Raw genomic sequence first — 141,504 nt, 5'->3', positions numbered from 1 at the left:
AAGGTTTGCAGGAGACTACCAGCAAGCTAGCAGGGGGTCAGAAGGTTATCAGTGTGATGGAGAAACTATATTTCTTGTATGTCTTTTCACGAGAGGAAAAAACCTCAGCTGAGTTGGAAACATTTACTGCTCCTGCTCGGCAGCACTATCATGTAAGATTTAGGGGACACCGAAGAAGCTCTGTGTGCCCCAGGACAGTGACTCCCGAAGGAGGACTGGGCCCACAAAGTCATTCTTCTCGTGCTGGGACCTGGTGGAGGGCACAGGGTGGAGGGCAGTTGGTCAGCTGGGGCGTGAACAGAACTGAAAGAGCTGTGAGCTCCCCAGGGCTGGCCTGGGGAACGTCCCTGGCAGCAGCGATAACTGATACAAGAAAATGGAGAACTTCCTCGCTTTTGTCTCTCTCAGTTTGGGGAAGTGAAATGGAAATCTCCTGCTGCAGAGTGCCTGCAGATGCTGATGAAGAGGTCCAGCAGAAACATTTGCACAGTCCCAGAGAAGGATGATATTTTCGTCAAGTGTGGAAAGAGGCGGCCCTCAGCCCAGCTGGAGAAGCTGTGGTTCTCAGTGGCGCAGGGTGCCCTTTCTTGCACCAGTGAACACCATGACGTGTCTCGTAACAGGGCAGCGATGGGCTGATCCCCATGATGCAGCCCCAAAGCTGGTGAACCAACCGTCGCCTGCGGCTCAGACAGCACCGACTTCCACCTCCCCGGGAAGATGCTTTCTTCCACATTCCCCATCTTTGCCCTCTAACAAACGTAACCCATGGGGAGACAGAGTCGATAGATGGTCGATACATGGTCGATACAGCCTGGGCAGGGTTGGGGGGAGCTGGTGGAGCCTGGGGGGGTACGACCCATGCTGCAGGTTCTCCGGCAGCTGAGCTGCCGCACGGCCGGCTCCCAGCTCGGGAACACTCTGAAATGCTGGCACCTTGTGGCAGATGGGATAAAGAGCATTTAGACCAAGGCTAAAGCTGTTCTTTGAAACGCCTTGCTATTTCAGATCCGGTTGGATGCAGGGGCGGGGGGGTGGGGAGGGAAATTCTGATAAGCAGAGAGAGAAATTGGGCACGTTTGTCTGGGGACAAGGTATGAGGGTGCCAAGAAGGGATGTGGAAGTCCTGCTGCTCCCACCGTGCTGTTTCTGCTGCAGCCCTGTCCCGGCTGCACGAGCCTTTCATAGGATGTGGTCTTTCAAACAACAAACTTCCCAGATGGATTTTGATCCTGATTCTTCCTCCATGCCATATTTTGGCGTCCCTGTGGTAACTGGGCTGGGAGTCCGTGTCAATCAGCTGAGGAACTGAGACCACATGAGACATTTTCCCTCATCCTGGAGCTCTCTCTCATCTGATTTTGGAAGATCTAAGCGACCTGAGATTTGATAGCAGCTCTGTCTCCACCAGCCAGCGGTGCTAGACATATTGTAGGGGTGAAAAATATCTGTGGGTTTGGCTCAGATCTTGTCCAACTCTTTTTGCCAGATAGGCTCTCAGCTGAGCTCAGCTGCAATGCTGGGAATCCTTATCCAGCAAAGGAAGGGTTATTTAAACCATATGAACAAGTGAATTCCCACGGATGCAGGTTAAGGTTGATTCATATAGGTGCTCACTGGGTGCCAAATCTCTTCACTAAGAGTCTGGACAGCCCTCCTATAGGAACACACATTTTTATCTCAGTGCATTAAATTGTCAAGAGCAACTCCCATCCCTCCCTCCTGCCTCTACGCTGCTTTCCCAGCGCTGCTTTTCCACGCCTGCCACTCCTGGCGTGGAGGCACTGTCTGAGATGCCCCAGGAGCTCCTATGGCCCTTGTGCTTTACTGTTTTGAGAATGTCTTGGGGACCTGGAGCCCTTTAATAGAACAGGAAACGTCAAATATTACATGGATATAAATAACTCAGTAAAAGCCAGTTACCAGAACATCTGGTTTTGTACACTCCCATACAGTCTGATGGCACTGGGCGAGAAACAGAGAGACAATTCACAATTTTTGTCTGTAGCAGGACACCTTTGGGAGTCAGCAGGGTCATGCCTTGGTGATCTGAATCTGCCCAAGAACAAGTCCCCTGTCAGCTATGGTGGGAATCCAGCATTAAGGATGAGTCCAAATCAGTAGCATAGTGAGTGGACGTATGTCCTGCCTCCCAGACACAGTCCTACTTATCAGCTCTCCCAAATACTTCCCTTTGCTTACCCATGTTGACTGTCCTGTCCAGGTTAAGGCACAGCCAGCTGGCCCTTGGCCAGGGGACATCTCACTCAGGCACTGGGAGATATGAACTCAAAAAACCTGGAAAAGATGATGTAGATCCATGAGTCCATGTAGCTGTCCTGATCACCTGGCAGTGCTGCAAGCAGTGGTCTCTTCCCTGCTCCCCATGGCTTCATGCCTTATCTTAGAGGCAGGAGGATGGGAAGGTGTCATGGAAATTGGGGGAGCCACGGAGGTGTTTTCTGCAGAGCACCTCCTTGTCTCACAGCCCATGGAGGCTGGAAGGACCACGGTGGCTACACAGTCCCAGGGAGGACGTCTTGGGAGGTGCGTGCATTTACAAAATGTGCTGGGTTGCTTCTGAGAAAGATAACCGACTGATAACGAATATACAGAAGCAATGTTTTTGCAGCCATGATGGGCTACAGAAGATAGTGCTTGTAGACAGAAGACCAACTTAAGATAGATCAACTGCAACAGTGAGAGAGAATAGACACACTTTGGGGGCAAGATCCTTCTTCAGTGACTGCTTTGTCTTTTATTTTACTGGTGAGACAGCCTGTGAGCGTTTCTTTACCCAGAGAGGCTTCTGACATGTAAGCCCAGCTCTAAATAGCTTCCTTCTTTATTAGAAATAACCATTGGCACAAGCTGTCATGGGAAGTGATGGATTCTCCATCTCTTGAAGTCTTTAAATCAAGACCGGATGCCTTTTTGGAAGAGATGTATAGCCAAACAGAAATTATTGGGCTCACTGTAGGAATAAGGGGATGGACTCATATGGCCTGTGTTAGACAGGAAGTCAGCCTGGATAATCTATGGTCCTTTCTGGCTTTAAGATCTATGAAAGTTCAGATCTGCAGCCAAAGTATGGGACTCTTCACGTGTCTTTAAAACAAAAGCACTCCGGGGTATGGGAAAGCCTCTGAACTGCTTGGAAAGCTACCAGTACCTATGGATTTATTTTCACTGGTACCTGAAGCAATGCCATTTCCCAGTAAATTATCTCTTCTCTAGACTTTAGATGGGGAGAAGAGCTCAGAGGGCCAGATGGGGACCTGGGAGGCAGGCAGGGTACTGCAGGATCTGGCTTGCAACCCTGCTTGGGGAGATAACTGCTGCTGGAGGGACCACATACAGCACAGAGATACCGACATGAAGAAATGTTCTGGCATGGCTGGTCCAGGCTGCTGAGTTTGGCTACCCAGCTCTGCTGCTATGGGATAACCCGGCGGGGAGTTAAAGAGGGGCTTGGGAATATTTTGGGCATCACCCCAATGTCAGGCGTGGGTCCTTCACACTGCCATGAAGCAGCCACCCCCCTCGAGGGGACCTCTTCCCCAGGAGGAAAGTGAGACACATGGCTGCTCAGTCTGATGCAGCAAAATAATAAGTAAACCGAGGGGAAAAAGGAGCGTAGACAGGCAGGTTCGGAGTTCAGGAATGAGTCAGTGTGAGCTAGGTTTCCCTGTGCACGCTGGCCGGTGCCTGCGGCGTGCAGTCAGGTATGTCACTGTGTGGGGAGGCTTTGTCTCACCCACTGGGACCCCCCTTTCTGTGGCTTTCGTTGCCCCACACCTGCCTCTTTAGCCCAGGTGGTGGTTGTGGTGGTTTGAACTGGAAGCAGACCGAGCCTCCACCAAGCTCATTTCATGCTACCCGTCAAAAAACGTCTAAACAATCGCAGCTTTTGCCTCCCAGGGATAGTTGGGCACTCAAGTCGTGATCGCAAATGCATCTTCACCATCCATCCCCTTCCCAATCCTTCAGCATTTGGAAGTGACTCTCTTTCACCCTCTCATTGCAAGTAAACTCATCTCACAATAATTACAGCAGGAGGGAAAGCTGGTGCAAACTCCCTGGCCCTGCAAGTGGGCCAAAACGAGCCGAGGTTGGAGAATATATTTTTGGCTCTATCTCCTCTTTTCAGCAGTCAGGAGATGGATGTGGAAAGCAAGCCAGACAAGCCAGTAGTGAATGAATCCACTGGGTGCAAAATTAAGATGAAAAGCAGGATGCAGATCTGTTAACAGCAACACTGCGCTTCAGATCTTACAAAGGTGAACCGAGAAGACCAGATACCAAAGACAAGTTTATGAGTTTTTAATCCTTGTGCACATTTTCCAGCTGATCTAAGCAGAAAAGATTGTGTTGCCTATGACTTTTGCCTCCCTGCAGGAGAAAAGGGGTCAGAAAAGGAGTCTTTCTTCAGCCAGAAGCCTGTCTGCACCTGCTAGATCTTGTGACCTTGGTGTGGAGGAAGGTGAAGGTGGGTTTGTGCTACACTTCGCTGGGGCTCACTCATCTCTAACCCTTCCCAGTTTGCTGGCTCTGGCCCACGGCTTGCAGTGCCGGCCGGACGGCACCAGGCGGCTCCCAACGATGCTTTTCAGGCCACAGCTTGTTGCAGGGTTAAAACAATTCCAGAAACACAGGGAAGTGGAGTGTCGCTTCAGGGAAAAGCAAAATGTGAAGTGTGTGCATACATTTAGTCCTACAGAAAACAAAACAAAACAAAAAAACCCCAAAACAACCCATCAATAAGTAACAAGGTGCCGAGAAATGCATGCAAGTCTTCAGTGGTGAGAGGCACCCGGCTTTTGCTGCAGCTCAGATGTTTTTTGATGTAGCATGAAGTCTTTTAAGTGAAGTCAACAGTTTAGAAACTGTCTTAAAGAGTTAAGTTAAACCTTAACCTTAAAAGAAAAGCTTCTTCATTACCTACTAAATACCTCTACATTTCCTCCTTTTTTCAATTTAAATGAAAACATTATAATGTTGCAACCCAAACACTTGTGCTAACAGATGAGAACTTGTGGCATTGACTTGCTGCTGATAGTAGAGGGAAGTGAAACTGGTTAAAATGTTTTCATTACCCAAGCAGAAAGAAAGAAAGAAGACTAACGCATTATGATTTTTAGTTGTAGAAGGGCTTCACTGTAACACCAGTGAGTATTTTATTTGCTTTTGCTTTGAGGTAGAATATGTACTTTTCATGCAACTAAAATAAATATCAGAAATGTGTGTGTGTTTGCTGAAGTGGGAGCAGCAGAAGCATATTGCACCGAGCCCAGGTAGGTCTGCTGAGCCCCGGGGTGCTGAGCAGCAGCTGTGCCAAGCACTGGGTTTCTGCTCAGTGATGGTGGGCAAATCCTCCCTTTCCTTGTGCTTCAGTTTCCAGCTGTGTCATGAGGATAACAAAATCTTCCTCTGTAAGGAGCACTGAAATGTGCTGAGGGTGAGAACCACAGCAGAAGTGGGGCTTTGTCCTGCGTTGCCCCCATGGACATACATTTTACTCTCTATAGATGCCCTGCCTGGACCTTACCAAGTTAGTTACTCCTGCTGCGGGGTGGGATCCCGTGACGTGCTGTGATGCTCTGACATTGCTCTGCAGAGGTGCCTGCACTGGCGCTGCCTTTCTTGGAGCCAAGTCACTTGACCTCTCGCTATAGCTCAGCTCACGACTGTTTCAAAAGTAAATACACTCCTTTCCTACGGTGGGGGTGACTGCACTTCCCTGCCTTACAGATGTGCAGCAAAGATAAACAGCCTGAAAACTGTGAGCTTCTCCAGACGCTGCGATGGGGGCAACCGGAGACAGAAATAACCCAGAAAAGCAGGATAACACCCCATCTGCGTGCTCGGACCTGATCCCCATGAGCACAAACCTCACGACAGCGCAGTGATTTTGCCAAAGCAAGGATTTGCTTGTGCACAATAACCCTTTTCTATCAGAGGACCCCTCGATTTGCCCCCTGGGGAGCTCAAGGGGGGGAACACCGGGTGAGGAGTGCCTTCAGGAGGCGTGCTTGTGCTTTCTTAGGGGCTCACCGCCCTAGAAGGGAGAGGCGAAGCAGAGATGCAACCCCTTCTGTTTATAGCAAACCATCTCTCAAAAACACAGCATCTTCACTGCAGGAGACGAGGCTTTCTGGGAAGGTGCTGCCTGCCTTTGCTGTGAATTAAAAAAAAAAAAAAGATGCTTTTAATAGTGAACTAAAAAACATTCAGGGGTTTGAAGAAGCAAAATCAGCTTCTAGGATGCTGAAATAGGAGGAAACTATGGGCTTCAGTGTTACAAAAAATTGCACCGAGGAAAAGCACAGCTCGTTGCCTGTAAGACCCCAATGAGGGTCTTACATGGGAAGGTGTCTCTACAAGGGTGCTCTTTCTTATTTGGGTGGAGGCTGCAGTCACCTCCGCTTCCCACACGGGATGGTTTGCCAAAGCTCTTAGTCATGTTGTGTGTGCCCCAGAAGTGGCTGCCCTCTCCTAACCTGCACCGTGACCTCCAGAGGGGAAGAAATACGGTGGTCTGAATGGAGGGAGGGTGAATCAGGAGTTCCTGAGCAGGACCGGAGGAAAAATAAAAATAATTTGGAGAAAAATAAAGCCTCAGCCCCAAATCCCTTTATTTCTTCTCCTGAGGCTGCATCCCCTTCTCCAGCTTGGAAACTGGCTCCAGCAGTGCTTGCTCGCTGCTCCAGCCTTGCAAATCTGTGATGCTTCTGAGCAGGATCAATGTAAAAGCACCCAGATGAAGCCGGGGGGGACACAATTGCTTGCTGAGACTCTCCTCTTGATGAAAGCCAGTGGGGTTTTTCACCAATAAGGCAGGAGTGAAAGCAGGGCCTCAGCATGCAGCTCCATGTTATTAAATTGCTTGTAATTCTAGGCAATGTCCCAAGGCCTGCCAAAAGGGCTGTGTTCATCATACAACAAAATAATAGCCATCATAATTAATGAACTCTAATGGGAAAACACAGAAGCCAGAGCGCAGGTAAACGACAGGGGCAGAGGATCCTTTTAACATCTAGAGGACTAACTCTTCAAGCTTCCAACAAAGCTGAATGCACTTCAAGTATTTTCCAATCATTTACACATTCTTGCCTTATAACTTGCATTGCATCCCTTTGCAAACACGGTAGCTGAGATTTCCAGGGCTGCAAGGCTTGGAGCACCCGTGGATTTGCCTGTCCCCAGCTAGCCTGGAGTGGGCTAGATGCCACTGTGGTCCCTGGTTTTCCTCTCCTTTCCTGCCAGCCCCATCCCCATGCACATCTGGCCTCTGTGTGAGCACGGCCCGGGGAGATGGAGAGGATGGGAGGGCTGGAGTCACTGGGCTGGGAGAAAAGGGGGGAGCAGGGGTGCTTAAAATAAACTCAATCCACACATGAATGTTATTGCAGCCGTGCTGGGTAAGTCCAGGGCTGTGTCCTCCCAAGAGGAGTGCTGGCCGACAGCAAAAATCCTCTTAACAACAATTAATGGCATCTAATTACTCTTTCTTTTGTCTTTTTTTTAGCAACAGGGCTCAGCCCAGGAAGTCCTGGCTTCCACTGTTGTAGTGTTTTGACTCTGGGACTGCAAATGGCCTCATTTCTTGGAGAAACATGACCATGAAGGTCCCCAAGCTCTTGCTGGTCCTCTCCTACCCACCACACCCCCCCAAGGGTGCTGAGTATCATGAGGAGGTACCCTGCACCATCAGCATCCCCTCTGCTGTGTTGTGTCTTGGCATAACCTGAGATGGGAATTTTTCCTCTCCGTCTCTCCCCCAGTCTCTTTTCCCGCAGTGTCTCCTCAGGAGCTGTGTCTGTCCCAGGGGAGAAAGCCCCCAGCTCAGAGGTGTGTGATGAACTGGTTGCATTAAGCCAAACCAGTAGCCCCACTGTTGGTTCATACTGGGACCCAGAGGGGGAAGTAGAAGGAAAGGGCCTGATCCTTCCCCAGTATCCTCTCTGAGTGCCGATAGCCACAGTGCTGGGATTTCCTGACTCCAAAGTGGTTTCTTTAGTAGCCCTCAATGGATTTTTCTTCCTTGATTTTTTTTAGAGCTGGTTCTTGACCCCATGTCAGCCTTTCATCTCTTCTGGCAGTCTCTGATAGCATCCGTTTCGCTGTCCTCTTGCGGTGGACAAATGGGCTCCAAGGTGGCATGTAGCAGGACTCCTGGCCCATGGCACAGCATCTCCACAGATGCAGGAGAAGAAGGAGCAGAACCGTCTCCACAGGGGGACCCGCAAGGACAGTGCACAGCAAGGATCAATTTTAACAGCTTGGAAAGAGCACTCCGATGCTGAGAGCGTGTGCAGCTGGGCATAGGTGTCTGGGGTGCAGAAGCACCTCGTTGCAGATGTTTTTTTTGGGGTGGAAATGGTGGGGGATAACCACAAGCCAGTCCCTGCTGGAGTAAAAGGCTGCAGGGATTCCCTGTGCCCTGTGGTGTGCATGGAAAGGGGGCAGGAGGTCCCGCTCCCGAGTGGGGATGGAGGGGTGAAGCCATGTTTGGGGAGGATGGGTGCGTGGCAAGCTGGCAGGACAGGCATTTACCTTGGTCAGTTGGAAAGCATGAAAATGGGGCAAAATTCTGCCCTTGAGCTGAGGGCAGAGGAGGGACCCCTTTTCTGCCACGGAGGAGGCACGGGAGGGGACTGGCCCAGGGCAGGGCAGCAGCCACACGTGCGGACAGGAAGAGGCAGCTAAAATAAGCAGATGGGTGGAAAAGGGAGGAGAGAGTATTAAGGAGATAACATAAAGGTTAGAGAGGAAAGTTGGAGGAAGCGAGCCGAAAACAGCCTGAATGTCATGAAAAGGTGAAGCTGAACCTCACGACCAGCACAGAGCGCTGAGATTAGCAAAGCCGTGTCATGATCATAGAATCACAGAATCATTTGGGTTGGAAAAGCCTTTTGAGATCAAGTCCCACCGTTAACCCAGCGCTGCCAAGCCCGCCATGAAACCACGTCCCTAAGCACTGCATCCACGCATGTTGTAAACACCTCCCGGGATGGCGATCCCACCACCTCCCTGGGCAGCCCCTTCCAGTGCTTGACCGAGGCTGTGTTGAGACACACTGAAAGCTGCCCCCCAGCATCCTCCTGCCTCTGGCATCGACCCAGGGGATTGCTTGGAAATCATCCATCAGGTCACACGCGGGCTCCTGAGGGCAGCGTGCTGGCAGCGGCACTGCCCACGCCGGCAGCAGCTGGGCAGGCTGCCTTCTCCCTCGTGGGATTATTTTTTCATTCTCTCCAGAAGACGGTCCGCTGTTTTGTAGCATGCAATATGTCATTGGCATGTGGGAATGAAGCCCAAATAAATGGTTGGCTCTGATCGTTTCTAATGCGGGATGGTTTTTATTTCAATGGCTGATCCACGTGTGGGAACAGAGCTGGTGTAACACTTTGCTGCTGCTTCAACCAATGAGCCAGACTGAAATACTCGGGGGGGTGGGGGGGGGTGGGGGGGGTGTGTTTTCCAAACTGAGCAAGCTTACGACTAAGCCCCCAGGTGCCATTACCTCATGTTTGTTTGCACAGGCTGGGAATAACACCAGCAGCATTTGGTGTCGAAGCCCTGCCAGACACCTTTTCGCTTGATGTAATTCTTGCGGCAGCCACCCCAGCACCGAGGATGCTCTTTGGCCCTTACGGTTTACTCCCATTTCCTGACTGCCAATCTTCATTTAACTCATTGAGCTCTGCATCACCGCACGGCCAGGGGGATGAGCCTCATGGCCTCTGTGGAGGAGCTGGGGCTGCAGCAGCTGGAGAAAAAGGAAGAGGAGAGGACCGGGGAGATAAAGCCCCCTCCCCAACAAGCCTGTGCTGCAGCTGATAAGAGCCCTCATGGGCTGTAATGGGAGCCCTGGCTGCCTGTTTCCTCACAAAGTCATGACTCAGGGATAATGTTCACATCCTCCGAACGGCAAGGGAGCTAAAAATACAGCCAGGAAAATGAGAATGAGTGAGCGAGCATGAATGAGAGCGTGAGTGAGAAATGCACTGGGGAAAAGAGAGAGGAAGCATGAATGAAAGAGCCTGGGAGAGAGAGAGTGAAAATAGCTGGACCATTCCAAGTTTCCAAGCTGCAAACCTTTGCTTGCAATCAACGCTCTGGCAAAGGCATGCTTGCAAGAATATAAACCCATCTTGTGAATTTGTCTTTGCAGGCAATCCTCCTGGTGTCACCTCCCAGGAGTGGGAGGGCAGGACACCCTACTCTGGAGGAGCTGCATCCCCCAGGGGCACCGCAGGGGCTTCCCCCATGCCACCCATGGCACAGCATCGTCTGCAACGGAGGGTGTCCTGCCTGCCTGGGTGTACTTGAAGACACTAAGACATGCTTATGTCTGCCTGTGCTCAGATCCAAATGCACAAGCAAATTACCCCGTGGATGCACACATCATATGTAGCCTCTCCCGGAAGGAGGGATGTGCTCTGCCCTCGGTGTGGGTCGTCGCCGACGTGGAGTAGGCTTGGGGAGCCCCACTGCTCCCCCAGACCTTGTTTTTCCAGCATTTCCTCATTTGTTTTGTTTTGTTTTTTTGATGAGCCTGTTGCTGTGAGTAACTTCCTTGCCCCTCTCCAAGCCTCAGGCACCTGCACGCACACAAGAACTCATTCTCCTGAAAAGACAAATTATTTTCCCCCCTGCCGTAGCCCCTTTGTATCACAAATGGCCCCTTGGAGCTGAAATATTTTACACATTTATCACAATGCTGAGGTTTCACCTGCAGCCCCCTTGGCACTGGGCACTGTATCAGCACAAAGGAAAGGATGCTCCCTGTTCCCCATCCTCTACAGCTTCCCTTCTGCAAAGCCAGGGTGTATGAATGGGTCTTCAAGGTCAGGAGACCTTCTTTGCCCTCCATGGAAGGTATATTCAGAGCAGAATTATAAAAAGTGGCTCTGGGTGCTTGGGAAGCACCTTCGACATCGTTTTCTCTCTGGCTTTGGCAAGACTGAGGTGTGCCTCCAGTGGAAAGCACTTTTGTGCACACTGCAGGAGTTCAATTACAGAGAGGTTTTTCTACCACAATGCCATTTTCTGATGTCTCCCCCTCCCTCACCATCTCAGCCGGCAACACCAAACGTAAGCTTGGGCAGGCGAGTGGCTGGTCCTTGCCCATAGCTCCCAGAGAAAGCTGGCAGGGACCAAGCGCCCCGACATATCTCATCTCTCGGCACGTGCCGGAGCCTTGTTTCAATTATTTCCTCCTGGGGATCCGACTGATCTGACACAGGCCCTCGCCTGCCACTTCCCCACTCCTGGATTTTGTTCTGAATTTCTTTTGTCCAAGATTTCTTCCGAGGGGTTGGGCTGGGAGAGGGGTGCTGGAGGGATGCTGCCATGTGGGGCAGGGAGAAGCAAGTCTGCAAGGCCCAGGGGGAGCCCATGGGTCTGTAAGAGCCATTAGACGTGCACTGACCGTGTTTAATACGGCCTCGGGAGCAGGTCTGGAGCATGCAGGTGTTGCAGGGGTGCTGGGATCAGGAGGATGCTGGGGCCAAGCCACAGGCTAAAAGATGGGGGAAGAGCTTGAATGGGGACTGCTGCCACCCTGTTGGGTGGTTGCTGGTGGCAGCGGCTTTGTGGCAGAAGACCCTCATGCCAAGGACCAAAGGTGCTAAAAAATCCTTACAAACAGGAGGGTCTCTGCCGCTGCCTAACTGGGATTTACCTAAAAAGAGCAAATCCAGCCCAACATGTGCTAAAGCCATAAAAAAGAGCAATTCTTGTACTCCACCCTCCAGACCTGCATGGGAATTGGGCTATGGAGGGGATGCAGGTTCCTAAGCAACTTTTGGGGGGAAATAAATAAAAAAGGATTGCTGACTCCTAAGTCATATAGGTCCTATAGGCACTGCGGGATTCCTGCCAGCGGGAAGTCACTCCCAGCCCCGCCACTATGGCCAGCCACTGTCTGGGTGTCTGGATGCCAGCGGGTCACCGAGGGACGAGAACAGCCGGCAAAGCCGGGCTAAATTCGACCTGTATCACAGATAGGAAGCAAGATTAGGTCCTTCTCCGTCATCGCTGCTGAGCCCAGCTCTCCTGACAAAGGCCCCAGGGGTGAGCCTGGTGCTAATCCAAGGAGCCAATTTTAGAGCCCTCTCTCCGCAGACAATCTCTGATTGTTTGGGCTGTTTTGAAGTTTTTCCCAGCCGCACCGTCATCGCATCCTGTGACTTGGCAGGAAAGGCTTTTGCGCAGGCACTGCTGCCAAGAGGCTCAAGAGGTGTAACAGCGTGGGCTGCACGTCCCACCATGTGTCTCCCCAGGCAGCGGGGAAGGGGCTCGGTGGCTTCGGTGGAGGTGGCGGGGTAAAGTGGGAGGCTGCAGGCAGCGGGTTGCCTGCAACGTGATGGCTGTGCCAAGGGGACCGAATGCAGATGTGGTATCTCAGGGCCACCCACCCTGGATGCGGGGGACCACTCCAGCTGCGGCAGGTGCGTGGAGGTGGCTGCAGCTGTGGGGTACCCCAAGGAGCTCAGATGGGGCCATGAGATGCTGAAGGGAGCAGGGGATTTTCTCCTGGGCTGGGGGTAAAGCCATTACATCTGCAGCACAACTCCTCCCCTTCTTTCTCCTGCTGAATAACGTCTTTTTCCTCCTGGCAAACTACCAGCCCCACGTGCATTCCTGTGCACCCCCAGCACCACTGCACCCCCTTTTCAGCTCCCTTTTCAGCCACCGGGCATGATCCAGCTCTGCCCATGGGTTTGCCCTTTCGGCTGTCAGCAGTTTTGCCAACCCTCTCTCGACATGGGAAGCAGCCAAAGCAAGCAGAGATACCTGAACCTGCCATCCACCCACTTCTTGTCTGGACTCAAGATGTTTCAGAGCGCTCCCCTTTCTATTTCTATCCTTATTGTCATCCTGCTTTGAGAGGAAGGTCTATTATTCCCCCCCTCCTTTTCTCTCTACAAAAATGGGACATTGTTTCTTCTTTCTTTGATTTAAAAGCCAAAAACAGTTATAGGAAACTGTTCAGCAGATGTTTTACAGTATGAACCTAGGAAAAAAAAAAAAAAAGCTCTCCGATTTTGCTTGAGGATCTATATTTAGCCTAATGCTTCCTTCGATTCAGGGTTTGTGTTGGCATAGATGAGGCGTAGGTTTAAGCACTTTGATTGTAGTATTTATTTTATTTCTCCCATTTGCTGCATCCATTAAAATCTGGAGCTGACTGCACGATCTAATGAAGCTCATTCAGGGAGGAGGTAAATTCAGCTTGCTTTGTGTTTCAGCAAGGTCCCTTTCAGCCCACAGATGCTCAGGGAGGGATTGAAAAATAATTTCTCATCCTATTTGCATTGGGATAAGCAAAGCTGTGTCCGTGTTCATGGCATGGCCCTGTGTTTGTGTCCAGGGTGGCCAAAATAAAACAAAACTCCTGGCTGAGATTTATAAAGTCTCAGAGGGATATTTATAGGCACTGAATAAACCTACGCTGTGAGCCTCGGTTCCTCACGATGTGCTGAAAATGCTATTCGCTGATTTTTGGAAACAGCTTCAATCAGGACAGCCCAAACTCATCCCATAAACCTTCCCCAGGCCAGACTCCTGCTGACTTCAAAAACCCAAGGACTCGGTACCAACTGAGCGAGACCTTCTGGATAAGGACGAGGGTTAATGTCGCCAGCCATGTGTGTTCCTCCCTCAAGCAGAAGCAACAGAAGAAACCTCATCTTTGCACTGTGAGTTTATACTGTGGGTGGGAAATAAAAAAGCCATCTGCTACCTGCATGTCTGGGAAAGGCTGGGCTAGGATGGCATCTCATCCCCTGTGAAGTCCATCACCAGGTGTACTCTGGTCCCAAATGCTTGTGGTGCCACTTGACGAGGCAGACACAGGAGGGATTTGCCAGTGGAAAATTGAGGCTTGGAGTCTGCCCAATGGACCAAGAGGAAGCCAATTCCATGTTATCACTGCCTGGTGAAGGCTGAGGCATTCCTCATCTGGGAAAAGCGTCTGGAGCAGGAGTGCCAGCCTGGTGATACACGGTGCTCTCCATCAGCCCTTCCTGTGAGCCAGGATCCCTTTCTCGCCTGCTCTCAGCCTGAGCCAGAATTTCTGTATCCTGCTGCAGGGTGTCTGGCTAGAGCTGCCAGCTGGACCCTGGGGATTTCAAGAGAAAACCTGAGGGAAAACCTGCTGGGATGCAGGTTCCCACAGGCTGGCACTCCAGATACATGTGCAGGCGGCTGCATTTAGGTGGCCAGTGATGGGAGCAGGGACAAGAGGCTCAGAGGTACCTTTGGGATGCAGTTTCTTCTGGATTTTGTTCTGAAAACCCACGTGTTTGTAGCTATGAAAGGTGGTGATACAAGGACTTTGTGCTGGGTCTCCTAAGGAGCATCTGCAGTGGAACAAGACTGGGCAGAGACCCTGTAGATAGTAAAAGATGGATAATCATCATCATCAGAAATCAGGTGTTATTCAAGGGCACAGATGATTCATGGTAATGAAGATACAGCTTGTTTGCTGCAGCTGTTCCAGCAACTAGCCCAGAGATCCTTTGCAAACCTTATCCTAATGGAAAGCCAAATCTAGGACCAAAAGTGAAGCCCGTACTTGCTTACTATTGGAAGTTTTCAATCAGAAAAAGCCACACTGTGGTCTTATCTCTAGGGCTGTAAACCCAGAGCATCTCCACCGAGATGCGAGGTGCATGTGGGCACCCAGGTGTAAGGGCAGGGGGAAATTAATCAGCGCTGGGACATGGGCTGGCCTTAAATGTGACACTGGGCATCACTGGCAGTGATCTGGGCTGTGGTTTCGAAGTTGAAATCAAAGCTGTGTTTCCAGACATTAATGGCTTGTTTGTTGTCTAAGACGCTGGAAAACCAGATAAAAGCCATAGCCCAAATGACCTGTTTGATTTGCAATAGGGCATTGTTCGCGCAGTTTCTAAATAGCCTGCATTAGAAAGACAGAGCAATTAAAAAGGCAAACTCACCCAAATTCATGGGCTGAGCTCTGGGATGCTGGAAGGATAAAGGTCTAATTCATAGAAACATCTTTGGCTCCTTTATTTAGGATTTCTGTATAATATATATGCAGACAACCAGGAATGTCATTTTTTCCAGACTGCGTTTTGCATAAATTAGGATTGTTTGCCGTTCATCAGCTAACCCTGCCGTGACCCCCCCTCCCTTCCACCCCCCTTTGCTCTGCTTAAAACCCACAGGCCCATGCCAGCTCCTGCAGACTTCTGTGAGTGCTGGGAAGGGGGAAAGCAGGCTGGGGCATCCCAGGCTGCCCGAGGTGGCTTTTTTTGGAGAGCTGTGGAGCTGCAATAAGGATGAGCAGGTTAATGAAGCACCTAGAGCAGGTCGTTGGACACCGGTGAGAGTCGTCCCCCCCTCTCCTGGGTAGGTGTGCCTACCTCAGCCATCCTCAGAGCATGGATGCTGGGATGTGGTCTCACCCCTGGGGTCGTGTAGTGCTGTATGGGAGGTGTGAAGCACTCCTTAACCAGCCTGGGTCCAGGTGGAAACCCGCTCGGCCCCCGGGAGCGCTGATAAATGAGACGCTGCTGCTTCCCCTCCCACCCACACACTTCCACTTTCACTCCACATGTGGGACCCAGCACTTCGATCCCCAGCCTGGCCATAAATAACCCCTCCATCACCAGGCAGTCATGGTGACAGCGTGTGTTAAGCCTGCTGGTACAAGCATTATTTTTGCTCTTTTTTTCCTTCTGGAGCTCTTGGTGTCCTTCACGGAGGGGAGCACCACACCTCTAGGGGGATGTCACCTGTGTCCTGTTATCCCACCTGAGCTCCCCCGAAAATCAACAGAGGATACAAAAGCAAATCTGTCCAAACGTGCTCGGTGGAGCTCAGGAATTAAATATGAAAAGACACAGCTGTTTCAAAAGCCTAATCTTTGTCACAGACAAACTTTCCTTGACCTGGAACCATGTGGAAAATAAACAGAGAGGTAAAGGACATGTTAATAACTCATTTCCACAAACCGAGCCTCACATTTCTGCTACCGTATTTTTTCCCCACCTCCTCCTCACTCTCATAACAAAAAGTATTTTGCAAGATAGATACATTCTTTGCATTAGTTTAGGTGTGCAATTTTCACTGTGCTGAAATGTCTCCATTCAGCTGCCAGGCACATCACACAGCTTTCCTGCCCTTCGGTTCCTCACACAGAAAAGCAGGATAATAATATTTTCTTTGCTGAACATGTAACATGTTTCTGGCTGGACAGTGGTACCCAGGAGGGTGCAGATTTCAGCTCAGACCTCCTGTGACTATTGTAAAAACCACCAAACCTTGGTTGTCCTCTGTTGTGTGCCTGCCAGCTGACAGAGAACAAAAAGGTCTGTTTGATTTTGGAAAAAAGCCTCAAGAAAAAGAGAGCTTCCCAGGTTTATCAGCTAGTCATGTGAAATGCAGTGAAACCTCTTCATTCTTCTGTCATTTGAATTCTTTCTCCTCCTCACCCCAGCACAGTGGCATTTCTGACATTGAAAAGATGTGAGCCATGAAAGGAGAAGCCCAGCGACTTCAAAGGATGTGCTGTGTTGGGTCTGAGTCAAGTGATGAGTCATGAAATGATGGTGATGGAAAGCTAACTGCTCCTTTCTCCACGCCTGGGATCACGCACAGGGACCGTGAGCTGATTTATGGATGCAGCTGAGATGCTGTGCTTGCCGCTGCTGCTGAGATGTCCCTCTCTTGGGGGGGAAAACAGACCTCCTGAGGTCTCCAGGACCACCTTGAGTGGAGCCAAATGGGAAACCTGGGCTGTCCCTTTGCAGCCCCTTCTCCAGATGCTGCTTCAGCCCCGCTGACAGTCCTTAGAGGCAGAGCAGGATCTTTTTCACCACTCAACCCTTCCCCAACATTTTTGGAGGCACAGCTTGCCAGGAGGGAGGTCTTCCAAGCCCGGGACACCAAAGCCATCACACCCTGCTCTCCAGGCAAGGCCACCTACGCTACAGAAACCTGTATCTAAAGAGAGCAGGTGGCCTGAGGGGACCGAGCTTTCCAATTTCGGACGGTGTCCTCAGACAACAGCACAGCAGTAGTGATAATTACAGCTTCCCATTCATTATCATCATAGTTTAACCATAATAAGCTGCTTATTATTTTCAGAATGGGTTTTATATGACATTTTCACGGCGGTGCTAATCTTATTTTTTTGAAAGAAGATGCAAAGGGAAGCAGTTAAATGATGTCAATTCATTTTCTGTATTTTTATACTGGCTTGAGAAGCAGTTGACTTTTTTAAAATGTCAAGATTTTTATCAACATTTTAAATTTCACTACAGCAAGATGCAGGGAATATTTTAATAGATAAAAGAAAATAAAAATATCTCTCTTTTTTTACCCCCATGCTAATAGTAAGTTAAGTAATAAAAAGCAAATGATTAACTGGCTGCTGAATTCATTTTGAAATCTGGCCAGATGTGTTCAAGCAGGAATTGTTAGCTGATAGCATTTTTGTAAATCTGATCTTTATTTATATGCTTGCCTGGGAAAAGAGCACTTCTGAAATCTGGCTTTATAGTCTTAGATTAAATGATTTTGGATGAGGATTTTCATTTACAGATCTGAAGAGGGTATATGTGATGAAATCCTATCTGGCTTTTTTCTGAGTGTATCAGACAGTCTAATAAAAGAACCCCCCTCCCAACCAACAGGCCTAATTTTTCTTGAAATGAGGGAACTGGTAAATGATGGCTGATTTTCCAGTTAACATTTTCATAAATTGTAATTGATTTACCTTTTTCTTACAGCTTTCAGGAGTCCCTGTGTATCCTTCCCCTGCATTGTTGACGGTGTGAGCAGGGTAGGCACGTGCACAAAGGAGATTACAATGATAATATTTACAGTGGCTTTCAGAAAAGTGATTATTTTTTGTGCTTGCAAGGCAAAATTCACAAATTTGCATCTTGAGGGCTCAGGCTGGCAATGTTATGGCTAGAACTTTCCTAGAGATGTTGCTTAACATCAGAGAGAGAGCTGAGTGGAAATTTCTCACTTCCAGAACGAAAATATGGATAGGACTTGGTGTTATTTTGGGTTTTGTCATATATATACACATATATGTATTTATAGTCATGTGTACAGAGTAAAAATGAAAACTCAAGTTGAAGGAGTTTTTCTGCACGTTGTATCACACCCAAGGCAGCCCAGCAGCTTCAGACGCCTGTTGTTTAAAGCCTGTTTCTGCACAGTTCTCGTACCCCTTCTAGAAGTATGAGCAAGTTTATAGCAATTAACTCAATCCATATGAAGGAGATTTAACTGTAGTAGCTTCTAACTGAATATAGCCTCACGAAAGTCACGTGTGGACTGCTTTAAGCATCCAGGATGCTCCCATACACCCTGAACTGCTTCTTTTTTAGTTTATATCCTGTATCCATCACATCATATCCAAGATGATGGATCTGAGCTCCTGCCAGACCCAAGGATGGAAAACCCCTATCCTCCTGCTTTTGGGGACAAATATTTCCCCTCAGTTTGGACAGGGCATACAGCATCCTTGGGCTCCATACAAGGAGGCAATTCATCGGGTGTTTGTCCCCAGCCTGCTGGCCAGCAGGGATGAGCTCTGGTGGTGCCTCTAGTTTGCTTTCGAGGCCAGGCAGTGACAGAAAGTCTCAGCACCTGGAGACCAGATGTGCACAGCTCTTGGTGGACCACTGCTGAAGCATCTGGGGCACAGGCTGTGTGTCATTGCCTTGATTTTGAGGAGGGGCAGGAGAGAATGTTGCTGCAGCCTGGGCAAACCTGCCACAATATTTACAAGTAGAGGCAGCTCCTTGATCTGGCTGTACCACCTTCTCCCAGGGCAAACAGAGGCGGGGAAGATAACCCCCCAAATCAAGATCCCCTTTCTTGCTCCCTTGTACCGGGGTCAGCATGGAACACTGACTAAAAGCAGACAGATTCAGGTGCTCAGGGTCATTTTATCAGTTCCTGCTCCTTTTTCCCAGTGTAATATGGAAATGATGATACTTACAGATCCATAAAGGGTTGTGGAAGCTTATTGCATGAATCTTCTCAACCTTAGTGGCTTATGATCCTCAAGCAGGGCCACAAATCTGCAGGATCTCTCCCTGGAAAGTAATCTGGGGTGCAAAGCGGGTGAATTGTAGCAGGTGACAGCTGGTGAAACTCAGAGCACTCTGGCTGTGACAGATTTTTCCCGGTGATCCATGTTTACCCCCCAGCTCCAGGATGCAAACCATGACCATCTCCAGCCGTAGCCACCTTCAGTATGATATTGTTCTCATTTTCCGTGGTAAGGTGATAGGGTTATTGGGAAAGGGGCTGTTTCTGCTGACACCTACATCCAGCACCTTCCAGAAGGAGCCTGTGTGCCCCTAAATTTAAGCAGCCTACCAGCGCACAACCCGTGGAACATCCATGAGACATCTCAGGTTCGGTAAAAACATTAATAACTACTTAAGTTAAACATTAAGGAATCATTTTATTTTTTTACGAGTAGCAAGAAAATCCAAACCATCTGGAATGGAAAGTACTTCTCAATGCACAATGGCTTTATGATAAATTCCATGAGCTACCCGAAATTGAACCCAACTTTTTGCTGCAAGCTGAAGCAACTGGCTTGGGTGACTGATGTGACAGCAGTGACCCTGAAACAAGGCAACCACATGCAAGCCAAGTGAGGTGATCTGCATGCAGCAGATATTGTGCTGCCTTGTAAGAAATAGCCAAAACCAGAAGCCTCTCCATTTTGCAGACACACAGTCGATTGGACCGTGATAATACAGAGGCTATTAATATATATATATTACTGTATCGGAAGAACTGTCTGCTGCAGAGCAAAGCATCCAGCCCAGGGAAAGACATCTTGTTTGCAGCTGCCAGCGGGGTTATCCTGCAGCCTTGAGAAGAGTTGCCCAGATAAAAATTGATTGCTGGATGCATTCCACTCCTTTGGTGCTCAGACATGACTGAGCCTTTGTACCAAAGCCCAGGAGGCTGGAAACCTTCCCAAGAAGATGGGAACCCTGTAAATCATTTCCTGCATTAAAATAGCTACAAGAGCAATCCGTGCCTTACGGCTGCAAGTTCAACAGGTAATGTATATTCAGGCCACCTGTAGCTGTGTTTTGCTAAGTTAAGGCAAAGGCTCAACGTTATTCACTTAGGAGCTCGAGAAAATCCTCAAAGGACCTGTTAATAGGTTTATGTGCATAAATATTGGGGTTTTCTTGTTTTTTGTCACTATATGCATTCGAGTAATCTCCTGGACTGGGCATGAGGAACAGGAGAGATCTTTTGGCCTGTGAACACTGGTTTTGCACATTTTATTTCTCTGGGAAGTATTTGGCAGCAGTAGATGCCACAGAAGCCCTATGCAGGCAGGAATTACCCATGTCATAGCAAATACAGTTTTGGTTTGCACTTTGCAAATGTCTGCTTAGCTGAGAGTATTCAAAATACCCATTTCTGGACTGGGAAAGGGTGTCCCCAGGAGTTATTTCTCTCCCTAGATGGATCTCCAGCCTGGATTTCCAGTGACGGTACTTAGAGGTACATGCTACTTTTTTTTTTCTTTCTTTTTTTTTTTTTTTTTTATTTTATTGTGAGGATGCTGCAAACTTCCTTGAAAACCAGCCACTTGTACAAACGTTCTGGCAAGCAGAATATTACGGCATCAGTGCACTGAGTCAATAAGGGCTGAGTCCCATAGCTGTGTCCTCCTTTTTGCTATTATATTACACTTCGCTATTAGGATTTCTAGGGAAAATCACAGCAGCTATTCCCAGCCTCTCATTTTGCCCATAAACAAAATATTCCAGAACAGCACATATGTAACTCTTGGTGTTTGGGCTTTGCCTTGCTCCTGGGGCTGCTAGCAGGGGCTCAGCAGGAGTGGTTGCTCATGAAGGCGTCGTGACAGGGATCTGTGCTGGAGCTAGCGAAGATTTTCAGCCTGGAGCCCTCTCCTGGAGGAAAAGGCAGCTTTGCTGCCTGGAGAGTGAGAGCAGGATGGGCACATCCTCCTGCATCCAGGTTCTGGGGGTAGCACGGGGGCTTCGGAGGTCCTTGGCCAAGCTGTGAGGGCCAGGCAGGCAGGGCAGCAGGAGGCAGAGGCGTTAGGAGAGGGCAGCCCCAGGTCCTGCTCTCCCAGAGCAAAGCGGGTGATTTATGCTGGGGTATTTGGAATGAGCCCGCTGCCACCTGTGTTTCTGCCTCCCTCCCTTTTCCTGCCCAGCCGGGAACGTGCTTGCCTGCCTTTCTGGTCCCAGCAGCCATCAACTCTACGGGGAGCCCCTGGCCTCCTCTAGCATCTGCATTAAAAGCTGTCTTTGGGGTGATGCAGGTTGGGATCACCTCTATCAGAGGAGGGAGCTGAACCAGTGGCTCCCAGTGCTGCCCAAGCATCCCCCCTTCTGTAGTGCCTTGTAGAAGGGCAGATTGCTTCAGCCTTTATGCTTTTAAAAGCAAGCAGCAGCTACCTTCTTTTTTTGTTTGTTCGTTTGTTTGTTTTTGTTGTTGTTGCATGCCTGGTACCAGAAGCACGGATAAGCGGGTTTAGGGTATGCTACCAGGCTAGGTCCTTCCCAGGGTTGAGGGTAAGGCAGGCACCAGAAAGCGCAGTGCTCTGGAGCCAGCAGTGCCCTGGGATACGCACGGGAGCAGGGAAGACAGAGCTGCCCAGGGGGGCTTTTAGGAGGAAACAGCAGTTTCTGCCATTAGGCACCTCCGGGCAGAGGCAGCAGCTGAGCTGAGCGAGGTTCAGGGATCAGGGCTGGGTAAACCTCACCCTGGTCGTGATCTGCGTGCCTTTTTTTCAGTTGTCGTGCAAGAATATGCTCCACTTCCCGGGGGCTTTGGGGGGCCGGAGTTCCACTCACAAAGCACGCCGAAGCCCTCGGATCACTTTTACAGGACGCAGAGGCAGCACAGAGCCAAAGGCCACCGCTGCAGAGTGGCAGCTCGCACCGGGGGGCTGGCAGGAGGCTGCCCCCATGCCCACCTCCAACCAGCATCTCTTGCTTTTTGTCCCACCGGCGTGACATCTGCCAGAGGTGGTTTTTCCATGGCTGGCGGTGGCCGCTGGAGCATGAGCAGCGTGGAGCTCGCCTTTCCCACCGCCCTGGATGCGGGGTTGACCACTCCCCCTCCCTTTGAATAGGCAGCCCTGCTGCAAACACTATGGTATTTCCATCCTCTCCAGCTCCAGCGCAGAGGATAGCACCAGGTAGTTGGAAAGAGATCGGAGACAAGTGTGGGAAGCCGTGGAGGACATAAGCTTTTCCCCTGGTCTTTCAGCTAAGTAGTAAGTGGCGGTGGGGAGAGAGTCTCTTTAAACTCTTTCGTGGGTTGTAGGTACCTGTGTTCATTTTCAGGACATCTAAGATTTGTTTTGCCGGTGATTTACTTTTACTCTCTCCATTTCCAGTTTCACCCAGTAACTGATTCATGTGTTTGCTAACAGTACTGCAGGGTCTTATACAAATGTTGGAGCTGATGCTTCCCTCTAAAAATCCTTTCTTTTTTTTTATACAGAGTATATAAATTTTATATGTGTGTTTAGGAGAACATGATTATTTTCCTTATCTAGGTAGAAGGCTGTGCATTGGCATTATTACAGTGGATTAAATTTGCAGTTCCCTTTACGTTTTGAGTTTGAATGGGGGTTTGTTTGTTTTTGTTGCAAGGCAGGGGGAGAAGCAAAGTGCCCAGGGTCAGATGCTCCCTCGACTCCCTCCAGCCCCGTGTGTGGACAATCAGAGAAGGAGCGGACCCTCTCATATGGGGGCTGACTCCTGTCTTTGGAGGGATGCTTGTACGGGGTTTGCTGCTGCATCTCTGCATGTTTGCAACAGCAATGCCATCTCCCAAAGGGAAGAAAGTGCCACAGGTGCCAGCATTTGCTTTTGGGAGGAATTGGAGCTCTGAGTCTGACAGCTGCAGGGAAGTGCTGCCGTGCTGCTGCTGTTCCTTGGGAAGGGCACAATCCTGCACCCCTCGGTCAGCCAAAATGAGCCAGTGGGATTTGTGAGTCCCTGAGGAGCACAGCCAAGGCCTTCCCCCTTCCTATTAGCCTCTAAATCATCGCTTTGCATGCGGCCACTCATTTGGTATTACAGTTACCATCAACTTCCCATCCTGTGCTGTCAACTGACACCTTTGGGGGCTGTGGGCTGGGTCCAGAGCGGTTTCCTGCTTACAGGCCATTCGTGCTGCCTCTCATTTGGCTGCTTTTTTAAGCTCTCCCCCACCTGTCATGTAAACATTTTTCTGGCAAACCAGATTTTTTGGGCTACCTGGACATTTTTGCCTTGGGCAGTAGGGAATGGCACTGCAAACCCAGTGGCTGGGATTTTTGTGGGAGCCCACTGTGCATTTTGTGCACCCAGCATTGGGAAGCATGTATGTGTCCCTTGTCCTCAGCTTCACTGCTGAGTTCTGGGGTACCACGTGTCCCTCCACATCAGAAAACACCCAAGTGCTATTTTCTTCTTCATACATCTGGAAGCTGAGGCACAGAGAAATGGAAGTTTACCTAACTTTCTAAAAGAGTTTGGATACCTAATGAAGAGAGGTGCTTAGTGGGATTTTCAAAGCACCATCAGATCTGGGCAGGCTGGTCCCAAGCGTCCTGCTGCAGGTCATACAGGGAGTCTGGAGCAAAACACAGACTTACAGCTGGGCTGTCAATCCCGGACCAAGATCCCTTTGCTGCAGGGCAGATTGGGCTCTCCGAGATGGGGAACGTGTGCTCATCATGGGGCCAGATCCTTCCCTGGTGTAGGAGATCCTCGCTAAACAGTGGGAAACTTACCCAGTTCTTTCCCCCTTTGCTTTGCCCTAGCTGAGGAGCTGGCCCATGAGGTTGTGCTCTAAATCTATTATTTCACAGAGGGAAATTCATAAGTGAAATAACAGATGACCTAATTAACCCCCCCACACCCATTCACATCTTCCTGCAATTGCAAGTAGCTGCTACGACCCAAGAGAGAGCTGCAAGATTTAATGGCAACAGCCTCTCTGGTTTAGGGTCTCACCTAAACCTCTCTCCTTGCCATGATCTGCTTTGTCAGCTCCCTATAGATTTGGTAGTACTGTTGACAGTGGCATTATTTTAGCTCAATTATAAAATAGCAGCTGAGTAATAGATGAATGAGCAGGGCAAGGGAGAAGTCTAAAGCAGAAAGCAGTTTACTACCAAGCCTAGAGAACAAGGGCTTGTGGGCGCATGTGTCTGGTCCAAATTGTCCTGGCACTACCTCGCGACAGCTGTCATCCATCTCAGCTAGAGTTTGTCCAGCCAAATGGAAGGCTCTTAAGGTACCATCATATCTCCTTCAGATCTGACAGCTACTGATAAAAGAAAGAGCACAGCGTTAAAGCAGAAAGTGATGTGCTGACAGGCAGCCCTCCCCTGCCCCTGCTAGCTGCATCGTTCCCAGAAATGGCGCGGACAACCTTCTTACAGCAATGCTGATCCGACTGCAATCACCACCGTGTCGTTAAGATAGTGGCTCAGGGGTTCAGATACTCAGCCTCTCACCCTCACTTTCTCCATATGACCTTAGCCAAGTCATTTCATCTCTTGGAGTATTTATGGAGGGTGCAGGAGGGCAATTGTTATATTGCTCTATTTACCATAACATCATTATTTACTGCCCTGCCTGGTTCCCCTTCAGTAAATCAGTTACTATCTTTGAGAACACTGCGAAGTTTTAAAATCATAACAAAGGTGGGGTCCCCTGATATGAAGCAGAGGCAGGAGGTGGCCGATCTGTTGAAAAGCATGGTTTGTAAATAGGCAGCAAGAGAAGCATGCTCATTTCTATGGCTTGTAGCCCTGCGTTGGGGATGCTTCCTTTATTTCAAGCTGGTGCCAGGGTTTGATGAATGGAATGAGGTTTTTAACATACCAACAGATCAACAAACACTCCTTCCCCTGAGAATCGAATTGGCAGGCGGCCTGGAAAGTGCCAGGGTTTCAAGGGTTAAAGCCTTGCTGAAGAATGTCATTTCCACGAGCCATTTTCCCCACCCCCTCAAAGATGATAAAATATTACTTGATGCAAAAATAAAATGGCTATCACTAAGCAGCTTTGGGTCAGCGAGCTGCCTGTGCAACACCCCACGGCAGATGGTTGTGCTGAAGGTGCTGCTTCTTATTTTTAAAGTCTTGATTCACATTCTTGAAGTCAGAAATATTTCGATGGGGTTGCTGCTGCCCCATCCTCCTGGCTTCCCACCTAACCCTGTGGAAAGGGAATCCTGTTGGTTTATTGGGATGGAGAAAAACTCCTGAATACTCTTTTGCAGCTGTTCCAGTTGTGGACCCCACAGTGACACCTTTAGTGGGTTGCCAGCCTGGGGCTGAGGGATATGGGATGGGCAGAAGCTGAGTGTGGTCCTACAGCTCAGAAGTTGGGGAGCAATTTGAGCTGCAGGATCTTACCACAGACCCATACATTGAGCACCACACTGGGAAACAGAGATGGGAGCTGCTGGTCTTGACTCTGCCACAGGAAAATCCCTGTTATCTCAGCCCTGTTCCTTTCTCCATCAAAATAATGTAATAGTAAAACACTATACAAAAATATTGTAAAGGGTCTTGATACATCCCATAGACAAAGTTTGCTTTGTTTTAGCATACATTTTTAACTCCTTCCTAACTTCTGCATGTGTGTGTGTTAATCATCAGGACAAACAGCTTTTTTCCTTTTTAAACTAAGCTTGGTAATTTGTTTAAAAAAAATAAACCTCTTGTAAAAAAGGAGGGATGGATGTTGAAATTAAATTAAAAATTTAATTTAGTTTAGAAATGACCCAAGAGTCTAATAGCTTTGGCTGGTACTTGATCAAGTCCCAAAATAAATGCTGTTTCTCCTGCACGTTTTCACAATAAGACAGGAATAATAAGAGCAAACAATAAGACTGAAGTCAAGCTGTTAAGTCATTAAGGATCTTACCAAATGGCTCTGATTCTCCGCTATTTATTAACAGCTCTCAGCAAGCCGTGGATCTTGATTATCTTGGTGTAAATCTGCAGTGATTTCCCTAACATCAGCCAAGTTACCTGCCACAAAGAGCGCGATCATTGAATTTAGTTCAGCTGCAAGCTCCTGAGCAGTCATTAAAGCTATCTAATGGCGTCCAAGGGGAGGAGAGGAACTATTTAGGCTCTTATTAGAGGAAGCTAAAGAGAAGAAAAATATCGCTCAAACATCAGGGAAACTTGCTGACAGTGAGAGATGTATTGGGCTGTGAAGTAGTTTCCTATGGGAAGTGGTGGAAGTTCTGTTAAAATTAGCCTGGACAAAGCATACTCGAGCTCCCTTTCTGCTGTCATCTTGCCTCCTGTCGCTGGCCTCCCATACCTGTTTTTCCAGAGCACAATTATTTTGTGCGTAGAATCTGCTCACTGCCTTTTTAGAGCAGGTCTTGTCTTCCACATCCTTTTTTTGCGGCCTGAAGCCTGCGTGTGTCTGTCATTTAACTGTTATCACCCACAAAATCTGCATCGGGTTGGGGGACTGATTTAACTTGCATTCAAGTTGGACTTGTCTTGAACAGATGGAGATGCGGGTGCAAATGATGTTTGCATTGTATTTCTGACCCCCTGCTTGTGCTTTTTAATAGTACAGCTTGCTGGGGAAGAGAAACTGAAAAAAGCAAACTGCCTTTGCTATAAATCTATTGGAGCCACTGTCTAGAGATGATAATTCCCTTTTTCCAGGCCAGGGCTTGGGAGGGGGTTGCTGGTGCTGCTTTACACTCTGGCAATCTTGATATTCTTTATTGCATGAAGCGTTGTCCTGGGTGTCAGGATGGGTTTAGTGCTTCTCCTGTCACCGAAGCACATGCTGCTTCAAGCATCAATGTGTGGTACTTTGCTGGAAGGTTCAGCGGGCAACTGCATCCTGAGAAAGATTCAAACGACACTCAGCGAGGCATGAAAGCAGTTCTCGAGAACCGGTGTGACTTAGGTGTCTTGATCAAAGGAAAAAACAAAACAAAACCAAAGCCCAACTGCCTATTGCACAAGATGCAAAGCAGGAAAAAAAGCTGCTGGTGGGGACTGGTGTTTTAACTGCTATTTTAACGCTGCAGCTTCTTACTTTCAGACACATGTGTGTCATTGAAATAGGTGAATCAGCCCGGCGATTTCTCCGTCTCCATTTTGCAGCGTCTGTCTTGCTTTGGTACAGTTTGGCAGCATTAATCTTTACTCCAGAGCAAGAGGGAGACCAGTTCCCTTTTACGTGAGATGGTTTACATTTGTTTAGGGTTAGGATCAGGGGACAAGTGTGTGACTAAGCGCCTTGCCCTTCATTAGCTGAGTTGCAGAAATGGGCTGCGTGCACCTTCTTTGTTTTACCCAGCTGCAGGCTGACCCAGCTGCAATGAGACTTAAGCAAACGTGTTTTAACGCCTAGTTAGAGCAGGCTGGTAGGGTGCACGCAGATGCTGAGATTAGTTAAGGCTTCTCAGCCACAGCACTTGCAATGTGTGTGTTTCTGGGTTGCTCTAAGCTTGTTGTTCTTTCACCGCGTAGGTAGTTTTCCATTTTGTGAATTAAGAAAAGAAGTTTAAAAGAAAAAAATTAATACTGGTGTTAGAGCAAAACATAGTAATAACAAGCAGGAAATGATGATAATAATTTAATACACATACACATGCAGGTGTTTCACATTTGGCCATTAGTCACAGAGCGCAGTGGGAGACGCTATCTGGAGTCCCTGTTTGCCGAAGTGGTGAGTGAGGCACAGCTGAAGCCGGCTCTGCCCTTTGCCGGCATGTTTGCAAACCGCCGGCTGGCCCCTGGCAGCAGCCAAGCCCCTGGCCCTGTGAGCGTGGCAGGAGGGGAGGGAATGCTGGGTGTGGGTCCCAGTGCCTCCGGGAGCTATTCGTGGGTGCAGCACAGAAGTGGAGGCTGAAGGCGACGTGGTTGCACTGGCTCTGTCTAGAAGACGACTTGGAGAAGTGTTTGCATCTGCAGCGGTTACAGTCGGTAGCACAGGAGGTCTGCAGAAATCAAAAGGGCGGTATTCCAGCGGTGTCGGAGCTGCTGTGTCCTCACAGAGGTTAAAGCAGTGGCGGCTCTTCCATCTTGCAGGCTATGCCGTGTATCAGCATGATGAAAATAGCCATTCCCCTTGGCTCCAAGTCATATCCTGTCTGAGTGAGCCCTTCTGAGCCCAGGCTACTCCCCCTTTACTCTTTCCTCCCAGCACCTTTGAGTCATATTTCCCCAAAATACAGAAAGTGCATTGGCCCTGCGTTTTCTGCTGTGCATTTAAAGGAGAGCGGGAGAAACAGCTACATGTATGAAAACAGAGCCAGATAGCACCTCCTTCACCTCGGCTACACAAGTAGGCTAATCAATGATTAAAAATCACGTCTAATGAACAGGACTGGTAGAAGGACTTGCTCACAGGAGTACGTCCCATGCTAGGAATGACACGTGAAACTGTGACATGCTCCTGTGGGTTGAAGATGGTTATTTAATGCACTGCAAATTATTCAGGAATAGAAGTCTCAGCAATGCAAGGGAGAGCTTTAGGAAGAGGAATGTAAGCTAATGCCAGAAAACAGAAGGTGCCTCTTGAAAACAGCAAAGTTCTTTGTGAAACGTATTGTTTTTGACAAAACTTTTACAGGAAAGGTGTTGATCTCAATGAACTGGTTTTTTTTTTTTTTTTTTCTCTCTGAAAAGAAAAAAAATTGGCAAGAATTTCCCATCGATTCTACAGCAAAAGAAATATGATCTCATCTTCCCTCAGAGTAGCTCCATCAGCTTCCAGGTGATAATTCATTCACCATTGTCAGACTCTCAACAGTTTACACTTATGGATCTGTGTGTTTGCATTGTTGATACAACACATCAAATCACAATATCTGCTGTTAATACAGATATTTTTCCTCTTAACTTTCCCAGCTGAAACTCATTAAGATGATAGTCTGGTCCTAGCTTTATATGGCCGTGAGAAAGCACAGATTTAGCTGATGCTATCAATTTTTATGCCTTCTGCATCAGGGCATCTAATGTCCATCTCCATTTCTGCAGGCACCTCTGAGATGATGAGTTACTATATGGACACAACCATCGGCAACACAGCCCCTTATCCTCTGACTCGCCCCGGAGTGATGGTAAGAAAGGAGTTTGGGTTATTTTTCTGTTTCAGTTTGTTTTCTCTTTGGTTACTGTGACTTTGCCAGCCCATTGACTAACACGGTTTGGTGTCCTCCACTAAATATTCCAAGGTTTTACGTAGTTCAGAGCAGTGCCTGAATGCTGAGTGTTTACCCGGAGCTTATCTGAGTCTCTCGAGCTTGCAAACCTCAACTGGAAGTAGGATCACTGCATCGGATTTCCTGCGCTTGTGTTTGGAGGAGGATTGTTAGGGTAACCATTGTCCTGGTGCCTCCGCTCCCCGTGCTGACCTTCACCTGCTGGGGATGAATGCAGTGGGATCAGCACAAAGCAGATCAGGCTTTGGAAAAGGTTCTGTCAGTTTTCTGGAGTTTTTGGACAACTTTGGTGCTCCTTCTCCTGAGCCAGCTCCTTTCTGTCTGTGCAGTTGATGGGTGGTTATGTATAATATATGTTTAAGTGTGATCCCGGGCCTGTCCGTGCCAACTGCCAGCAGCTATGGGACAACTTTGACAGTGCTTTGACCCTTATTTAGAGAAATCAGACCCTGATTTAGGGGAAACATATTAATAGATGTTTGTCCAAAGAAATGCTGACCAGCATTCAAGATAGTAGACAAGGTCAGATGAAAGCTGTAACTCTGAGCTGAGACACCAGGCTGCACATAAGACTTGCTAGAAAGCAAAATTTTCACCAAATTAGGAAAAAAAGACCACTCTGACATGTGAAATATTTCTAACATAGCTTGATATCTTTCCTTTAAATGGTTCCAAGCATGCATTTGGCTTTTAAATACTGATTGGAGATGAAGCAAAAGTATTTCCCTGCAGGGAAATAATAATAATAATAAAAATTGAAAGCATCCTGAATTTATTTGTATGTATGTCTGTGTTGTTATCCTCTTATATATGCTTTTGTGTACCATATATATTTTATGGTCTATGTATATATACATATAGGTATGTATACCATATAAGTATATATGATAAATATGTATATAAGGTGTATATATACACACACACTATTTACACACACTATATAGATACATATTTATAAATATATATGTATAAAATAAAATGAGAATTATATCCTGGGATTATTTCCATGTACCTATATATGCTTGTATATATAATACATCTATTTTCTTTATAAAGTATAAATAGAAATATATATACAATGAAAACAAATGTGTAATACATAATGACAGATATAACCTAGGTTTACATATGTGTGAGTGTACACACACCTATATCACACGTACAAACAATACATGTGTATACATATATCATGTATTATGTGTAAGCATATAATAATACAGTAGGTTCTGTAATATATATGTAATAATACATAAGTTTATATAAATATACACCTGTGTATATACTTCCTGTGCATACCACATACATATATACACATGTATATATATACATATATCTGTCCATGGACACATAGATACAACTAACATAAACACAAATAACGCAAATATAAACATAAACATAATAATCACAAATAATATCCATAGGAATATGAACATAAATGTGACGGCTTGCCCCAGTACCTGCCAGTGTGGGGCTGGGCTCCCCCACAGTGCCAGGCTGCGGCCTGGGCAGGGCCATGGCTTCTCCCTCCCTCCCAGCTCCCCACATTTCTTGGGGGGCTCTGGGGCTCCTGCCTCACACAGCCAAAAAATATAACTTCCAGCTGGGGGGGGCTGAAACGAGGCCCCCTCACGGAGGGTGTCCTCCCCATGGCTGGCCCTGAGGAGAGCCCCCTCGCTGCCGCCATCTTGCTGAGCACAGCCTCACTGTGGGCCTTCATTCTTTTTTCCCTCACATTTGTTTAAAAAAAGGGTCTTTTTGGCCTCATTGTGACACCCCTCAGCCAGGTGAATTTAGATGACAGTTTTTTCTGAGCAAACTCTGCTGGCCCAGGGCTTTGTGCCTGGTTTGGAGAGGGAGGGAACGGTGCACAGGGCAGCCATTTTGTGGTGCTGCGCCCCTGACGCTTTTCCCTCTCCCGCTCCCAGAAGCAAGGTGCTGCCGGGCCCTGTGAGGACCCCTGGGTGACCTGCGGCTTTCAGTCTGCCTGCTGCCAGCCGAGGATGTGCTGCCCGCTGTGGGACGAGCCTGCCACGCAAGAAGTGCCCACCGGCCTGGAGCACTACAGCACGGGTAGGACACCATACCAGCGGTGGGCTTGCAAACCAGGACGGTGCCTTTCCCCCCTGTGCCGTCGGGCTTGGCAGTGTGCCTAGGTGAAAAGACAAGCCTTAAAGGCCTGCCATACTCTTGTTTGTTGTCTAGCATGTCCCCCTTGTCTCCTTCCTTCTATATTTGCTTTCTTCCCCGGTCCTGACTTAATTTATTGGGGTGTTTTGCCATTAATACAGCCAAAGGGCACCTACTGCAGCATCACCGGGCTGGTACCTGACTTGCTGGCTGTTAAGGGTCTCCCTCAGTGGAGACGGGGCCAGAAAGCAGATAAAAATCTTAAAGCTGCTTTGCTTAACTGTTCTCCTGTCAGAGCTATGCTAAAGGATGGGAGCTTCCTTCTTCCCTGCCATGGCACAGGTGCCCAGCTGGGAGAACCCCTCTCCTCTTTCAGGTGGTTAATTTTGATGTCCTGTGTGCACCTCCCTTGCATTTAGGGATTGCAGCCCTGGTTACTGCTCCCTGGGGTCTTGGCAGACATGGGGGTCTCCCTGAGAATACCGTAGGCAAGGTGAACCTACCAACCTGCTGGCTGCATCTTCATCATTTCTCATGGTGCTTGCAGGACTGATGTCCTTGCCAGTGGCTTTGGAAAGTTGCTTTCATGGAAGGCTGCAAGGAGCCGGGGACCCCCCAGTTTTAATTCCACTGTGGTAGTAATTTTGGGTCTATTGCTCTTGGAGCTATCTCATCGCCTTGCCTCTTGGGAGGGTGGTGACATGCTCTTCAGGTAACCACAGCTGGAGATGTGCGGTCATGCTGAGCTGTCAGGGCTGCATGGTTACAAAGTGTTGCACAGATAAAGCAATCCACTGACTTGGACTAGGTGATCATCTTTAATGCATTTGTAATTTGAAAGTCGTTACAAAATCACCGGTGACTAATTCTTGCCCTGCACATTGTTCAACCCGTGAATCTTCAAGCTGAACTTGCAGTTTGGGCTGCTGCTTGTATAACCAACAGGCAGCGCAGATGTCTGGCGGGCAGTCGGTCCTCCTGCCTGTGGGACGGGTGATAAGGCATCAGCAAAGCAGCCCTGCTCTGCTGTGGCGGAGGAGAGGGCTCAGGTACGCTGTGGCACAGGCCAACCGCAGGAACTAAGTGAAAGAGCTCAAGTTGCACGAATGTGACCTTTGCAAAGGGCCAATATGAAGTTTATGTTTCACTTAAGTCCCACATAAGCCTATCATGAAGCAGTTAAATCCCATGTAAGCTTTTGCATGGCATGTGCTGGTCTTCTGTGACTTGTTCCCGGCTCGTTCGCTATGCACATTGGCCTCTTGGGAGGGGAAAAGCCCTGATGTTTAGAGACATTTTGCAGCTAAAGAGTTCAGCAGAACCAGTGACTGTTGCAGTCAAATGTATAGTTTGAAATCTCTCCTTGGCAAATATTCAGGCATTCCAATTTTTTTTTTCTCCTTTGGTGAGCACTGGTGTGTAAGCAGGAGATGGATGCAGAGCACTGTGCCTGTGGCTGGAGCAAAACTGCTGCCTATTCCCAGCCGTTCTTATTTCAGCTATTTGCTCAACTCCTGTGGGTGACCTCTCTCAGCATGATGTCAACTCTGCTCTGATGAAATCTGCCCTTGCAGCATTTGGATTTACTCAAACATTTTGCAAATCTGTGCCTGCAAAGTTTTCTTTGTATATTTTTCCTTACCCTCTCCCCTTTTCTGTGAAAGTGGTCTCTCCAGGGACCAACATAGCTGCAACCCAGATCTTCATTACCCCATGCTGGGTCTGTGAAATTTCTTGTTGTAGAGACTGGAGCCTGGTTCAGACCTCAGTGAAGCCAGTAAAAGCAAAAAAAGCTGTCGTTGTCTTCAACAGGTTTTGATCAAACTCTCAGTACATTGGGAGGTAGGACAGGCCTCTGATCCTCTTGCAATACCTAAGAATTACTTCACAGTTCTTCCTGTTGCAATGCAAGGTACTCTTTCTCTGATTTTTTTTTTTTTTTTTACATTGCTGTTTCTTCAGCTTAGAGCAGTTTCTAATTTTAAATGAGAGGAAACCCTCATTTGTATATATCGCTAGGAACAGTCTTTCATTTCTCCTTTGTGTTTTGGGTGCACATTAAAACCATTTGTCATCTATTCTTCTGGTGTACTAGAGGCTATTTTGGTTTTCATGGTCTTGATGTTGGTGAAAGAAACAAGTCAACAAGGAAAATGCAAGTGTGAATATATCCTCTTGCAATAGAAACCCACAACATGTCTAAAAGTTTTAGAGCTGCTTGCATTTAGAGAAGATATTTTGCCTTTGAAGCTTGGGTGAGTTTATTTACATTGTGCCTGAAGTCTGATAAGATTATTCAGTGATAGGGATAAAGGAAAGCCTGATGCAGATTTAGCTTGTTGCTAAAGACAAGAAGGGGTAGTGGTGGGGTTTTTTTGTTTAAAAAGAAAAAAATTTGTAAATAGTAAAGAGTCAGTTTTATTTGTTAGCTTGCTACCACAATCTGCAGTACATATGTTGGGACTGTTACTGCCCAGAGGATCGACCTAATCTGGACCCACAGCAAGCAAAGGGCACATCCCAGAGGTGGTAGAAAAAAACAGCAAGAAGAGAGCTGCTGCTGCCTGGTCAGGAAAAGTAGCTCTGCTCCTTGGAGAGGTGGGAATGGGAATGTGAAGGCCATTGCACCTTAGCTGAACCATCTGGCAGCCCAAAATTAAGGGTGCCCTGTGTCTGCCCAAAGCAGCAGGGTTGATGAAAATGCTGAAAGCCACACTTAGCACCGTGTGTTTAATTCATAAGGTAACACTATCCTAATATTACTCCCTAGTAATATATTTTTGCTGATACAAGGTTAGACAAAAACTGGAGTGAAGGAAAAGATTTGATAGCGGTATTATAATTCCAGCATGGACATAGTGCTGGCTGTGCTGTCTATTTGAGCCAAGGCCATATTGACAAGCTCTTCCACTCTGAATGGGTTTGTTTTCCTTAGTGTTAGGTTAGATAAAACAGTGAGATAAAACTGTTGTTAATGGCAAGCAAGGGATGAAACAACTGGCTGAAGAAGTTTCTATGACTGTTGTGCTGAATTAGTACGGCTGGACTGAAGGTGCTGCTAGCCTTTTGGGCGCTACAGGAGCATTTGAGGGAGTGATCCTGCTTTCACTGAGGCAAATGGGATTGGCTTTGGGATTTGCAAGGCAAGAAATTAAATTAAAGCCTTTCTAGAGGAGTAATCACAGCTGTGGGTCTGATGCTGCCGTGAAAGCAGTTGAGCTGATTTTGGTCAGGCTTCCTGCACCAAGACACTGTCATGAACAAAAGGTATCACCTTAGGCTCACCCTCAATACCCAGCACCATTCAGGCCGGTGCTGTGGGAGACCAGCCTTACCCAATCTGTTGCCAGTGTTGTCTGGACGTATTAGCTTAGTGCCACCTCTCAACCCACAATATTTTGGGTTTATTAGCTTTGGGGGTGGCATCTCCCTAATGCAGCAAACCTGCATCCCACCCCCTGTTGCTTCATGGACACCGTGTCCCTGCAGCTTGGACTATGGTGGTGTTGCGCTGGGTTTGGCAGGAAAGCAAAGCCCTTGTAGCTGGAGCAACGCATTGCAGCGTGCCGCTTTGCTCCACGCCCACGCAGACAAGATAGGGATGCTCTCCCTTTGCTCCCATTCTGCTGACTGTAGCTGTGATCTTCCTTCAGGCTCAGCTCTCAGCTCAGCCTGGACTGCAGGCAGGGGTCCCATGGGGGCCGCCTGCATCTGTGGCAAACTCTCCCTGCTTTTCCCCACGTTGCCCCCTCCTTCGCTGCAAGACCTACTCCTTCCCTGGTGGAGATCTCTAGAGGAAAGCTTGTTCTGTGAGCAGTTTCTGGGCCGTCTTCCAGGCCCACGCTCGGAGGAAGGGGGCTTGGGGAGGAGGAGAGGGGGGGGAAGGTGAAAGCTGACCAGGCTCAGCCCGATGGCTTCTCCAGCTGCAGCGCATTTTCTGAGCGAAGCTTTTTTTTAAAAAAAAAAAAATCTGCATTTTTTTTCATGTCCTTTTATCCTATTTTTAACTGCGGCCTCCTTCCTTTTCTCAGCCTCCTCCAACACTTCCCCCCTCCCCTGCACTGCTGCTACCTCCCCCGCATGCTCTCCGCAGAGATGAATGGGCGTCTTTTCACAGGGCACGCACATCTGCTTGCGGATCGAGACCTAGCAGGACTTCTCATGCAGTTCTCCTGGACTGGTCGGTTTGTCCTCTCCCTCCTTAATAAATGAGGAGCAGACAAGGGAGGACGTGGAGGAAGGTGCAGGGGAACAGAACAGGGGGAGAAATAAAAGGTGTGAGCCGCCACTGGGAGGGACAAGGCGATGGATGCTAATTCATTTCAAGGCTCAGCAAAAGCTGTGTGCAAAATCCTGCCTCTGCCCAATCTGCTGCCAGTTATTCCCCCAAATCTGCAGCTCTCCCTGGCCGTTTGCTCTGGCCCAGGGGATGAATGAGCCCTTTCTGCTGGGCTCTGTTGTCATCCTCTGGCTGGTGAGGTGGCACAGTCTCTTGCAAGCCTTGGGGTCTGCCGCTGTTTATAGCCTGGTTGGAATGGGGGTTTCTCTGACCTTTTTTCCTCGTGGCACTCTTTGGGTGTTTCATTGGCTCCAGTCAAAGGCGCGTCACACCTCCTATACTTTGGCTCTCTGGGTTTGTTGAAGGACACGCATAATTTTCTCCATTAAGAGCACTTACTCCAATCTGTCAGCGGAGAGGAAAGATCCCTCTATGCCTTGTGAATGTATTGCAGAGCCATGGGCTGCCTGCCGTGTCTTAGACTCTCCTGGCCCTTTTGCAAGGGCCCTCTGAAGGATGCAGAGCAGTTACTGGTTTGCTCTTCTGGTCAGTGGGAGCTGGACTCAATGTCTGGTTTATGTGGATCTTAGTCATTTTGCAGGTGAGGAAAACACGTGCAGACAACCCATTGATACCTAATGATGCTCCCTCTGCATCCCCTGCTGTAACCTGCTGCAAGTCAGCACTTGTAGAGGTTTATTTGCATTGAAGCAACAGAATGACAAAAATCCAGGCTTTCACTTTTCTATTTGTTTCCTGCCTGACTGGAAAAATCCCTGTCTCTCCTCTCAAAGACAAAACCCAAGGGAGCTCCCTGCACATTGGGTCATCACCAGAGAATGAGTGCTGAGCTCTTTTCCCACTTGAGCTGCAGACTGGTGTCAGCTGGGGATCAGCTGCTGCGCAGGGAGGCATCATGCTCTGAACAGGGCGTTGGTCCCTTGGATGAGTCTGGATGAAAGCTGGAAGTTTTTTTCTTGCTTTTTGGGGTGATGCCTGCAGATTTGCTGAGGTACTCGGGTATAAGAGGAGGATGGGAGCTCACCAAGAGGCAAAACTCAAGTTAGTGTGTTGCACCAGGATTGTTGCAAAACTGAGCAGCAGCACCGGCAGCTTCAGTATGCCCTGGGGAAGGAATAACTGGATGTCAAGTTAGAGTCAAGGAGGAAAGGGAGTAAGCAACAGGCTATCCATAGCTTCTGTGATGCCTTGAGGATGACTGCAGAAGATGTCTTGTTTTTGGATGGTCTTAGAGTAGGATTGGTTCCTCTGTGGGGATGGAGTGAGGTGGATGTATCTGTTTCTTTTTCCGGAGAAGGCTCTCCTGCACCACCACTTGCTTCAGACAGGCCACACGAAGCACAGCTGCTTTTTTTTGAGCTTTCCCAAACTGCTTTGCCTACAGACCCATGAGCACTTGCCTCTGGGGACACTGGGCAGCAAAGCACCCTCTCTAGAGGGTTTGGGTTGCACGTGGCCAGCCCTTCTTGTAGCAGCACCTAGGTGGGTTTTGCTGCCCTGGCATGGAGCAGGGAGGGCAGCCTAAGTGAGACCAGCTACTGTTTCTTCTCTGGATGGACTGGGCTGGCTGGGTGATGCCAGGAGAGCTATGTGCAGGGCAGGCAGAGGATGTGGGGAACGTGGGGGGCTGGGACCCTGAAAACAGCCTGTTTCTTTCAGCTCCTGGCAGCATGAAGCACCTCTCTCTCCCTCCAGATGTTCGCTGTGTTTATAGCTGCTGAAGCAAGAGACTGAACTCTCTCATTAATACGTTTCTCTCTCCCTTTTGCTCTCTCTCTCTCTCTCATTGAAGCCAGAAGTCTCAGCTCAGAGGTTGCAGCTGGAAAGGAGCTGGGGGTGAGGGGTGGGAGAGAGAAGGGAGGTGTATGCAAGCCTCCCATCCCATTCAACTCCCCCTCTCCACTTTCCTCCCCCCGAATCCTCCCAAAATACACATGCCCTGAAAAAAGAAAAACACTAGCAGATTTTTTATTTCAGAAAGTAAACACTTAGGCCATGGGGGTCTGGAGGTTATGGGAAAAGAGGAAACCATTGGGCTAATCAGGCCGGGACACACTTCCCCTGCTGAAATAAACCAGAAATCATTGCATTACAGGGCGACGCCGTGGTTAACCCTGGTGCTGCCAACACAGCTGAGCGCTGGGGAGCTGCAGAGAGCCCATAGCCTGCCCACGCGTTTTCCCCTCGTCCCTGGTTTTTAGCCAGGGCGAAGCGCCGATGCGGAAGGGGAGCCAGCACACTCAGAAGCAGCCCTTTGGCATGCTGGCCCTTTGGGAATGATCCATTGGGAATATTTTAGTAGGAAATGAAACCTTTTTTTCTATGGTTTATGAGCCATCCTATAGAATTTCATAGTTATTCTTGCCTGAGAACTCTGCCTGACGGTTACAAACCTCTGCAGAGAGGAAATCTTTCTCTGCTTGAATCAGCGAGATTTGGGGGTAATTTCTGCAGAGCTTTGAACAGGTTTCAGAAAGCTCTTTTTTTCATCCTTGCTAGATTTGCGTTAGGTGTATAAACCATTAGATTACTGATTATTTGGTTGCAGACCTTTCAGGAAGGAATCCTTCCTGCTGTCTTTTACTCCTGTGTTTGTAGAGCACCCAGCATATGGGATCTGGCTGTAAGATGGGAGGAGAACCCTGCTGCTGCTGCAGGACAAAGAATAGCTGTAGTCCAGGTGTAAGCGAGCTAATGGGTCCTTTGTACCAGCTTTACAAAGAGATCTCAATTTACCCTCTCTAAGTTGGCCTTGGACTTCCCCTGGCTCCTTTCACAGTCTGAGTTGCGTACTATAAATGGATGCTCACTACCATGTACCACACATTTTGAGATCACTGCGTCTATCTGTGCTTCAGAAAGGCTAGGCTGGATCTGTAAGCACAAATGTTTATCACCGTAAATGAACACTAGAGATTGTCCGTTACTGTGAGCCTGGGTCTGTTTGATCAGAGCTCCTTGCTGCGATTGCTGACTCCCTTTACAGCCTGCCAGGCTGAGATTTTCAGAGAAGACCAGCTGGGTTTTGCACCCAGCTCCCTGTTTCATCCAGGCTGCTTTAGAAACCCCACATCTTAGTATGATGCCCATGCTGACACTGTCTGTGAGGGAGTTCATGGCATAGCACCCTAAGTTGGTGCTCTCCCAAAAGCCTTCCCTCTGCTAGCAATTACTTGAGAGGGAGCATGACTGAAAGCAAAAGCCAGCACGGAACACTTCGTAGCCAAGGGAAAGTGATCTTTTCATTAACAGCACCCTAAGGTTTTACCTCATCTGTTACAGTGTAAAGGCTGGCGGTGAAAGGTGCCGTCACCGGTTCCTTGAGCCATCAGCCCAGCTCTTGCAACATTCCCACCAGAAGGCAAATCCCCAGATAGGGAAAGGTAGGGGAGCTGCAGACCTGCCCTGTCCCACCCTGCTATCTCAAGAATGCATTTGAACAGTAGCTGTTTCTGCAGCCTCTGGAGGTCGAGGCTTCAGATGGAAATCAAGCTCTATGGAGATAGTCCCACAGGGCAAATTTCAGAATTTGTGGAGCTGGTGGTCAGTTCAGATAAGCCCTTGAGAGCCCAGATACTTTATCTGAACCTTATCTGAGCTATTTGCATCACTTCAGTCTGAGAAACTGAGCTGTCAGACGTTTGGGGAGGGGGGCAAGTTGCATTAGGATGGTCTGTCTTTTTTTTTTCAATTGTTATTTCTAACATAGGGACACACCTCCAGGAGGATTGGACTGTCCTGTGCCCCATGCAGCTCAAGGAGCTTGTATGCAGGCTGGATGGATGAAGAGCAGGAAGGAGAAATACCATGCTTAGAGCCATACAAGAGTAAGGACAGGATTAGGACAAACATTCTTAAAAGCCCTGTAAGGGTTTGCATCTCTCTGCTCTCTTTCTAAAATTGAATAGAAATAAGGTCAAGCTGCTCCCGCTGTTAATTGTGGATGGAAATGATTCTTCCTTTTCAGAGCAGACCCAGGTCTGAGCTTTCTCAAACATGGTGTGCTTTCTGCACCTTGTTTACTAGACCCTGTTTTGTTCACGTCTAGTTTCTCACCTTGTCTGGAGCTCCTGGGGGGCAATATAGGGTCAGTGCTCTTGCTGCTTTCCTAGCATCTCTCCTCTTCATTCCTGCTTTTCAGCAGTTAACTGTTTGACTGAGAGGACCCTGCAGTGACTGGTCTGTATAATGCAACATCCTCCTCCCAGACAGCGGGGCAGTTTCTTTCACTTGAGCTCTCAGTCCTAGTGGCTCTTCCCCAGCATCCACAGTCTTTTTATAGAAGAAGAGTTCTCAGGAGTGGTGGATTTAGGAGATCTGGCTGAGATCTTACAGCTGGGATTTGGAAGACTCTAGCTACATCACTTAACAGAAAATCTTTAGGCATCCAAATGCCATTGACTTCCATTGGACTGAGATGCCTAAATCATTCAAAAGGCTGCCTGTGAGCCACTGCATAGCAGTTTCTCATGTTGGAGATGCAGATGATTAATTCATTGCACATTTTATTGCGATGCTTAATTCATTGAGGTCAGGCGAGTGGCTGGAATTCCCTGGAGGATGTTGTACAAGTGCTTGATATTGTAAAAAAACAACACCAAACCCCGACGTCTTACGCGATACCAAGCTGCTAGCATGGCTGCCCCCTTGAAGCTGCCTGCAGTCTGCTGAACACGTGCTGGAGTTTACACAGCCCACGGGATGGAGCTTCCCCTGTGGGGTTTTGTATCAATAGGCTTTGAAAAAGTTGCAGCGGGTCAATTGTTGGCCATTTCACAATAGATGAAATAGGGTTTCTCTCTCTGCAGCTGGTTCCCGGGAAGGGAGGCTGCCTCTCTGGCAGCAGGCAGGGCTAATGAGGTTGTGTGTGTACGACGGGAAGATGGTTTCTCTGGTTTCGCTGCAGAAGAGCCATGGGAGACTTGCAGCAAGCAGCTTGCCGGCCTCCAAATGACTCGAGTGAGGTGTGGGAAAAGCTGGGGATGGAGGGTGGAATTTGCATGGAGGCTGTTTTTTTGGCATTAGGCTCATGAAAAGAGATTCTCAGCCAGCACGAGCGGCTCAGGTCCATCCTTTGGGAGCTGCCTTCAGAGACCTCTGATCCCTTCTTAGAAGCAGGGCTCCTCTTTCGGTGTTTTTTCTTCCCCTGTGATGCTGCAAGGGCAGGTTATAATTCAAGGCCAGGATCTAGCCTTTAGACCCTGAAGCCCACCGTGAGCCTGCGAGAAAACAGGGTTGGCTTCAACCTACTCAGTGGGAACGCTGCCATCGATTTCAGCAATGGGGAGTGGAGGGGTGCACACACAAAAAAGCAATATAATAAAGTTCATGACAGGACTTCCCTTCCTGGAAAGGGAAACAAGGCCACTGGCATGGCATATGCTGTGTGAGCAGGGGCACGCAGGGTGGTAACAACCCTTGCAGATATTCATGCTTCCCGTAGCACAAATGGGATGGAGCAAAAGAAACTGCTCCACCAAAGCAGGGATTTGATTTCTGAGAAGAACTGGGCCAAACTACTTTTCCCTAACTCATCAGCAACTACTCTTCAGAAGTCAGAAATGCCTTTCTCCCCAAGTTTGTGTGATTCACTCTCCACATCCTAAGTTGAAGGGGGGCCAGAGAGCACTTGTTTTGGCCAAACTGATGTCGTCATTGAAGTAGAATAGGAAAAAAAGGAGAAGATGCCCCAAGGGAACCTGTTCATGGAAAAATTCTAATTTGGTCAGTTCCAGGCATCGCACAGAAGAGCCTGTGCTTGGGAGATTTCAACCCTGTTTTGCAGGCTCGAGAGGCATGACTAATTATGGAAAGTAGTGATGGAAATAAAGCTGGCATCTCAGTCCTGCCCTGGACTAGCTCCTTGCCACGCTGCAACCTTGGGGTATCTGCATCTCCTGTGAAACATCTCCAGAGACAACCAGACCTTCTCTTCCCTTGCTTTGCATCTAGTTACTGCCTGACCCCAGGAGACCAGATGCTTCCTTTGTCTGGCAGCTTTGGTTGTGTTTCTATCCAGGCAAACAGCTACTACATGAAAGTAGTAGCAGTTTCCCTTGCTTTACAGTAATCAAAATGACAGGATAACACGGCAACCCAGTAGCCGGCTTTGCCTTCCACTTGTGCCGAGTTCCAGGCTGGGTGTCAGCTCAGTCCCCTCTCTAGATGAACTGTGTCTTTTTTACTTTTCTTCTTGTTGCTGCCAAAAGCGACAGATCATTCTGCGGAAATCATCAATATTTTGTCAAAACGAAATCCAAACATTTCCAGCCAAAACTCAGCATTTTCTGGTGCTGGCTGTGTTGGTGCAAAAACAAATCTCCGTGGGAAATGCCAACATGGAAAGAAAATGGAGAAATAGATTGGGCTATTCTGCAGAATACTTCTCCTGGCTCTCTGATTCAGATGTGTGTCTGAGGGGCTGCAAGGCTGACGGTAGTTAAACCCAAGAGCTTCATCTGGACCCCTCGTATGTTTATTTAGACCAGACCGGTGTAAACAGACAGGCTCTGTTGACATGCAAAAGGAGCCTGGTCTGTGCAGTTTGTGCCACAAAGTACGCGTGCACAGTAAGCACCGACACTCGCTCCCTGCTTCCCAGTAAGCACCGACACTCGCTCCCTGCTTCCCAGTATCGGGATGTGATGCTTCATCCGAGCTACAGCTTCAAGCTAAGGGAACTGATTTTTAAGGTTTCATCCATCTGCTCTTGCCTTGTTTTATGTCACCCTGTCTTTCTTCCCCCACGTTTACACCTAGTAAGGCTGTCGGTCTGCCTCTGTGTTTAGTGTAGCAGATACTTCCATAACCATCCATCTTCCGAAATCCCTCTCCGTGGGCCTCGCAGTGCTGTAGTCAGCAGCTACAGTGGCACCAGATCACAGTGGGAGGACTTTCCGCTCCACACCCACCTGAAACAAAATGGTTTTATCGGGGTTCTCCCACGCCTGTCAAGTGCATCTCGATGCTCCCCTCCCTGTTGCTGCCGCTCCTCACTTCATTAGCGCCAGAGATGTTTATAAATGGAAGAGATAATATTTTTCGTTTCCAGTTTGGGTTTCCAGGGCAGCCACTTTCTAAAGCACTTAGGAAGTTTAGAGAAGACGAGGTTATATAAACGATTTTTCCCCCCTGGGCTCTTATTAATCAAGTGGCTTGTGGAGCCATTCCCATAGCTTTGGGATCAAGGGCACTAGCTGGGTGAGGGGAGGCAGGCGGTTAATGTAAGACATCTTTTTCTTGGCTCTTACCCTTTTTTTGGTAGGTTTGCGATGAATGAAGCAGTCAGACCTAGCTGTTGGGGTTTGAAAGCAGACAGAGGGCTGAGTAGCAGCTCCTAGGTTACATTCAAACTGTGTTTTCGTCTTGACTCTTGTATTAACCCCTTCTAGGCCTTCAAGTCATGTAGTATCTTTTAATGATGAGTTACCTGGCCCTGTTGATATGTCCCTGTAAAATCTGATCATTTGATGTAAAACATTTGCATTCCCTGAACATAGGCTAAATGTGATTTTAATAGCCATGGGCAATGAGTTGATCCTTGTCCTTTTATAATAAAACCCTATGGACAAACACATACACACACTGATTAATATATTTCCTGGCAAGCTCTGATGCATTTCTAAAGCTCCCCAGCATTTTCCCACTCAGGCTCACACAGCAGCTGCTACCCAGGATGACTGTGAGCAGCATGGGTAGCTCATGGGTTTGGGAAACAGGAGCAAGCTTTTGTTCCCATTAGAACAAATCCAAGCTCTGCCTCCTCCTCCTCCTCTGTGTCCTTCCTCCTGCTGTCTCTCCACCATGAGAGCTGAGGAATGGAGTCTTTCTGTTTTCCTTGGGTGCACAGAGCTCTGTCTGTAGCAGCAGGTCCAGCTGTTTCAAGCCTGGAGCCGAAGGTCCACAGGAAATCAGCTCATTAGTCTGTTGACCCACCTTCCCAGTTTTCCAGCTATGTTCTCTTGGTGTGAAAATAATGATTTAAATAGCCAAGGGTGGAAAATAACGATTTAAAGGAGGTAAAGGGGATATTCACAACTATTGCTGACTGTAGACTTGGCAGAAGGAAAGTGTATTTCTTCCGGGTCTTGGGAGCGTGTGAGAAAAGGTGTTGAACATCTGGAGTGATTTAGCAGTTTTGTGCTGTTGTGTGAGGCTGTGTGCTGCAAACACAGCTCACCCCAAAGCACCGGGATGGGTTGACGGAGCGAAAAGTCGCTCACAGCTTTTAGCTTGAGCAGGTGCAGGCTGGGCATTACAGAAGAGCCATGTCGACCTCCTCTAGGGACAGGTGATGGTTGTGGTGGCCCCTGGCCTCCATGAAGCACTGCTGAGGACATTGCAGACAGCCCCCGTGACTTTTGGTATATCGACGGAATGAATTTTCTTGACTTGTCAGACTCCAAGTATCAGAGACACATTTTGTTTCATCTCACTCGTGATGCTAAAACATGAATCGGGCTTCCCAGCTAAAAAGGCAGATTAATTTCAGCTCATCCACACCTGAGACCTACCCCTCCCACAGAAACCTCCTTGAAGAGGTAAACTAACCAGGCAAAAAGAGGGTTTGTTTACAGATTACTTTTAATTGACACTTTTTTCCCCCCCCATTTTAAAAGCGCAATATTGAAAAGTTTTAGCTCAGGTTGAATGACACACCATTTTCCTTGTTTAATTTCTTTTCGTTGTTTTAGCCCGATGAGAAGTGTGTGAAAAAAAAACACCAAACTGGTTTGCATCAATCTGGAACATATTTAGAAAAAATATTTATGTCTGCTTTTTTCCTCCAACTACCAGCAAAGGACGAAAAAATAATAAATAAATCAGCTGTTTTCACAACTGCTGCTGCAGGCAGTGGGGGAGTACCCAAGGAAGCAAACCATTTTGTGTGCTAAACCCCCTTAGATCTTCTAAGTATTCCGAAGATACTTAAAAACCCTGAAATAAGTGGTGATGACGATGATAATAGCTGTAGATGGGTGACCATACTTCCACTGGTGTCGCAGGCCCCTGCTGACCAGCTGTCTCTTCCCCATTTACACCAGCAAGGATTTAGGACCTAGGCAAGTAATCAGGAGACCCTCTTGGGGAGAGAGGCGTGTTATTTAATTAGCTCTACAATGGACTGACTGGGAGGCACGTGGTGGCTCTAATGGAAGGAGATAGATGTCCTTTTAGCTGGGCTAATTGTTAGGAAATAGCAGAGTCTTTGTTCAGCCCCAGCATGTGGCCTGTGATCTCTCAGAGCCCAGGGCTGCCCGCTTATAATTTTAGACAGATCTATTCAAGCCTGCTCTGGAGCGCAGGGCCGAACAAGACGGGTATTGTTGCCGAGCCAGGATCGCCGTCCAAGAAAACCACCCCGAAAAACCCAAACACGTGTAAAGAGGAATATTTCTCTGTCGTTTATTCACTATCGGGCCGGGTTGCCAAGCGGAGACAATTGCAAGCGAGGAGGTTTCCAGCGCCAGGCGAGGGTTTTTCCTCTTTGAAGCTCACAGGCAGGCGAATCCTTCATGACAGGAGCGATGCAGCGGGCTGAAGAGTTGTCTCCAGTGGCAGAGCCTGCCTGGGGAAGGCAGCTTTAGGGCTTTAATTGCTAGGGTGGGTCCCATCCCCCAATTCCCTTGCTGTGGGCATGGTGTACGTGGGATACTCATGTCCGTTGCTGAATTATCTCCATAGCCTGGCGGTATGCACCTGTCATCTCACGGTCGTGGTGGGACGTGGTTTGGGCTGGAGGGGTCTTGGCTGCTGGACCAGTGTCTGTGCCTCCCAGGGTCCTGTGCAACAAGAGAGGGAATCTCAGTTCTCTTTCCTGAGCTTTTCTGTCAAATCTCTCTCTGGAGAGACCCTGTCAGTCTCCAGCCCCCAGGCTTTTCCTTCGGGACTGCTGAACTGATGCTCCCAGTCCCTTGTGAAGTGGGAAAGTGTTGTTTCATTAAAAAAGGGGAATGGAGGTACAAAGGTTTGTAAGAGGTCATGTGGAAATATTGCTTGAACCCCTATGTCCTGACCACAGCATTAACCTGGGGGTCATTGCAGAAAAGTGTTTTATTTCCCCGTGCTGACCACTTCCAACTGGCTGTGTGCAAGCATGTTTTTCTGGAGGCTGCCATTTGTATACGTGAATATGGCTGTGAATTTGTATGCTATAGGTTGGTGCTGGACTCACCTTCCTTGGGAGGTGCTCGTGCGGCTCCTGGTGCCTTCCTGAAAGTGATATGTGGCTGTTACTTGGTATTTCTTGAATCAGTGGGTCTTTTTTTGTTGTTGCTGGGTTTTTTTGAAAGAGTGAAAGAGCAGATAAGTGTTAGTGAACACAGTCTAGCTGTCCAGCAGATCTGCTTCATTAGCAACAATCCTATTGCCCCTCCTTCATAATCCCTCACCTGTGCTCCAGGGAAAGGGATCTCAAGAACCGTCAGAAATCGGTTCGTAACCTCTGTTGCCAGAAGTCGGTGAATGCCAAGGTGAAATCACCAGCAGAGATGTGCTGCTTAAGTCTGAGCTGGCTGCACTTGTTTCTGCTATAAAGGAGGCTGCCCAAGAGATCTGACCAAAAATGAGAGCTCCGACGGGTGAGGATTGATGTGTATCATCTGTGCGTGCTCAGAGCATTTGTGAATACCAAGAGTTAAACAGCAAAAATCCTCAGGTTATGTTTACCAAGAACTCAGTGCTGTTACTTGAGGAGGAGAGAGAAAACGTACCGAGAGCAAACAGCGCTGCAGAACAGCTTATGAGGATTTTCCATCCAGCCAGTTCTTCCAGCAGGGTAACAAGTGAGTGACAGCACCTCCCGCCAACGAAATTCAAGGCAGAATTACATTGCTCAAGCTCAGATTAGCTAATCAGGTTATGAATCAGCATGGGACCTCTGGGAAACCAATAGCAGGAGACACTTGAAGATGCTCAAGCAGCTTGCCAGACTGCTGACTGAGGTACCTACGGCGTGTCGACCGGAGCTGTTGCTCCCTCGCAGCCATGCAGGGATGTGTGCGTGCTGGAGTCCTGACTCCTAGCTGGCCACAAAGATGCTTTTGTGAGCCATCTCTGCTGGGAAGTTAATGAGAGCAGGAGTCAGGGAGGCTCAGAGGCAGCTTCCTCTGGTCGTGCCTGGAGGGCAATCAGAGGATGGTATTGTGGCAGCAGTGTCTTGGGGCTGAGCTGGGGCCTGAAGTCTGGATCTCCGCAGTGTGAACAGAAACTTGCTTTTAATGCAAACAGTGCGGAGGATGGGGACTTGCTGTGACTCCAGCCCTATAGTGTGGAGCGGTGAGGGGACCCCAGAGGCCACAGCCATCTGGGTCATGGAGGAGCCAATGCCTTTGTGGTGGTCATCACCTCCTAGCTGCAAATGCTAGATCTGAGAGCAGCCTGCCTTCCCTGCAGACAGCCCAGGAGGCACACGCAGTACGTGCTGACTAACAAGCTCTTCTTTCCATGTCCGTTGCTTAGCCAAAAAGGGGAGGCTGTAGTCACCAGGACTACTAATCCAGCCTCTTTTTACCAGCGTAAAACAACTCTCTGAAATACTTCCCAGCTATTACGGTGCTTGAAAGAATTTCTCATATCATTTTAAATTCCAGGAAAGGTATCTCCCTGGGGAACGGTCATGGCAGCTGCTTGCTCTTTCCTCTTATTGCAGAGGACCACCTCCACACCCAGAGCCACCTCCCTGCTCTTTCCTTTCCTGGAGTGGTGGTGGCTGCTGCTCTTTCCAACAATGTCCCCCTTACGATAAATCCTTTCATGTCTCCATTTCTCCCTGGAATTGCACGACACTTTCCCCGCCCCCGCCCCCTTCCCCTTTGCTCCTGATTTTTGTCTCATGCCCTCTGGATATTGTTTACTTGACAAAACATCAAACCAAAGCCGTGACCACTTGCAGTCATTAAAAATGCCATGGCAGTTTTGGGGAAGGCTCCAATTTGGCTAATTGCTTTCTGCCATAAATATCCCCCTGCAGTTTTAATTGGATATGGTGTTCTTCATTTCCTGTCCATAACAGCTGGGTGGTGTTGCTCCGCATTATTACGTAGCCGTTGTGTTTCACCCCAGAGGTGGCCATGTTTTGGTAGCAGCGGTACTAGGAAAAGCTCCTTCTCCTGACTACTGCTTATACCTAATCCTGAGCCTGCTGTAATGAGGACTGGTAAATCCGAGGGAGAGAAGCTGTCCCAGTTCCATAACATCTGGAGGAGAGCCAGCAGCTGCCAATTTGCAAAGGGGCTGTGACAGGAGTGAATTTGGCCCTGCCGAAGGGTAAGAGCTAGCCCCAGCTAAGAGGGAGGTCATGGAAGTGCAGTCCTGCCTGCCTGCATGTTCAGAAATCACAGCAAAAGCTGCGGTCTCATAATACCATTCCTCGATGCTAAATGAATAATTATTATTATTCTTTTAAACCAAGGTTAGTCAGCGTCCCTGAGAACAATGTGGCATTACTGCCCGTCCTTTCTTTGTTCCAAACTGTTGAAAAACAGTCAGGCTGCATTGTGGAGGGAGGGCAGATGGTTATCTCCGATCAATGGCAAAATCTTTTGGCTATATTAATGGCAGGAGGGCTGTTCTCTGCAACTCAGCATCCTCCCTCAACAGGAGAGAGCCTGAATAGATATAACGTTGAATAACGACAGAATGGAAAAGGAGAGTGAGACTTGGATGTGGAAGAGGAAAGATTTTTCTAAAGCCTGTAAGCAGCAAATAGGAACCAGTTGCTGAGGCGAAGTCATGTTTGGCAGGTCTTGGACTCCAAATGGTCACATCCCAGCTGAAGAAACTAATCAATGGATTCCTTCCATGCCTTCTGCGAACACTGAGCCATTGAGCGGCTCAGCTGGAGTTCAGAGCCAGGGCTTTCATGTTGCAGGCTCTGAAGTGAACACAAATTAAGGCAGCCGCTAGGACAGAGTCGAGCTCGAAGGAGAGATTCAGCTGCCCTGGGAGGAATTCTCAGCCTGCAAGTCTCACCATTCTTTTCCTCCAGTTTGGTTTTTTTGCCCTGGTGCTACTTTTGGAAGCATTTCTAGTTTCCCTGCACGTAGGGGCTGCCATACATTGCACAAGCAAGATGAAACAGAAGTTTAGGGGAGCTTGGAGGGGGGGTGAGGTAGGGGAGTGGAGAAGCTCAAAGCTTTGCTGCAGCCATGCTGCACCAAGCTGTGGCTTAGTGTCATCGGCTTTGCAGGATCAGGGCTGAGCCAGCATGCCAAGAGTGTGTGTATCTTTCCTAATAAAAAACACATGAGCTGTGAGAAAGATCTTTATTAGAGTCTTTGTACCGGTCCAAAGGAGAAGGAGCCCCATTACAGGTGCACGGGACTCTAGCCAGTTCTTAAGACCATAACGCTTGCAGAAGAGTCTGAGCCAAATGCATCCGCCCACGGGAGCAAGGCAGCCGCTGCCTTCTCTGGTGCCACTTTTTTAATCCCACCAGCAGTTCCATCCGGGACCATCTCTGCTTATGAGAGCCTTCTGCGTGGCATCAACACCCTGTCCCTGTCAGCGCCCACTCGGGCGAGCCACGGTGACCTCGCTGCGCGCCTCCTCTTCTGTTTCAGTCTGGGGATTGTGGTTTGCTGCAGGATGCTGTGCTTGCTCTGAGCAGGGTGGATTACCGAGCGCCGCCGAATCGGGGGGAACACTTGGGTCATTTCAATACGGTTGGGACCGCAGGTGCTTTCTGATGGCTTCATCGCTGCGGCCAAGAGCCCACAGCCAGCTGTGCAAACCAGTCCCCCCCGTGCCAGTGCACACACACGCACACACTCTCCCACACTCGCCCCGCTGCAGGATTGCAGTGTGCCTGCGTGCATCCTCGCCCAGGAGTTTGCAGCGCATCGAGCAAAGTGTAGGAAGGGAAAGGTTGTCAGGCTGTGATAACTGCATCAGGTTTCTCTTCCCAAGCCTGCTCTGGAAGGGATCATACAGAAAGGCAGCTGTTTCTCCTGATCCCCTTTTGATTTTCAACTGGAAACGTTCTGCTAAATCTCTCCTCTGTGGTTGCTACCTTCAGTCATTGCTGTCCATCGCGTGTGGGGAAGAGGGGAAAGAAACCCAAAATGAAGGGCAGGTGCAAGCACATTATCCTGTACAGGGAGAGGCAACAGGGACCAAGTTTTATCCTTGCAGCCATCCTCTTTTCACTTTCAGATTTCCAGGTTCATTCCTCAAACCAAGGACCCACCACCTGAGCTTTTAAACCTTGTGTTCTGCCTCAACACAGCTCAGTTCTCCAAAGCACACAGGAATCAGTGGAAGGAGGTTATATATTGGTCACACAGTGAATCACTGGTCCTACTCTGCTGCTGCAGGAGTAGGTTGCCCATAACTGAGCTTGCAAGTAAATTGAAAACACGATTGCCTGTAAAATTAGAAATGCAAGTGCTTGTGAATGGGTGAGACGCCTGAAGGATGAACTTTTGGCTGGAGCTAGCTGCTTGCCCAGCTTTGCTAGCTCTCAGAGTTCTTGCTGGCTGTGTCTTGAGCTATCTGCCTTGGTAAAACCAGCTGCTTGTGCGAGCCAAAATCAGGCTCTCGATTTCTGGCCCCAGTACCTCGCAGCTTCTTTTAGTTACATGAACTTTCCTTCTATAAACACGCCTTAGGCAACTGAGCAAGGCACCGCTGAAGAAGCTAGAAATAACCCTGAGCCGTAACGTTTGCATCTGCAGCTCATCTTTCGGTGCGTTTGAAGGTTTCAAAGGTGTTTGCAAGCAGTACCCTGGTTCATACGGGTTAGCAGGCAGCCTTGAACCCTGGTGGCTGACTCAGGCAGCTGCCCGCTTTCCCCTGTTACACCCGGGCTGTTCACTTGAGCCCATCTCTGAGCAGAGCAGCCTGGTCTCTGCCAGCGTGTCGAAGACTGTTAAGACTTTCACAGTGAGAGAACCACAAAAGCTGGTTGCTAATGACTTTTTTTTTTTTTTTTTTTTTTTTTTAACACTTGTACCGGTAAGTTGACATCTGTGAGTCATAATCTCCCTTCTGCTCTGCCGTTTGTGGTCTGAAGTTTGTGCTACCTAAATATAATAAAACATATTTCATGTGAAAAACCCATATTCTTCTGCTAACTTCATGCTGTGCCAGCATGATACTCATCTTGCATCTTGAAGACGTTTTTTATACACTCAGTTCCCAAACCTTTCTGGCCTCCTCTGTAGGATGCACACACCTGTGAACAACCTGGCCGTCACCCGTCACCACACGACTGAGCCTGGGCACCCACGCTCTGCCCTGGTCATTGCTTGTGGTGGAGAGAGCATCAGGCTGCTGCGAGCGTCACCAGTGATGGTGATGTGAGCATGAAGGGGCGATGCAAGTGTGAAGGGGCAATGCAAGCGTGAAGGGGTGGTGTGAGCATGGCAATGTGACCATCAAGGGGCGATGCGAGAGTGAAGGGGCGATACAAGTGTGAAGGGGTGATGCGAGTGTGGTGATGTGACCATCAAGGGGTAATGCGAGTGTGAAGGGGCAATGCGAGCATGGCGATGTGAGCATGAAGGGGTGATGCAAGCATGAACGGGTGACGTGAGTGTGAAGGGGCGATGCGAGCATGGCGATGCGAGCGTGAAGGAGTGATGCGAGCGTGAAGGGCCAATGCAAGCATGAAAGGCGGTGGTTCGTGTCGAGGCAGGCAGGTGAAGGCAACTGGTCTGGTTTCACGACACGTCGGTTCTCGGCAGCCGCCGGGGCTCCAGCGGCGTTTTCCCATGCTAGAACCGCAGCTCTCTCCGCTCGTGTGTCGGCGCTGGGACACCAGCAGAAGTCGCGGCAGAGGCGCAGCAGCACCCAACTTAGTGGGGGATGCGCTGACCCCCCCTCCATCACCCCGTGGCCCCACCTCGCGCTCCCCACTCCCCGGACCCCTCGCTCCGCCGGACCCCGCCGCAGCGCCGGCTCCGCTCCCCGCGGCGCCGGGTGCCGGGGCCGCCTCCGGGGCGGGGGCAGGCGGGTCCCTCCCCGCCGCTGTCACCGCTCGGGGCCGGCCCAGCGCCCTCCCCTCGGCGGCTCAGCCCGGGCCGGGGCGGCGGCGGGGGACGGGCGAGGCGGAGCGGCTGCGGGGGAGCGCGGAAGGGGCGGCGGAGCAGAGCGGAGCGGAGCGGGAGAGAGGAGCGAGGGAGCGCGGAAGGAAGGAAGGAAGGAAGGAAAGAGGAGGAGGAGAAGGAGGAGGAGGGAGGCAGGCAGGCGCCCGGCCGCCGCTGCCCCGGGCGCCCAGCTCCGCGCACGGCGGGGCTCAGCAGCCGCCGCCGCCGCCCCCCGGTCCCGGCGCGACGCCCCCGCGGCGCTGCCCCAGCCATGAAGGCGGCGGTGGATCTGACCATCATCAAGACGGAGAAGGTGGACATCGAGCTCTTCCCGTCCCCCGGTGAGCGCCCTGCCCTCCCCTCCGTGCCCCCTCTCGCCGGGGAACCCTCTGGATCCCTTCTCCCCCTTTTGCGCAGCGAGGGCGGTGGCAGGGAAATACCAGAGCGGTGAGGGTTGAGGGTTTGTTGGGTTTTTTTTGGGGGGTGGGGGTGTCTTTGGGAAAAGGGGACGGAGCGCACCCCCAAGTTGCAGCGGAGCGGCGCCGCCCGGCGCTGCGCTCCCCGGCTCTGCCCCGCAGCACCGCTGGGGGAAGGTGAACTTGCTTCCCGAGCAGTTTTAAGACTTTCCACCCCCACCCCACCCCACAGCCCCCTCCTTCTCTTAAAAAACAACCCGCCGCCCTTCCAGCCTCCTTTTCTCCTGGCATCCTTGCGGGGATGTGTGCAAGCACCTCCGCCTGGGAGGCAGGAGAGATGCACTCGGGGGGTTTGGGGTTTTCTACGAGCTCCTCGGTACCCCCCCCCCCCCCCCCCTTTTTCCCGAGGGGGTGACCCACACCGGGGCTGGCAGCCCTGCACAAGCTCCTTATCTGCGATGTATGTTCCCCCCATCCCTCGCTGGAAATATCTTGTGTGGTCCAAACACTCCTTGTATTTGGGAATCCAGACTGCAGCGGTACCTCTAGATTTACCACATTTAAACCAGGAAAGCCCGCTACTTTGATTTCCCTCCCCCCCTCCCCCCTTTCTCTGGAACTGGATAAATGGGGATAGGAAGGGTGTAGGAGCTCTCAGGGAAGATAGCAACATGTTACTGAAACGAGGCGTGTGTTGGGTTTTTGTTGTAGCGCTAAGTTTTAACTGCTGCAGGCTGTGGTTAATGCTAATAGTTGAGTTTTTACCATAATAAGGGCTGTTCACATACTGCTGTCGTCTGCCTGCCTGCTGACCCCAGACACTGAACTGATCCTGCCTCGCTTAGTCGAGGGAGAGGATGGGGCTTGGAGGGCCTGCAGGGAGAAAAACGGAATTCTCTTTCTGGGTCCAAGAGAGAGTGAAATGAGTCCAGTTGCTTCACCTCTCCCTGCTGTAATTCCTACTGCTCTGAAGTGATGGTTTGCTGGATTTTGTGCAGTGCCACTGGGGTGAAGAAAACTAAATTGGAGTTGGGCATTTCTTTGCCAGTTAGCAAGTTTCTAGGAAACCCGGAAAGGGGGCTCAGCTCCTGCCAGGCAATATGATTTCAGGCTGCATGTGCGAAATAAAATGACAGCTGACTGCTGGAGTGCAAGGTGGGCCGGAGCAGCACAGGGGCTTGTGCTCAGACTTAAAATAGATGCTTGTGCAGGATCAGCTTGTCTGCAGAGCGCTCCGGTAAGTCAGCACATGCCTGGGGGTTCTGCCACCAGTGGGCTACATGGTGTCTGATGCTGGGAGAGCGGCTTTCCCATGATCCATCTTCCCCTCTACCTGCATGTAGAAAGAACCTGGTTGCCAGTTACAGCTATTTTGGTGCTCCGTGCCTCTCACAGCAAGGCTGAGCCTGGCTTTCAGGCGTGGGCTTAGAAGGACCAGACTTCAAAATGCAATAGGATGCTGAGGAGGATTTTGCAAAGCACCTGTGCACATTAAATGCGAGGCTTAGCTAGAGCTGAGGACCTGTTTGTGCCTATTTCCTAAAGCTTTGCTTAAAAGAACATTTTACTGGAGACTCATTCCTGTGCTTCAGGTTGTAACCTTGGTCTGTTTGCTTGCAGGGGAAGAAAATGGGATGGGAAGAAACACCTGGTCCATTGGGGCAGGGCTGGGGGGATGTGGAGTTTATTTTTCAGTTCAGACCAAAGTATCTGTTTAAATTTACAAGTCTCCTGGCATAGGTGGGAGCATGTTACAGAGGCGTCTCTGTTGTTGAGGTGTTTGAGGATTGGATCAATATAACTGCCTTGTGCCTAAAGTGAGGACTCAGTGTTTCGTGCTGCCTTACACTCGTTTTCTTTCTGTGAAAGCTCATTTGGAGCTTATGTCAGCACGCAATTTTTAGAGTTGACCCAAAGTTTAAACTTTGGCAGGAAGAGCGCTGAAAAACAAAAACGAAAAAGGTAAAAAAGAGCTGACTCCCTATTGACTTCAGCTGCAGTTGCTTCTGTTTTGGTGGCTGTGTTAACACTGTGAGCCAAAAAGGTCAATGTTGTCAATTAGCTGGCTTAACCTCATTTCCCCTCTAACTTTTTAGAGAATGCTGAAGCTTTCTTGCTTGGTCAGATTGATGTTGAGAGAAGGAGTAGGGATGCTGGTAGCTTATGTTTCTGGGATCCAGCAATGCCACATGTAGGGGGGCATAACTTATGCACATAATTTTTCTCTACTCCTGTTTTGGGGTGCATCTGAGGACTTTTAACTGCTCCCTGAGAGCTTGTTCAGGTCTTGGTCTTGGTTGCTGAATCTGCCATCAAATGTGCCCATTGCCCTTCTTTTCATAATGGGCATTGGCCTCGCTGAGGAGTCCAGCCCCTTGCTCCTTTACATGCCAGCAAGCAGCAAAGCAGATTTACTTCACGGTATCCATAGGGTTAACCTGACGCAGGGAGAGTCGTTACAGGCATAGGTTTTCAATTGTACAAGACGATTAATGCGCCAGGTGCTTGATGCCCCATAAAACTGCAGAGATGCGTTGGCTGCACAGTACCGTCCCCCTCTCACTCCCCTGAAATAAAACCCTGCAGCACGCCACACGTGCAGGCAGCCTCTGCATGGAAAAGTTGGATGGGATTTGCAGTGTGTCCAAAGGGTTTAAAAATAACTTGAAGGGGATGTGAAGTTGTACAAAACTTCCAAAGCCAAATCTCCCCCTGACCCTGCCGCCCCCACTGCTGTTGCCAGCAAGAATGTGTGAGTGAGATGAGTAGGTCAGGAGCCAAAAAACCACGGTGGTGGACTCCTCCTTTTATTTGCAAGTTGTATGTGCATGGGTTTTTATTATAAGGATCTGATAGTATTTAGTAGCATCACTTTTGATTGCAGACATATGACTGATCCATCAATGGGTTGGTGGGACTTGGTTTACTGGCTTTTTATCAGACAGTAAAAACCCAAACCATGCAAAAATCAGCCCCAACAGGAACTTCACTGTGCAACTGGTGAACACAGAAAAAAAAAGAAAAGTTTCCTCAAGTTCTGCAAAGCTCTCTATGCTCTCTCTCCGTGGTCAGAGTTAAAAGCAGCTCCGCAACCCTTGCTGGAAGCTGGCAGTGTGTAATTGGGAGTCCCAAATACTGAGGGGTAGCACTTTTTGCTAATGAAGCTGCTGACTTGCTGCCCCCGAGGCGTACCACAAGGTGCCCTGGAAGGGCTTAATGGCCGGTGGTGATGCTGGGCATTGCAGGTGAGGCAGAGATGCTGGGCTCCCCATGCTCCTGCATCCGCTCCCCCTCTTGCTTCCTTTCTCTGCAGGTGTGTTACGGGTGCGGTGATGGATTTATTCCTCCCTGGCATCAAAAGAGGTCTGTGCACATGCAGCGTAGAAATCCTGACTGCCAGGAGATGGAAGGACCCCGTGTGTTTCGGTGCTTCACATGCTGTACCTTAAGGACAGCTGGGAGACAGACGCATTGTTTCCATTGGCCTGTGCGTGGGTGGCATCCCAGGGGTTTATTTTCATCTGGCAAGAGCCTTTCCCTCTGTTTAGGGTTTGGGACAACGTTGGGCTGAGGCTGAAGCAAGATTTCTCCTGCTGTGGTAGCTGCAGGGTACGGGGAAGCGGACAGCTTCTATGCAGTGTATTTTTGGATGTAGGACCTGCCTGAATCACGCTGCTTCCCCTTCCCAGAGCCAGGCCAATCTTTTTGTCCTTTGCTTTCAGTTTTAGTGCAGGCAAATACGGAGGTTTGCATTTAAAGCAAGCCTTCTGGAAAATGCATACCCTCTTCCACAGTGCCTTGCTGCAGGGAAATGGCAAAGTACTTGATGAATTAGAATACATCTTCATTATGGTCTTAGGATGGGATCCATCATCCTTCCCTCGATCTTGTCTAGGAGGGGCAAGTTTCCAGCCATACCTTCGCTCCCAGCTCTTTATATATATGCACAGAATAGGGTCACAGCTGGATCAGCCCATTCAAGGGGAGGTGATTTGCTGAGCTGGTTGGGGGTAAGAGTAGTGCGCAGGGACTTGGAACATCTTCTCTTCCAAAAAGGAAGACTTGATCCTGTGTTATCCTTGCACTGCACTCAGGCTTCAGGCTGGTCCCTACAGCTGTGGCAGCTGCTGGCTGACTCAGTTTCCCTGCTGCTGTTAAGAGATTGGTCTTGTTGGTGGCTTGCATGGTCACGTTGTCGCAAAGTGGGATGAAACAGTAGCAGAACAGCAGCATTTCCCTCTCTGCTTTGAGATGTCCTCTGTCCTCTGTCCCTTCCTCTGCATCTGTTGTACTAGAAGAGCATTTACCTGTCCTCGCCAGGATGGGCTGCATGCACACAAACTGCCAGAGCATTTGTCTGGAAGCCCAGCAAAGCCTGGGGAAAGGGAAGCAGCACTGAAGGGTGAATGATTTCAGGGATGCAGAGAGTTGCATCCAGCATCTTTCTGAATGCTTTTTGCTTCTGCATTAACAGCAAAGGTGAGAGCTCGGCTTTGGCTGTGGATTGCTCTGTGTGGGCATGAATCATCAGCCAACAAGGGCGAGAGACTCTAATAAATTGAGAGCTTTGGGCTCCTCTGGTGTTTTCAATGCTGATTGCCTGTGGAGGAGGTGAGAATTTGAACTGAAAAAGAGCAATTATCTTTCTATGCGCTTACAGAATGCCCATTACTGTGGTATCCAGCTAGGATGGGGTAATGAGAGTTTCCCAGGAGGGAGGGGACTATATGCACCTGGCTGCCACCAGCTCCAGCTTTAGTGTCAACTCTGTCTGCTTAAGGGACAAAACTGTGAAAAGAGGTGGAAGGAGGCCAGCTCCGTCGACCTTTCCTTCAAGTGATACACCCACGAAAGCACATCCCTGACTACAGCATTTTTAACCTGGATACAGGGAGTTAGATTTCCAGGGAGGAGGAGCAAAGCCCCATTCCTTCCATTTTATCATCATAAACTCCCCAAAGCATGTAACAACTGTGTAATTGCAGCGTTGTTACATGAAGTGGCCGCTAATTTGCCATGTAATTACAGCGTGGCATGCTTTGATAGGCCTTATAAAATGAAGGGATAACACAGTCTCATGCTGGAATGCTGCACTGAAGCTCTGCAAAGCAAGCTGAGGAGCCCATCGTATGCCACCCCGCTCTCCCAAATCCATAGCAGATTGCTGACAGGCAGGCAGCAAGTAGCCGGGAGTGCGCGTGCTCTCCAGTGGGACTGTGGCACGCTGAGTTTTACCGCGGGAGCCTTTTTATATACCGGCTTTTAAGTATGCTGCTGTGAAAAAGCGGTGACTGGATCCTCCTGAATAGATCCCTGTGGTGTGGCTGAGCTGAGGGGGCGGTGGGGATCAGGTTTAGGGTGCAGAGATTGTCCTGTGGTTAGACCCGGAGACTGCAGTTCGATGCTGGCAGCAAAATGGAAGGTGGCTTGGTGTTATTCACCAGTTGGCGATGACAGCAGATGCATCATAGGCACTTGGGGAAGAGGTAAGTGTAAGACCAGACTATTGTCTGAATACGGTTAGGGATACAAACTCGCAGATCTGTTATCCCAAATGGCTGTTTTCAGTTGTGGTACTGCTGTCAGCTGGGATTTTGGGGAAGGAAGGAAGAAATCCATGTAGATTTCTCCCAGACAAGGAAAGCAAGCTTTTTTGCACTGTCAGCTGGCCCTTGCATGGCACAGGGCTTAGGAAGGCAGGTGTCATTGCTGTCCCTGGAACGGATCCAGAGGATGGAGCTGCTGGCATCTTCCAGATGTACATATTTTGCTCAGGGGAAGACCTGTGCTTGGTAGGATGGTGCCAGGGGACTAAGTGAAGAGAAGAAGGAGGGGATGATCTGCCCGACTTGAGCCCTGGAGCCAGCGACTGACTCTTCGTTGTGCTGTGAGGTTGGGGGATCCCTACGGAACCTGGGGTCTTCCTTATGTGTGCCAGATTGTGCCTCCGTAGGTCAAGACCTGACTCCCCAGATTTGCCTTTTGGCTGTGAGGTGTGGGCCGGTCTGCAGCTTGTCCAGATCCGTGTAGCTCCACTGAAGCCATGGATATATGCTCTGATCCAGCGTAAAGCCTCATCACTGCAGAAGCTGTGGGACAAATCTGTAGCCGATATAAACTGTACAGCTGTCTCACAGCCAAAAATTGGGCCTGCAGCCCCCTTTTTTTTTAAACCCACGACATAGTTATACATCTCAGCTCTTTTGTTCCTCTTCCGTGACTAAGCTGCTCGCTGCCTGTGTTTCTTTTTTGTTTTATTTTTATTTTTTCTTCATTGTGTAGTTTATAATCTTCCAGCTAGATACAGAAAAAAAAATTGCAGTGCTGGCCAAGAAGGCTCTGGTTTCGCTGGCGTGGGGCCATGCTTACATCTCCAGTCAAAATACTGCTGGTTAAACAATAAATATTTATTGATTCTCCTACAAGCTCCTACATTTTTCCCAGGTGCAGTGGAATTTGCAGGGGGGCCACTTGAGTCCTGCCTATTGCAAAATTGCGAGATGGCTCCAGAGATAACAGCTTTCTAGTGGTCTCGAATGCGAAGGTGACCCTTGCAAAGCTGGGTTCAGTCCTGCTGTATGGCCCTGCACATCCAGCCTATAGATGTGCTCTCTTCTGCTCTCTTCTGTCCGGCCCAGCTTCCCCAGGTTTGAGGATTTGTGCCTGTAACTGCAGCAGACTTCGGTGGTAGTAACATGAAAATGTGCAAATTGGCAAGTGTCTTTACCAGCTGAACACCGAAGGGACTTGCATTCCGAGGGGATACAGTTTGATGTCAGGTCCAGAGAGGTGGCCCAAAAACCCCCAACCAAAAAAAAAAACCCCAAACAAAAAACCCAAACGAAAAAACTAACCCAGGGTGGTTTCAGTTTGTGATTTGGTTAAAAGGCACAGCCTTTGTATCTAGATTGTAGACACCCGCTGGATCTGAAAGCGTTTAACATTAACAGGCTGCAAATGTTTGCATGCAAAGGCTGAGCTGCTGCTAGGCTGCTTGTGTTTAGGTGGAGGCAGAGGTCTGGGTGCTTGCATTCAAAAGTGCTCGAAGTTGTTCTGTTCCTTTCTCCAATGTGGTGGGTGGCTCAGTAACTTTTGGTTTATTTAGCCCTGGATGGGGGGCAGACTCAGAGCTCTCCACCATTGCTCACCTTTTTCTGAACCGTGGGATGAAACTGCACCTAATTTTGTGTTGGGCTTTGGTGTGTTTTTTCCCCACTCAACTGGCAAAAATCTGAGCCCTGGTTTGCTCTTCTGTCCCACGAACAGCATCAAGTCATTGGGGCGATATCTATACGTGCAGGACTGAGCAGGTGATACATTTTTCCCCGTCACCTCTCCTGGTCTTGCTGACCGTGCACAATTTTTTGGCGTGCCTTGAATTGCTGTCAGTACCTGGCTTTGTCTGGCAACCTGCTGCATGCACTGTGCAGGTGGACCTGTTGTTTGGGAGAAGCTGGGATGCTGTGCTGGTGCAGCGCAACCATTCAGTCCTGCATCTGGTTCCTGTAGGCATGCAGCCTGTGGATATTACAAATGTCCAGAATGGTATTACAAATGTAAGGAAGAAAGAGCAGCTTTATTTCCCAGAGAGGAAAATCCCCACATTTCTGTGGGTCCCTCTGGTTTGGGAATGAGAGTTGCAAATCAAGAGGTCACCGTGAGCCCTCAGCTGTTTGCTGTGTGCTGGCAGCAGCCCCTCTTGTGGATTGGGCTCTGTCTGGGTCGTCTGGGTCGCAGGGCTCTGTCTGGGTCTGAGCTGGTCAGGCTCCGGGGCTGTAATTCCTGTCCCCATCATCTCTCAGGTGGTGTTGGATACAGCAGCAATCCACTGCTCCACCAATCCCCTGCTTTCCAGCTTTTTTTTGCTCCTGGTAAACCTTTCCTGTAAAGCCAGAAGAGGCAGAGACCTCCATCTCAGGTTGCTGCTGCAGAAAACTCATCATTATTCATCATTAGAACACGCTGCAAAAAGTGTCCGGTGGGCTGAGCTGTGCTGGCTCAGCATCCCTCAGCACCCTGGGTGGGTTTGCAAGGAGGATTGCTCTCCTGTGTGTAGGAAGCCCTTCCCTGCTGAAGACCATGTTGCTGGGGTGGCTGTGGAGCTGCAGGCCGGCTCCTAACCCCAGCTAAGCGTTCAGAGCTTGTTAATGAACGAAATGCTTTTTCTTACACGGAGGGGATTTTAAATTGGCTCCACATGGATTATGTACGTTGTCGCACTTTCCCGGAGGGTGATGGCATGAGTAGGAATGTGGGTTTGATGAAAGAAGCCAGACACTGAGTCAAAAGCAGAGCAGCTCCCCCTGCACTCCCCTCCCCATGCCCCCTCTCCCCCCCATCTCATTTCAAATATTTGACGTGATTCCAAGGCATTCTTCAGATGGCTGGTGGGGAGCGCAGGAGAAGCCAGCCAGTGCGACTTTGCTTTTTTTTAAAATGCAGCATGCTTTGGGGGCCTCTGACTCCAAAAGATGTTGAAGAAAAGCTTGATGAGACCTGGGTTCAGGGGAAACTGAGGCGCAGTGGCCCCACTACCCTGCAGCAGTGATGTGGGAGCATCCCCAGCCATGTGGTCCAGGCCTCCCTCTGCTTGCAGTAGTTTTTCTTGTGGTCTGTGTTGAGCTGTACTGCACCTCTCTGAGTCCTCCACAGCGCCGCGCAGGCCAGGACCCATCTGCCTCTCGGCATTTCCAGTTTAAGTGTGCTGGTTGAGTCTGATTTGGGCTGGGAGCGAGACTGGGAGGGAGGCACATGGCTCAGCCCTGCGTACCTCCAGGAACCAAGTGTCTTGCACAGCAGGATGAGGGTTGCGCATCCTTGTGGCGGCTGGAGTCCTGGGCAGGGTTTTCCACTGGGATGCTGCCTCTCCTGGGATGTCCTTGGAGGTCTCTGGATAAAACTGCTGACTAAGGGAAAGCTGCTGCTGATGTTGCAGCCAGTAGACCCCAGAAACTGAAGCTGGACACTGGGAAGTGCTTTGGGGTTTGTTTTCTGTTGCTTTTTTTTTTCTCCCCTGTCAGCACCATCTATCACAATAATCAAAATGTGGCTTTTTGACCCACATGAAAGTTTTTTTTTTCGTAGGTGTCTGTATGTGTTTGTGCAAAACCACTGAATTTTGGTCAGTGTTCTGGAAGCAGCAAGGGTTTTTTTTCTTACCTTTTAGTTTTGAGAAATTGTTTACTGAAACCTGAACTGTCAGAAGAAACAACTTGCAAAAGCAGAGTACTCCTGGCTTTTTCCACTAAAAAATTAAAAAAAGATGTAGTGGAACACGTGAAATTTGGGTCTTATTTTTTTTCCTTCTCCTTTTTTTTTTACACATTATTGTTAGAAGCGGTTTTAAAATGCAATGCCAAGAGCTTTCTCTTTTAAAATGCTCAAGGCATGTTACTCAACTGCTCTGTCTCTCCAGACCGCTTTGTGAGGTCAGTAAATGCAATTCCTCCTCGTTTGCAGCCGGAAGTGGGGAAAAACTCATTTACTCAATCCCCAGCATCAGCCCCAGGCAGCAGATGAGCCTGGCAGGTTGGTAGCAGCATCGTGGCTCCCCATGCCGTGCCCTGACCCTATAGCGTTTCCTGGACCTGTCCTTTCGAAGGGATGCGAAGAAATGTGCGCTTGGTGGCAGAGGGCTGTCCCCACTTCTGGGAAGCCCGGTGCCGCTGCGGCGCTGGGAAAGTTTCGCTTTCCAGCATCAGCAGTGGGGTTTCGAAGCTGTCACGGTAGCCATGGCCCGGCAGGGTGGTTAGTCACTGGGGCTGGTTTCCATCCCTTTAAGCGGCTCCAGATTTGAAGCTGGCTCTAAAGCTTGCAACTTGAAAGGCCCCGGCCGTGCGCCTGTTTTGCCTTTGAGCTGGATGACTCTCGCGTGTTCCTGCTTTCAAACAGCCAAGTGCCGGGACCATATGGATCCTATAGAGTGACCTGACTGCCCGTTGGACCAGCATAACGTCAGCTGGGTGAGGAGGGAAGGGAGCTCAGCAGGGAGGAGGAGGCAGCCCCGGCGCTGAGCTGCTCTCAGGGTGAACCAGCCCTCTTGCCACCAGCCTGAGCCATTTGGCATCTTCAGCCTGTGATCGAGGGCTGCTGCCTCTTCCTTGGCTTCCCAGGGAGTTTGCTGGCTGCTGGTCCCAAGCACTCATTGAAAGGCAGAGTTAGGACTAAAAACAAACAAAAAAAAAAAAAAAAAAAGAAGGTGGGGAGGGGAACTCACCCCTTCCCCAGAGAAAAAGAAGAAAAGCAAAGGGGAAGGATAGTGTGCCTTTAAACAGCTGTGCGCCAGCGTGTGTAACTGTGCTCGCTAATCTGGTGACTAATTCAGTGCGCTGCAAAGCAGCAGCGAAGCCGGCTGCCAAGCCGGGCTGCGTCCCCGGCTGAAGGCTTGAGGAGTCATCAGGTCCCCTCCCTCCTTTCATCCTGCGCCCCGCCGGGCGCCGTCCCCCCCCAGCCTCCCCACCACTCCCCATGGCAATTTATTTACTCATCTGGAGGGCACAGCCCTGGCGGTCTCTTGACTCAGCAGTCCGGGGCCGATGGGAGCTGCGGGAGCAAATTCCAGGCAAGAAATAATCTCATGACTTGTCTCGGAAAAGATTGCTTCGAAAAGATCCCCTTATGGTCACGGAGGACTCGGTGCCCGCCCCTCCGGCAGAGCCCTGACGAGGCTCCCGATTTCCCAACCTTGGGGAGTCGGAGCAGTCAGCCAGTGCAGCTCAGCGGGACTCATTGGACCTTTCTGCCTTGGAAAAAGAGGGATGGATTCAGAGATGGGGGATGGTGTGGGGGCCCTGGAGCCAGTGTCTGTCCCCCCCAGGGGCACAGGGGTATGGCAGGCTGGAGCTGGCTTCCCAGGGCAGAGAGCCCAGAGGTTGGGGTTATGTTGATTTTGGGGTCATTCCTCTTTTTTTTTTCCCCAGTTCTCACGGAGGGCTTCAAACCCTTCCTTCATCCCCAGGCAATTTGAGTTCTTCCATCAGAGTTTGTGCCGCAGCGGCGCTGGCGTTACGTTCAGTGGGGCTGGCGCTGTGGGATGACTTGCAAATCGTATTTATGCTTTTTTTTGCCTGCTGACTTTTTTCCATCTTACGTGCCTCTCTTGCCCTCTCCTTTTTTCCCCACCTCCTCCCCATCCAGAGTCACTTGAGTCCCATCCCCTTTTGAAGGCACTTTGGGAGGTCTGGTCCCATGCCCAGTGCCTTCCCACGGGTGCTGGGAATGGGGTAGGATTAGATGAAGTTGGGAATCCAGGATCTTTGTAAACCTGCATTTTTCAGGGAGGAAGGCTGGCCCCCCGGGTGGGCAGGGCTGCTGAGCTGACAGCTCTTGTGCCTCCTCAACTGGGATCAAGGCTTGGGAGCACGCAGCTCCTGGGGCTGTGACCGCTGGGACACGGGTCTCTACAGGCATCCTGCCTCCCTGGAAGGGTGCGCATCCACTGCAGCGGCCTTGCTGCTTTTGGAGATGGAGATGCCTGGGGAGAGGAACCAGCCTGTGGCTCCCGCTCCTCATACACTTAGGGTTTCCCCCCAACCCCTAAGCAGCAGGAGCACAGGACCAAGCCACCCAGGGCAGCAGGGGGGCTCACACCCCCGAGCCACACATCCAGAACCTTGTCGAAGCTCCTCCAAGCTTGTTATGGTCGGTGGAGGATTCCCAGAGTTCCTGGCCAGGGCTGCAGTCTCCCAAGTTGCCAAGTGACACCCCCTCCACCCCCTCCTCCATTTGTGTCTTCTCCTAATAGCCTCTTGGCCTGAGCAGCCGAATTCAATCAGCCCTTTCACCATCTGCTCCCAGGCACTTCTGCCGGGGAAGGCTCGGGGCCAGGGAGGCTGTAATTCCTTAATAGCTTCCGGATGCTGCGCATGGGGTGGATGCGAGGGCTGGAAGTGTCTCAGCCTCTCTCCCTCTCTAAGCTCGGGCTTCCTCTGGGCTGAACTGAGCACCGCTGGGCAGCACTGAGCACCTCCAGCCACTTTGATTTATCCCTGCCTGCCTTTTGCTCTCCCATCTCCCCAGGCTGAGGCCAATAGGTGACATAATCCCTGTCCTGGACAGCCCTTGGCTCTGGGATGGGGATGACTGAAGCTGATGGGGCAGCCCAGTTCATCTTTGGCTGCCTTCCCCAGCTCACTCCCACCTTCTTCATCTTCCCAGGGCTTTGTTTGGCCCAATCTCTGCACTGGTCCCTTCCCTGATGGGAAGTTTCCTAGAAGTAGGAGCTGGAAAAGAAGACCTTTTCGGGGTCGATCGAGAAGACTCTTGCTTCTTGTGCATGAGGATCGTGATAACCTGGAGATTGCATGGTGTAGCCCAGAAGAGGCAAAGTCCAGGAGCTTTGTGCTCACCCTGGATGAGAAGTTTTAACTCAGGGCTCTTCAGCTACCTAGGGTGCTTGGGAAAATCATCTTGTTCTTTGCGTTTGTTTCCTTGTCTGCTTAAAAATACATTAATACCAGGAGAATCGTTCCATGAAATGGATTTGGCACTGGTGTTTCTGTGGCTGTCTTTCTGGTGTGGGCTGGAGAGTTTTGATTCCCAGGTTTCTCTCAGGGCCCTTTCTGGCCTTTATTGCTGGAGGAGCTGAGCAGCTTGGTTCACTCTCCAGGAACAGGGAGGTGAAACAGTGTCGGGCTCCAGTCAGGCATCCAGGGATGGCCTTGTCCCTTGTCCCCCCTCCTGGCCCCAAGGCCGATGTGAAGTTGACCCTCGTTCACCTTGCTGCAGCGATACCTTCGCTTGCATGGCTTTCAGCCCAGCCAGCAAATTCATCCTCGGTTTGTGGTTGCTGCGGTCATCTGTGCAAAGCACGCCTCTCTGGGGGCTGGTGGGTGGAAATGTTCAATGTGCAATGGGTGCAGAGCGTGTGGCCCTTGTTTGTGGGCTGGGATGTAGATGGTGCTCATGGAGGTGTCATTTGGTGGCATTGGTGGAGTCATAAACCTGAGAGCTGCCTGGTGAACCAAGGAGATGGAGCTGGCTCAGGCAGCAAAGCGAAGAGAGCAGGTCCTTCGCTTTGAGCATCTTTTGCCTCTTCTGCTTAGTTGGTTCTTTCTCCCCTCCTGTTAAATGGTGCTGTGCTTGAGAGATGCAGCTGGTGTAGGGAAGGTGCTTGGAGTGTGCAGTGAATATTGTGAGCTACTCTCATTTTGATTTCAGCTGCAGGGGGCTATTGTGTGTATTTGTGAGCCACAGAGAGAGGGGAAGCATACCTTCAGAGAGCAGGGGTCAGGATACTTGCAAGTGTAAGTCTTCAGTGGCAGTAAATCCAGTGATGCAAAGAAGTAAATCTGTATCTAGCGCAGGGGAATTAGAGGTATGTGGATCGTTATGCTACCTGCCATCTCTTGGCAGCTGTTAGCAGAGTTGACTATTTGCTCTAAAGAGTTATAAATAATTTTGTTGATTAAAATGATTGATTATCTTTGGTCTAATATTATTTAGTCAGAGCAAACAGTGCTGAGATTTACCAGCCGCGCTTTCACCTCCCAACCCTGGTCTGTTTGCAGAAAGCCTGTGCAATTATTTGTTTGATTTCAAAGCAAAATACCCTAATCTCTCCTCTTCTTTGGTAACTGCAAAGACAACTGGACAGCTCAGCCTGATAAGGGAGGACAGACCTGGAGTCCTTGTGCGTGGTGGCAGGTCCCTGGGCAGAAGGGGATGAGGTGGTGAGATGGGGACCTGTTGGTCACCAGGTGAGGACAGGGTAAAGCTCTTGGGCTTCTCCTCCACGCCTACTCACCTTGCTCACTGAGTGCTGCCTGCGCTTCCTGGGCAGAACTGAAACACTCCTTGCTGTATGGAAAAAAAAAAAGATACTGTCGAAAGCCTGATGTTAAGAAGGGCTGTTCTGGGTAAGGCAGCAGCGATCCCTCTGCAGTCCGTGGGGGATGCGATACGCTGTAACTTGCACCCTGCCATTGAGCAATCCGCTTGGCTGTACGTCTGGCTGGCATTGCCCTGAAGGGAAGGGTTGGCCAGGAAGGCTGCGGAGGTGGGGGTGGGACAGGTGGCAGGAATCTGCAGCTGCAGAGAGATGTGGCAAGCTTCACCCCCATACCCTGCTGCCCTGGGGCAGCATGCGTGCTCGGGAGGTGACCCAAAGCTGCTGAGCCTTCCTTCCTTGTCATTAGCTCGATCCCTTCTGCATCACTGGCTTCGTGCTCTCTGCATTATGTGGAGATGTCCTGGGCTTGAGCAATGCCATAGGAGTATCTGAGGGCACCTTCCACTCATGACCAATAGGCACTTTTATTGTATGAACACCACCAACGTGTCTCCAGAGCAGGTCCAGCCCTTCCAGCTTTAACAAACATTCTTGGTTTATGAATGAGAGAGCTGGTGAGTGGAGGAGAGCGACTTTGATGTGGACAGAGATATTTTGGGGGTTGAACATCATCCTAGCTTGAGGGCACTTCAGATTGTGCCTTGCCATGTGGTACCCTCGTGTCTGGCATGACGTGGCATTGACTCAGCCTTGGGGCAAGGGCTAAGGCCAAGACACAAGAGAGATCAGTTTTTGCAGGACTTGGGCTGAAAATCAAGTGAAGTTTGGGCAGTTCCTTGGGACAGACAGACCGGAAGCATTTGGCTGGGTGAATGCATGTCTAATCCCTTTGAGGCAAGGATAACTGAGGCTCCTTTTGGACCAGTGGGCTCCCAGCAGCAGGGACATCTGTGGAGTCCATCTACATCAGAAGTGTGTCATACTGTGATGATGTGCAGCACAAATAATTGATCGTTCTGGGCATGGAGTCATTTCATGTGGCCATGGATATGCAATGAAACCATCCCAAGCTGTGAGGTCATATGTAGCTGCTTACAAAACGTGTTGGCACGGCATGTTCTTCAGGTGTGTTTGAGCCGACTTAGAGGGGTTGGGATCTCTTTGTGGGGTGATGAAAGAGCTCAACATGAGTGAAGGTTCCTTGGCCCTTACTCCTACTGCGAGGGGACAGCCCTGCCAAGAGATCTCAGCCTTCCCTTTTCACACTTCCAATCCTGACAGCATCTTCTTCGCACAAAGTACAGCCAATTAACCTCAACCCGGCCTTGCAAAATCTTCGCTCTCCCTTTCTGGGAGACTGTCACGCATGGTTTGGCAGCCCCATCCTTCCCCAGAGCAAGCAGCTGGAGGCGTTGGAGCTGAATCCCCATTGTGTCTGTCCGTATCCCTGGACGATGAAGGAGCCGGAGATTAATATCTGAAGGAGAGAGTGAGGGCTTGCTTGGCTAGAGAAATGCTCGATCTGAACTGCTCGGGTGTGATTACAGTGGTACCTTGGTAGCATCCCGTGTGTGCTTTTGCAGCCCAGGGTAAATATATGTCAGGTTACTGGCATGCATCCTTCTCTTGAGACAAATCCTCCAGTTGCATCACTTCTTCATCGAAGATGCCAGAAATGGCATCATCAGCCAGAGATGTGAGGTGAGAACAGCAGAAGTCCTGCTTTTAACCTGGTTGGAAAGAAATGTATGCTTTTACAGATATTGGGGAGTGCTGAGTGTGGATGACCTGGACCACTGTCTCCTCCGTGGAGTGATGGAGGCCAGCCGTGGGTTTGCTTTGGGAGGGCTCAGGCTGTGCTCTTGCAGCTGTGGAAACCTCCAGGGTGGTGAAGCCAGCACGGCTGGCCTTGCAGGTCTTCCAGCTCAGCCTGAAGAGAGCGAGGAATTTCAAGAGGCTTCTGGTCCCAGGCGTGAGCTGTTTAAATACCGCGGGCACCCTTCCAAGAAGCAAATGAATATCTAGTTGTTTGTTCGGTGGGGATTGCTGGGTTTTCGGAGGGCTTTTTTTTTTCTTTTTCTGTCATTGCTGTTGAGCAATTGGAGTTTGGCTGCTGGGGCTCAGGGGTGAGGAGCTGGGGTTTAGCTTCTTTTTTGCAGAGGAGCATCTCCCGAGCTGGAGCATTGATGCGGGGCAGCTGACACGGGCATGACCTGGACTTGCTATTTACACTTGACCTCCTTTTAGTCGGGGCTGGGTGTCCATTACAGGCTTTGCTGAGCCCACCCCGTGCTCCCATTAGTACGTGTGTGCCTGTGCATGGGGATTAGAGCTCTTTAGCAGCGTGGTTAGTGGGGATTAGAACGAATTATCACAGGGTGAGCATGTCTCATAGGTTTGCGGGAGGCAGGGAGCGTCCTCCCAGCCCTCCCAAGGAAGGGTGGGAGGCAAACAAGCCTGAAAGTGAGATGCTAATCCTATCTCCGGCTCATGTGAGGTTCGATTGGGAAAGCAGGAGGGTGAAGGGTGAAAAGGGCCTGATCGGTGCAAAAAAGGGCTTTGACTCCCGAGCAGGAGTGGTTTAGGCACGTGGAAGTTGTTCCTTGTTGCCGCTGTGTTGGCTGTAGCCTCCTGGTCTGGGTGTCTCCAGAGCACTGACCTGTGAGTTCAGCCTCTGCACGGGTTTTACAAAGGTTTAGTTAACCCCGGAGTCTGCCATCGGGCTGGCGGGTTCGGAAAAGGCTCGTGCAAGTTTTTAGTTGCAAAGCTGTAAATGTAAAGCGACAGAAGCCGTTTCGAAGCTGATTTGGGGAGGGGGGGGCATGTGTTAACGGCGGTGCTGGAGCTAAACCACACCGACCTCGTGGCACAGCCTAACCTCTGCTGTTGCTTCATCTTGATGGAAAAATCTTTTTGCTGACTGCTTTGCATAGTTTTGACAAGCGTTGTTAAACCATGGCCGTGTTTCCCAGCCTGAGAGGTGGCAGCATCTCCTCAGTGCTTTCTTTCATCCGTCTGTGCTCCTCCCAACAGCTGAAATGGGGACGGAGTGAAGCCCTTCACGGAGGGAAGTCCTGCTTTGGGTTGCTGCAGAAAGGCGAACTGTAGGTCCCGTCCCTGGCTGCTGAGGCTGGGGAAACTTCCCTGTAATTGCAGCGAGCGTTGACTCAAGCCCTGTGGTTTTGCTTAGCTTCAGTCCAAGGGTTTCTCTAGCGCTTCTTTCCCTCCTCTCCCCCGCAAAAGCCGGGGAGGACTGAGTGAGCTGACCACCAGCCTGCTGTTCCCCTGTGAGCTCCTGGGACTGCAGGGGATGCCGCTTTCCCAGGATCTCCATCCAACACCCACATTATAAAGCTGGGAGAGAAAGAGAGGGATTGGAAAGGAGCTTGAACAAGGGAAGCAGGCAAGCTTGGAGGGCAAAGCCTGCGCCTTTGACACCATCAGGATGGTGGGTGAAGCATCCTTTCACCTGCTGGTGCTGCTGCCTGGTTCCTTGCCAGCTAGAAGACACCTAGAGCCAAAACAAATCCTCCCTCACCTTTTGGTTGCTTTGTGTCCGGTTTTCTTCATAGGTGTATCTCCCCCAAGCACCCTCTTATAGCAAGCTTGCACCCAGGTGAGGGTGTCTATTTTACAGAGGGTTGAAGCAACTTACCTCAAAGCCTGAAGCCAAGCAGAGCATCCTGACATCTCACCCTCATCTTAACCTTTCCCCTTCCTCACTCCCTGTGATACTCTAAGTGCTTGAGAGTCCAAACTTGGAAGAAATGCTTTTATCTGCATTAAGGGAAGACAGTTTTCAGGCCCTTTATTTAGGGGAAGAGTTCGCCCCCATGACACACCACATCTCCATAAGAAAGCTGCTGAATTCCGGAAGAAAGCCGGCTTTGTTGTGCTTTCTGCAGCGCTAAGCAGTGTGGGCTTTCGGTTTCCTCTCTTGTTTTTCTCTTGAAGCCCAGCTTTCATCTCAGAGTATTTATTTTTCACTGCTCGAAGGAGAAAAAAACCACTTATTTTTATTTTTTTTTTTTCCCCAAAAGAAATATATTTATTTCAAATTAAAATAGCAAATGTCTGTGCCTTTTGTGCCATTCCTTGCAAAGGGAAGCAGGGCCGGTCTCTGGTGAGTTGCTGCAGGAAGGGGAACCAAATCTCCCCTCCATACTGCCTGGTCCTCTGCCTCTCTCCTCCCATCCCATCCCCACATCCCCAGCCAGTGCCTCTCCCTGTGCTCACCCCTTCTCCCAGTCTGTCCTTGCTTCCCAGATTTCCCTCTGTTCCCTTTTTTCCAGCTTTCTGTCCCTCTTTCCCTTTCCCCCCCCCCTGAATTTTGCTGCCCTTTCGGTCTGAGGAGCCCTAATTGGAACAGGCCGGCTCTTCTCCTGCTTCCTGCGTGGGAGTGAGAGGCAGCGCTTGTGAAAACAGTTCAAAAGTGCAGACAAATTTTTGCCTAATCCTGCCTAAATAACAGGGGGCTCAGCCGGGGTTATTTGCCCGGCGTTCCCCGCTCCAGAGCGGGGGGCACCTGGGAAAGGCAAAGCTGCCCGGGGGGTGCGGAGGTGCCTGGTGGAGGTGGTGATGGAAACCTGAGATGGAGAGATGGTGCCTCCATGGTGCCTGGGCTGCTTTGGTGGGGAGCGTGGGAAGGGTCTCAGCTCCCGGCCCCCCTCTCCCCAGCCTCCTCTTATCCTGAGAAAGGTTTCTCAGCTGCTGAACCCTGCCAGCTGGGGGATGTTGGGAAATGTGTGCTCCGGCTTCCCCCATCACTAACTCTGCCCTAGTTTTGGTCCTGGTGAAGGCTGGGATAGAGGGGGATCAGCACGGTGGCAGGATGACCTCGGGCGGCGTTGGGCTTGGTGTGGGCTGGAGATGGGGAGCTGTGGGGCTCACTGCAGGCACGTGGGAAGAAGGTAGGAGAGCAAACCCGTGTCACTCCTTGGAGAAGCTCTGAGAAACACCTCCTGCTCCGTCACGGACATCCAGCGGTGGGAGGACATCCTGCACTGTGGGTGCCTCGTGGCGGGGCAGTGCTGGTGGCTGTCACTCATGGGGCTCAGAGGAGGATCTCGGCTAGCTCCGGGCTGGAGGAGTGAGGTCTTCAGAGGGAAACCGGCACAAATTCTTGCAGCCCTTGGATGCACAGTCCCAGAGAGATGATTTTTCTCAGCTCTCAGCAAATGATACGGTTTGAAACCAACAGGCATCTTCTCCAAAACTTGTCCCCGTGCCTCTTTCAAGCCACCAAAAGGCCTGAAATCCTCATGATATCAGCATGCTGTGGGCTTGGTCTCGGGCCTGAGAAGGGGAGGATGAGGGGGCTGGGCAGGGAGCAGGGTTTTACCTGAGACAACAGCACACTGAGTTCCTGACCTTGGTGTCCATCCATCAGAGCAAGGCAGGAGGAGGCCACAGGGTCAGGTGGCTCCACTCTGACCCACTGTACATCCATTTACACACAGGCTCCCGGGTAAAATAGTGGGGACCAGACAAGGACACACTGGGGCTTTTGACGGGAGAAAAAGTGAGTGGCCGAGGGGAGCTTTTAAAGAGGCATTGACCCCAAGTGGAAACTCGGGTGAAAAATGGCTTTGCTCCCATCCTCCTGCTCAGAGCATCTTTTTTTTCCCCTTACTGCCATTTATTTTGCTTATTCAATCAGATGTTAATGCTTTGGCGTGCAGCAGAGTCGCTTGTGTTTTAAGGTCAAAATCCCTAAAGTTTGTAAATCATAGTCTTTAAAAAGATCAGATGCATAGAAATAGTTTATACATGCGGAGCCTGGTGGGAGCAGAGTGGGAATTTGTCTGGGAGATGAACTTGGTGATCTTGGCCTCTTTGTCTGTTTGCTGGCTGGTTTTCTCTCAGGCTCCACAGCTGTTGGTACAACACCTAGCACAAGTGGGGTGGTGGGTTTTGGGCAGATCCCCCTTAACATGAAACCCATATAGGGATGCAGCACTGGTTCTTGGCAGTGTCAGGGTTGTTATCATCCTTTTGTCTTTCAGGAGTCCTGTTCCCAGGGATGTTGGGGAGCTGGAGGAAAAATAAGAGTCTGGTTTTGAGAAGCCCTTGGGGTCTCAAACTGAGCCCCCAGATCCCTCCTTGCTTTGGAAAGCTGCAGCCAGATGAATAGATGTCCCACTCTGCCTTCCCGCCGTGCAAGGCAAATTATTTATCTCTGCTCTACAGATGCTGGAGATGCTGGTGACATAATTTTCCAGAGTGACTGAAACTCCTGTTAGTATTTAAAAATCAAACTATAACACCCTGCCTGGTCTCCCAGGGGGGAAATCAAATGCAGCCCTCGTGTCAGTGCAGCAGCAGCAAGAGGAGGACATGGCATCTAGGCAGCAAACTGCACGTGGCAGCCGTGTCGATGAGGCTTTAATGGGTGTCATAAAAAAGATACAGCAGACCAAGTCTGGGATGCAGTGCCGTGGTCTCCTGGCCCCTGCTGCTGCACTTGCTTTTCGGATTAAAACCCTGAAATTTCTAAACTGAGTTTAGGAGTAACAGCTGGGTTTGGTGCTGGCTAATGCTGCTTCCCATCCATTTCTTCTGAGCCTGTGTGTGTGCATGCATGCGTGCATGTGTGTACTTAGTGGATAGCGGGAGGTACCCAAAAGGAGACGTTTTATTTGTGCAAGATTTGATTAAAATCTTGGAAACAGGTTTCAGATGGCAGTGAAAGCTGAAACCAGGGGAGCTAAGCCCAGGTTGCTTTTGTTACCGAAATTCTGCTTGGCTCTGACCTTGAGGCATCCCAGACTGGAGGTGAAGGACTTCTCAGTGGGTGCTGGAGGACATCACCAGGGCTTGATTCTCCTACCTGGGAAGTAACTGCCCTGCACCCAGCAAAGCTGCAGTCGGCAGAGCTGGGTAGAGCCCGTTGTGCTCCCTGGCCATGCAGGGATTAACAAAGAAAATGATACTTAAGTAAATACAGTATCTCAAAACCTGCAGAGGCAGAATTTAGATTAAAAACTGCCCGTCCCCCCTGTCTTTTTCAGATCACACAGCTAAGGCATGTCCACAAACATGTATGCAGAGCTTTACACACACATTTACACGTGTGAGCTTCTCTATCGATGTGGGACACTGCTGACTAAAATAAGGCTTCTACAAGCGTTTGCAGGCTTGGGGCTTTTTGGCTGGTTTGTCTTCTGAAGAAGTTTTAACTAGTACCTACAATCTAACAGGAAAAATGTAGATGAAGTTTCAATCCTAAATCTGCCGGGTACAACGTATTTTGAAGGAGAACCTTGAAATGCACATTTTGGTTTATTTTGGTGTTTAAATAGAAACTCTCTTTTGGCACTTTGCTTTTTCTTTTTCTTTTTTTTTTTTTTTTTTTTTTTCTCTTTAATTTGAAAATAGACTGTTTGCTTCTCCGATGACCTCTCCCTGGGAATCACTTTTAAGTCTTCCCTGTTTTGACATGTTGTTTGTGCAGAGCTCAGCATTCACCTTACTAAACCGAAACCTTATCCCCCGCTACTGAAAAATTGATTCGCTGGGTATGTGCAAACCCAGCCCCATGAATCCTGCAGGAGAAAACGGGGGATTGGTGGTAGGTACTCACTTGTATCGCAGAGATAAAAAAATTTTCACACACCTCACCTTGCCCTGCTGCTCTTTGTGGCTTGCGTGAGGAGGTCACAGGTTTTTCACAAGGGAATCAGTGTAAAAATTGGGGTTAGAAACGTTTTTTTTTTAGCCTAACTGTGACTCATCTTCCCATAGCACCCGGGAGCAGTGAACTGCCGTTTAACCAGTCGGCAGAGGGGAGCGGATTCCTGGGTGGTCCCTGTAACCACAGAGCACAGAAAGCAAAGCATTAAAATGTAACATGAGGATGAAGGGAAAGGGGCACTGAACCACTTTCTCCCACTGTTATCTCAACACAGCAGATGGGGAACAGAGATAGCGAAGGTGGCTGCTCATTTTTCCGTGCCCTCTCCAGCCAAATCCAGTAAATAATGAAGTGTAATTTGCCGAATAGCCTTTGAATGTATTATTTGCTTTCGAAGGTCCTGATACTTTCTCTGTGGCAGGCAGTCCTTGATTTATGTGGTGGGGTTGAGGGGAGGAGTTGGGTCCTGAGGGACTCAGTGTTGGGAATTTTACTAGTCTTACCTGAGCAAAGAGTCGTGCAAATCATTACTTGAGTGCCTTGGTGACTAACGCTGGAAGGAGCTGCAAATCGAGGGGGTGATTTTGCATGTCTTTTACTTGGGGACGATGAATGGAAGGTGCAAAGATGGGGACAGAAAAATTGCCCTTGTTTGGCTTGGCAGTGGAATTGCATTTGGTGCATCCAGGTGACAATTTGGGGATGCTTTGCAGCATGTCAGCCTCACCCTGTGCTATGGAGCTGCACGTGGATGCTACTTGCCCCCACCCCCAGATTCCCACTTGCAAAAAAACCCTCCAACATCACATTGTTTGGACTTGGATGCCTGCAAGTATGGCTGTGGAGGGACCTGAGTGGAGCAGGAACCCCAGACTGGGTTAGACTGGAAGGCGGTGTTGTACTAGGCTGCCTGTGCTCGGCGGCCGCAGCGCTGTCTCCAGCCCTGACTCGCATTAGGGATGCACTCAACTCTGCTTGAAACAAATGCTGGCCAGCATTTTGCAGGTATAATGGCTGATTAAATCAGAGCTTAAATTAACTTAGAGCAATGGTGAGCCGAGGTGGCTGGGGTTTCCACAAAACAGAGAATTCTTTGATTTTTGATGTCTACATCCAGACATTCATGAAAACATCAAAGAGCTTGTGCATGTTGTCATTTTTCCACTGAGAACAGTTTTCATTGAAAAATTTCCAATAGGCTACAGTGCTAAACCCGTCTCAGCTGGAAGATGTACGTAGGAGACTGATAAAGTCCAGTTGTTTGAGATGGTGGTTGTATGAGGCTTTCCTTCTCCGTGAAAGATGTTTTTCAGGAATGCTTAAAATAGATGAAGAAGAGCCAAACCTTTATTCTGATTGAGGAGGGTTTTTTTTTAACTGGTTGCCTTTGTTTATGAAAATGTTTGGCTACAACTGTCTGCCTCCTTCCAAATAAATTAGAAAAAGCAAAAAAAATAAAAAGAAAGGAAGAGCTTTGCTTCTCATCAGGACTTACTCCAAGGCCTGGCTCTTGGCTTGGTCCTGTGCTCTCCCATGGGGGCGGCTGAGCATTGTTCAGTGACTCACCCCGAATCGCGTCGCTCCGTGCTATGGGCTGCGCATGATGTAACTCTGTCCTAATGTGGGATTTTCCAGCTCTTTGTTTTCCTTCCCTCCTTGAATGGGTTTTCTGCTGGTTCCTCATCCTGCCTCAGCCTGCTGTCAGCTTACTTTTTCCAGGATTGCCCATGATTCTTTTAAATTATTTTTTTTCCTTTTGCTTTTCTTTGGACCGGGATGCCCAGAGGTGGAGTGGTAATTTGGAGATGCTTTTCTCTCTGTTTTCTTGTTCACCCTAATGTGGGACTCTTCACCTTCATTGGTGTCTGGACCTGCTTAGCTGTCTCCCAGGCTCCAGATGGGGGTGATGAAGCCCAGCAGGCTGATGTCTGGAAAGGTCTTTGATATCACCATCTCATTTCTAGTAGCGCATTCATGGTTGGTTTGTAGGAACACCACGTGCACCATGTAACCTAGCTCACCAGACATGGCCTGTTGATGCCCTTTAAGTACAGGCTTATTATCATAGAATCACAGAATGGTTTGGGTTGGAAGGGACCTTAAAGATCATCTCATTCCACCTGCCCTGTCGTGGGCAGGGACACCTTCCAGTAGACCAGGTTGCTCAAAGCCACATCCAGCCTGGCTTTGAACACTCCCAGCGATCGGGCAGCACATTCCAGTGTCTCACCACCCTCACAGTAAATTCCAAGCATAAGATTCTTTTCTCTTGTATTTAAGATGCCTGCTTGTGGACTTACAGGGTGTAGGTGTAGGGGCTAGAGGGTCTGGGTGTGAAAATTCCAGATGATAAAAAGATGTCTCTATTTTTCTGACAATTTAATGGCCAGCATGACTCCTGTCATCTTTCCCAGTCCCATATCCTTATGACCATTTTTCTCTCCTGCTTCTTTCAGATATGGAATGTGCAGATGTGCCTTTATTAACTCCCAGCAGCAAAGAAATGATGTCTCAGGCATTGAAAGCCACCTTCAGCGGCTTCGCAAAAGAGCAACAGCGGCTGGGAATCCCCAAAGGTAAGACATAGTTTCCCACTGAGCAGCCGTGGTAGCCGAAAAAATTGTGGCCTCTGCCAGGCTGCACTTGTCCACATCTGCCATCTCTTGTGTTGATTCTCTTCACGTAGTGTTGCCTTGTTTTCTTGGCAGCTTCAGCTAAAAAAATCTGGACATACAGGCAAAACCTTTTAGTACCACTTGCCAACTACACCTGTCTGATGGATTGTACCTGTCTGACAGATTGTGCCCGTCTGTCCTGCTCAGTTCTGCTGGGTGACCGCTCCTGCAGCTATGGGGACCTGCTCCTTCGGAGACACCTCCAGGACTCCCATTTGCGAGTCATCTCCACTATAGGGAGAAGCAGCAGAAACCTTTTACCAGAGGCTGATGACAGGGAGAAGCCAAACAAAATGGAGAAATGGGTGGCAGAAGGCGTCAGAGAACTGGTGGGATTTTTAAAAGTCCCAAATAAATCCAAAGCTCATTCCTTGTGTGCAATATGTCTGCAGGAGGGCTGCCCCAGACTGTAGTGTGTAGTATGGCATTCCCCCACCCCGTTTTACCCCTGTGCCAGTGGACAGCCAGGCTGTAGGGGACGAGGCAGTGCAGTGCAGCTGTAGCCCTGTTTGTGCCCTGTTTTCCTGAGGAAATGGCCTGTGGTTGCTCATTAATGGATCCCTTCTACCACCCCCTTGCTGCAGATCCCCAGCAGTGGACGGAGACGCACGTGCGGGACTGGGTGATGTGGGCAGTGAATGAATTTAGCCTGAAGGGAGTGGATTTCCAGAAGTTTTGCATGAATGGAGCTGCCCTCTGTGCCCTGGGCAAGGAGTGCTTCCTGGAGCTAGCGCCTGACTTTGTGGGAGATATCCTTTGGGAACATCTGGAGATCTTGCAGAAAGGTGAGTCCTGGAGTCTCCAAGGTGAATGGCTCACACCGTCCTGGGTGACTTGATTTTGGGCCTTTCCGAAAAGCTTGGCTTGCGGTCTGGCTGTGCAATGAAGTGTTCACCTGGGGCTTTATTCCCCATAAAAGCAGCTTTCAAAGCCCAGCTTTCCAGTGGGATTTCAAATGGGCATCCCAAGCGGTAGTGGCCAGTGCAAATCCTGGCACTGCTTGAAAGAGGAAGAGCATTTGTGCCGGCTGCTTGGCAGGAATCCACAGTGGGCAGGGACACTCTGCCTGCCTGGAAAAGGGATTTTCCAAAGCATTCTTCCTCAGCTCCCGTTGTGAATTTTACTACTTCCTCCGGTAGAACTAGGTACAACAATACTGCTGAAATCCACCGTAATTTCCCAGTTGCAATTGGAAGTTGCTCTGCTTTGTTTCATGTCCCAAAAGGTATAAAGGCGTTTTGTTAAGAGTGGCAGTGTCCCCAGCCACAGAAGCCATCTCTGCCAGTCCCTGCATGACAGCATTCGAGGGCGTTAATTTTCATGACTGGGGACGCAAACATGGATTTTGGGTGTTGATTTTCACAGTGTCTGGATGCCCAAGCAACACTTAACCTGGGGTGGTTTCTAAAGAGCAAGTGAAGAGCTTAACACCTGTAACTGAGCCACAAGCAGGAGCAGCAGCAAATCTAGCCTCTTTCTGTAGCTCCTTTTTGTGGGGAGGGATTTGCTTTCCTGGCATATCCCTTGCACTGTTATACTGACCCCTGCGTGCATGTCAGCAGGCTTGTACTGGTGGCAGGAAGGGGAGGGGGAGCAAAGTTATGCCTTCCAGGAAACCATTGACAAATGAATGTTAATTGCTGATTACTAATTTTACTGCTACCTGTGGTTTGCAAAAGGTAAACACAGCTCTTCCCAGGGTCTGTGTATGACAGGCTGTTTTTCTGCGCTTTGACTCTATATCTGTTCTGTTCTTCTCTTTTTGCATGATTTTTATTGAGTGCTTGTATCAACAGAAAGCAGCTAAACCAAACAAAGCAAAATGTTGCAGTCATCCCAATTTTTCCTTGCTATAAGCCATGCTTCTAATGCAGCTCTGCCTCCCCGCAACCCTTCGTTTGTTTGAGCTGTAACACACTGGAGAGGGGGTCCACGCGCTGCAGGTGCTGACTGGGGCATCAGAGCTGGGTTTGCAGCTCCTTCCTGCAGATTCCCCAAGGCATGGAGACGAACTTGGTGCTGTAGTTTCATGGTAAAGTCAGGATCATGTTTCCTTATAGCATTGACACACACAGTATTCAGATGCTGCAGTTGTGAGGATGCAAGAGGTCTGAGATAGAGAGGAGCTTTTGCAGAGAAGCTGGAAATCTTTGTGCCTGTTGCAGCTTTGCTTCCAAAGGGATGAGAAAGAAGAAAGCTGTATTTCATTGTCTCAACACTGTCGGCGTAGCCCTGGGAGCCTAGAAACCTCTGTTCTCTTGTTCAGTTTTACTGGTGACTTCGTCACTTCTTGCATAAGCTATCTGAGCCTTAGCTTCTATGGTGGGTTCTTAACACATTTCCCAGAAGGGCAATGTCTGTGAAGTATTTGTAGAGTAACTAAGAAGAGTTTCCAAGAAATAACCAGCCTCACCCCAAAGACTAATTTCTTTTCCCTGTAACTCATAGAACTTGTATTCTGGTAGTACATCTCCAAACTTGACAAGATCTGGGTTCTGTTGTGCTGGTGCTCTACAGATACAACGTGCAAAATTGTCTGTGCCACATCCCTCTCCACGCAAGAGGACATGGTTGTTTCCACTTTGCGGCTGGGGATGCAAAGTGTGAAGAGGTGAAGGTTTTCCCAGGCTCAACCGTGGAGCCAGGGTCCAACTTGCCAGCTCCCATCTCTTCCATCGTCCCCAGCCACCCACCATCATCACTTGGGTGTGTGGATGCTGGGAGTGGTGGTTAACCCCAAAATGTTGAGCTTTACCTAAGCGGTGCGACCGCCGGCGTTGGGTCATGCTGGGACAGGCTGTGACCTTGCTGTCCCTTCAGCTAACATGCCTCCCTTGTGAGTGCTTTCTGAGAGTGACTCATGTACCACAGCCAGCTCAGGGTTTAAAAACGGCAGCAGATGGGCGACTTTTCCCTGCATGGATTTGGGTATTTTCAGGCATATTTTTCCAAATTTCTTCCTAAAATAACCTCTTCAGTTACCAGCAGTCAGCAGTGCCCTCCACTTGACTGTAAGCATAGCTGAAGGTTGCTCTCTTTCTCTGTGGTCACCCACCCTGCCCCTTGGCAGACACCGTGGGGAGAGGAAAAGAGCATTTCTCATTAGGTCTCTCTGTTTGCACAAAACCTCCTTTTGTTGGAGAATATTTTCCACCCTGCAATCCCCAGGAGAGAGGACCAAAATTAAGCTCCTTGCAAGCAAACGTGCGTTATCTTCGGTTTGCTTCTCTTTAGCCTCAGCAGAAATAAACATAACCCAGAGTTGTCTGTGGTTTTTATTTTGGTTACCCTCTGCAAAGAAAACAAAATCTCCCATGCGGGTGTCTCTGCCCACATACCGAGCTGGAATGATTAAGGTGTTAATGGAAAAACTGGTCAGGGTAGGAGCAATGTGGCTTTTACATGGGAAAGCAAAAAATTCAACGCCAAGCCCAAGAGTACCAAAGTGCTCGGAAAAAGCAATAGAAAGCGGAGAATCTATGCTTTGGTGTGCTACGCGCTCTTTCTCAGTGAATTAAGCCTGTAGAAAGGCTAAAATTTTGCATGCTGCCCATATATACGCTGTAGAGTGTCTTGTTAGGAGTTGGGTGACAGACAGAGCAGCAAAGCTTTTTGGAGCATGAGATCTTCTGCCTGCATCAGGTGCAAGGTGGAAGGTGCCTTGTAGGCTGGGAACTAGCATTGCTTTGGGGCTGTAGGAGTTGGTTTTGGTATGTGTTGCCCACTCACTTGCACACACCTACTGCTGGTCTCAAAATAGGGGCTTTTTCAGGAAAACAACTGGCCACCCATGGTGGAGTTTTTTTCACAAGCTCACAGATGTAAGCGTGATAAGCAATTCTCAAGAGAATGAAAGCTGACAAAAATCGAGGCAAGCAAGGAAATTATGCAACTAGTATTTCAGAACCACCTGAAGCCTCTGATTGAGAAAGTTGTTGTTTTGTTGGGGTTTTTTGTTTTGTTTTGTTTTGTTTTGTTTAAATTTGGGCATGCCTGCAGCCAGAGTTCCCAAAGGAACCCAAGTGCATCAAGCACTTGTTTCAGTGGGATTTCAGCTCCTAACTCATTTCTGTTCCTTTGAACATTCTGGTTTAACCCAGAGAGGAGCATTTTAGGAAGTTCAGACCTCTCTGTATTACAGCAAGCCTTGCAAAGCATAATATGCCGATGGACGTGTGACATTTCCTTCCTTTCCTCTTTGCAGAAGAGGTAAAACCGTACCCAGCAAATGGAGTGAATACAACATATCCAGAATCCCGCTATTCTTCAGACTACTTCATTAGTAAGTCTCAATCATCAGTATCATTCTGGTGCTTCCAGTGCTGCCTATTAGAGATTTGTCTGCATCACATGAAGACTGTACCATGCAGTTGTTGCTCTGTTGTGGCAGAGCGTGCAGAGTGCGTAATTTTATCTTTCCTAGGCTTTTGGGTTCATTTAAAAGCCATCTGTACTTTTGGGTGACTGCCTTGAGATGCCATAATCTGACTTTGCAAGCACTGCTTGCTTGAAGCTGTAGCTCAGCTGACCTGAAAAGTGACCTCAACACTCCAAAACACGGGGAATTCTTAAGAACTTATTAAAAAATAGAGGGAATGGGGGAAGAAGGCTGAATTCTGGGTTGCTAGGAAGGAACCTAGCAAGGAAAGGGATGAGTCATCAGTCTGGACTCCTGCATTTCCCATTGCCATTGGTTTGAAGATGTTCTTTAAGGGCATTTGAAAACTGTGATGTATTTCATGAACCAGCACAAAACCCCAGCTCACCTGAATTGGGATTCCAGGCTCTGGCCAGTGAGGAGAGGTGACTGTGGAAGCGACTCATCTATTAAAATCATCAGTGAAACTTCTTTGCCCTATATCCTTTGCTGAGACTACACTCTTCCATGATTTTCCACCTTTTTCCCACTAGCAGCTTGCTTGAGAGGAGTTTGATGTAATGCACATTGGTGATGGTTGAGGATGTCTTATTTTTCTAACTTGCTGCAATTTTAAGACACCATTTATCTGTAGCTTTTAGAAACGTTAACTCAAAATTAGTGCCCAGTTGTGCCAGGTATTTTATATGCAAAGGCAGTCTGCTCTTGCACTGCAGACCTCAAATCTCGCTGTGCTGTGGGAGGCTGGAGGGGGAGCAGGCAGCACCCTGGTTTCCTTGAGCTGTTTGGGTTTGTGTTGCTTTCTGACCCTCCCGTTTTGCTGACAGGTTATGGCATCGAGCATGCACAGTGTGTGCCTCCCTCTGAGTTCTCCGAGCCCAGCTTCATCACAGAGTCCTACCAGACCCTCCATCCCATCAGCTCGGAAGAGCTCCTGTCCCTCAAGTACGAGAACGACTATCCCTCAGTCATTCTGCGTGACCCAGTGCAGACGGACTCCCTGCAGACAGACTACTTCACGATCAAGCAAGAAGTAGTAACGCCAGATAACATGTGCATGGGACGTACCAGTCGAGGTAAAGTTGGACATCTCCCAGGGTTTTCTTGGGTTCTTGCGATTCTACCTCTTTCAACACGAGCGCTGCCTTCCCTTCTGTCGGAGATGGTGCTTTGGGGGCCTCGAGGCCATCAGGGAGCTGTGCGATGCCAGTAACAAAGCCATTTCCCAACAGATATACCTTATGGGTTGAACTCCCATGGATTCCCTGATGGCTTTGAGCCCTCCCCTTTTCTCTCCAGGGAAAGTATGAAGAAGGTCTTTCTTTTCTCTACTCTGCTGCCTGCTTTTACAACATCTGCAAAAATGTGGCATTTCTGGCTCTGTACTTTGATGTCAAACTTCAGTGAAGTTGAAATAGGCTTTAAGGTTGTTAGGGACTGCTGTGTGGCTGTATAAATCTCATTTTCCTAGGAGACCAGGCAAAACCTCACAAATTCTTCACAAGTTCTCATCAGGAATTACTGTCCAAGGCTCTGAAGGATTTTATACACGATGATCCGAAGTCTTTATCCATTGTCTCCATTGAGTTTGATGGCTGCTTGCCTGAACTGATAATCTGTTCTGATGAACCCAAGCCCTGTGCTTTGTTAGGAGATGCAGATGTCATGGGTTGAGTCAGCGACAGAGCTGAAGGACCCCCTGAATCCTTGTGCTACAACCCTACCTACAACCAAAGAGTTATAGGTACATGATTCCTGTTTGAGATGATGCGATTTAAACACCTAAACACTTTAGAGGATCTGAGCCAAAATACCTTTTCAATTAATATTATTAAATTCTGAACACATGGGGCCCAGATGCCTGACTACTTTGTAATTACATTGCTTAATGCAAGGCTGAGGATCTGGCTTACAGTATGTATTCAAAGCAAAAGTTTAATCCATAGAGCTCAAAGTCACTTACAAAGGGGGTATCATTATCTCCTGATTCCAGGTAGGGAACCTGAGGCACGGGGAAGAGATCTGACCTGCCTGCGATCACACCCTGAATAGAATCCAGGTGTCTCCATGCCTAAAATTCATTATAGTAACGTGTTGCTGTGAGCCAGGTTTGATGTTGAACATTTAAACCCATTCATCCAGCTACGAGAGCTGAAGATATGCTGGCTCCCTGTGAAAGCCAGAGCCCCTTTGCCCGTCTGCGTCGCATGTGCATTGCTCAGTGGAGCTCATTTTAAGTTTCTCATTCTTTTTCCAAGCTGGGAGAGCTAATGACAGGAAAGTTATTATTTGTATTATTACCTCTGCTTCTGCTGCTGGCTGAGTGTTAATATGAGAGAGGTGATTGGATGATATGGTGAGCCAAAAGGGCAGCAGTGTTAGAATTTTAGGTGAGCTCCTCTTTCTGGGTTTTTCTGACTAGCTTTCATCAGTGTCTTTCCCTTTCCTTGACCTTTTCTTTAACATAGGTGATTTCATAATAATTCTCCTTGAGATGCAATGATTCAGGCATGCTTTTGCAATCGTACCTGGAGGCTGTTCTCCCTGGCAAGCCTAAAAAGGCTCCAGGGCAGGGAAGAGTGAGCCCTTAACTTCAGCTCTGCGAGGGGGGGGATCAAGGGCTCCTGGTGTTAGAAAACACTTCAACATACTGATTGCGATTGAAGAAATACAACAGGCTATGGCTGTGCTTACACTAACACTTTCAGCCATGGAGAAAGACCTTTGGGTGGCATAAATCCTCCCAGAGTGGTATAAAAGAAGCCTTAACGTAAAGCAGAGTCCAGTTCATTTATATTTACGTATGTCTTTACCTTCCGCTGTCTGAAAAGGTTAGTCTGTCGCAATGTCAGGCGCTTCAGCAGTGGCAAGTTGAGGATGAAGGTTTTCCAGACAGTCGCCTTTTGGCTTGCTTTGTGTCGGCCTCAGGAGGGAATTTTGTGGTCCCGTGGGAGTTGTTCCACGCTACCTTATCGGCGAGGGCGTCTGGCTGGAAAGTGTAGCTGCCAAACTGTTTTAAGTTTCTCCTGAGTAACTGCAAGGCCTGATTTTTCCAGCTAGGTCAAATTTAGGTGAATTTTCAACGAATTGACACAAGTTGCATCTTCGACACTGGCAGATTTTTAATTCCTTTGCTAAACAAGCTTGTGCTGCAGTACTTCTTAGGGGAGTGGTTATGCCAATTAATGAACACGCGTAAAGTGGTGTTATATATCAGGAAAGGGTGGAAGTGTATTCTGTGACATTCTCAAAAAAAAAACTAAAAGAAAAAAAATAGAATGAATCTGAAACATGGCTGTTACCAGCAGATTCAGGCCAATGGATCCAAACTTCTGGGCCAGCAATCGGGGCAGAGCCCACGGTAGTTGTGTCTGTTCACAGCAAGTGCTCATCAGACTACAACACAACAAATATTTGGGGGAGCATGCCAGCATCCTTCCACGTTCCTGTTCCCCAGTGATTTACTATCTGGGCCCAAGCTGCGGGTAGCTCTGCCAATGGAAATTTCTCCAGGAGTTCTTGCACAATCCCAGCAGCTGTTTTTAGCCCAGTTTGGGAAATTAGTGAACTTGAATGATCCTGTTACGCTCTTAGTTTGTCAGTAAAGATGTTGAGCAATCAGCAGCGTACGGGAGATCAGAGAGAGCAATTTCAGTTTGTTCTTTGGATCCTTTTTTAGCTCTCTGTTTTAAGTACAGAGGGTATACTTATGCTGTCTCTAGTGGGTGTAAATCAGCATAGCACTGCTGAGGATCTGGCCTCTCGTGTTCTGGTCTTTACTAAAAATACCCCAGAGAGTAGCCTTGATACAACCCAGCTGTGCTCACCTTACCAGAACTGGAAAAACAGCAGTTTGAGCTTTCAGCCTTTTCCTCTCCTCCTCCATCAAATCTGCTGCTGTTTGGGGATTTGGGGGTGGAAGCTGGTTGTAACATATGGCGATAAAAGGCTGCTGTATAGTTTTGTAGGAAACATCAAAAGTAAAGTAGCCGAGTGTCCAGTGCCCATGAATATGCTTGAGCAGCATTTATATAAGGCTGGCAGATATAATGTGGGACTTATTGGAGACCCGTATCTTTCAGCAGCAAGAGTGAGAGGTCCTGGAGTGCCCATGTTTAGGTATCTGAACTGAGCCTTGAATATCTGCGTAAAGTAAATTATTTCTCTGCCATTGCCTTTTTGAAGGGAAGACAATTCCCAGGTAGCCCCAGGCATCAGTCTTGGTTAGAGAGTCAGGACTTCGGGTTTTTCCTCCGACTTTCTCTGCCTTGCTCTGCTGCCTGAACTTCTCTGGGGCTCAGATCGCCCTTCTCTGAATTAAGAAGATATCAAAGTATCCCAGTTTCAGGCTGTACTTTGAGTTTGTTCAGAGATGAGGTGTAGTAGGACAGCATCATTTGTCTGGTTGCCTTCTGCCCACCGAGCGGGCGGGCGAATCATCCCTCTCCTGGCCGCGGCAAGCCAGAGCATCCCTGTGCTGGCCAGGCACAGCTGACGTGCTCTTCCTTCTCACCAGGTAAACTGGGCGGCCAGGACTCCTTCGAGAGCATAGAGAGCTACGACAGCTGTGACCGCCTGACACAGTCCTGGAGCAGCCAGTCCTCCTTCCAGAGCCTGCAGCGTGTCCCATCCTACGACAGCTTTGACTCGGAGGACTACCCCGCCACCCTGCCCAACCACAAGCCCAAGGGCACCTTCAAGGACTATGTTCGAGATCGGGCCGATATGAACAAGGACAAGCCTGTCATTCCTGCTGCTGCCCTTGCTGGCTACACAGGTAGGGACATGCTCCTCAGGGAACCGCATCTCTGCTGAGCATCTTGGGTGGAGCATCTCCACTGGTGGAGGGCAGAGCCTCCAGGGTCTCTGGGTTGCCTGGTGTCTGTGTTGCTGGTTGGGGGGGTTTGGAGTGTCTCTGGGGTCAGTCATACGCATGTGGGCACACCTGAGGGCACACAGCCCCTCAAGGCTGCATGTCCTTCAAGCATGGGCATTCCAGACCTCAGGGAAGATGTAGGACCGGGCAGACTGCAGCATGTGTGATGCCTTGGGTTGTCATTTATACCTAGATGGCTTCTGGCTGGGTTTGGTAGGAACTGGTGTCTGATTTGTATCGCTGAGAACACAAGGTAGTAGAGAGCCCTTTTTTCACCTTCTGACACTTCCATGAGATGTGCTGGCCACTTGCTTGTGGTTTTCCCACATCAGGCAGGAGTGGCTGCATTTCTGGCATTGCTGTGTGTGATGTGAAATAATCTTCTCCCCTTCTGGCATGGAGGAAGCACTTGGTTTTTGCACTTTACCGTGGTGCCAGGGAGGGATGGGATGGTGTCAAAGCAGACCCAGACATTTTCCATTCCCTGCACTGGGAGAGGTGAGAAGGTGATAGGCCATGGAAACTCCGGCTTTTCCATATGACAGCCCTCCTCCAGCAATCTGGCATCTCATGGAGAGAAACCTGGTGGGATGGGGCTTCCAGCTAAAACTGAGATAATCCTTTCCAGTCCTTCTGTGCTGTGTCTTTTCCCTGTACTGTAAGTAAAATTCACAGAGCAGCCTGCTGCCAGTTCCCCTTTTCCTTGTACATACTGATCTCTCCTGCCCCAGCTGGTAGCAGCTGTGGCCCGGAGGAGCCAAGTGGTGGAAATAGTTTGTGCCGATAAAGATCATCAACAGGTTCAGAGTAGATCCTGAGGTGCGGCTGTCCCTGAAATCTCCTCCCACGCACAGCTCATCTTAGGGCTGATATCTAGTTTTTTGTAAGGGGCGGGGGGAGAGAAGCAGAGGGGAGGTGAGGTGGAGAGATAATTTTAGGAGCTATGTGTAAAAAAGGAGGTGGTTTGTTGCTATAGCATTAGTCAGACAGAAAGCTCAGCCCTGCTTGCTGAATGAGCCTGTTTCGACCAAGTGTATGCAAAATAAAAGTGTGCTCTGCTATTCCTGAATGATTTTTGGCCGGAGGATGTGGTGGGGAGAGGCATGAGTGGTAGGAGGGGCCGTGCCCTGGGACACCATCCTCCGCACTGTGCCATGGAAGTTGATGTTCCTAAGAAAAGAGACCAGTGAGCATAACTTGCAGTTTTTATTCCTATTTTCCCAGATCACGCCTTTCACTACAGCCTGTGGAAGTGTTTTGGGTACCCAGGGCATGGGCAGGAGCATTGGTTGCATTTTAACAGCCGGGGAAACTGAGGCACAGGGGCACGGCACTGGCAAAACTAACTTTATTTTCCGAGCTGGATGTTTCCTAGAATCCCAGCTGTAGCTGATGGAAAAGAGCCGCCCCCGCAGAGAGGTGATGTTCCCAGCTCCCTCCGCCAGCGAGGAGCTGAAGTCAGCGGCTGGCCCCTCTGTTTTGCCAAGGAATATTAGCACCCCAAAGACTGTCCTTGGACCCGTGCCGTCAGGAAGGGGGGACTTCGCTTAATGCAATGCCAGAGCACACTTCCAAACGCTTTGTGCTGCGTAATATTTTCCCTTGCCTCATTTCAAACCCTGTTTTGAGCCGGGAAGGTAATCCCTTGGCCCAGACCTTTCCGTGTGATCAATAAGTGGGAGCGCCTGATTTTCTTTTTCTTTTTTTTTGCATTGCTTCACTTGAGCATCTTTAAACAAGGAGAGGAAAACCAGAGGTTTCCAGAATCAGCAGTCACTTGGAAATCCTTGGGCTGGAGCACGGCTTGCTTCCTCTGAAGGCTGCTAAGCAGTAATTCAGTCCTCAAACCATCACAGCCTGCATTTACTGTTGGCAATGAACTTTGGACAGGTGATCTCTGCAGGTGTGTGACCGGAGAGGTCCTCTGTCCCTTTTTAAAGCCCACTGACCTGTCAGCACCTTAAATTTTCGGTGCAAAGGGAGCACAGTATAGGTGCAAAGCAAAGCCCAGTTGCTGTGAAAGCAGGTCACAGTGAGAGCAAGTGAGAACACATTGCATTACAAACTGTAGGAGAACTGGGCACTCTCAAAAGTGTTTTGTATTACCATATTTCTGGAAAAAAAAATAAAAATAAAAATATCCAGGCTGGCCACTGAGAAGTGCTGGACCTCTTTCTTGGGCCAGCTGAGCAAGGAGTGTGAGGACTCTCGGGCAGAACTCCTAGGTCCTTCTTTTTTTGCTTTGCTTTACATTACTTTTACTTTACTTGGGGGAGGAAGTGCTGTCTAGCAGCTAGAGCAGAGGAACTTAAAGTCTGGGCTCTGTTTGCAGCTCTGGTGAGGAGGTGGAGCCTCCAAATGAGCAGAGCAGGGGATTACCAGCCCAGGGTCCCAAAGCGGTGAGGACCCCTGCTTTCCCTTTCTCACGCCCATGCCTCGAGTGTGTGTCCAACACCAGTCACCAGCCAGTGGAGCACCCGACGTGCCATGGTGTGCACCTTGTAGGGCTGGAAGGGTGAAGCCTGGGAGATCACGTCCTTCATCTCCAGGGCTCTCTAGGTTGACTTCAAGAATTGAGTTCAAGACAATATTGTTCAGGTTTTGTTACCAAGGGCCTTTTTTGCCGGTGGCCCAGGGAGGTGGCACAGCACTTTATCGCAGCCATGGTGGCAGATCTCTGATGGTATCTGCCCAAGGAGGCGCATACTTTGGTGAGAAGGTGCATTTTGGCGGAAGCTCCACTTGCGTTTGATGTGTTCTTCACCTAGCTCGCAAGCAGCTTTACAAAGCTGCGTTATCTGCCCCCACATCTTGACCTAATTTAACAAGTTGCCATGGTTGCTCGGATAGAGGTTGATGCAATTTTCTTATCTTTTTTGAAGGAGAAATGTAATTGCTCAGGAGTTGGTGAACTTCAGTTTCCATAGCTGCAGTGAGGGCCAGCTCTGGACACCTCTGGTTTTGGAGCCAGCTCTCTCAAAGCTTGGCCAGCTTGAGTCTTAGGTTAAGCCGTATTTTATTTTTTTATGAGATGACGTAGGAAATGGAGACAGCGTGTCTATTAAATTTAGGCAAGTGGTGTGTCAGGATACGTCTTCTCTGCAGGCAGATGTGCTAAACCTTACATGGGCTTAGCTGAGCTCAGTTTAAGCTTCCTCCTTCATGCACCAGTGCAGTGTTTGGTGTGGGCGGGCAGCTTGTGCTAGGTGCGTGCTGGCACATGGGCGTAGATCCCCCACCTGAGGCCAGCAGGGCTCAGTCGAGCTCGGCTTTGCAGCCCAGCCTGTGGCTGGTCCTTCACTGGATCCTGCAAGCCACTGCCTCCCATGGGTACCGTGGCCACCAGCATCCTTCATGAGACCTGATGCCACGTGGATAAATGCGGCTGGTCTGTCGTGGGCAGCCCACGCAGAGGGCAGGTGGTGTGGGTCTGATCGCATTGTTCTTTGGCCTTTCTGCCCTATATTCATTTTTCCACTACACTGACCTACTTGTGCAGCTGCCCTCCTGGTGTTTGCAGGTCCAGCAGAGGTTCAGACCCTCCCTCTGTCCCCGTGGTTGGCGATAGCCACTCAGGGCTGAATTGTTTTCGGCTTTTCTTGAGAGCCCCAAAGCATCTATGTGGGTTTATAGCCAAGACGTGGTGTTTGCTTTGTGGTACATAGGGCCTCAGCACCGTCTGTGCGGGCTGGGGCTTTCCATCTGAGTGCTGTCTGCATTGCCACACCAGAGCTGTCACGTGCCGAGCTGCTGCTCCACATAGCTGAACAGACAGAGCAGAGCAGTTCCCCTCGTGTTTGAGAGGCGAATGGAGGAAAGAGGGATGAGAAGGGTGAACTGAGTGTACACCAAACCTTGATGCTTCATCTGCAAGGCTGGCTTTGCGTTTGTGATGCTGTCCTTCGTTATGGACTCGGTTAGGAAGTTGCCGAATGCCTTTACATACAACCTCAGCACCTACAGAGTTAATGCCTCCTTCCCTGCTGATATCACACATGACCTGAGTGTTTCTCTTAGTTGCAGATTGCTGCTATCTTCATTCTCATGCTGCCCTTAGAGACAGAAAGTAGTGCAGGGAATAGCCACATCTCACAGGTGCTATACTGCCCAAGCATCCTGAAGCACTTCTGTCTTCCAAATGGTTGTGTCCAGGCTGGGTTCCAGCCCTGATCCTTGCTATCAGCATTCACACTACCATGTTAATAGGGCCCAAATTTGCCTGTTAAACCCATGTGCCCTGTCCAAATTGTCTGCAGTGCAGAGCCTGAAGACCTCAGCAAGCCTCTGCTTCTGAGTGATGCTTATCTGTGACGCAGAAGTGAAAACACGCAGCTGCTGTTTTGCAAGAAATTCAAGTCAGTGCCAAAGAAAGTGGGTCTCTTTCAAGACAGCTTGTGTGCTGCTTCCCCTCTTCTTGGTGCCTATGCTGCTGGCCTGGATCTTCCACCAGTGAACTCCCAGGACATGCTGTGGTCATCCTCATCCAAAAATCCACCAGCAGCTGCTTTGCTGGCTCCTCTCCCACAACGGTCCGGTGATCTGGCTGTCCTTGTCACCCAGAGTCTGTGCAGTAGCTTTCCTAGAAACATCAGCATCCTTTCTGCTTGCCTGCACTTCTGGAGAAGTGTGCCTGTTACGAGCAACCGTAGCGACGTGTGTCTTGGGTTAGGGGAATCAGAAGCAGCACAACAGCATCTCAGCCCCCCGTGCAATGCAGGGGATGTTGTTAGCATGGTCATCCTGGGTCATACCTTTTACCTGGCCTTGCAGGGTGACTTCAAATGTGACCCGCCAGCAGTTCCTGCCCACTTTCAGCCTCTGGTGCAGGGCCTGCAGGGGTCCAGCAGCCCATTTTGCCTCCACAAGGTGGGGAGCTCGAGGGTGGGGCTCAGGGCTGGTTTAGTGGCTTCTCCACCTGCCAGACTTGTGCAAATGACAGTGAAATCAGCCGCATGCAACATTGCCCAAGCGTGACAGCAGCTCAGCTCACACCAGAGCTGCTACAGCCCCTGGCAGCAGCATCTTAGCAGCCCAGAGGTGATGGCACAGTACCAGCTGTGGCTTTGCCTCTCCTTCGAGCAACGAGCTGGAGTGTTGCAGGGCAGCTCTTGGCCTGCAGGACCACCTTCAGGGGAAGATGGGAAGCTCATGAAACCCCTTGAGCTTTGACAGTTGCCTCTGAGTGAGACCAGTCCTTCCAGCATGTCATTCCTCGAAACACAGGAGATGCATCAGGAAAGTCAAATTGGCCCAGACTGGCCAGCCTGGCTGCTGTCCTGCATGGCCAGAAGCATGTAGCTCCCCAAAAAAGGTGCTTTCTGGGTCCTTACCCAGTTTCTCCATGGCTGCTCTTGGGAAATGCTTCTACCTGAGCTCCACTGCTGCCCTCCCACCACTTCATGGTGGCGTGACTACCTGCACCAGTCCGGGCAAGAACTGGGGAGGAGGTGGCTGGGCTTGGTCAAACAAGGGAGCGATGGGGATGAGCTTTGCTGTCCTCACACTGGGCGAAACTGGGGACCTTTGGTGCCACAGTGCCCTCGAAGGGGGCTCGGGCAGGGCAGGAACATGAGTGAGACGAAGGCTGTTTTGGAGACGTTGCTATGCCCAATTGTTTTGTTGGGTTGGAACCACAAACCACAGAGCGAAAAGCATAGGTGCGCCGCCTTTTTTTTTTTTTTTTTTTTTTTTTTTTTTTTTGTAGGGTTTTTTCTTTCTTCTTCTTTTCTTGTTTGAAAGAAGGAAAACAAAATAGAGGCCGTTGAGAGGGGTGGGGGTGTGAAACCGTCTCGAGAGAGAGTGGGGATGACATGTTTCGGGCTGTGCCTTCCTGGGTACTGCGCAGGCGCCTGTCTGCCCAGCCGTGCGGTGCCACCATCACCGTGCAAGTGAAAGTGGCCATCGTGCGTTTTTTGCTTTCAAACCCCACCAGAGCCACCGGGTAGGAAAGTGGTAGGGGACCTCCAATCCCCATCAAAGGAGGATGGCACAGGGATGGAGTGGCGCCAGACCCTTTGCTCTGGGGACACCCATGGGTGCCATCAGAGAACTGGTGCCAAAGAGGCACTGCTCAGCCAGCAGTTCCCACTGTAGCAGCTGGTCGTCATCCGGCTTAAGAAGCATATTTTCCCCCTGACGCGGGAGAATTCCTGCGGTGTGACACTCCCCGCTGAAGGACCCTGTTCAGTGCCACCGAGGCCAGACAGGGCCCCCATTGTAGCCCTGTTGGGTGGGCGAGCCCCTCCAGCCAGCACTATTCTTAGCAGCCTTCACGGGTGCCGGAGGTCTCGGTGGGGTGGGAGGGCATCCCACCACCCTCTTGAGTTCTCGCCTTGTCTTTTGTGGAGTGGGGGCTGCCCCTCTTCCCCAGCCAGGGCTGGGCTTGCTCTGGGAAGCCCCGGCTTGTGTGCAGCGAGACCGGCGCCATAAAAAGTGGCTCATGTCCCTCCACCCCACGCTTGGGGCTGCGTCCAAAAAAAAAGGCCGGGGGAACACTCCGGCGGTGGTTGTTTTTGGAGATAACCAAGGCAACAGGTTGCGTGGTGGGATACACCCGCTGAGCTACACACCAGCCTTGGAGCAGTCGGTGGGGCCGTGCGTGCTTGTGCCGTGAAGTGATCCGGGCCAGGCGGTGGTGGGGATTTCCAGCCCTGGCCAGGGACTGAGTGGAACCGTTGAAACAGAAGGGATGGAAAATAGGCGCTGCTCCCAGCTCCTGAGGGGGTGGAGGGTTGGGGTGCAGGAACAAGCCTGGCAACTTCATGCTTGTCTTGATAGCTTTGGGGATGTGACGTTGGCGGGTGGCATCGCTGCATGAGCCAAAGGTCCCCTCGAAATACCTGTAGACACTGGGTAAAAAAACTCCCTGCTCCTTGCTGGTCTGCAGAGCGGGCTAAAGCAGCTTCTTTCTGAAGCCGGCCCTCTCAGCACTAATTACAGCTATACTTGCCCACCAGATGATGCAGGGACCTCCAGCATCCCTTCCCTGAGCATTTCACCTTCCTGCCCTGCAGTCTCGCCAGAGCTGTTTTCGGGCACGCAGGCTCGGGCATGTGCCGGGGTTTGGTTCCTGCCACCTTGTGCATCGCCTGCCTCGCTGACATTTTGGAGTCATGCCCCAGCGGCAGCAGCACATCTGCAGGGCCTCCGCTGCCTTCCCCTCCAGCAGGGCGTGTGTTTATAGGAGCTGAGACATGCCTGCGAGCCCTGCAGTAAACACATTCTTGACATAATTGCTTGTCCAACATAGAGGAATTTGGGGTTTTACGCGTGTCCTGCAGGCAGCTCGGAATAGACCTTGGGAATCCCTGTTCCAAGGATGACACCGCTTCCTTCAAAATCCCAAAATACCCGGCAGAGCAACACCTGGTGCAGCAGCCCTACCTCTCTTACTGGAGAGAGGGTGAGAAATTGCTGGGTTTCCCGACACCTCTCCATGCCAGCTGGCAGCCAACCTGCGAGCACCAAGCGTGAACTGCGCTGGCTGCTTGGCTCAGGGTTAACGACACTTGAACCTTGAAAGGCTCCTGCAGAGCCAGGGTGGTCCAGGGGTATTTCGAGGGCAGTTGCTTACCCGAACCTGCTGCCTAGGTGATGGTCTTCCATCCATCTTATTTTGGGGAAGGAATAAAAAAAATAAATCCTTGTTCTCAGCTGGGCAGGAGAGAAATCAATGTGAGGTGATGAACCTGGTCTTGCTTCAGTTTTGTCTCCTAGGGCTGTTTCTCTGTTAACCTGATTTGGATGCTTTCTGTGTGTGGGTAGGGAATTGGTGTAAAGTCAGATGGGCCAAAAGAAACTGTCCCCAGCCGAATTCACCTGCGATTCCCTGTGGAGGAGCTCAGGCGGCAGAAATAACCTTTTTGGTCCCATGTTTTCTCTGCATTTAAAGCTCGCTGCTATAAATAGGTCTAAGCTTTGAGATGCAGTGGCATTTCAGGCCAGGGTTTTGGCTCTTCCCTTTTTGATGAGAGGCAAAGGCGTCATCTGAATTTCCTCCCTCATTTTGGAGCGGATAACCCAGCTCCATCCCTACCAGAGAGCGTGGCCGTGGAGTCAACGTCTTGGCAAGCTCCTGCCGAGAACGGCGGGCTGGAGCCTTTCCCTGCTGAGTGTCATCTTCCCATTTACAAGCAGAGAGAGATGCTGTGAGCTCCTTGCTTTGTCCTGCCCCTGGCTGTGTGATAACCCCAGGGCTTGGTGGAGGATTCGGTGCCTGCAAAACCCTGGAGTGATTCCTTAAGGATAACAGGAGCAAAACGATTTGGGGAGGGCTTGATGGGGCACAGCGATTCCCCCGTCCCAGAGCCAGCTCTCTCATTTCCTCCTCCCCAGCAGCTTGTCTGCTTTTGAGTCATTTTAAACCTTGTGGAAAAAGGGGAAGAGCCCTCTCTTCCCTCCGAGGGTTATCCTGCAGCCACAGCTCTGGCAGTCTTCATTGTCATTCGTGGAAGGAGGCTGTTCTCCATCCTTTTTTCTGAGTACAGAACTTTTTTTTTCCCCCTGCTTGAAGCATGTGCTCATTGCTGTCAGCAGGCAGGTTTACCCCAGCCTGCCATCCTAATCCAGCCTGTGCAGTTCTTTTTGTGATAAATCATTTCCTCTGACCTCTGGCTCTGTTTATTATTATTATTGTCATTCTTCTTATTAATGATATATTCTAAGCTGTGTTTAAAACATGGCAAAATCTCTCCTGAAACATGTTGCCCAGAGCTTAAGTGCAGTATTTTGGGTGCGGCTGCATTTGGACGTTGCTCATCAAAGGGAATTTGGCTTGAAGGCTTCTCCTCTACCTTTGGTTGGGACACGAGTGCGAAGAAGAGATAAGTATTTCGAAATCACTCCACGTACACAATTAATCCAGCCAAAACCAGGCTGCGAAGCCGCAGGCTCTCAGTGCAGTGCACCGGGTACTGCAGGTTAGATGTGTCGGGCTCAGGACCCCGAGGCAAATTGCTGTTGGCCAAAATTAGCACCCAGCGGAAAGATGGAGACTGCGGCGTTGTAAGGAGAGGCTGAAAGTATCTGGCATGGGATGCTGCGCGCCGCTGCGTGCCTCTCTGGCTGGATTAGGGGAAGCAGCAGCCGCAGGGAGGTTTGCTTATGGCTTTGCTAAGGCTGTGCCAAGACCATGATGGGGAGATCCACCCGTCCTGAGCTAGTGAGATCTGTCTGCCGAGCCAGGCAGCCCTTGTCTTTGCCACACAGAGCTTAGCGAGCCGATGTAGCCCATTCCTGCAGCAACATGCCCCGGAAAGAGGCCAAATAATTTTCATACCTGGGTCTCCCCTTATCTTGGTAAACAGTGATGGAGCAAAGAGTCAAGGTCGGGAAGCAGGAGTCTCCTGGAGTTCATGCGATGGCTAGCAGCTTTTTGGCACAGGGGAAATGATGGTGCTCTTGTGCCAAGACAATGGCTCCTTACTGTTTGGATGCCAGGAAAATAATCCTATTTATGTAACTCGAAGTGAAGCATTCCAGTGCATGAGTATTCAGCTCTTACTGCAAATAGGAAGCTCTTTTACCTGCAGGATTTAACTCATCTCAGCCCAGACCTTTCCCTGTGGCTGCTGATGTTGTTTGTGGGGGTTTTTTTTGATAGTAGAAGGTCTGTTTTTTTCAATGGGCACCATTTGCATGTGATTCCCCCTCCCCGGGACAGAAGGAGCTGTGCTTTTCCTAACATTAGTGTCTTATGTTTCCTTTGTCTTTCTAGGCAGTGGACCCATCCAACTGTGGCAATTCCTGCTGGAACTGCTCACTGACAAGTCCTGTCAGTCCTTCATCAGCTGGACGGGTGACGGCTGGGAATTCAAACTTTCTGACCCAGATGAGGTAGAGTGTCTTGGAATTAAGTGCACAGCCCAAATTCCTTTGAAATATTGGTGTGGATAACCCTCCCCGCCTGCCTTCAGGGATGAGATTTGCGCAGTCACGTTATTCTGGTCTTGGGTATGTGTAGGGAAACTGGTGAATTAGAGCCCAGCTGGAAACTTGTTAAAAATTGGGCTGCAGTAATATCTAGGAAGCAGTGATTTGTGCCCAAAGTTGGTGGGAAGTAGCTGAAACACCGCAGAGAGGCATAGTGCCAGGGCTCTTCAAATAGGATGTGTACAGGTGGAAGGGGGGACTTCCTACTGGTTTGGGGGAACAGATGGGACGTATGTTCCCTTCCCTGACTTACATATCCTCATAGAGTCCTCTGCAATGTTCTGCCACTGCATGGAGGTTGGTTTTCCCAAACACTAATGCTTGTGACCCATCCGTGTCCACCTTAAAGATGAGGAAAGTGCTCTCCCCTGCCTCGTGTCTGGCAGCGCTGCTCCCCAGTAGCTCCACTGAGCCAGACTGATTTTTCCTTCCCTTCCCTGCAACGCGCATCCCCCCTTGAACTCTCCTCACCCCTCTCCCAGGTGGCCAGGCGATGGGGCAAGAGGAAAAACAAACCCAAGATGAACTACGAGAAGCTGAGCCGCGGCTTGCGCTACTACTACGACAAGAACATCATCCACAAGACGGCCGGGAAACGCTACGTCTACCGTTTCGTCTGCGACCTGCAGAGCCTGCTGGGCTACACGCCCGAGGAGCTCCATGCCATGCTGGACGTCAAGCCCGATGCGGATGAGTGAAGGTGGCCGGCCGGGGCGGAGAAGATCACCCTGTGTCATTTTGGAGAGTCGATGGGACTTTTTCTGTTGGTTCCTTTTTTATTTTTGCTGTTATTGTTGTTGTTCGTTACGGTTTTTTTTTTTTAAAGAGCAACTCAGATTTGATGCTTTGAGGATGTTGGGAGAGAGGGTAGTGGAAGAGGCAAACTTTTGACTGAAACCTAAAAAGTTTGGTTCGGAGAAGGATTGGGCTTTTTGTTATTGTGAAAGCTCCAAGACAGGCTTTTTTGGAGTGAAATTCTGAGTTTTAAGAAAGCCAGAAAAATGTAGCTCACAAAAAGAAAACAACAACAAACCCCTCCCCATCCCTTACTGTTCAGAAAAAAATATTATCAAATGATCCCTTTGGTTTTTGTGTTATTCACACACAAACTGACAGTTCAGGAAATGACGGTATTCCCAAGCATTTGAGGATTTTAAACTTTTTTTTGGGACGGGGAGAGAAAACCAAAGTGGGTGAATATTCCTGCTTCGGGGAGGGGCAATATAGAAGAAATCCAAGAACTGTTTCTCGTTCTTGTTACATCACCTTTCTGTCAGTTGGCTTCTTTTCTACAAAAGGAAAAAAAAAATTTGCTAGGAGGGATCAAGACTTTTTTTTTTTTTTAAATTTGTTTAAAGTTTTATTTTATTAAATTTTGTGCCAGTATTTTTTTTTAAATAGTCTTAAGCTCTAAGATGGTCTCAGTATTGCAATATTGTGTGTATTTGTTTCTGTTATGCCAGCAGAGAGTTTTATCACAGTGAGGAAAAAGAAAAAAAAAAAAAAAAAAGAATTAGTTTATGTAGACCCCACTGGAGAAGCGTAGTGCTACTACTTGGCATCTCCGAATCGTATGTGAAGGAAAATTAACTCCAAACTGGCTCCTAGTGATGCTGGCTGGGTGTGCCGCTCTTGCTTCCAGTCCCACACGCTTTGCTCCGCCGTTTGCTGATCAAGCTGGTTGAAATTTCCGCTTTTTTTGTTGCTATTAAAAAAGAAGCCTTTTTGTATTGCTGCATTTTGTGCATGAAACCTATGAAGATCTGCAGGGAAAACGGCTTTTTGCATTTTCCAAATCACTTTTTTTTGCTCAAGGAACACTTTGGTGCTTTCAGAAAATTTGGTTTGGTTTATTTTTATTTTTATTTTTATTTTTTTTGGAGAGAGAGGAAAGTGGAGAAATTCCCGTGATTTGAATGTGGTAAATGGAAAACACATAAGTTGGGGGAGTGGGGGGTGGGGGTGGGGGGGGTGGGAATCGGGAAAAAGTTGAAAAACCAAAGGAAAATGTTTTTTCCGTCCTGTTTCGACCAGCTCTATCTATTGATGAATGTCTTAACTGTCCTAGGCACACTCAGAAAGGGAAATTGTCCTTGCAAATGGCTCCTTTACTGCTCTTTGTAAGCCTGATCCTGCAAACCTGTCAGGGCGTGATTAACATGAGGCGTATGACCGGTATTGCCGCGGTCTCATGTGCTTGCCCCACCGGGTTGCAGGATCAATCCCAGGAGGAGCTGCTCCGTCTGTCCTGCAAACCTTTTACAACTGGTTTGCGTTCAGAGGGGTAAATCCTGCTGCACCGAGCACTCCTGGGATGCTCTGAGCAGACAGAGGCTGACGACCACCTTCAGCGTGAGTTAAGAGGATCGGGTGCTGAGCGTTTCGATATCCAGGGGTGACCCCGAAGGTCCAGCTGCCGAATGGGATCTTTCCCTCCTGAGAGCCGCTGGGCGTTTTCTTTTTAAAGACAGTATTATGTGTTTGGACCGAAAGTACCTTCTTCCGATGTTGCTCCTCTGCCCGTCTGTGTGTTTTAGGTCGTTGCATTCATTACAGGGGCACTGTGAGACAGCAGTGAGGGGTGAGGCGGGGAGAGGCTTTCCCAAAATGCTCACTGGGCAATGCCTGCCGGATACAGGCTGATGCGTCGGGTCGGCAGGACGGGACTCCGCGTGCAAAGAGCTGAAATCCATGGGCACGTAACCCCCTTGCACAGAGGCAGTGTTGGATGGGGAGCTTGACCCCAGGGCAAGGTGATGCTCAGGGGTGCTGAGCTCTCCTCCACCTCCTCCAGAGCTGGGGGGACCCAGCACCTCTGTATCTGGTCGTCTGGGGGCAAGTCAGCCCCCAAACTGCTGCGTGCTTAAAAAAAAGGTGAGGGTGGAGGGGAAATGAGTGGGCCCAGGGGGAGCTCCAGGCAGGGGGGATGGAAGCAGACGGCGGTTTAGGTAAGGGAGTTTATTAGTTGTGCTGTTAGCTCACGGTGCTGGGGCTGCGCATCATCCCACTGAGCACAGGGAAAGAAGAGGGTGGGATGGAGGGAAAGGAAGGCAGAGAGGATGAAAGGAAGGTGAAAGGAGCTTGCACCGAAGGAGGAAAGGGACGCTGCCCACTTGGAAGTTAAACTTCAGCTCACCGCCTCGAGCAGACAGGGAGGATGGGAGAAAGAAGAGCAGCTGAGCTGGAGAGAGGAAAGGCAAACATAGATCTGGATGAGGCCCCGCACCAGCGAGGCACCAGGGCAGAGCTCTACCGCAGAGCCAAGGCTCGCCGAGCTGCTGAGCAGGCTGGAGAGGGAGTCGAGCAAGCTGTGACAGCCCAGAGGTGTGCAGGGGCGGAGTTGTTACAGAGCATCCCAACAGGATACACCCCAGGGGCTGGATTTTCAGCAGTTGGGGTTTTTTTAGGCGTTCAAGGTCGCTGTCCTGCGTGCAGCTGCAAAGTGCCCTTAGCTTACCCGTCACAGGCCACCTCTAGCAGCGCTTTGAAAAATCGCCCTTACGCCCTTAGAAAGGGTGCTGCCAGGAGGCCAGGCACCCTGTCTTCTGCCCCTGGCCCCATGCCATGTCCCAGGAGGTGTCTCCTGCTTTGCTCAGATGCTCCACTGCAGCTGAAGTGCCTTTTCCAAGCAGACAACAGGGATAAAATTTCCCTCCGATGGTCAGGTATCGGCCCCGTCTTTCTGCCAGGCCGAATCCCATGTTCACTCCGCCATGCTGATTTTTTCCAGGTTTCTAAGCTGAACCTGTGTGTTCCTAGTGATTTTGGCAAGATAGTTTAAAGGTTAGAAAGGGTGAGTCGTGGAAAGCAGCTCTGTTTTTTGGAAGTAGCCCCCGGCTGGAGCTTCTCCATTGTTTCTCCCAGCTGTTTGCCATCCCAGCTCGCAGCCGGTGCAGCAGGAAAAGGGCAGTACAGCCCTAGGAATGTCAGGTTCATCATTTTCTATTTTCCTTTACTTTTTATTCCCATTCTAGAGACCATCCCAGAGAGGGCTGTGTGCTGTTTATACACTGGAAATTTGCAGATTTGTTTTTGTTTCCTTTTTTTTTTTTTTAATTCTCTTCTGCTTTTTCATTGCCTGTTGAACTGTTGGCGAGGGGTGTACTGAGCCAGATGCGCTGGAACCCAAACCCTCTGTCCTCCTGTTCTTTGAGGCCGTGAAAATTTGGTTAATCCACTCACATGTGCTGGGCCAGAAGGATGGGTTTGAGAGGGATGATGGAGATCTGCCAGGGACAGGACTCGTTCCTGTGCTGGTTTCTCTGCACGGGAGCAAGCTTCACCCTTGGGAGATACACATGGCTTTTGGAAATTGGGTAATTTTGTCTCGTTTTGGAATGTCTCAGGTGCTTTTGGTGATTTTTTGGGGGGGATGTTTTCTGTGTCCTGCTCATGATGTGCTGTTCTGTGGGGGGACATGTCCCCTTGGCCCCCCCAGCAGAGCCTGAGCCTGCCTTGGGAGCGTAGCGCTTGCAAATGGCTTTCTGGGGCCTCGGCAGTCGGTATGTGGGACTTAGTAAAAGGGAAAAAAAACCAAACCCTGATGAAAAATGCAGGCACTTTTTCTGCTGCCTGTCCCTCTCCATTTCTGTGTGTAGGATGGCCATACCCTATTTTATTTCCACGCTACCACCATCCCGCTCCTGACGTGATTGCTCAGGTGGAGAAACAGCCAAACAGGGTGAGGAGTAGAAGATCCTGTATGGGAGAACCTTCTCACGTCTTTCCAAACCAACACCTCCTCCAAAAAAATGGTCCCCATAAGCACCGATAAATTCAGATGCTGCAGGAAACATCTCCGTCTTCTGACTTTTGCTTTTCTGGAGGGGTTTTCTGTGAGGCTTTAGGGCTTGGTTGCTTGTTAACGTCGCAAAATTGGGATGCCTTGGCGTGCTCTGCTCTCTGGTAGGGTCTATATAACATCTGTGAGCTGTTGTCTACATTCCAAAGAGGTTAAAATAAATGATAAATCTATGTATACATATATGTTATAATGGAATATCTCCAGGAGTTAACTGCCTCAGTAAAAAAAAAAAAAAAAAAGTCTTTTCTTTTGTTTTGTTTTGTTTTTACACATGGGATTTTTTTTTAAGCTGATAAACATAGAAGAAAAAAAAAAGAGATTGTTATATTGTGCTGTTCGACTATTTTCCAACTTGTATTTTCATATAATTTATATTTTTTAAAAGTGGAAAAAAATTTTAAAAGCAAGATTAAAAAAAAAAAAAGGAAAAAGCAGGTGCTTTTTAAAAAAACTGAGCTGAGGTAGCTTAGAGATGTAGCGATGTGTGTGTGTGTCCGTGTGTTGTGTTTTGTTTTGTTCCGTTTTTAAAGGATTAAAAAAAAAAAAAAAAGTCCCTCCTACATTGAATTCTTAAAGAAGGAGGGGATTGGTTTTGTTTTAATTGCTGATGCTGGCACATCATTTTGCTGGAGAGTTTTTTATATACTGTAGCCTTATTTCATATCGTATTTTAAACCATGTGGAATTAAAAGAAGAATAATTCATAACCTTCAGTGTCGGTGTGCTTATTCATTGCCTTTACTTTTTAAATTCGGGGAGCAAAGTGGAAAACCAATGCAAACACTTAGAAATCCCAGTAACTTTTTTTTAATTATTATTATTGTTACTAAAGAAAAGTGTGTGGTTATAGGAAATAAAGGTCTGGCTGGCATTGCAGCCTCTAGCCTTGGGGGCTGGAGAAGGGGGATGCTGTGCCCCACCGGCTCCCTCTCGCTTTGGGAGCACAACTTGTCCTCTCCGGCTCCTCGGAGACTGTCACCACTCCTCATTGCTGTCCCAGGGACAATTCCAGGGTTTCAAAATGGTCTTTCATCTTGAATCGTCACTGGGAGCTTGGGATATCTGTGGTTTACCACCTCAGATGACTTTTGTAGTATATTTTCTTCAGCAGGCCCTTGTGAAATAGGTGTAGCCAACTGGCAAAGCCCCGTGACCGCCAACTCGCCCTCGCTGCGGTGTGAAGATGCTACTGGGCACCCCCGTTCCCACTCAAGACCTCAGGCTGTGCTCCATTAAGAGAGGAAATCTGCCTTTAGGCTCCCGATAGATCAAATTAGACCATTGTGCTTCAGATCTTTGACAAATACATGTATTTTTATATATTTTGTTTTTCCCAGCAGGTTTTATGCTGGCTTGGGTATCCCCTCATCCTCATCGAGCCGAAAGGAAATCTGTGTCGTGCCTGATTGGATGGGGGTTTGATCGGAGCCCGTTAGTGTGTAGGTCTGGAAGTGCTGATTAATGAAGCTGGCATCTGGGAGAGGTTCGTGATCCAGGAGCTGATGCTTATTCATAGCGCTGGTGAGTCTGCGTGATGGGAAATTCCCAGAGGACAATATCATTGACGCTTGTTTGCTTGAATCAGCATGACGTGGCTTGGACGAAGCGTTCAGAAACATGCTACGCAGATTTGTTGAATACTGAGAAGGGCGGAGAAGTCATCTGCGTAAAAGAGGATGCAACGGATGAATCCAGGAGAAGAAATATTTATAATACCTCCATTTATAGTAATGCAGTTTGCAGCCGTGCAGGAAGCCAGATGCGCCAGGGAAGGACTGAAGGATGAGGTGTGGAGCACCACGATGGTCCTCGCTGCAGCCATAGCGTGGTCATGGGATGCCTGTGGGACACCGCTGTGTACCGAAAGCTCAGCTAACCTCCAGCGTAGTAACACCAGGGTCTGGCAGAGGGGCTGGGTGAGACTCCAAAACAGGAACAACCCTGGGAACCAGCCAGCGGGTGAGCACCCAGCCTGCTCCATCCACGTTTGGAGACGTGGAGCTCCAAGCAGGAGCGGGGCTTGCCGTTGCCTTCACCGCCAGCCAAGCTGCCGCAGGACCTTGATCCTGCCGTCGCAGGACCTTGATCTTGCCGTCGCTCTTTTCATCGCAGCTGGAGCCAGCGGACCAGCCGGTGTGGCCTCGTGCTCGGCAGAGCCCGGCCGCCCTGGGTAAATAAACAGCAAGTGCAGCTCCTTTCCCATCCGCCGCTTTCAAGTCTCTGCAGCCGCTCCATGCCAGCGGCTCTTCAATGTGTGGGAGCAGCTAAAAAGCAAAGGGGTGACTGTGCCCCCCCGTTTGGGGGGGGTGTTTTGCCTCCCTTGCAGAAGGGCTGTGCAAGCAGGGGAGTACACAGCGCTCTGCACATCCTTGCAAAACCTGAGGATGCTGCTGGTCCTTGCAAATGAGAGGGAAGGAGAGGGATTAAAAACTGAAAGGGGAGCTGAGCCGCAGGCAGCCAGCATCCTCATCGCCCCTCCCAGCAACTGCAGACTTTTAAGGCTTGCACTAAAAATACCGGCCGGTGGCCTGCCAGGGGAAGCCCCCGTGCACCTGGGGTACCAGCTAGGGAAATGACGGCCAGCAGTTAACAGCCCCGGAGCTGAGCACCCCACCTCCCTGCTCACCCAAAGGAAGCACCGGAGGTGGCAGACTAAGCAGATGCCCCCCCCTTGATGCCCCTGTCCCGCCCTCTCACCTCTGCTTCCCATGCTGAGGCTCTCCGGGCCAGCACCAGCTGTAATAAATAACCTGCTTAGGAGATTTGGGATGGGGAAGCTGAGTTTGGGGAGGGAGCTCGAGCTGTTCCCGCAGGAAAAGCATCCCGGCCACAGCTCTGCACCCCCAAAAGCAGGGCCTGGCTGTTGCAGCAATGCACCCTGCGAGCAAGCTGTTAGTAAAAGAGCATCAAAGTTTAGCTTGAGGGGTGGGTTTACTGAGAGGGATGAGCTCCCCAGCAGGAAAAAAACCTGCCTGCGTGGGGAATAGCACCCGTAGGAGGGTTTTGCATGGCTTCTTGGCCCCAGGTGCTGTTGTGTGGCTGCTCGGGCGTGTGGTTTCAACAAAGCCAGAGCACCAAGCAGGGTTTTTCCAGACTCCAGCATATATATGTGTCCAGGGACACGTGCATCCAGCAGCGCAGTGGAGCAGGAGGCAGGGTGTCCCCAGGGCCGGGGGCTGGTGCCTGCGGGATGGAGGGGCTCTTCCACCCTTGAAAGCAGCCGCATTGCACCAAGAGCTGCTGCTCTAAATAGAGGCCAGAAAGCAAACGGGTATTTTTCAGGTCGGTGTCTCGAAATGAGACATCTAAACTGGCGCTTGAGGGAAACAGAGATTGAAACAGGAACCTAGATTACTGAAGGCTAAACTAGGGGAAGGGCTCTCTAGAAATCTCTGAGATAGAACAAGAGAGGTGGAAGGAGGCGGTGAAAGAGGAGGAAGGTGAATGTAGGGGAAGGCAGCAGAAGGATGGAGAGATGTAAGGAGACAGGGCGGGGCACTGCGGGAGCGAGGTGATGAGTTTTACCCCTTCCCCGGGTGATGTGGGGCATGCACACCCGCGCGGATGCACGCACCCCCTTGCACACGCATGCACCCCCTTGCACGCGTGCTGCTCATGGCTCGCTGGGGGCAGTGAGGGCCTTACACCAGAATAACTGGAGATTTAGGGCTGCTGGGAAGTATTTAGATGTTGGGCCCTATCCACCCGCCTGGGGCTCGCCTGCCCGGGGCGGTGCTGCTGCGGGGGGTGCCGGGGGTGCCAGGGATGCCTTTTGGAGTCAGCACTTTCCGCTCCACGCGCTGTTTGCTTTCCGCGGCCGGCTCCCTCCCACTGCGCCGAGGCCTCTGAACACTGTCCAACAGCAACTTTCCGGCTCCTCCAGCGGCCTTTTCCCCGCGCCGGCAAGCGCTGCCGTCCCCTGGCCTCGCTTGAAAGCCAGCCCCACAATGAGCTATTGTGCCAGGCTGCTCCAGAGGGGAGGCAGCGACCAGGGCCAAAACCCAGCTGTCGGGGGGGCCGTGTGCCTGCCAGCACCCAGCTGCCTCCTGGGGAGCCCAGGGACACGGCTGCTCCCCAAGATGCTGCATCCCTGGGGTGGGGATGCTCCTGGGATGCTGCGCGCCCTCCTTGCCTGCAGCATCCTTTGGGGTTTGGGGTGAGAGCAGGACACTTCAGCCCTGGCCACACTGACCTGAGTTTATTTCTTCCCTAAGCAAGCACTGTGTTTGCACGGGCTAAAACCAGCATGCCCAGATGCCTCCCCCCAGCTTGAATTGCCCTTGGTGGACCCAGAGTGCTGAGACCCGCTGCCTCCCCCTCCATACCCCAGCCCAGCTCTGCGCAGGTTCTTGGTTGCCTTCCTACACCCCCCCTCTCCCTCCCATTCCCTTCTCCTTCCCCCCTCCTGGCATCCCAAACCCACCACCCTCCTGCCCAGGGTCATCCCTGGCCCCCTCCCTCCCATCTCCTCCTGCTCCAGCTCTGGCACCGTGGAAAAGGCATCGCAGGAACGGTGCCATGTATTTTCAGCTTCCATTAATGACATTTACCAGCTGGAAAGGACGAGGCGAAGCCAAAGCCATGCAACCCGTTGGCTCGGTGCAGACCACCAGTGTGCCCGCCACAGACCACCAGTGAGCTGGGGGCCCTGAGCCCAAACCCCGGCAGCCCTGGGGCTGGGGGGAAGAGGGGTGTGGGTGGCTGTGTGGGCTGGGGGGGATGGAGGGGAGAGCAAAGTGCTGCTGAGCTCACACCCTGCCAGAGGAAGGGGTTTCTTTCCGAGGGGAGCAATCAGCCTCTCAGGGATTAGGCGCTCCAAGGAAAATTAAAAATAAAAATCTCCACCTGGGATTTTCCTTTGGGGTATGTTGTGTTTCTCCTCTTCCCCATCCCTGCAAAAATCCAGGCTGTGGCTTTGCGCTGGTGATGGAGTTGCTGTTCACGCCAGGGGCTCCACTCGAGGGGGCTGAGCCCTTTGCTAAATGAGCTCAAGACATCAGGGAGGGGTGTTTTCCAGCAGGAAAGGGGGTTGCTGCTGCTCTGGAAGGGCAGGAGGGGTTGGCAGGTGTCCCACGGTGCAGGTTTAGGAGGCAGAAGCTGTGATGTGGAGCTGTTAGGAAGTTTTGCCCTCTTTCACCTTCTCTGCCTCAGTTTCCCCAAGTGCAAACCCATTTCCCAAGCCTTCCCTGGCTGGCTTAAAAAAATCCACATGAATGCTGGGGGTCCCTGTTTGGGAGCGGGGTGGGATGGCTGCTCCTGCCAGCTCCACCACTGCTATGTTGTTTCACCAAAACCTGTTTCCAGTTACCCATGTGCCTGGCCAGTATAAACCCGATGGTGCAGAATAAACCCATGCCCACACCTCTGACAGCTTTTCCCCGGCTTTTCCCCAAATGTCTCCCAGGAGGGTGGGCTGGGGGTCACCGGGGGATGTTGTCTGGGGTTTCCCTGGGACGCTGTGCACAAAGCCTGGTGGCCAGGACCCCCGGGGCTGCGGGGATCAGGGTCCTGTGGGAAGGTCAGTAGGATGCTCTGCCTGAACCGCGCAGGGCACTTGCTTCCTATGAACAGCCTTGGCAAGTGGCTGTGTTTTTCCAAAGACACCTGCCTGGGTCCCCAAAATGCTTTTCTGGGAAGGTGGGGGACAGCTGAGGCATCAACACAGAGGATTAAAAATTAACCCAGGGGATTTTGGACCTTAATGATGTACAAAAGCCAAACTCAGCTCTGCAGAGCATCGTCTCATCCAGCTTGAATCCATCCTGCTCTTTCAGGGCCTGGTGGGCTCAGGGATGCTCGAAACGGGCTCGGTAGCAGTGCCAGGTGAAGGCAGATGGAGGCACTTTGTCCCCCTGCCCCGAACCCTGGGTGAAGGTGGCCCTTTCTGGCCTGGGCTGGAGGCATTTTGCAGCCCTTGGTGTGAGCATCTTCAGCATCTGTTTCCAATCCGTCTGCCAGCTTGTGCTCCTCTCCCCCTGAACCCCCCCTAAAACCCCTTCTCCTCTGCATCCCCCCAGTCTGGGCAAGCGGAAAGCCCTTGTCGGAGCAGAGCTCCCCGTAAATCGCCGGGCTTTGCATCACTGGGCTCGTTTTTCATTGTGAAGGCACCAAAGAAATAGCAAGCGGGGGAAACAGCACTCTGGGCATGAAACTGGCACAGCCCCGGCTCGGCTTTTCTCTCCCCCGTGAGAAGCAGCCCCCAGCCCGGCTGGCTGGCACGGGGCAATGCGTCTATTTATTTTTCCCTTTCCCCTTTCTGGGTTCGTGGTGTTGCTCCTGTGAGGTCCCACGTGGTGGCTTTCATGGCAGATCCAATCCCCACTGATAAAAATAGGAGCCGAGGGCTTCATGCCAGCAAGGGAAAGAGGAGAAAGAGGGAATGAAATGCAAAATAAATAAAAAAGGCGAGCGAGCAGCACTGGCTGGGCTGCAGGAGGGCTTGTGGATCCGAGGAGTTGCTAGCTGCCATGTGTGTTGATAGGGGGGAAGGTCCCCAACGGTGTGATTTTGCCACCATCCTTGGGTGACGCGGGGTGCAAAGCCACGGAGCTGCACTGGTTCATGCCCTTAAGTGTAAATCTCGATCCGACAGCCTGTCTCCCAGTTGAATTTGGAAATCTCTTGTCACTTGACCTATTTAAAAGCAATGCCAAGCTCTTGGCTGGGACGTGCTGAGGGGTTTAGATCCCACGGTGTCAGATCTGTTCTGATTTCTCTGGGCTGCCAGCAGCTCCTGCGGTTACTCCAGCTGCCCAGCACCTCCTCAAGCCCCCCTGGGACTCCCAGCACCCATGGGTGCCTTTGCAAAGGGCATCTATGAGTGCTCTGTGCCAGCTGGGTAATTCAAAGTGGTTTCAGCATCTAAGCAGGTGTGAGACAGTTGGCAGTCTCAGATGTTATAGAAATAATGATTTTTTTTTGCAAGATTTTTGTTGCTGTGTGAGAATTTGCTTGGTGCTGCTGTGGGGTTTGCCAGCTATTGGTAAGACCTGTCCTCATTTTTGATATCTGTGCATCCTTGTTCCCTGGTAAAATAAGGATAACAACCAAAAGGGTGCCTGGTCTCATGGCTCTGCCAATTTATGAATCTGATTTGGGGGTGAATTATCAGGGGAATACGGACCAGGAGCAGCAAAGACCATCCCCACGCTGTGACAGCTTTTGGGCTCCAGCAGCACCAATATTTACAGCCAGAGTGGTGGAGCTGCAAAATTGGCTGCGATTCAGGGCAGAGCAAGGAAAATGATTGGAATGAGGCTCCGGGAGCTTCATTTCTCTCCCTATGGGTAGGAAAGGGCTTATCTGACCTGCAGGCTCCCCGCCTCCGCAGGGAAGAGAAATTTGGCAGCGGAGGGCTGAAGGATCCGGAGGCAAAAACCAGGCAGTGAACAAACTGGAAGTGGAAATGAGGAAGATGTCTTTGGTGGTGAGGTTCATTAACTGCTGGAAGGGCTCGCTCATGGCTGCCATGGCTTAAATGGAGCCTGGGGGGCTCTTGTTTGGTTCACCCCCTCCCGAATATTTGCTCTAGCTCAAAGAAATGCATTGATGTCTTGTAGCTGAGGGCACAGCTTCTTGCGGAGATCCCATCATGCTGCCAAAGCAGAGCTGCTGACAAGAAGCCTGGGATTTTCACCTGAGTTTTGGGAGAGTTTTTGCAACCAAACCATATTTTGAGCTGGAAACACACCCCAGTGCCGATGAGAGGCCCATCCCTCCCTAATCCCAGCATTGAGATGCTGTAGCAGTAGCAAAATGAGATTTTGCATCTTTTCCTTCCCAGCCACCAACGCAGCACAAAGCTGGTGCCCGTCCCCAAAACCTCACAACCCCAACCCAAAATGATGGTTGTCAAAAGACAACGCAGGAAAAAAGCTATGGAGTGATGTGGCCACCCTCGCCTGGTCACAGTGAGTCATCGGCAGCCTCAGGACCGGAAAGGCCGTGCCAACTGCTTGCTCACCCACCAGCAAAGGGAAAAAACCAAACCAAAACCCAAGGCCAGCAGCTCAACAAAAAGCCATTTGCAAGTCTTCTCAGGAAGAGTCACCCAGTGCGCACACAACACGATGGCAGGAAAACGCGATGCAATTTCCATGGGAGCATTCCTGGTGGCTGCCTGGGGATCTGTGCAGTCGTTCTCCGTTAAAATTAGCAACGAGGAATGTGCAATTCCTACCGGGATGGCTTATGGAAATGATAAACAGAAAGAGAACAAATAAAGTTTTATGTGTGGATTCAGAAATCTCAGCAGCTGGAGCATTCATTCCCCCACCATGAGCATCGGGCTTGTAAGGGAGGGGGGAAAAAAATAGAGCGCAGGCTGCTTCCAGAAGTTGCACATTTTAGCTAAATTAGTTTAATAAACAATTTGGTTTGTGATTCAAACTTGCCTAACCACACAAGCAAAACTGATACAAATCAGTCGTAGGCTGGTGTGCGCTCGCCAGCTGGGTTTGCACGAATCTGCAAGCTGGTCCTCGCTCCCCGTGTGCAGGCACGGAGATGACCCATCGAAGACAAAGGCTGGATTAGGCTGGGAAAGTGGATAGAAGAAAGATCTGAAGAATTTAGCCCCAAATCTTGCCTTGGCCATGACCAAAATGAGGTGGCACAGGAGGAGCACCAGCACAGAGCAGGTGATGCTCCTCCAGCCCTGTGTTGCATGAGGACCTGCATCCTTGTCTCTTTGCTGAGCACATCCCTCCTGTACCCGTCTTTCAGCCTTGCTGACAGTTTTCTCAGACATTCTTTTTAAGCCGTAGAGATCTTCGTTTTGGGTTGCTGTAACTACAGAAATAAACACAGAAGTTTCTGGTGGTGCATAAAAATGACTTGTGGTTTTTGACCGACCAACTTCTGTGCATTCAGCTTCCAGATGCTTCGAAGGGGATGGCTTTTCAGAGAGCGCTGGTGACGTTGTCTGGGAAAAGTAGGGCTGTTTAAAGCCATTCAAAGCGGGGTCCCAAAATTTAGGACGTGGTGTTCTAAGCAGGAGCTGATGGAGCTATGGAGAGGGAGGTCTGAGCTTTGCAACATGCATGAAGGTGCAATGGGAACAAATGCTGGTGCCGTCCCAAGTGCAATTCTTATGAATGATGACGGTGGTCTGCAAGGACTGATTTGTTCAAAAAGCACCTAGATGATACAGTTCACATCCAAGTAGATATTAGAAGTGCTTCCAAATGGGAATTCAGTTGTTCTTACCTTCCCTGTTTTTCCCCCAAAGCACTGAGAGTCACTGGATAAGTACCCAGACTCAGATGCCCATTTGTTTTTCTTGTGCTCTGGTGTCATGGAGAGGTCCCAACAACAGATGTCCCCATTTCTGCTGGGAAAACCTGCTCTGGGAGCTTCATCTCACCCAACTGCAGCCACCAAACCCGGGCACAGTCCCTGACTCATTCCTGAAGCCCCAACACAGGGATGTGATGGATGGCAAGAATAAAATCTTGGGGGGCTCCAGCCCTGTGTGACCTGATGAGGAGTCCCATGGTGTCCTCCTGTGAATGAAATCCCAGCCACCAGCAGATGCATTTTTGGGAACATCCCTTGGAAAACCAGCCAGGGAGGAGGCCCGCAGATCTCCTTGGGGAAAAGCAAACCCTGTAGCAGAAAAGCGGGTGGTAAATGAATGAAAGTCCAGCAAAGGAACTCGGAGCTGTGAAGATCTCAGCCTGCTAGCAGGGCTGCCTAACCTAAACCAGATTTCTGTAGGAAATAACTCAAGGACATTTCCACCACAAACTATGCACTGCTGCTGCTTGGATAAGTTCATACACCGTCATCCCAGTCTATTTTTTCCCCATCTTCCCTTCCAAGCATTGTTCCAAGCCCAAAGGCACTGCTGCAGCCGGCTGGGTGCCCTGGGAAATAACTTTCCCACCACTTTCTCTCTCCCCATGAAGGACACGGGGGGAAGCAGACAAGAGGTCTCGCCGAAGTCAGCGGGAAGTACGCGGTTGTGTGTGCGTGTGTTATTATTTAGGAGCATGGCTGGGGGGAGGCGACGCTGGCTCTTCATCCCCATCACCAGCAGAGCAGAGCTGGGGTTGAACCGGTTGCTCAGGCTCCACGTGTAAGAGAGTGGGGCGGGCTGGGAAGCAAGAAGCCTGGCTTGAAAGTTGGGATGGAGAAGACAATATCCATCTGCTTTCCAGGAACAGAGGATGAACACAAGGGACCATGACCTCAAGCAGAGTTGAAGGGGCCAACGCAGCCCCAGCTTGCTCTCCTCTTCCATGGCGGATGCTTAGAGGCGTAGGACATGTCTACCCTGCAGCCCCCTGGCTCTGCCAGCTTCTTGCTTGCTTGAATTGCTGAATGAAAGAAAAACCTGAAAAGGGCATAATTTGCATTCCTGGAAAAGGCAATAGTCCCTCAAGACAATTCCCTAGGTGAGGAATAGGATTCCTGAAAAATGGGTAGGTTTTTTTTTAAAAGATGTCTGCTTGCCATAGAAATTCTGGGATCGACGTTACAAAAGAGGGGAAGGAATCAGCACAGACCCACACAGAAATACTCACCGTGTGGGAGTAAATTGGGTAGAGTTTGACTTTTAGCTGAAAAATAACAGTTTTCTGAGGGTGGAGAGGAACCAAATTAAATCAAAACATGTTTTGACCAGCTCTCCAAAAAATCCCAGCCTCTTTCTCTCCCAAAGGCTCCCAGGTACTGGAGGCTGTAATCCAAGCAGCTTTGCCAGCATGGCAGAGGGGCTAATTCTTCCATCCTTTGCACATCTTGTAGCCCTTTCTGCCTGCAAAAGCAAGTTCTGATCTTGCTTTGAGAACTGTAACCCTCCAACAAGATGACTTCAAAACCTGAGAAGCAGCTGACCATGGGTAGGCACGAAGAGCTGCGTCTTCTGAGATGAAGCTGACGATGCAACATGGACAGGATCGAAGTGAGGGAGAAGTTACCCATCACTGGTAGGCAGAGGGATAAGCGGGTAAAAGCAGGTAAATATTGACTGGGAAAGTAAGTCAGATATGATTTGGTTGCTGGCATCTCCCCCAGGTCTGGAAGTAAGGCTGTGCTGATGTTTTGGGTGGCAGAATTCTCTGTCTCCAAAGACATCCCAGCCCTGAGGATCCTTCTGCAGGGAGCAGGGGGTGGAGGTGAAGATGGAAAATGTCCAGAAAAAAAATTATCAAGCTCAGTGGGTTTTCAAAAGGGTTTGCAGTCTGGTGTAATGGCCGTCAGAGGTCAGCGCTGATGGCTGGAGGTTTTGGTGGCCATCCAAGGCTTTGGAGGTGACCAAGAGGGATGGATAGCTCCATCCGCCTGGGTGGAGGGAGGGGACCCAGCCAACCTGCCAAGATCTTGCTGGTGCACGGCGATGCCACCAATGTACCACAAATAATTCATGCCCTTCCAATGCCACCTTGTTTTTCTGGGCAGGGAGAAGTCTTGTTTCCAGGAGCTGGAAAGGGGGCAAGCCCATGGGGTTTCATTTGGGGGTTTTCCCCCTGTAGGTCCAGGCTGGCTGGTGTGAGGGCAGTGGGAACTCTCTCCCAGTATCTATCGGTCCCTCAACAGCAGCTGCCTTGGCTCAAAGCCCAGGAAAGGATTTATACCGTCAAGAGCAAAAGGATAAACTTCACCTCTGCATTGCTGACAGCTAAAGCTACCTGGAAGAAGAACTTTATTTTTTAATGCGGTGTTATTTGAACATCTGTTGGAGAAGGAGTTTGGGGAGCCCGGGCATTTCCTCCTGGGGCTAATCCAATTAACCCAGCCTGGGGAATGCTTTATGGGACAGCTGTGGTGCTCAGGTCCCCTCGAGTGAGAGTGATGGAGGCTTTAGCCCTCCCCAGGGAGATACGGCTTCACCTCTGAAGCCCAATGGCAGGAGCACAGGAGCTCCTAACCCTGAGATTGGTGTGCATGGATCGGGTAATCATCCTATTGCTGTCATCCCATGGCCCTGGAGATCTTCCCAGCTTTCCTGATTCCTCCCCAAATCCCCCCATCATCTAGGATTTGGGAGGAGCCAGCTCCGGTCTTTGCAATTTGAACAAAGTAAAGCAAATAAAAGTCTATCGAGAAAAGCAAAATTGAATTTAGTGATCCTTTCAATAGGGAAGGGATTGAAGTTAGCTGACAGTTGCTGGCGGGGGTGGAAGGTGCTGGCCTGGGAGGTGGCTTTCTGGATGTCCCCAGGATTCCATCGGCAGACAGGGAAGGAGGAAAATTGCTTTGATCTGCTTCATTTCACGATTGCCTTTGCAAGCCTCTTACCATCGCTCCCATTCCTCCCCGCACTGCACCACTGGGTTTCCCACGGAAGAAACAGGGACCTGAGCATGAAGCAATCCTCAGCAGAGAGCGGGGAAAGCGGGGGGTACCCCAGCAGCGGCCGGGTCTGGGGGTGCCCTGCTGCCCTGCTCCCACCCTCCCGGGGAGCTGACTTCAAAACGCCAGCTGGTAACGTGAACCCGACTGCCCCGTAGGAACGAAGGGTTTTACCAGAGCTGGTACCAAAAATTCCCTGAGTCCCTGAGCAGCGCGTAAGCCCTGGGAGTCTAAACATGTTCCCTGGCATTAATCACTGGTAATAGAAACCAGAGCTGGCTCTTGTCCCCGCTGAGTCAATGCAACCCTTGACGACGCATTGGGAAATACGCACGCAGGCTGAGAACGGGGCATGAAAGAAATTCCAGGCAGGGCTTTTTTTTTTTTCTTTTTTTCTTTTTTTTTTTTTTCCTTTTTTTTTTTTCCAAGTGGAATTTCGAAATTGGAAAAACATAAAGGGACTAAAAATAGAAACAACAACAGCAGAAACCTCAGCGATCTGCTGGCCCTGAACCTCCCTCTTTCTCCTTCTACCTCCCTGATGGTCCCTTCCCAGTCCCTACACACAATTTAGCTGGGCTGGGGGCAAGGTAAGGACCCTGGGGCAGGGAGAAGCCTCCTGTGAGCCTACACGGTTGGTATCTGGCTTCCTGGCAGCCTGGAGCAAAGGGTGTCCAGGTGGGATCGGAGCTGCTCCATCCTACAAGAGCTCCGCGAGTCCCACGGTGATTTCAGGTCCCCCCGCTTGGTGTTAAAGCTTCTCATCCCAACCCTTCTGCTGTGAGAAGCAGAGAGGTCACCCAGGGGATGGGGTCCAACCCCTCACTCCCAACGCTTCTCCATCCCTGGGCATTTCACGTTTGGATCTTTTTCCCCGTCTCCAGCCGTGTTATATGGGATGAGCTCAGCAAAAGATCGCTGCGAGACTAATTGCAGTCGCGGGGACCATAGGAGCACTTAGGAGAGATGGACTCTCACAACACTTAATGAGGTTTCACTGAAATGGCAGCTAAATGATCTCCTCTCCCCAGTATTTAGGAAGCAATTGGTAGAGGCTCCTGATGGGGAGATAAATCTTTCCACAACTTTATCGGATGGTGCCAAAAAGCAAAAGGATTGTTTTCAAACCAGTGTCCGTAAGCATCTGCAGTCACCAGGGTGTTTTGGAGCATCAGGGCTTGTCATCCATACAAAGAAAATTGCAATCAGGAAAAAAAAAAACCACCCCACCCCAGACCCCCAAAACAACCATCCTCCCTCGCTGCAGATTTTTCCCACCAGAAGAAAATTTGGATGTTTTATAAAAACGTTAAAAAAATGTGATGACAATCCCAGCCCCTGCTGCAGCCTCCTGCTGATCCCTGGGGGGGTGCTGAACTCCAAACATCTCAACACCCCCCCCCCCCCCGGGTTCCTCGTCTCATAGGAAGTTACGCCTCTAGCAGAGGTTTTAGTGCATAGTGGGAGCGTTTTCTCTTTGAATTCCTGCTGGTTTGACACTGATCCAATGGAGGGAACATCGTGCCTGGGGATGGCACATGGAAATGTTACTTTAAGCATTTTTTTCTGGCAGAGCTCACCTAGGCATGAAGTTTTAGCGTCTCTTTAAGAGAATCAGGGAAACTGAGGCACGCACAGGCACAGAAGTTGGCTGCGAGTGCCTGTATCCCCCAGTGATGCTCCTGGGGAAGAGGAAAGCTGAGATTGCCCCCTCCTTTCTACCTTCAACGTTAGCCCCCATCTTTCCCAAAAACATGACAAAAAGAGAAGGAAAATCAACTATTTTATAAAAACCTCTTTTTTCAAAGGCCCCCGTGAAAGCACTGTAGGAACGATACTGTGTATTTGCATGATCGCAGCATCTGAGAGCCTCTCCGAGGGAAGAGGTCATGTTTATCTGTGATCTGTGAGAAAAAATGGGGCAAAAACCGATGGTTCCTGCCCACGCACTGCGGCGTTGAAAGATATACTCTGTCCCAGATGGATGCAATTAAGGGGAAGGCAGCAAGAAAAAATATTACGCAGGTGCTGTGGGACGTTTCTGGAAACTTCAGACACTGCTTTTCCCAATGCTTCAAATCCCACTCCTATTTACTGAATTATTGCTGTTTTCCTGCGCGCGCAGCCCAGTCTGGGAGGCTGAGGAAACACTGGGCTGGTGCTGGGGGATATTTTACCTTTTTTTCCTTTTTTCCTTTTGCTGCTTTTCCCAGTTTCATGCCCGAGAACGTGCTTCTCGCAGGCCCAATGCTCAGAACTGCAGCCAGGCATTGGCACCGCTGTTGGCACCTTGCTCTCGCCACGTTGAATTCATTTCTCTCACTGTGGCACTTGTGGCTTTGAAATAAACCCCTTTTTCGCTCCAATTATCCTACCCGGATAAAAATCCCTAAGTTTTTCCAAGGAAAGCACCATGGGGATGCTCCTCGCTGCTGGCTGGTTGCTGTTGGCCAGGAGAACTTGGGCTTTTAGGATTTATTTTTTTTCCCTCTGGCAGAAAGGGGCTGCAGGCTGGTTCGGGAGGCACAGCGTGGGTGGCATCGCTGCGGGTGGTGGGCATCACACGTGCCTGTGGGGAGCCGGGCAGCGACTTTGATTATGGCCAGGATTGCACCAAAGCTTGCACGGAATGCACTGCCTCACCCCCAGCATACGAAGGGGAGGGCAATATCCATCCCTGCTTAGTGCCTCAGTTTACCCATCTTAATAAAAGATCTCAAAAAGCACTTCTCTCTGGGTTTTTTTTGGCAGAAGGGATGCCCAGGCTCTGAATTTAGGTCCAGCGCACAGAGCTGAATGACATCAGTGGAAAGGATGGAGGAATGGGAAAAAAAAAACCACCCCAAAACTGGGGGAAAGTTTTATTTCCATTGCCATGCAAACAGCACAACAACGACAACAACTTCTCAATGGCACCGTTTTTTGCAGGGACAGGAGGAGACAGTTCTTCTGCCTCCTGGTATTTTTAGCAGCTGCTGCCCCTGGGCATTTCGCCCTAATCAGTTAGGCGCTATCTCATGTTAAGAAATTTCGGTGACAATGCATCTTGTGCAGGGTCATTTCCTCCAGGGCAGGCTCCTGCTGGCCACAGCAACACTGCGAGCTTCTGTTTAACATCTGGTCCTACTTCTCCCGTGGCCTTTTGGGTCACTGGCTCTGCCCAGCTCATCTCCCCTTTCACCCTGGCTTGCTCGGTGGGGATGGGGAGAGGGAGCATCTCTCCCTCTGCATCTCCCCCTGTTGCTGCCTCCAACACGCCCGTGATGAGTTTTGGCGTCTGGATGTGCTCCTCGCCCCCGTGCAAGGTCATCCGTGCAGGTCACATTTGGTGGCACTGGCCTTTGACCTGTTGCTCCCAAAGAAAGCAGCTTTCCCCATCAGATAATTCTCTCTCCATCAGTGAGACATCGTCGCTCCAGCACGGTGCAGTGCATCGCTGAGCCTGATGATGTATGAGCATGCTGCCTGCTTGGCATCCACTCTTCTACCCAGAATTTTGGGTCCAGCAATCAAATTTATCATTAGCGTAGAAGCGCTGGGTTGTAGCAAAAGCTCAACCCTTTATTAGACATTGGAGAATCTCTACTGCAGCTTTCATGACCTTTGTGGAAACTCTGTGGCTCCTGTCTGGTAAAATCAAGAGTTTGGCTGCCTATCAAAAGTGATCAGCATTCCGCTTTCTGATAAAATCACTTTGGTAATGACACAAGAGAATACGGTCCTCAAAGTTGCCGCGGAGATGGAGGTTCAGCAGCAAAGCTTATGGCCCTGGAGCCTTGTTTTTGACGTGAAACCCCACAAAAATGTCCATAAAATTCCTTCCTCACTGGTTTTGTAGGGCAGTGTCTCACCACTGTGTGGACTTTGCCTCCTGACTTAATCGGGTACGGCCAGGTTGGGACAGGCAGGTCCCCATGGGCACCTCTGTGCTTGGGCAGGAGGATGGGGCATCCCTGGGAGATCAAATGCATGGTTTTAATTTTCCTCTTGATCCGTAGAGAAAAGGAAAGCAGGAAGATTTATGGCTTTCCTTCTCCTCCTCCAGGTTTATAAATAGCTTTTATCAGGTGCTGGGCACATGGTGGCTTTTGGGGGAACAGCGGAGTGGGATCAAAAGCAACGTTGGGTTCCTCCTCCTCTCCTCTTTCAACATGTCTAATCTCTGCTCCCATCTATAAACGGCCACATTAACCTCTCCGGTTCAAACTGGAGGTTTGCTGCGTGGATTCCACCGCTTGAAACCCTGGAAACCAACCCCTGGCTTCTGCGCACCAGCCCCAGCTCCCCGCGGCTTTGATGTTTGCTCCAGTTCACCCTGGGAAGTTCAGGTTATCACATTTCCCTGGACAGGGAGAAGCTCCAGGAGCCCACCGGAGGTGACCCTACGGGCACTTCTTGGTGCTCACACCCTTAAAAGGGTCTTTGAGGTGGAGGAAGGCAGCTTGGGCAAGAGAAAAAAAACAACCCCAAAAAATAAAACCAAGGACGATGGTTGCATATTGTCATCGCTCAGGAGTGGGTCGATAAGTGGGCTGCCTATAACTTTGTTTTTTACCTTGATTTTTCACTTAAGACAGTGATTTGTATTTTTTTACCGTGCTATTTTCCTAGAACCTTTTGCTTTAAGATTGAAAATTGTAACTTCTAAAAGACAAGTTTGGTTTGAAAATGAACAGTTGAACCAAGCTCGCGACCAACAGCTCCACCGAAGGAAAAGTGTCAGATAAAAAAGGTGGAGGTGGCAGAGAGGGGAAAGGGGGTTTAAAAAAGAAAGAAAATTAATTTCTATGGCTTGTCCTCTTTTGCCTGAATTGCTACAGGCCTGTCCTTCACGGTGGCACCTCCTTGGGATGCAGGAAGGGCAACAGTTGGCTTTACCAAAAAGCCGTTAATCTGAATCACCAGGAAAGGGAAAAGCAAAAAAAGTTTGGATACCAAGGATTAAGAGCCTTTAAGGACACTTTACAGAAAGAAAACAGCTTCAAAACCTGCAGAGCCCTGTTTCTGTCTTATAGCTTGAGGTCCAGCTTTGAAACATTGTCTTTCATCCAAAATGCTGATGGCCAAAGCCGGCAGAGGTGCCACCATCTGCTGAAGCCATCAGCACATGCCATGACACCCTCCCTAAAACTGCCACCCTACGATGAAAGTACCCAAAAATCCTCCCTGGGAGAAGTCCTGGGCTGCCCCTGGAAGGTGTCGTGGAGGAAAAAAGCCCAGCCACGGTTTTCCATCAACCTTTTTAAATGCTTTTGGGGCAGTTTTTTTTCCGCAAACGGCATTGGTGCAAGGCTGGAGCTGTGCAGATGGCACATCAGCCGTGAGCATTTATCCCCCCCCCCCCCCTGCTCCAAGGCAATTATCACACGATCATTATCTCCCACCAGTAAAAGGGGTTACAGTGCAAACCCAGTGCAGGAGCTAATCCTTGTGCTTCCCTGTAGCACAGCACCCAGGGACACCCCAACCCAAAGATAGCATTTTCCAACAGGGCTATAGCTTCCAGATGGGCTGGTGGTAAATTTGTGCCAGGATTAACTTTTTGAGACCCCTCTGAGTTTGGAAAGTGGTTGGTTATTACTTTTTGTTTGTTTGTTTTTAGATGTCAAACCCAGGAACAAATAGATGAGAGAAGTTTTCCAGCACTTGATGATTCAAATCTCCCTCCCCTTCCACTTACAAAGGGTTGTTTTTTTGGTTTTTTTTTTTTTTTCCACAGATGCCTTTACTGATTTCAGCGTAGCTTTGCATCAGAGGAGCTGTAATTGGAGGATTAAAAATCTTCAGTAAACAATGCTCTACATTTGGAGTAGATTTCCAGGTGATAGATCTCCACGAACGTCAGCAGTAATGGACATGAGGTTGGAAAATCATTGTCAACAGAATTGCAAAATGACCAGCTGCTGGCTTAAAGTTGGTCTCTTAAAGCAAAATGATGAAACAATGGCTTTTTAACCAATTACTGTGTTTTAAAGATGTTTTTTATGTCCAAGTGCTTGGCCTTCATGTCCAAGTGCTGGAGTTCTGTGTCTGACCCATCCTGGCAGCCCTCCCTTGCGTGCCCCACGCTCCGGGCTGATGCGCAGTGTTGATTTTGACGGGCATGGGGCATCTTTGGGGCTCACAGAATAATGAATCACAGACTTTCCCCTGCTGCTGTTTGCCCAGGGAAAACAGGCTCCGTACACCCACCGAGGAGCAGGACCTTCCAGCCCCTTTCAGAGATGACCTGGCCAGCTGGGTTTGAGGAATTTGAGCCCACTTGCATGACTCTCCCCAAGCCCCGTGGCCTTTGCATCTGCTGTTTTACACAGTGTCTTCTGTATTTAGTTTAGATGTTTTCCAGACTGACCTTATCTCCTGGGGCTGGCCATTCCCACCATTACGGGTGCCCCCATCCAGCTCCGTGTTCCTGCGGTGAAAGCAGTAGCTGAACCCTGCTACCAAACCCATCCATCCAGAGCACAGGGGGAAGAGCTCAGCCATGTGTTTGACATCACCTCCGCGGTCGACATGAGCCAGCAGATGCCAAATAAAAACACCAGCGAGCAGTTTCAGTCCTGTCCATCTGCCCAAGAGGTCCAAAGCATCGTCACCAACAGCTTTGGGCTGTGCAATCTCAGGCCATCGCCCCCAACAAGCTCCTTTGAACTCCAACCCGCTGGCCCACGGCAGCCACGAGCGAGCGTTGTTTGAACATGGTTTTAATCTGGTTGGAGATATTTAATGAACCGACATAGCTTGAACTGGAGGAGATCTAAGCCCTGCCTGGCAGGTGTGACGGAAAGCAGATGCTGTCTTCCTTGGCTTTCTGGCTTTGGAGGTCCTGGTGGGAAAAGCCTGATAGGAAGCATTTGCCCGGAGGTTTTGTGGTGTGGGAGCATCCGTGGAAACTGGGCGAGGTGAGGGGGGAAGGCAAAAACCCACAGGAAGCAGAAAGGAAGCAAAGGGGAAAAGGAGCATAACTAGAAAAGGGCACAGAGAGATGAGATGGAGGGGACGAGGCACCAGGAGAAGGCACCAGATCCTCAAGGAAAGACGAGGGCTGTGGAGCTTCCCTGCTGACTTCTTGTTGAGAGAAAAGATTTGCAAAAAAATTGCTATTTTCCCATTTCTCTTCCAAAAATTACTTATTTCCAGCAAAACCCAAAGCCAAACTCCTTTCTCATGGACCATATGTTGTAACCGGTGTGATTTTTAGGATAATTCTTATTTAACCTGCTCATCCTCAGTTTTTTAAGTCAAAAAGTAATCTTACAAAAAACGTGGTTTAGCTAAGTGGAAAACAGCGTGAAAAGGGTTGTATTTGCTGCATAATTTTCTGTGTTGCCAGTTTTTGTTGCCTTCTAGGATAGACTGTGGAGCTCATAGGCCGTTTCTCCCCCCTGGCTCTCTCCAGCCCCACTGAATTAGGGCTGATTTATCCCAGCAGGAGAGACCTGGACTGTGGCCTGGAAATGGGAAAAAGGAACAGGTCTGGCCCCTGCAAAGGTGAGCAAGGAAAATCTCATCTTTTTCTGGCACACCCACAGCTGCAGTTGTCTCTGCACAAAGTCTGTGTGATCTATTAAACATCTCAAATAAGGATTTAATTTAGTTTTAATAAGACAGTTTGGGAGATGTTAATTAAATTGAGTTATTAAAAACACATGGGCTGGACTTGGCTAATACGTTTCCTTTCTTTATTAAGTCCATTAAAAAATAAGGAAAGGTGGGGGAGGGAAGCTGTCTTTAGATGCAGAGACTCATTCAAAAGGCTTCTTTTTCCCTTGTTGAATTAAACCTGTCTCAAGCATACTGGGATATGAATAAATACCAAAAAACCAGTTAGGTGAACTTGAACCCTCCCAGGCTCAGCATGACGTGGCTTAAGGATGAAGTGACTGTGATGAATCCAGTCAAACCTAAGTGCCCAAGTGGTCTCAAACCCAGAATTTCCTCGCACCTCCATCCCTGCTGCCCCCCACTGTTGGCTTGTTGATGGGAGCGATGCTGGAGGGATGCAGCCGCGCATCTCTTGCGTCCACTCCGTTATGCTCTGGTCAGGAAAACTACAGGAATGCAACTTTTTATCATCTCACCTAATCAGATTTTTCCTACCTCTGGCAAAAAATGCTGCTGGGAATCTCTTTAGCTGAAAGAATTGTCAGGGTGATTTGGTTAAGCTGAAGAAAAAGTCCCATGTGCTTTAAAAATGACAAATATTTTATTAGCTGGAAGTGTAACCAGCTGTAATTAGCTTAGCAGTCCTCAGTTAATAGGTTTATAAGCTTTAGAGGATACAATGTAGTGGTGGGACAATCTGAACTGACCGATGTAGGAAATTTATCCTGTAATTCCCAAATTAACCTATTCTTTCTGTCTGGGCTATGCATATACATCTCCTGGAGCAGCATGTGGTCCTGCCCCAAGGGCTGCAGGGGACAGGGAACCCACTCAGGCTTCAGCCCAGCTCTCTCCGAGTAATTCAGGGTGCTGCACTATCCTGCTTTACTCCTTAATTTCTCTGTAATTTCTTCTTTTTCCAAAGCACCTTGTATCAGTGTTGGGAGTCACGTCTCCCAGCTGCAGATGAGGCTTGGCAGATACATGGTCCTTCTACACCCTTTTCTGCTCAGCGTGACGATGGAAAGGGTTTAACATCACAGGGGCAAAACAAAAAATATCTCAGGGACATGATTAAATTCACCAAAGCTTTGAAGTGCACTGGAAACAAAAGAAAACGTTGGAAAACAAACAAAGACAGCCTTGTCTCCATGCCTGTCCCCCTCAAAGATCTCCACAATGGATTTCTAATGGCTCACGGTGCAGAGGTGCCCGTCTGCTGGCTCCGTTGTTGTGAAGATTAAGATGTTAAATGAATTAAAGGCATTAAAAAGGCATATTTATTTATTCATCCCTTGTGCCACACAGATGTTCACTGAGCTGGGGTGGAAAAGATCATTAATCTCAACTCAATGGCTGGGGAAACTGAGGCAGGAATGGGGCATGTTCTCTGTGGGGTGCTTCTCCATGCCTGGTGGTATTGCAGTGATGCTGGCATGAAGACATTGATGAGTATTTTTAAATGTATCCCCAGGGAAGCTGGATTTAAGCTAAACATCTCCAGAGCCAGGTTTTGGAGCAGCTATTGGATTTCCATGGCCTTAAGCTGGGCTTTCGCTGACCCGCCTAGAGCCACCCACCGGGGGTCCCATGCCGATGTCCCCACGCCCCAAGGATGCATGCAGTGGGGAGACGTCACTGTACTGCACACGTCTCCTCCTCACAATGGTGTTTATCCTCCTGTCTAAACAATCTTCTGCTTATCCCGGTTCCTCATAGCCTGGACGATCCTGGAGGAAATACAGGGGGAAGGGATCAGGGCTTGGGAAGGTTTCTGGAAGTGCTGGTGAGGAATGACTTTTATTTTCCTGGTGCGGGGAGAGGGATGTTTCGACAGAAATGGATGCGAGAGGTTTTGTTGAAGCTCAGGAGGGGCAGGGATTCAGTTTTCATGGAAAACTCATACATTTCCAGGGGACTTGTTTCCTTCCCCACCAGAAGTAATGGTTAATTAAGAAGAAAAAAAAAATACATCTTTTAGCTTTTTGGCCAAAACGTGAATTTCTTCCCAAAATTCCCTTGTTGCAGTGGGTGCCCAGGCTTTGGCAGTCCTGTTGCAGAGGAGCGTGCAAGACCCTTGCAAAGCCTCCCCATCCCATGCCAGCCAGCACCGTGCAGCCTTTTCCCCATCCTCCCTGCTCTTCCTTCCCCCACCCCAGGCACAGGGAGCCACAGCCACCTCTGCTTCCGAGCGGAACAATTATGGAAATCTTTGGAAATGCTGCGCTGCCTTAGCATCCAGCTAAGGAAGGCAAATGAGCGTCTTGCAGGGGAAAAAAAAAAGGATGGGTGTTTGTGGGATTTGGCATATCCACCAATTTTCCAGCTTCTAAACATCCATAAATCCCTGTTGTTGGCTTCTTCCCGTCTTTGCTGCTAAGGTCTCACATTTGTCATAACCCCATGTGCTCAGAGCTCTCCTGTTCCTCTAAATCCCTTTTCTCATCAGATCCCTGCAATGTTTATACCCTGGAGCTTCTCCCTGGGCTTGGAAGGCAGCAGAGCTGCGCTCATGCTCTCTTCATAGGAAGAAAAATCCATCCTATAAGTGATACGTCTTCCCCTACCCTAGGTAAAACAGATCACCCCCCAGACAACTTCGGATTGCCCTGGGGAAGCTGGTCCTGGAAATGCTCCCTGGAGTCATCCTGAAGCACCTACCACAAGTTCTGCAGCTCTGGGATTTCACACGATGTTTCTTGCCATCCCCGTGCTGGAGCCATCTCTTCCCTGGAGAAGAGCAGCCGCCTCTGCGAGCGCTGCAACGCTGTCCTGAGCATCTAGAGTGTCCTGTTAAAAATAAATATGCGACCTCATGTAGAAGAAATTGCAGGGCCAAGCGTGGGTGAGGGTGAGGATGGGTAGATGTGCCTCGCAAAGCCTTTGCTCTCTGTATGCAGCAGTGAAGACCACAGAGCCGGCAGCCTCTCAGCAGCGTGAATGAGCCAAGTCGCTTTGAAAGCCTACCTGTGTTCCGAAAAACACCCCAACCAGCCCGTCTACGGTGAGAGCCACCAGCCTGGGCCAGATACATGGAATTAAGGTGGCTTTCTAAAATATATTTGGAAATTAGACAGGTTTTTCAGGCCACAGAGCCTCCCCATTTCTCTTGTGACACCTTGCCTCAGTTTCCCCATCTGTAAAATAGGTGGGTTCATGCGGGCAGCGTCGCATCATGTGGGCTCCATCAATCCAGCTGTGGCTGGGGGACATGCTTTAGGTCTCATGCCATCTCCCTCCTCCCAGCACAACAAAGCAGCCTGTGTCCTCTCCCCCGTGCCCTGCGCTGGGGCCCGGGCTCTGATAAAAGCTGCTGAGTTTACAAACAGGGAGGCTCTGGTTTCCTGAGCCCCAGCGGCGAAGGGAGCGCGTGGGAGGCTGCGCCCTGGCTCTGTGCAGGCGCTGGCGAGATGGACCTGGGGGACGTGGCGGCTCCAAGCGTCTTTGGATGGTCCCAGAAGAATCGAACCTCACGGGTGTTACAGCCACCGAGCTGAGATTGAATTCTTCTACATCTCAGGAAAGCTGGGGGGGGGGTGGGGGGGGGGATGAAACCGGTGCCCCAAGCTTTTTCTCTCCAGGCAGCCCCAAGCCTGTGTGCTCAGTGCGGTGAGGACACGGCATGTGGGAGCATCTCCACCCAACAGCCTCGGGTTTGCAAAGCACTTCAAAACTACTCCCATAGTTTCAGGGCACTGATTTTGGAGCTGCGTGCCCGTGTCCCCACGGGATCCAGGGCAACAGTCCCACAGAGACAGCCCAAAGCAAAGTAGCACGTGAGAAGGATCCCACCCTTAGCGCACCAGCACGAGTGCCCACCTTGCTGATGTCCACCCTTTCATCTAGATGACCAAGAGATAAAGAAACCCACAGCCCCGACTGTTTCTGTGCAATGACCTCAATATAAATAAAGGGAAACTCCCCTTCCCGTAGCTACCACTACCCAGTCAGTAAATGAAAGAGCTTTTCCTTTCCAATCACTTTATTTCAGATCTTTTTAGATGTTCAGCCTGCACACAGCTGGGCTCGATGTGCCACGGTGCACGAAGGGCTTGGGGAAGTCTCTGGACATGGAGGAACTGTGGGGTTTTTGGGTTTTTTTTTTAATTGCACCATCAATGTATGACCCTGTTCTTTCTCTCTCTGCTTCTCCGTATTAATTAGAGATGGAGTTTATTTCCCCTGACTGTAGGCTGCAGATCTAGGTAGGAACTATTTTTTTCCTCCAAATGAAGGAAGGAGCAAAAAATGATGGGGGCATCCCCGGAGATCTCATCAATAGCACAAGAAGCATCGATGCAGCTGGGGTCTTGTGTAGGGACTGAACTAGGGAACTTCAAAGGGAGAGTTAATACAGGGAGAAAATACTTGGCATAAAGCCATGCCAGATTCCTACAGCTCTCTCAGAAGGATTCTGGCTACTGGATCTCCAGCCTCAACTACATCAGCTGTAATTTCCCTGTTCATTTGAGCTGGTCACCAGCACCATCCTTTCTTTTTGTCCTGAAAAAAATACACATAAACTCCCATATCACACCACTCCCCTCTTCCCTGATGCACAATTTCTTTCACCAGAAGGTGCTACCCTGCTTGCAAGAAATCGCTTCCCTTCCACAGCTGCTGCTTGTTTCCAGGAGGAGTTTCAGGGGGAGGAAGGTAGTGCAGGATGGGATTTACCTGGCAGACGGATGCACGGTGCTAAGGCAAAGCTCATTTTGCACAGACTGAGGCAGGTCTAGCAGATGAGTAAATAGTCACAGCACGGAGAAACCTCAGCCTATGCTGGCAGCAGGACCAGGACGAGGGTGGGATGCTTTGGATCCGGACCGCCAGCTCCACCTTAGAGAAGGTGACATCCAGACATGGGCTTTCCATGTAGAAGGCATACCCTATTTTGCTTTAGAGTTAAAACAAAATTCAAAATGAAAACTGAAGTCTATTTTTTTTTTCTCTTTCTTATAAGATCTAGTTTTGCCAAAACCAACACATGCAAAATCATACTGGGAGCTGCTTCTGTCCCTTCCTTACCAGTGAGCGGTGAAACCTCTGGAGGGCATGTGCCAGCCTTTAGCTGGGTCTCCATCGTGTTTCCATCCTCAGTGAAGATGTGGTTTCCTTGCAAACACCAGCTGTGATGAACCCTGTCATGATGCGGTGACATTTCCACTAATTCCCTTATGTGGGATTATTCCTGTTATCCATCCCTCTGCCCTGCCCCACCCCCACCCCCCAAACAGTGATATCAATGACTTAATAAATAAGAAAGCATATGAGATTTTATTTTGATATCAAATATTGATGAATAGGAGCTCTATGGAAAAAAAAAAACTTGGCTTTTTTTTCTATTTTTTTTGGTGAAAAAATCCGTGTTTGCAGGCAGCTGCTTCCTCCCGCAGATGAGCCCACTGCCAGCCTGGCCGAGCAGACAGCCCAGTGCTGAAAAGCCCAAAAAACTTGGGCTGGGCTCCGGGGTAGGAAACATCTGGAAATATATTTGCCTTGCCTGTCATAGCTAGATAAAGAATAAATGTTAAGCGACAGCCGTGGGCTTTGCACATCTGACAGCCCAGCCGGAGCTCCAGGTGGGATTTTGGGGGGTAATTCTCCATTGGTGGGTTGGGACCGGGAAAAAAAAACAACACAACCACAAATATTGGAGCTTCATCAGCCGTGACAGTGGGACCGGGGGCTGACGCAAGGCTATTGTTCGCACGCTGCTGTTTGCACGTTGGAGGGGGAAAAAACGACTCGTGTTCCTCCAGCGATGAGTAGACCCGGGGACTGACGTCCCCACCTGGACCCTGAGGTTGAGGGCTGGGGAACCGGCAGCAAAGATAAGTATTTATACAGCGTTTTGACTAATGAATGGCTTTGAACGGGGGTTTCCTGAAGCCCTCGCTCCACCCAGCTTTTGCAAGGGTTAGATTAATGCTGGGAGGGTTTTTGTTTGGCTTTGTTTAATTCCCACTGCTGGGACTGCACCGGGGGGTTTTGGGTGGTGGGAGGGGACCGTGCTAGTGGGGATGTTGGATGTGAGATGGAGTCTGGCCCTGTGGGTAACCTTTGCAGACTATGGAGTTAACAATGTCTCCCCCCGAAATGTTTTTAAGTAAAAAAAGTGGAAAAAATGGGGATAAATCATCCCCCCTGAGTGGTGCAGAGAGGACGATGCAGGAATGGGCCACCTTTCTGCCCAAGCTGCTGAGCACAACCTCTTTGGAGCAAACCCAACGGGGTTGGTTCTCCTCCTTTTTGCAATTTAACGCTCTTTCTGGCACAAGCAAAATGCCTTTTCCCTCCAACTCAGCTCTCCCTCTGCGGGGACAGCATCACGGTGGTGGCCGGGGAGCCCTCACGCTCATCCACCAACTGAAATTGGGGTCGGGTGCTCACATTGTCTTGACACACCTTTTGTTACTAAACATCAGGTTATTTTTTTTTTTTTCAGCCTGAAACAAATCCCTTCAGCAGAGAGAAGCCAAACCCCATCCTGTTTTGGCCCAGCTCTGTCACAGAGGTCACTGGCAGGGGGGGAAATGCCTGAGAGCTCTTGGCAGCACCCACGCACCAGCAAAAGTCCTTTGCCAGCGTTGCTAATTTACCTCCCCCAACAACAAAAAGTATTTGGGCAAAAGGTCTCATTTGCTGTAATAAACTGTTTCGCACACGATACAGGACATGGTGTAAATTTGTGTATTTTTTTTTCCTAATACAGTGCACACACAGGACTTGCCCCCATCAAGGCAGGGCCATGGTCATGGACCACTGGGCTACAACCCTCTGCTTGGTCTGGAAGAGAAGAAAAAGCCCATTTGGGGCCCAAATCTGAGTCTGGATGTTGCTTTGGGGTCACGTAGCATTTTAGGGAGGTAAAAGGACTTGACATACCCCAGATCTTCTTGCTTGGTGCAAAGCACGCCTGTCCCGGAGGAAGCGTAACAGCCATGGGTATAGCCAGGGTGTGATCTGACGGACAGGCAAACGACGCGGGAGCTGCTCTCCCACGGACAGCACCCATTTTTCCTCTGCTATGGGTGACCAATCTCCAGACAGACCCCCCCGGGTTTGCAAGCTGGTGGCATGCCTGCCCTCTGTGCCATAGCAACGGGATGCCTCACAGCGCATCCCGGCTCAATCCACCTTCCCCCAGATTTTGGGTACCTTACGGATTCACCAGACCCATCCCAAGCCGCTGTCCGTCTCTGGATGAATAAATAGGATTTTATGGAGGTCTCTGAGGAGTGGCTGGGACCGGCTCCTCCCGAGCGCCGTAAACAGGAAAGCGAGGAAGCGAGGAGTCGAGCCCTGGCTCATCCAGGACGCGGGGGGCGCGGGGGCTGCCGGCACACAATGCCCTGCCGGAAAGGGGGATTATAAATACCTGGGGTCAGGGCCGGGCTCCGGCGAACAATAGGGAACGGGAGGATGGAAAAGGCTGGCGAGGATGAGCCGCTCGTGCTGTGGGGCCAAGGCTGCTGTGCTGGGTGGTGACACAGCCACGCAGCTCAGCTCCCGGGAGCTTGGGGGGTGACACCCCCTCCCACCCCCCATCAGCAGAGCCTGTGTTGGTTTCTGTGCGGCGTTGGCTGGATTCTGGGGTATTTGGTTTGGCACTTGGAGCTCCCTGATGTCAGCTCTGGGGTTTCCACTCCCCACCAAGAGATGCATGGACCCCCCCCCTCCCCCAGATGCTGGTTTGCTGTAGCGGGGGTGGCAGGGGACACGGTGCCCAGCTGATGTTGGACAGAGTGGTTGAAAATACCACGATGGTTTCATGCTGAGCATCCCAACAGCCTGGAGAGGAAGGCTCACACCTCCTGCTCCACACCAAGGCTCGCAGGACTTTGTAAGGACACCTGAAATCTTGCCAGGACCTTACACCAATGCAATTTTGGTAGTGAGGAAGCTGCTCATGAATAATGTGGGCACCTTAGGTTGCTCTTCCAGAGCTGGCTGGAAGTGGGCAGGCTTTCCCACCCTGCTTCAGCTTCTGATGGGGTTATCTGTGCGTGTTGCCATGTTTCCCGAGGACACAGGAGGCTGCGACGCTCCTCAGATGCATAATCCACTCCAAGAAGCCACCTCTGCTCCACGCTAATCTAAAGACGTCAAAGGAAGCGACAGCCACAGACAGATAAACCCAGATAAAGGGGGATGCTGCAGCCCAGCTCACCTTCAGCAGGGAAGGTCAGCGATAGCTGGCTGCTGCGGGTGCTGAGCATCAGGACCTCGCTCGATAACGAAAGCCAGGTCAGGGCCATCAAGAATTGCAGGAAACATCTTGGCCGCTCATGACCACTGGCAAGAGCGTCGCAGCGGTGCTGGAGGGGAGCCCGGCCCCTTCCTGCAGCCCAGACGCGGCGTGGTCCCCGGCATGGGGATGCTCAGGAAGCTGCTCTGCTGGGAGCCGCCTCGCAGACAGCAGCTCCTGGTTCAAGTACCTTCATATACACTGATTTTCCATTCTGGCCCTTTGGAGAGGCATGTTGGGCATCCAAACATCCCCCTGGACTTGTATTCCTGCCTGAAAGGGCTTTTAACTAGTGGTTGTGAAAGTGGTTGAGCATCACTGCTAGCAGCGCAGAAAGCACAATGAATTTGGCCCTGGAAATCCCCAAATTTAGGTCAGAAGCTGGACTGGGATGATTGCTCTGGTCTCAGGACTTTGCACCTTGAGCTCAGCTGCCAGAGCAGAGGCTAAGCGTGGCGAGATTGCCTTCTCCAAGACAGAGAAATCTCTTTTCAACCCCCCCCAGCTCTCTGCCAGCTCTCCCCTCATCACTGCCCCCATTAAAGATTGCATTTCCCATCTCTCCCCCTTAATGGTCTCCCCGAGGAGATGCCTAATGCCTCTGCCCCCCTAGGAATTAGCTAAATGGCAGGGTTAATTCAGGAGGGGGCAGCGGATGCTGGAGGTGCAGATATCAATTAGTGATGACAGTTTGGAAATGGCTGGGGATAAGATCTCCCGACATCCCTGCCTCGGAAGCATCCCTTCGGAGCCAAAATACCCCCAGGTCCACTCCTGTGGGGTCCTTTACCTCTATATTTTATAAGTTGAAACCCAAATATCACAACAGAAGAATGCCAGGAAAAACTGTTCCCTTTTTCATTTCATAGAGGAATGTGGAAAAGCAATTTAAAAAGCCCAGGAGAAATAATTATCAATTTTCAGACACAGCTGCCTGGAGCCAGTGGTGTCCTGTGGCGCACGGGCATCAGCCGTGGCAGGAGGGTCAGCATGGGGCTGTCCCAGCCCAGGAGCTGAATTTCACCCCTGAGAAGGGGAATTACATCCATGCAAGTTGTATTGATACAAAATAGCTTTATACAGGTACAAATATACCCCAAATACAGATTATAAATACATATAAAATATCCTGGCAATTGCAAACAAGAGTCTAAAATGTGTGAGAGATGCTGCTGCAGGAGACTTAGAGGAGTCTCTATAGCCAAATCCTTCCAATTAACTGCTGGTACTATTTTAAAAAAGTATATAAATTTTTTTGAGGGGTTGGGGGATGCACAAGCAGCTCTGACATTTTTTAAGGCAGTGGGTATAGAAAGGACGTATAGGAAGACATCAGCATCACTTGAAACACTTTTTGGGCCCTCTAGTGGTGTTGGCTATGCTGAGGGTCAGCTCTGCTTCCAGAAAACCCACCAAAATAAAGGCAATTTTCATATTTTGCCTGCTATTTTTCCTTAAATGAGGAGCAAACCCCCAAATACTGTTTCACACCCCCCTGCTTCTCTTCTTAAAGCACACCTATGGAAAAAGCTGTGTGTCCGACCAGTGGAAACCTTTCTCTCTCCACCTTTTGCACCAATGAACAGTGAGCGAAGAGTCATTTCAAAGCTGAAAAAAAAACCCTTTTGAAAAGGTAAAGGAGGAGTGATGCAGCAGGAGGAGAAAGAGGGCTATGTGGGGTCCAGGCTCTTTTTCTAACCTTTATTTTTCCCACTTTCCATTTCAAAAGAAAATGATGTTTCAGGGGTCTTCGGGAGCTTTGAGGGACGGTGGATTTACAGAGAGCTTACGTGTTTCTTTCCAAGTCACGTTTCTAAAATAAATAGATGTTTATTTTGGTTGCAAGGGAAAAAAATATTTTAATTTTATTTCCTGGCTGGAAGCTGCAACCATTTTAACAAAGGGGAGAATGGGAAAAAGCAACTTGAAAAGCATCCTCCTTGTATATTTAGGGGTTGTTTATTAAATAAACCATAGGTAAGAAAATAATCCCCTGCAGCCACTCTGTCCATCATATCCTACCCCAGTTTTTCAAAGGAAACATGCAGCTTTATGTTCTGCCTATACATTAAGTACCCTCCATCAGTATTTATGCTGCTGTAGCTTTGTCAGTCAAGGGTGTGATTTTTTTTTTTGCCAGAAATAGCTGTTTCTAGGGCTTGCATGGGCAGAAGCACTGTTTTTAGTGTGGGCTGTGACAGGTTTTGGGGGGGAATTCTGCTGTCTGTTACCCAGACATCCACCCTTCTGGCATCTTCATGGTCAGCAGGCAAAAAAAAAAGAGGATGCAGGGAGCATTTTGATGGATATCCAGGGGGAATAATTCTCATGGAGACCCATAGCCTGTGCTGGGAGCGGCTTTTAGAAAAATCTTCCATGCCATATTGAATTATCAGCCTGAAAAAGACTCTCCCATCCCTCTCCCATCCCTCTGATGTGAAGGGGCGGGGGCTGGGCGGTGTGTGACATGAGTGGGTCAGTCCTCAGCAGGCCAGCAGCTTCTGTGGGTGTTTTCTTGAGGCCAAACCCCACCGTTTTCCACCTGCTCATGTGTTGCAAGGGGTTCGAGGCATCACCGACTGCTGGCTGGAGCTGGGGTACAGCTTCGCACTGAGCGGTCCATGGGGAGGGCGGGAGCAGGGGTGCAAGGGACGGGGACAGGGCTGGGGAGGGCGATACCCCGAGGTTGGGCAAGAAGGTCAGGGTTGTTCTTGGATTGTTTCAGGGAGTTACATAACCTGCAGGGTTGACTGGTTTGGATGGGTTTGGTTTCAAAATGTTTTTTTTTTCTTTCCAATGCAATTTATTATGTGTGCACACTGGTGGTGTGGTCCGAAGGGCTCTGCATAAGGGACCCCATCTTCAGCATCCTTCAACTCCCCACCATGAGCCCCAGTCTGCCCTTTTTACTGGTTTGCACACGCACACCAGTCCAGTAGTGCCACTCTGACAGTCCTTGGGGGCTTCCCGCCCACGTCCTGGTTTGGGTGCTGCATGCCACTTTGGGAAGCCTGTGCTGAAAATAACAGAGTGAGCCTTGAAGTGAGGATGGGACAATGCCCTCCTCTCTTTAATTACATGATGAGTGATAATAACGTTAACAATAATGATTACTGTGGATGAATGCAGAGGAGGTAGGGCTGTGCTGAGCATCATACAGACCAGATGAGTGATGGTGCTCAACTGTCGGTGTAACAGCAAGATGGCAAAAGGTGAAGGATGCGGCGATGCCAAAGGGCACCCTTCTTTTTATAGGTTTTTCTCTTCTCTGGAGGAGAAGCCAGGTGGGTGGGGAGGCTGTGTTAAGCCCTGGATGAGCGAAATGGAAAGAGAAGATAAGGGAGATGGGATGCTGAAAAGGATGAGCTGGAGGAGGAGGGTGGATTTGCCAACACACCCACTTCTTCTGGAGGAAAAATGTTTTCACTGTGCTACCGGCTTAGCATCACGGGCTGAGTCAGTGCTCCAGAGATGAGTGTGTGGGTAGACCTGGTGCCCTGCAGCTCCTGGGTGGCTGGTGCGGGGTGAGCCCCTGGTGAGACCTCACAGAGCCTGGGCTGCCAGCTGGGCTCTGAGACACAGCAAGCAGCACAGAAGGTTTAATAAAAGTCGAGAAAAAAGAATGGGAAAAAGGCTATCTGAAGTGGATATAATCCACCTTGTGCTGGTGTACACCAGCGTTTCACCAGATTCATCGTTATTAGGTGAATTATCAGCATCTGCCCGCACATCTGGGCATGGCTTGGGCTCTGTGGTGTTGGGCACAGGGTGACACAAAAGCAAACAAGAGCTTTTGCTTTTTTCCTCCTTTTTTACAAGGAAGATGCTGCCCAGTTCACATTCCAGGGTGAATCCGTAGGGGTATGCATCTGGCCCAGCATCTCCACTGAGGCACAGCTTTTTTTTTGGGAAAAAAGCCCAGATCCAGATGTTGCCAAGATCTCTATGGAGGCAAAGCTGGTTTAAGATGCTCCCATCCCTAACCACTTCATTTTTTAATTACCAAGGGTCTCTTTATGCAGGCAACCCTCATGAATGGTGCCTTTGGGATAAATATATAAAAAAAAAATAATAAAAAAAAAATATATATATATATAATGTTCCTTTCAAATTTGTGCAATGCTGGCCCTGCACCACAGGATGGGTGTTTTGGTGCTGGGTTTTACCATTAATCTCCATTTCTCCATCTCTCTGGTGGGGTGATGGTGGTCCCTCCCCAGGACTGCAGGGGCACAGAGGGGACCGGCTGTGCTGTTATTTTTGGATTGCATTACACGTCTCCCCAGATGGAAAGCCTCACTCTCCAGGGGACAATAAAATGGATTTTTTTTTAAAAAAAGAAAGGTCCTGACCTCATCAGTAAAATAGTAACTGCATTTCTGGGGGAGAAAATCCTTTTATGAGGTGGGGAAGAGGAAATTTGGGGCTGGGGGGATGGAGCTGGAGGGAAAATAGGGATTAAATGCACTAACCCCATTCAGTCAGAGACTGTTGAAGGTTACAGTGGCATAAGGAGAGGCCATAATAACATCAGGCTTTATTAATAAACTGGTTTTTAGTGGGAAGATGGGCAAAAAGGATGAAAGCGAAGTCCTTGGTCCCCAGGATGCTCCAGTTCTTCAATGCTTGGCAAAACAGGCTGAGAAAGGTGGAGGCTCTTTCCTTTTTTATTAGTATTTGGGTTGAATTGAGCCCAAATTGCTCCTTTCTTCTGAGGCCTTTAAAGTATTTTCTCATGGAGGGGAAGGCCTTGTGGCTGATCAAAAAAATATTACTATATCCATGGAAAATTGAGATTTTACTAAATGCAACTGTCACCGGAGTTGGATGCTTTTTTTCCAACTTTCCCATACAAAGAAAGCCAGGAAGTTTGAATATTTCTGATCCTAGAGGTTTCTGGTTTCTAAAGAAAAGTCTGTTTTGGGATGAAAAGGGAATGGAGAGAAAGGGGAGAGTTTGTTTTCGTATGAAGATGCTGATTCTCCTGGGCAGACCTCTCCATCTGACTGAGACACAAGCAGGGACTCAGTGAGAACACCTATATATGTACTTTATTGCATGTATTCTTTATTATTTATTTAATCAAGCTTTATTGGGATACTTGAACAGGCAAGATACTTCTCTTTTTAATGGGCAGAATACAGCTTTACATGGAAAAATACCATCCGCCTTCAGAAAAGGGGGACTTTGTCAAAATAGACAACGATTTGCATTTTTGGAGATGAACTTGACCTTTTCAGCACATTTTCCTCCCCTGACTCATTGTCAGTCAAAATTTCCCTGGACACAAGACTATTTTCTCACTGGTTTACTACCAGCCCCTAATTTACTCCATCAAAACCATAACAACAAGCTCCAAAATCTTCCAATAAACATGAAATATTGCAGCTGGCTGTGATTTATCCCATCCATGCAAGCAAGCCACGTCCCCATGCTGTCCTCAGTTTCCCTGTTTCCACAAACGTTTTTTTCCACCCTTGCAAAGTACATCATGACTTTGTCACCCTCCTATGAAAAATGATGCAATTAAAGGCTTTGATCTGCAAATGGATTTAAATCCCTCGAAATAAAGCTTGTTGCAGCATCTGAGCCAGGAGCTCTTGTGTTTCCCTCTCTGACCTCAACTCCTTTCAATAGATTTGCATTGATCTGCAAGTTTTTACGGGGAAGATGCTCCATCTCTATTTGCAAAATACAATCTAGAGGAAGGGCTTGAAGCCCATAAAGCCATTTTCTGCTCCAGCTGAATTGTCCCCCAGGTTTCTCCACCATGTAACTGCTCAAGAGCCGGAGCAAGACACCAGCCCAACAGCCTCCCTGGTACTGACTCTTGCGGTTCCTAGCTCTCAGCATGTATTTATTTGTTTTGCCTGTTCCAGGGTCCTCTGTTGCTATTCGGCTCTTTATCTTGATCACCAGTGCTTCGCTCGGCTTCTGGGCAAAGCATCTGCAAAACAAAACAAAACACCAAAAAATTAAAAAACCTCACCCTTCTGTTACCAGCAGGAGCCGTTACCAACCTGACCTGCAAGCAGAAATGAGATGGGGAGCACTTTTCACATCTACCCGAAACTGCTATCACACATACGTCTGAGTCACTGCGCTGTTTGCCTCGGGGTTTTGGGGTGTACATGGTAACACTCAGCATCTCAGCACGAGAAGACTCACCAAAATCTCTTTCCTGCATCTACAGTATTTGCTTTTCAGAGAGATGCAATGTAAAAGAGATGCTTAAAACAAGGGACAGGTCTCGTTGCATGGAGAGCATCCTGCCCAAAAACCTCCTCGACTTCACTGATCAGCACCACTGACAATATGGCCCAATATGATAAGAAATGTGGGTCCCTTGTTGACTCCTTGAGATGCAGATTTATGAGAAGAGCATGAGCTGTGCCCTTTTGAAAAGTTTCAGTTTGCAACTGTAGAAACTTTGGTTTTAACCAGATTTTGGCTATTAAAAGTTTGCTCTGATGCTGGACCTAAAGTCAGACCCAGATGCTCCATCACCAGCTGTGGAGCTGAGCAATTTCATGCAGCTAGTCCCTTCTTTTTCTCTCTTCCTCACTCTCTCTTCTCTCTCCTTTCCTTTTTTCCCCTCTTTTTATCTCTTTCTCTTCTTTTTTTCCTATTAGCAGACTACCTGCAAGGCGGTTTCAGCACGGCCGAACTCGGGTGCGTGAGTCAGGTGTGGGAGGACCCTCTTTCAGTCCGTAGGCAGCAAACTGCTCCTTGGGCGTGGGGTTTTCAGAGGCACCACCAAAAGTCACTTGGACTTGGACAACAAACTGCTGCTTCCACCCCTGTAACCCTCCCACAGCAGCCACAGGCAGCAACTTTTATGAGACCTGTATCTGAGTGAGGTTTAAGCTCCTAAATCATCCAGAAATCTCAATTCCTTGAACTATATGGTCTTCATAATAGCTCTGATTTATTGTGGGGTTTTATTTCTGTCCTCATGGTGAATAAGTCCATTTTTTCCCTTTATCCTCTCCCACTCTGCAAATATCTACCCGGAGCTGTCATCCCAAACCAAGGGAGGGCAGAAGGTGCTGGAGAAGGCTGTGGGAAAGGGGGATGCAAAGAGAAGCTTCAGTGTTGGGCTTTACTGGGATGATTTTTGCTTCTTTACCTTTTCCCACCCTGTGCAGCAAAATAAATCCATGTATTAATAAGAAAAAACCCCTCAATTAATAAGAAATATCATCAGCAGCGTGGTCCAGGGCAGGAGAAGATGGTGAGAAGAGGAGTTTGCAGACTACACCACTCCTGATATTTGCAGTATGGGCTACTGCGCACCTTCCTAATGGGATCCAGTGGGATCTCCTGCGGGAATCTTTGTGTTAGCCTTTTCCCTGCTGCTGCTCGGGATCACAACTGCTGCTGCCAGGATGCTCACAAAATCCTCTTTGCACCAGCAGATGCCAAAAGGCTTTTGCAAAGCCACCCTATGCTGTGCGCAAGGAACGGACCCAGAACATCAGCCCGGAGTTTCTGTCCACACCTGGTTTTATTTTAAAGTTTTTTTTGCACCCTTGAGTGTGCTCCATGCCCACAAATAGCCAGCAAGCTGAGCAGGGAACACGCACTGGAAAACAATACTTGGCCAAAGGTTGCTACCAGGCAACAACATCAACCAAATGTCAGCTAATTATGGGGGGAAACCAACAATTTCTGCTGATATCTATTTTTCAATATCAGCATACTCATCTCTGCAAGGTGGTTAATTATAGATCGAGCTGCAAGAGGTTGCAAGCAACAGCGGCCACCCCGCACGGCTGCTGTGCTGCATTTCCAACTGGATTTATGTGTCCTGGCTGGGTGGGAATGGATGATGATCATCTCGGGGCCAGGATCTGGAGGACCAAGTCTGCAAACAAGCGGGTAAATCCCATCTGCATCTCTCCAGCCACTGCGGGGAGGCCGCGATGGGGCTGGGGGTCCTGTTTATTGGCAGGGTCCTGACCTTCCCCCCGTTTATGACCCCCCCGGGACCTCTGCATGGAAAGGGGATTTGTAACGTAACACTAACAATAACACAGCGCAGACAGCCGTGACAGGGTCGTTTTCTCCTACACGCCGCAGCTGGCTCCCTGGGATGGAGACGTGCGGGCGAAGGGCGAGGAGGGAGATGCTCAGCACGCAGCTCATTAGCTGAAGAGTTTTTTTTCCCTGAGTTCTAGCTCCAAGCTTGATCTGCTCTTTTTTTTCTTATTTGCTTTTAAAAGAGAGGAAGCTCCTCGACACCGGGGATGGGAGGGTGGTGGCACAGCACAGCCGAGCCGTGGTAGGTGGCTGTTCTGTACTGAGCCATATCTGAATACAAGTGACAAAGAGCTTCCCCGGAAGGTTTTGGCTTGTCTTGGTGAGCAAGTTCAAGTGGTTTCCTCTCTGGAAAGATCTTGCTCTTTGCCCCCTGTGGGTTGCAGGATGGAGGAGGGAAAAAAATGAGAAGAAACTACCAAATTCTGGGAATGCTGCGGATGGAGAATCCAACTCAGTGCTGCTTTCACAGCCATTTTCCAGCCCAGACTATACAGGGTGAAGAAAGGAAGCCCCAGAACTGCCAAAGAGAAAGCGGGGGGTGGGGGGGTGGGGGGGTGGGGCGGGGAAGGGGCCTGGACACTCCCCCCAAGCCATGTTTCCAGCCCTATTTACTGACCACAGGCAAGCCCTGAGACGTGCCCATGCTGCAGGCAATTTTTTCTCACCTATTAGGATAAAAAGATGGGTAAAGGGCGCTCAGCATATTTACATCCAGCCACCAGCTGTGCTTCAGATTTCTAGTACAGCCAAATCCCTCCATGCCTCGGTTTCCCCAGCAAAGCATCATGCATGGCAGTGTGAATCCCATCTCTTCATCCCCATCTCTTCATCTCCATGTGCCCCATGGCATCATTCCTTGCTCTTCGTTATTGCGTGGGAGACGCTGAACCATGGGAAAACCAACACTGTGGCTTTTTTCTGCACTTCTGGGCGCTTTTCCTACTCCAGTTTTTAACCGAAGCCTTTGTATATGCAGAGAGTCTGGCTCGTCCAGCCCTGCTGGTGGTGGTGAAGCTCCTCTCATGGCAAATCAATATTGGAGGCAAATGCAACCAGCATCACCAGCCTTCCTTTTTCCCCTCCGGTGTGGAGAGGACCTCAAAGTTTACCAGTTCTTTTTATACATCCTCTGGGAATGGGTAAGGACCTTCTGAGCCTCTGAGGTGCCTCGAGGTGATGTTTTCGAGATGGAGACAGGTCTAGAAACCTCCTCAATTAAAAAAGAAAGTTGGGTTTCATCTGTAGTGATGGGATTCTGGGAACTCAGGCTTTTAGGAGAAATGTAAAGCGTGTTACACACAAGCAGCTCAGGCGACCTGGCAAATTCAACAGGCTGACAGAGGAACGTCATTCGGCTTTTATAGCGCAGTCAAGCTTCCAGCTTTCATTGAGACAGAGCCAAATGAGGTTTGCTTTTGATCTTGAAAGGCAGCTGAGGGATGCTCCCCAAATCCTTCCCCACCCTGAATTTACAAGGGGGCTGTAATATCTGCAGGTCCACCTGATGCACCTACATCTCCCCCACCCCAGCAGTACCTCCATCCATGCTTTCTTCTGCAGCAGGAGCCTACAAGGGCACTGTTATGAGCAATTTCCATGTGATGAACCCACAGCCACGTCACCTTGGCGCAAGCCCAACCGCATGCAGTGAAATCAGCCTGCAAACCCAGTATAAACCAGCCGAGGACTGTCCCACTACACCTGCATCACCCAGCACAGCCCTTGGAGAGGTCCTAAACGTGTAGCCTGAGTGATGTGGTTGTACTGTATCAGCCTTCTCTGAAATGTCCCTCTGGAGCTGCAGATGCTTTGGGTTTCTGCAGAGGTTGGGCTTTGATTATGAATGTGGACAAGATGGACACCAAGAAATGACACTTAGTGGTGGAGCACCAGTCTGAGGAAAGCCAGGAGGTGGTTTCAGAATAGCTGTGGGGTTTTATTACCGGTAGGTAAAAATAGAAATGGGAAGACAGCAGGAACTGCAAGAAGGACAGGGCAGGCTGTTGGAGAGGACTGCTGGGTGCAAGGGAGGAGTAAAGGAGATGCTATGACAGCTTGGCTTCAAAAGCAAAAGGATCTGCAAACAAAAGATGGGCTGATGACACTATATAATATGTAAACACCTGAGCCTTTTAGGTTTCCAAATCATGTATCAGTATAAACGGCAAATTTACAGCCTGTAGATGGCTGTGGGAAGGGTGGTTACTCTGTTGGGTGCCCACCTAGCAGGGGAAATGCCCCCACAGTGCAGGGAGCCCTTCATTTCCTTGGGCATCTCCCCAGGTAAGTGAGCCAGGCAGGACCCATCTCGTGTAGTTACAAGCTCCTATCAAAGTGGCAGAGATACCTCCCTCTTCCCATGCATCACGTATTCAGTGGCTGAGGAAACCAGGGACATCTGACGGGCACAAGAGACAAGAGGAGCGCAGAAAGCACCCTTGGCGCAAGCCCAACCGCGTGCAGTGAAATCAGCCTGCAAACCCAGTATAAACCAGCCGAGGACTGTCCCACTACACCTGCGTCACCCAGCACAGCCCTTGGAGAGGTCCTAAAGGCTCCACAGCTGGGGTGAACCTACCACCTCCCCATGGACACAGTCTGGGAGGTCTTCAGCTGCCAAGTGTCCCTTTTTCGGTGCGAGGCATGGCTCGGCAGTTTGCAGTCACCCTGGTGAGACTCGGATTTGGACATCTCCCATCCCCAAGGGATTTTTGGTGGCGTGGGTCCCCCCTCCTTCCTTCCTCCCACCCCGCTTCTCCCACGCTCTTTCTCTTGGCACCATCTAGTGGTTATAGGGATGGAGATGGCTCCTCTGCTTGTGGGTTGGGGTCAGGAGGCCACCCCCTCCTCTTCCTCCTGCCTCCAGCCTGGCTTCACCCTTTGGGATGCTTTGGGATGCCTTTGGGATGTTTGGGATGCTTTTGGGATGCTGGAAGCATGAAAGACAAAGCCTAAAAGAGAAAGAGACTTAGGGAAAAGTTAAAACTCGGCTGTCCTGGCTCTTGGGATCTTCGGGAGCTATTTCCAGGTGGCCCAAGTGGTTAAATTTCGATGCATGTGTGATCTGGAGTGAAAGGCTTATTCCTCAGGGTGTGAAGAAGTGATTTTTTGCTTTCCCTCTCTCGCCCCCTCCACCAGCCAGTAAACAAATTCTTACTGATTTCTGCAGATCTGAAGTTTCCACTTGGATAACTGCTTAAAATTGTGGCGTGGCTGAGTTTTCTCACGGCAGATGTGTGTCTGGGGGTTTATGTCCAGCTCGGCGTATGCTCTTTGCAACACCTGCACAGTCCACCCAAGCCCTCACAGACTGGTTTTAGGATATCTTAAGCAGCAAAAAAAAAAAAAAAGCAAGCATTTTTCTCCATCTAGCACTGAAATTCTGTCCTTCTAGGATTGTTTTCTATTAAAGTGAAAAGAAAAACACCCATGTTCTTGTAAAGATGCATTCCTTAGATCCAATGTTAGCAAATGATGCTGAGTTAGGAACCTTAGGAATAAAGCTGCAGCTCTTAGAGAAGTTTATATAGAAAGATGCTAGTTGTGTGGGGTTTTTTAATTTTTTTTTAATGAAACCTTTAAAATCTTCCAGCAAAAGAATTTTCCTTAAAAATACAGAATGAAGAGATCAGTTATAATTTTTCCAACCATGACTACGGGTTTCTATGCTCCTCTCAGGAAATTCCAGATGAAGGAACATATTTCATTCAGGGAAGAAAAGCCAAATGTGAAAGGAGAAAACTGCTAGAAAATTTTCACTTAGCTCAAGGGCTTTGAAACTCCCTATGTCTCTTTTTCTTATAATCCTAGGAAAGAACTTCCACTTATCCCCACACCAGAAGCACTGCCGCAAAGGTCCAAGAATACATTTCCATTTGCCCTGACATCCTCCAGACACAGAGCATCTTTGCTTTGCTGCTTATGTTCAGTGCAAGCAGTAGCTCCGCAGCACCCAAAATCCCCCCATGAACGTAAAATAGAGATGGGTGGTGAGAATGTTTGCAGGGAAAGGATTTTTTTTTTTTTTTTTTAAACAGAATATGTGATTTCTGCTGAATCTGAGAGAGAGCAGTGCTGGCCAGGGGCTTGGGGGAAGGAAGGGGGATTTAGCTGTGTGTCTGCAAGGCATCAGGAGGATGCTGCGGGTGGAGAGGGCTCCTGCAAGTGATGGATTGCCTACAGGGGCTGGATCCACGGTGATGGATGGAGGTATCTGCAGGCAGGCTGTGAGAGCTTGGTGTTCTCATCCCAAACCTCTGCATAACCCAAAAATGAGCTCTCGTTCCCCCCCCCAGACAGGGACATCCAGGCAGGGAAGCTCCTGGGCGAGGGGAGATGGGAGCTGCAGCCCCTTCGCTCTAACAGGGGTGGAGAAGACCCTTCGTTTAGATCCCAAAATAAAGTAGATTAGTGGATCCCGCTGGCCATCACCTTGCCAGACCTTCCTCCCACCTCTTCCAGGCTATTTTAATCAGTCACTAAAGTGTGGAAGAAAAACCCAATTCCGTCATTTCCTATTATTCAAAAATAAAAAACAAATGTTGGGCCGTACAGCCCAGAGTTCAGATCAGGGGAAAATCCACAAATCTCTCAGCCGTCTGGGATCTTTTGTTTATCGCTGCTCTTAATCCCATTTTTGGGTCTCCCAGGCTCAGGCTAGAAAGAAAGACAAATGAGGTGCGTCCGAAGCTCACCTGATTAACTTGGCTAATTCAATGATTTTATTCTTTTCCAAGACTGGTTTGGAAAGGGAGCGGGAGGAATTTGTGCAGGCAGTGTCCCATCCTCATAAAGGTGAAAGAAAAGGGCTTTTTTGGGGTGGGGGTGGGGTGTAGGTTGCATAGGACAGTCTGCAGGGAGGATGTCAGCAAAAAAACCACCACTGGGTAAAGACTGGCTTTTCATTCCACATCAGGTTTGGCCGGAGCCAGCGCATCGCATCACGCTGCCACTCCCAGCACCGCGCAGTGCTGCAAAAATAGCAGCTTTTCCCACAGATGCCCATGAAATCTGTGCTGTGGATGGAGACCAGCTATTGCAGTGCCATACCCACCCAATTTCCCCTGCTTTTTCTGAACTAAAAGGTAAAAAAGAGGAGATTTTGCCATGCTTTTTGAGTTTGGTCCCCGTCGTGTCGCCCCCCCCCCCCCCCCCCCAGTAAGAGACAACATGGCTAT

The 141,504-nt window shown here is 49.7% G+C and overlaps 1 protein-coding gene across 2 annotated transcripts; it reads left to right on the top strand.

Annotated features, from left to right (window-relative positions):
• The first annotated feature begins 22,153 nt into the window (after window positions 1-22,153).
• ETS1 (ETS proto-oncogene 1, transcription factor) lies at window positions 22,154-100,838 on the top strand. Of its 2 annotated transcripts, XM_056322738.1 has the most exons (10): window positions 22,154-22,294; window positions 29,051-29,133; window positions 31,161-31,305; window positions 75,925-76,044; window positions 76,728-76,928; window positions 80,348-80,425; window positions 81,349-81,597; window positions 85,038-85,298; window positions 95,113-95,231; window positions 95,810-100,838. In XM_056322738.1, the coding sequence occupies exons 2-10, from the start codon at window positions 29,062-29,064 to the stop codon at window positions 96,023-96,025; spliced, it is 1,461 nt and encodes a 486-aa protein (XP_056178713.1). In that variant the 5' UTR covers window positions 22,154-22,294; window positions 29,051-29,061; the 3' UTR covers window positions 96,026-100,838. The 2 variants fall into 2 exon arrangements, with proteins under 2 accessions (XP_056178713.1, XP_056178714.1); XM_056322739.1 differs by lacking the exons at window positions 22,154-22,294; window positions 29,051-29,133; window positions 31,161-31,305 and adding an exon at window positions 51,637-52,031.
• The last annotated feature ends 40,666 nt before the right edge of the window (window positions 100,839-141,504 follow it).

This window comes from Falco biarmicus, chromosome 20 (genome assembly GCF_023638135.1).
Source record: "Falco biarmicus isolate bFalBia1 chromosome 20, bFalBia1.pri, whole genome shotgun sequence".
Lineage (NCBI taxonomy): Eukaryota > Metazoa > Chordata > Aves > Falconiformes > Falconidae > Falco > Falco biarmicus.
The sequence above is the reverse complement of the archived record's forward strand: the minus strand, read 5'-3'. Positions and strand labels throughout refer to the sequence as shown.

What these genes read in the sequence shown, in the direction of transcription:
- ETS1 (XM_056322738.1), top strand. Translation starts at nt 29,062, where the DNA reads ATGATGAGTTACTATATGGACACAACCATCGGCAACACAGCCCCTTAT. An exon ending in GCGGCTGGGAATCCCCAAAG is followed by an intron (nt 76,045 to 76,727) that starts GTAAGACATAGT and finishes CCCTTGCTGCAG; the next exon opens with ATCCCCAGCAGTGGACGGAG. An exon ending in TGCCCTTGCTGGCTACACAG is followed by an intron (nt 85,299 to 95,112) that starts GTAGGGACATGC and finishes TTGTCTTTCTAG; the next exon opens with GCAGTGGACCCATCCAACTG.